Raw genomic sequence first — 144,179 nt, 5'->3', positions numbered from 1 at the left:
AAATTTTGCTTCGTGAATCCACATGCGAGAATTTTCTGGTTACATAGGCAAATATAGCAACTGCATCACCATCGCCGACATCATCCAGCGTCCTTTATTGAAGCGGCCGATAAGACAACTATGAGTTCCTACGTCGTTTTTTTTTTGTTTCGTGAATCGACTTACGCAAAAAGTTCTCTTACGCAAAAAACTTTTGTTAGGGAGTTTGTGAATATGGCTCCTGATACCTAAATTTTATGAAGCACTTATTTTGTGCGCAACCACCACTATGTGAATGTATACTCACCAAGAGATCTTGTTGAAGACCAAAGAGATGTACAATCTTGCGCGCACCTGCGACATTCATATACTACATCCAGCCGTGGCGATGTCGCAATTTAGCAAATTTCGCGGTGTAAAAATGGGCATGTGTGTGAAAAAAATTGAAGTGACAGGAAATTCTGGTGCCAGAAAAGTACAGATGAAGTGGAATCGCAGAATGGGTGCGTCACGGACGAGGTGAACATCACTTAAAAGACCAGCTATCATCTGCTTGTAAAAAAGCCCGGGCACTCTGCGGCGTTATATATTGCGCTTACCATATGTGGAATTGAGGCAGATATCGGGGTACAGAAATGATCATGAGGGTAAAAAAGCGAAGTGTCAGGAAATTCTGGCGCCAGGAATTTACAGCTGCAGTGCAATTACAGAAGTAGGTGCGTCATCAGCGAAGTGAATATGAGCAAAACTCAGTTACGACCTGCTAGTGAAAGAGGATGCTCTGCGGCAACATACGTGGCGTTTGTTCTTTTAGTTCTATAGCATTGAGCCCAGTTTCAACGGCAGCCTCAACCATGCAACTGGAAGTTTGTTTAAATGTAAAATTACTTTTTATAACGCAATTGCTCTGGAGTTTTGGCTAAGATGTAGCACATAAAAAAGCTACCGTAAAATTTACTGGCGTTTGAAGAGAACTTATGAGACAAGTCTTTTAATAAAGGTATGCGAACTTGTATCCGTGTACCTAAGAAGTTATCGTACGTGTAGTCGTATGTATCAAGTTAAAACCAGGAATTACAGTTTCCCAAAGTGTACAAGAGAGAGAGAGAGAGAGAGAGAGAGAGAAATAACATTATAGGGTTGAAAAAGAAGGGGTTTAGGAGCTAGATGAGTGGGGCCTCATGTCCAAGGCTGCACTGGCTTGCGCCGCCTGCCGGACGTGGTCCATGAGCGAGAAAGGCTGCTGCTCCGCTCGGTTCGTGAGCGCTCGAGCTAGAGCGTCCGCCCTTTCGTTACCCTCTGGGCCTGCATGTCCAGGGCACCAGACCAACCTATAAGTGTTGCTCAATTCACCGCCTAAAAATTTACCAATGATTAAGAGGCGGCCTTTCGTCAATAGCCGGCACGCCTCTTGCGAATCTGAGAGTATGGTGATTTACGTCTGGCCGTCGCTGCGCTCTCGACTTTTAATCGCCAATGCGATGGCGAAACACTCGGCCTTGGTGATAGATGTAGCGTATATTGATAGATTGAACGTTTATTATCATTTGTCACATTAGGTTTACAAACACTGGTTGGACCCATAACCTGAGGCTAGTGTGGGGTCCAATGAGAAAAGTAATGGACAGCGGGAAATATCAATTACACATACTACATATGTAGCTATACAGACACTGTTAAGATACACATAAAGAGAGTAGAGAAGTCTTTCTCTTCTTAAACAATCTGGTCACACCAAACAAAACTGCATGTGCGCATACAAAAAGTGATGACAGATAACTTCGTGGACACACCACAAAAACATCAGTTAAAATACATAAAGAACATCAAACTATCACAAGTTTAATTAGAAGGAAAAAAATGCTAGGTTTACAAAATTCACCAGCGTATATTTATACAAATGTAAGTGCTTACCATCAAAGAGAAAAAGAAGCATTTACAGCTTGCTCAAGAATTGATTTTTTAGTTTTACCGCAGCATTGTGTGATGTCTTCAATTCAGTGGGCAAACTATTCCAGATCTTTATCCTTGTAAATTGCATTAATCTCTCACCATAAACGTTATTTCTTGGCGCCAAGTTAAAGTTACCGAACGTCAGGCTTCTAGTAGGGCGGGAAAAGGAATAAAATAACGAGACATCAAATGGGCTATTGTATTTTACGATACTGTTATTGTCACAGTGATGTGCTGGACGCTATGCTTCTCGTGTCCCTGCTTACCACTGTGACGACGCAGCGCTTCCAGTTATACCTGGAAGCGTCAACGTATAGCACGTTCTCATTGCCTCTGACTAATTTTCTGATCCATTTTACACGCTCCTCTCGCCTTTCGTGATGCCGCTCCTTGGTCATGTTTCTGGGGATAGGGGCAATCGAAATATGTCGTCGGACTGGGTCTGGAACGTCCACCAGCTCCTCGTCCAATTTTTGGGGTTGTGGTGTTTTACCCGCCCTCATCAGTATCTCTCTTCCCGACTTCGTCTGGCTGAGGCGGTTGCGCTGAGAGATCAATGTTACTGCTTTCAGTTCAGCGTACGTGTTATGCAGGCCGATCTCGAAAAGCCTCTGTGTCGGAGTGCTTATCAGTAAGCCTAATGCTGCCTTGTAAGCCCCTCTGATGATAGAATCTACTTGCTCTTCCTCGCTCTTGTTCAGCGTGTGGAAAAACAAGCTAAACGTCCATTTGCTCATTACGAGCGCCTGCACTAAACGGACAGTATCACTTTCTTTCATGCATTTTTTGTGGAAGGTGATCCTCTGAATCATCCTAGCCACTTGTTTAGTTGCCGATTTAGGAAGACCGATAGTGTGATTTGCCCTACTATTGCTTTGAACTCAGAAACCCAGGATCCGGGCGACGGTGACTTCTTTTATTTTCTGCTTTTTGAATTCAATTTCTATTCTTCCGTTACTTTTGTAGCGTTTGCTGCATATTCTGATCACCTCCGATTTTTCGGGTGCGCAGCTGAGACCACTGGTTCTGACAAAGTTTTCGACAGCCAGTGCCGCCTCTTGCAGAGTCTGCTCTTTGCTGGCCAGGGACCCCCGTGTGGCCCACAGAGTAATGTCGTCCGCGTAGAGGGTATAAATTAGCTGTGGTACACAATCCAAGGCCCGAGCGAGTCGAGCAGGGCGATATTAAACAACAGAGGAGATATTATGGCTCCTTGAGGCGTTCCCTTGTTTGGCATTCGAAATGGCTCAGACCTAACGCTTGAGATACCAATTGTCGCCTCCCAATCGGTGTGAAAATCTTTTATATAGTTATATATCTTTTCCCCGCAACCAGTTATATTTAGCTCTGAGAGTAAAGTGTACAAGCTTATCTCGGTAGTCATTTCAGCAGCAAGACCACTGAAAGCTGGTCTGAATGGCAGAAGGTAGTGCAGAAGAATGGGAGAGGCGATAAATGTTACTTGATCTTGTTTTACCACTTAATCAGCGTCAAATGTGGAGTACATTCGGTTCAATAACTCAATGAAAAACATCTATATTTCAAAATCAATCAATGAAATCCACTGTGTTTTTACCAAAAAAGCTAGACAAAACACACATTCCGTGAAAAGAGGTGGCTGGGAAAAGAGTTGTACAATGACTTTTGAAAAAGCTCGCCCACGCATTAAGGGTAACTGGTTCGATCCCTTTGTGGTATAAGTGCAGAGATGAAAGAAAAATGAACGCGTAATGAGTCACAAAATGAATACTGTGAAGATCTGCCAGAAGTTACACATTTTTACTGTTAATTAGAAGCACTGAACTACCATAACAAATTTTCTCCAAATAATTGTCATTCGGCTCCGAAAAAATATCAATGCACATAGGAAACACGCACATGCTCTGCTGCAATAGCAGTAGAAGAATAACAATGTCGAAAACTTTTGGCATCCAAATAACCACGTTCGGTCTCTTAATTTGATGTGTATGTTACTTGGATATTTTCACTACACCAGTGAGTGTCCTGATGTGACGTGGAATATTACTTGGTTGATTATTTACGCCAGAGTCCCAGTTTAAGGTAGCTGCAATACCTATTGAACATACGGCATAATGAACGTTGTATGCCTGGGCATATAATTTCAAATCTCATATTGAGAACAGTGAGTTCTGTGTTTTTATATAGCGCTATAGTACATTCTACTTATAAATGATGTGAAGTAATCATGTTTTGCTTCTCTTTTTACACTCCAAGTTGTTACCTTCTACGGACACGCCTCTCCCAAAGGTAATAAACGCGCAAAGACAATGGTTCTCAAGTTCACATACTCTATGATACTTGAAAATATGTTCAGTTCAGTGAACTTACCAAAAAACGAATAAAAAATTCTGAAATTCTAAATTATTATACATTCGTGATGTGTTTTTTATCATTTCAGAAATCGCTCAACTGACATCAAGCTACTGCGTGAAAAGAAAATTAAGGCTGATTCTTTCCCACATCTTTAATCAACTTCAGCTTTCATAAGAGCCCATGTCCTGGCCGTCGAGTTTCACATACCGCTATCGTCGTAGAAGTGGCCTTCGAAGAGCCCCCTTAGGAAGATTTTCCGTTCTCATTCCTGTTTATTACTTGAATACGCTTCCTGGCGCACTATTTTGCGAGAATTTGAGTTTTTCAAAACGTTTTACAAACGCCATATTCGGAGTTTCTTTGAATCAGTGTAAGGCGAATAATGGAAACGTACCAAAATGAGGCTGTTATGCCTTTATGGGCCGAACATTTTCTCTATATTCTCTTAAGTTAGCTTCATGGAATGAAGGTAGAATAAAAGGTTTATCATATAGTCTGTGCGAGTAAATCGGCCAGTGGGATAGCGGGAAACAGAATGGCAGAAAACCTAGCTCTCCCCCAACCCATCACATGTATAGGGAGCTTTCTCGGGCTGGTGTGCTTGCTTCACACTCAAAACTTCAAGGAAGCCTAGCAATATCATTCGGTCACTTTGAGTGTCAAACTGGGCTTTGGCTGCATTTTCTTCGTACCTTTAGAGTACCCTCTTCGACATCATCACTTCTCTACTGGTACCTACAATTCACAAACAAAGCTATGTACAAGAAGAGGCATATGAAATTAAACAACTTATCAACTCCCAAATTTCAGTGCGCCACAATTTCGGGACGCGTTGATGTTAACTTGCGGAGCACAGCAGCTATAGTTGTTACCAAATTCTTTTGATTCTGTGTATGTTTTCTATAAGGCTGTTGCTTTATTATTGTTGGTATTATAACAGTATGATAGTGATTTGTAGATATATACCATGACCACAGCCCATTCATACTAGAATATAATACGTTAATAGAGAAAAATATATAGATAATCAGCGTTCCGTTGGGTGTTTTATTGCAAATAAATAACGACCAATTGGCTGGCCCCAATTGTAAGCGATCTAGTCATTTCCAGCAGTCGTTTATTTCTTTCGGATGCCAATGGAGTTAATGCCGCCGACGGCGCCGCCGAGAGCTGCAGCTTCGCTGGGCAGCATGATAATCACAGCTGAAAATAAAAAAGCAAGCAGTACCCATTTATTTGAAAAATCTTGGTAGACCAATGAAATGTGAAATATGGTAAAACTCGCGTTTAAAAAGACGTTTCTGACGGTCGTGAGTTCCATGCTGGTTGTGGCTGCAGTATACTCATAGAGGCTAAACGCAGGAAGCCTGTGTGCTGTGTGATAATAGTACACGCTAAACATCACAACATTAAGCAGTGTCTATGTTTGGGTAGTCATTTATTTGTGTATTTATTTATTTATTTATTTATTTATTTATTTATTTATTTATTTATTAGAATACCCTCAGGGCCCGTAGGGCATTTCAGAGGGGGTGGGTACAACATTTATAACACACAAGAAAAAAGAGACAAAAAAAAGCTGTTGTTCAGCTTAACACCGCAGGTGCGCGTGCTAGCATTGAGGATATACCAAATCGCATTGTTTTGATGGTGGTGAGTCGGGAGGTGCACTCCTGGTGAATTTTGTGGTATTTCCATCTAGTTTTTCATTCGCTTTAAATCAGAACCAACCCGGTCTTATGCCTTTTATTCTCATACAGTAGTGGACGTCACAAGCGTTGTTCTTGCATAAAAAGCGCGGGCCTTCGCATCAAGAGCAACATGGTCAAAGCGAAAGCTGGAAGAATGACATTACTAGAACTACTTGCAAGCACTATTGGGGCTACTAATAGAGGTACGTTTGCACGGTACCCACTATATACTCCATAAAATGATGCGGTGGCTGATTACCATGAAGAATTACAGCTGAGTATTTCGTAAGTTTGAAAGCATCAACAAACCTCTTGGTATGGGATTTGTATTTTCTCACCTGATTGTTCTACATTTTCACCACGTGATACTGGGTACGTTAGCGTGGTTTCATCCCGACACAAAGCTTGTTTGTTTGTTTGTTTGTGTGAAAAAGTTTCGAATGCCTGCATGGCTCTGTGATATTATACTTCATTCGCATGGAGATTGCATCGGTTAGAACCCCAGAGTATCACGAATTTTGTTTTCTTTGTATTTTTCTTTCTTTCGTATTTAGCGCAGTATACCGTGTACAAACATCGATTATGGCATGATAATGGTTACGAACACCGATGGCGGGTAACTGTGGTGCCCCTCTTGTGATCTCACAGCAGATTTCGCTGTATATTTGTGAAATTAGAGCCACTGAATCTTGATGCAACTCAGTGCCTCATGAAAGCGAGCATTCTATTAACCCTCAAGCAAAGGTAGGACTAAAGGTACGTGTGCGTGGCAGCAATTACTAAAAACTTAGGCAGACACATTCGTCATTTACCAACCACAGTGTGGCAGCGGTTGCGGTGAATGATTGCGATCCAGAACTACGCGGGGTCAGTCACGCCGGTGGCGGCAGCATTTTCGATGAAGGTGAAAATTGTACACCCGTAATGTTAGATTTTTGAACTGGTTAAGGAACACCAAGTGGGAGATATTTACGGAGTCTTCTACTGATATTGCCTCATAATGATAGCGTAGCTTTTCCACGTCAAACCTGAGCTATAATGGTTAACTGTTACAGTTAATCATATTCCCGGTAGACAACAAATCGTATATTGCATGAGATACGATTCCCCGAGAATATCGCTTCCTTAAATGCCTCCTAATAGATGAAGAACTCGGTAAGAGCCACTTGAAATAAACTCTCGCCATACCTGCCCTTGGAAACGCTTGCTCCATTAGCACATCGTTTACTATAGCATGGTTTATGGGTGACGCAATGATGGCAATGATGACCTGAGTTAAAAGTTCGCTTCGTTGAGATTAACCACGAGACTACAAATTGGGGTGAACACAGACGGGTGGGTCAAGTACGCACTCGTACTGCTTGTCACAGTGGTACACTCGTGGTATCCGGTTGAAAGCGTTTCTTGTGCTCTAGTAGCTCTCTACTGTTGAATTCTGGTGCTATGTACAGCGATTGGTCAGGTCTGAGGGCCCAAGCACTGGACTAGCAGACATTTCGCTCAACAAAATAAAGTATTTCATTTTAAATGCGAAGCATTTCTTTGTGTAATGCAAACAATTGTTCTATCTATCTATCTATCTATCTATCTATCTATCTATCTATCTATCTATCTATCTATCTATCTATCTATCTATCTATCTATCTATCTATCTATCTATCTATCTATCTATCTATCTATCTATCTATCTATCTATCTATCTAGCCGTTTACGACTGGGCGCTCTCATGATCACCCTCTTGCCTGGGCGTGAACCAAAATAACATGAAGGGTACCAAGGTTTGACGAATAATACGCAGAAGTCAAGACATGAATAATGTCACTATGTCATCGCACACGTCGTAAAAACCTACCTTCAAATAGTGGCACATACCCGAGGGCGAGTGTGTGCCTCAGGTATGCGGGCATGTGCCACAGGTGATAGAAACTTAGTATCTACGCAGATGCTTCATGAACACACAAGGGTAGTTGTAATGCGTAAGTGTTAAGAAAAAGCTGTCTTTGGTAACGTTGACCCAACAAACGCACAGAATAAATATCATGGTCCGAGCAGAAATTAAATCCCAGCAACCTGCGTGGCGATCAGATATCCTACCACAGAGCCATGCCAGGTCTCGGACTTACTTTTCAATAGACACTGGTGCTCGTGAAACTGCGATTGTGGATGCAGTACTGGCTATCGAATTTGATTAATACTACATATGTACACCTATCATACAGGTGCGACATCGAGCGAACATCGATTGTACTTAGGTGACACTCACTGAAGTTGATTGATGTAGCAGCGTCCACAGCTAATATCGTCGTGAGCCCCAGCGCTTCATATAGGCTCATCGCTTCTGGTGTTGCTAATATACATGATGTTACTGTTGGCAGTTTTGCGCAAGAGGAAACAACTGGTTTTTAAGCATCTGCAGTTTTTCAACAAGTGGATGTGCGTGCAACATTTGTACATATTTTTAGTCTCGCTTTCCATAACATGTCGCTCAATAAAAAATATTCAACATGATCACCTGCACTGCACATGCTTCGCATGACCTCGATTCCCCAAAAACGTGAGATCTGCCTTTTTTTGCAAACTATGTTTCCGGCCTTTCGAGCAATTCCCACAGATGTAATACGTTGTAGGCTTTAGAGTCAGTAAAGTATTGCGCACCCAAAGGGACGGCAACAGCAAAAAGCAGGTTAATTCCAAAGAGTTGATCCATCCTGCAGTTTTTTCTGTGGAGAAGAAACGTATGACATAATTATTTTAGCACTACAATGACAGCAACTCAGTGATTTAGCTGCGCAATAGTTTTGTTTGTTATTCTGCAAGAGACATCGATTTAAATAGCGTTCTTACGTGAATTGCCAAGCGAACCTAGAAAACATATCTAGAAAATCCTTTGATTGTACCTGGTGGTGGTGAATTATTCATTTCATATCAATTGAGGATTTCTCTAAAAAGCTGATGGATTTTCAGAGACAGTGTGCGGAAATGTAAATAAGATGGCGATAGAACACATAAAGTAAGACATTATTCAGCACATTTCTAACGTGTTAATTTTAACGAAGGGGTACTAGGTGTGGTAGAAAAAGTGTTGTTCTACATTCAATGTTACTCAGCTGCGGGAGGCTGCTTCCATTGGATTGATGGTTGCGGTACTAAATATATGAATACTTTTCCAGATTTACAAACTTGATTGTCTACCTTATAGAGATCATTAGCGAAATCAGACATATTTTTTGTTGTTAAAGTAGGGTGCCGTGAAGAATTTTAGGGTGGTGCAGTTTAGCAAAATTTTCATATGGCAGACACTTTGACGCGCGTTTAGTGTCGGCAGAAAAATGATTGCGTTCTTGACTGTTAAGCTGGCAGTGCTATTATAGTTAAGCGATTCAGGTTATCTCAAAGAATTTAACGCGCAGCGACTATAGTTTCTTTCAGTTAACCCAATACGGGTGCCCTGCTGCAGTGGCCTAGTGGCTAAGGTACTCGGCTGCGGACCCGCAGGTCGCGGGATCGAATCCCGGTGGTGGCGGCTGCATTTCCGATGGATGCGGAGATGCTGTATACCCGTGTGCTCAGATTTGGGTGCACGTTAATGAACACCAGGCGGACGAAATTTCCGGAGCTCTCCACTACGGCGTCTCTCGTAATCATAGCGTGGTTTTGGGACGTTAAACCCCACAAATCAATCAATCAACCCATTACGGGCGGCACGCACTGGAGCGACACATATGATCTTTCTGCTCCAGATAGTTATTTTCTAAAATATAACAATGCTCCTGTTCGATACAAGATTCATGTCGAATTGAAAAGTACTTATTTCCCTTTTAGTGAAATAAAGTTTTTTTTCATTCCATTTCATTCCCTTTTAGTATTAGCTTCAAGAAATAGTGCACCATCATCAGCAAAATATTGATTGATTTATTTTTGGGGTTTACCGTCCCAAAACCACCATATGATTAGGAGAGACGCCGTAGTGGAGGGCTCCAGAAATTTCGACCACCTGGGCTTCTTTAACGTGAACCCAAATCTGAGTACACGGATTTACTACACTTCCGCCTCCATCAGAAAACCAGAAGCCACAGCCGGGATTTGATCCCATGACCTGCGGGTCAGCGGTGGAGTACCTTAGCCACTAGACCACCGTGGCAGGGCTCATCAGCGAAAAGAAAGATGTAGGCGAAACAATCCCAGAAGGTCCTTGAACTAAAGCTAAATATAGACGGACTCCACAGATTTTCATGGAAAACCGGAATCTACATCACTAAATATTGAAATGAAAGTGCTCATGTGCATCTTCAACTATGCGTTGGAAAAGTGCAAAACAATTACCAATACCGGTTGATTGTTTATCACAAATATCGTGGATGTTATGTAAAAGTTTTGTGGTGCAACATTTGACACGTACACGAACGACAAGAATATGACAGATTGGGTGCTGCTCTGCTTAATGTCATTCAATCACAAAGGCTTGTTTCACATAGCTATGGATTCTCGGAACCCGTGAAGGCGAAAAATTGACTTCTTTTCCAGACAACTATAATACTTTGAATTTTGCATGTTCGAAAAGTTCTTGGCATTCCTATCAATATGAACTTGGCCATAATATAGGGCGAGACGTTTTGCTGCTTTGCTCTATCAGCTAAACCACCTGTCCCATCTTGAGGTATGCATGAAGGCTAATGGTTTGTTGAGATGTATTAAAAAATATGGGCTGATATACGGTACCTATCGCCTGGAGTATTTCTTAAAAATATAAGTAGTAAATAATAAATACAATCAGCAGTACCGTAATACCACAAAATACCACAAAATTCACCAGGAGTGCACCTCCCGACTCACCAGCAACAAAACAATGCGATTTGGTGTATCGTCAATGCCAGCACGCGCACCTGCGGTGTTAAGCTGAACAAATAAATGACTACCCAAACATAGACACTGCTTAATGTTGTGATGTTTAGCGTGCAATGTGATCACACAGCACACAGGCTTCCTGCGTTTAGCCTCTATGAGTATACTGCAGCCACAACCAGCATGGAACTCACGACCGTCAGAAACGTCTTTTTAAAAGTGAGTTGTACCATATATACACATTTAATTGGTCTACCAAGATTTTTCAATTAAATGGGTACTGCTTGCTCTTTTATTTTCAGCTGTGATTATCAATTTTAATTTTCATTTTCAGCTGTGGTTATCATGCTGCCCAGCAAAGCTGCAGCTCTCGGCGGCGCCGTCGGCGGCATTAGCTCCATTGGCATGCGAAAGAAATAAACGACTGCTGGAAATGACTAGATCGCTGACCATTGGAGCCAGCCAATTGGTCGTAATTTATTAGCAATAAAACACCCAACGGAACGCTGATTATCTATATCTTTTTCTCTATTAACGTATTATATTCTAATATGAATGGGCTGTGGTCATGGTATATATCTACAAATCACTATCATACTGTTATAATACCAACAATAATAAAGCAACAGCCTTATAGAAAACATACACAGAATCACAAGAATTTGGTAACAACTATAGCTGCTGTGCTCCGCAAGTTAACATCAACGCGTCCCGAAATTGTGGCGCACTGAAATTTGGGAGTTGATAAGTTGTTTAATTTCATATGCCTCTTCTTGTACATAGCTTTGTTTGTGAATTGTAGGCACCAGTAGAGAAGTGATGATGTCGAAGAGGGTACTCTAAAGGTACGAAGAAAATGCAGCCAAAGCCCAGTTTGACACTCAAAGTGACCGAATGATATTGCTAGGCTTCCTTGAAGTTTTGAGTGTGAAGCAAGCACACCAGCCCGAGAAAGCTCCCTATACATGTGATGGGGTCGGGGAGAGCTAGGTTTTCTGCCATTCTGTTTCCCGCTATCCCACTGGCCGATTTACTCGCACAGACTATATGATAAAACTTTTATTCTACCTTCATTCCATGAAGCTAACTTAAGAGAATATACAGAAAAAGTTCGGCCCATAAAGGCATAACAGCCTCACTTTGGTACGTTTCCATTATTCGCCTTACACTGATTCAAGGAAACTCCGGATGTGGCGTTTGTAAAGTGTTTTAAAACACTCAAATTCTCGCAAAATCAAGCGCAAGGAAGCGTATTCAAGTATTAAACAGGAATGAGAACGGAAAATCTTCCTAAGGGGGCTCATCGAAGGCCGCTTCCACGACGATAGCGGTATGTGAAACTCGACGGCCAGGACATGGGCTCTTATGAAAGCTGAAGTTGATTAAAGATATGGGAATGAATCAGCCTTAATTTGCTTTTCACGCAGTAGCTTGATGTCAGTTAAGCGATTTCTGAAGTGATAAAAACACATCATGATTGTATAATAACTTAGAATTTCAGAATTTTTTATTCGTTTTTAGTAAGTTCACTAAACTGAACATATTTTTAAGTATCAGAGAGTATGTGAACTTGAGAACCATTGTCCTAGCGCGTTTATTACGTTTGGGCGAGGCGTGTTCGTAGAGGGTAACAACTGGGAGTGTAAAAAGAGAAGCAAAACATGTTTGCTTCACATCATTTACAAGTAGAATGTACTATAGTTCTATATAAAAACAGAGAACTCACTGTGCTCAGTATGAGATTCAAAATCATATGCCCAGGCACACAACGTTCATTATGCGGTATGTTCAATAGGTAATGCAGCTACCTTATACTGGGATCTGGCGTAAATAATCAACGAAGTAATATTCCACGTCACTTCAGCACACTCACTGGTGTAGGGAAAATATCCAAGTAACATACACATCAAATTAAGAGACCGAACGTGGTTATTTGGAGGCCAAAAAATTTCGACATTGTTATTCTTTTACTGCTATTGCAGCAGAGCATGTGCGTGTTTCCTCTGTGCATGGATATTTTTTCGCAGACGAATGAAAATTATTTGGAAAAAAATTGTTATGGTAGTTCAGTGCTTCTAATTAACAGTAAGAATGTGTAACTTCTGGCAGATCTTCACAATATTTATTTTGTGACTCATTACGCGTTCATTTTTGTTCATCTCTGCACTTATACAAAAAAGTGATCGAACCAGTTACCCTTGATGCGTCGGCGAGCTTTGCCAAAAGTCATCGTAAAACTCTTTTCCCAGCCACCTCTTTTCACGGAATGTGTGTTTTGTCTTGCTTTTTTGGCATAAACACAGCTGATTTCATTGATTGATTTTGAAAATAAATGTTTTTCATTCAGTTATTGAACCTAATGTACCTCACTTTTGACGCTGATTAAGTGGTAAAACAAGTTCCAGTAACAATTATCGCGTCGACCATTTTTCTGCACAACCTTCTTTCATTCAGATCAGCTTTAAGTGGTCTTGCTGCTTAAATGACTACAGAGATAAGCTTGTACACTTTACTCTCAGAGCTAAATATAATTGGTTGTGGGGAAAAGATATATGACTATATAAAAGATTTTCTCACCGATCAGGAGGCGACAATTGGTATCTCAAGCGTTAGGTCTGAGCCATTCCGAATGCCAAACAAGGGAACGCCTCAAGGAGCCATAATATCTCCTCTGTTGTTTATTATCGCCATGCGTCGACTCGCTCGGACCTTGGATTGTGTACCACAGCTAGGTTATGCCCTCTACGCGGACGACATTACTCTGTGAGCCACACGGGGGTCCCTGGCCAGCAAAGATCAGACTCTGCAAGAAGCGGCACTGGCTGTCGAAAACTTTGCCACAACCAGTGGTCTCAGCTGCGCACCCGAAATATCGGAGGTGATCAGAATACGCAGCAAACGCTACAAAAGTAACGGAAGAATAGAAATTGAAATCGAAAAGCAGAAAATAAAAGAAGTCACAGTCGCCCGGATCCTGGGTTTCTGAGTTCAAAGCAATGGTAGGGCAAATCACACTATCGGTCTTCTTAAATCGGCAACTAAACAAGTGGCTAGGATGATAAAAAAAGGCATGCAAGAAAGGGACACTGTTTGTTTAGTGCAGGCGCTCGTAATGAGCAAATTGACACACAGCTTCCCGTTCCACACGCTGAACAAGAGCGAGGAAGAGCAAGTAGATTCTATCATCAGAGGGGCTGACAAGGCAGCATTAGGCTTACTGATAAGCACTATGACACAGAGGCTTCTCGAGATCGGCCTGCATAACACGTACGCTGAACTGAAAGCAGCAACATTGATCTCTCAGCGCAACCGCCTCAGCCAGACGAAGTTGAGATGAGAGATACTGATGAGGGCGGGTAAAACACCACAACCCCAAAAATTGGACGAGGAGCTGGTGGACGTTCCAGACCCAGTCCGACGACATATTTCGATTGCCCCTATCCCCAGAAACATGACCAAGGAGCGGCATCACGAAAGGCGAGAGGAGCGTGTAAAATGGATCAGAAAATTAGTCAGAGGCAATGAGAACGTGCTATACGTTCACGCTTCCAGGTATAACTGGAAGCGCTGCTTCGTTACAGTGGTAAGCAGTGACACGAGAAGCATAGCGTCCAGCGCATCACTGTGCACTACATCGATCACCAAGGCCGAGTGTTTCGCCAACGCATTGGAGAGAAAATGTCGAGAGCGCAGTGACGGCCAGACGTACATCACCATACTCTCAGATTCGCAAGAGGCGTGCCGGCTATTCACGAAAGGCCGCCTCCCAATAAACATTTGCAAATTTTTAGGCGGCGAATTGAGCAACACTTATAGGTTGGTCTGGTGCCCTGGGCATGCAGGCCCAGAGGGTAACGAGAGGGCGGACGCTCTAGCTCTAGCGCTCACGAACCGAGCGGAGCAGCAGCCTTTCTCGCTGTTACCACCACCCAGCAACGACGGCTTTCGCGAGGAGGATGAAAACGACCCGGCTCGGATGGCTCCGCGAGAGCTTCCTGCTCACCAGTGATTCACGCGGCAGTAATATGGCGCCTTTACAAATCTCTTAAAGGGGAAGACGTCATAGACCTCCGTAAAATTCAAACGGGAGTTTTTCCAAATTTATTACGACTGCACAAAATTCATCCAACTTTGTATGGGCGCGATTGTCCGTGGTGTCGCAACTCGCCACCGACCCTTTACCATATCTCGTGGAGTTGTGCTAAACGGCCAAATGAACTTGATCGCTTACAGCGTATGTATAGAATCGAAAACTCTTTGGAGCATTTGCAGGCACTCCTCGCTAGCTCGGACCCGGAGGTGCAACTAGCAGTCCTGGACCACGTCCGGCAGGCGGCGCAAGCCAGTGCAGCCTTGGACATGAGGCCCCACTCATTTAGCTCCTAAACCCCTTCCTTTTCAACCCAATAAAGTTATTTCTCTCTCTCTCTCTCTTGTACACTTTGGGACACTGTATTTCCTGGTTTTAACTTGATCCATCTGACTACGCGTACGATAACTTCTTAGGTACACGGATACAAGTTCGCATACTTTTATTAAAAGACGTGTCTCATAAGTTCTCTTCAAAAGCCAGTAGATTTAACATGGTAGCTTTTTATGTGCTACATCTTAGCCAAAAACCCTGAGCCATTGCGTTATAAAATGTAATTTTATATTTAAACAAACTTCCAGTTGCATGATTGAGGCTGTCGTTGAAACCGAGCTCAATGCTTTATAGATATAAAAGGACAAACGCAACGTATGCAGCCGCAGAGCATCCTCTTTCACTAGCAGGTCGTAACTGAGTTTTTGCTCATATTAACTTCGCTGATGACGCACCTACTTCTGTAATTGCACTGCAGCTGAAAATTCCTGGCGCCAGAATTTCCTGACACTTCGTTTTTTTACCCACATGTTCATTTCTGTACCTAAATATCTGCCCCAATTCCACATATGGAAAGCGCAATATATATTGCCACGTTCCATTTTCCAAGTTTTTGTTATCGTCCCAAAACACCACACGATTCTCAGTGCAAATCGCGCCTGCAGTTTTCGAGAAGGTTCCGGACTGTAGTAGATCATTTCGATAAGATCACGGCCACTGTGCGAACGGTATAGATTGTTCTGGAACCTAGGCCACCGCCAGCGATAACGCTAGAACATTCGATGGCAAGAGTATAAATGCCGACGCGCTTCGCCGCTTGTCAGTTGTTGATCAAAGGCCGACGTTCCGTTTGCCGCTATCAGTCCGAGACTGCTATCTGTGCAAGACTGCTGCTGTAATTGGACTTTCCGTTTACCGGACACAGGTTCGTCCAAATAAACAGTTAAATCCCAACACGAAGTCTCCTGCCTTCGGCCACGTCACGACCCCGTGACATCTGGTGGAGGTGCTGTTTCTTCCATGTACCGGACAACTCCGTCAAGCCGTGAACCTAGCCCACGCCGTGAAGACACCGACGCCAGCAACGAGCAGCGAGTTAGCCGCAGGCAAGATGGTCTGCCACAGGAGTACGGGCTTTTACTGGACAAGGCTCGGAAAACCAAGGCGTTGACGTCGACCACGGCGACCATGTCAACGCCGGTTCTACCTGCACCACTCCTGCTCCGGCAACCCAAAGAGCCACCAACTTTCCGCGGTTCGCCACTGGAAGACGCGGAAAGCTGGATCGAAAGGTTCGACCGCGTCGCCGCCTTCAATGACTGGACAGACGAAGACAAGCTACGGCATATGTGTATTTCGCCTTGCAAGATGCTGCTCGGACCTGGTTCGAGAATCAAGAGCGACGCCTCACAACGTGGGATGCCTTTCGCGCCAGGTTCCTCACCACTTTCGCAAGTGTGGTGCGCAAGGAGAAGGTTGCAGCTCTCCTCGAAACCCGCATGCAGATGCCAAATGAAAACGTGGCGATATTCACGGAAGATATGATTAAACTCTTCCGCCACGCTGACTCCGACATGTCCGAGGAGAAGAAGGTGCGTCTACTTATGCGAGGAATAAAGCAGGAACTCTTCGCCGGGCTGATCAGAAACCCGCCTAAGACGTTCGCCAAATTCATTTCAGAAGCATCTACGATAGAGAAGATGCTCGAGATGCGCACGCGGCAATATAACCGTAGCTTCTCGTCTACAAGCTACGCCGACATTCAAGCGCTTGGAACCACTGACTTGCGTGAGACAATCCGAGTGATCGTGCAAAAGCAGCTGCGAAAATTACTTCCTTCAGCGCAGCCTCACGTGGAATCCATCGCGGACGTCGTACGCCAGGAGATCCAGCAGTTGCTGGGCGTTCCTCAGCCTCAAGAGCCACAGCTGCAAGTCATGAGCTATCCTGCTGCAGAACGCCGCCACGCCCCTCCTCCACGCGCACGCCAAAACGCCGCCCCATCACACTTCCGTCGCCAGACACCACCGCCGCCACCACCCCCACCGACGACCTACCGTTCGCCAGCGGGCCAGCGCAGTGTGCCGAGGAAAACCGACGTTTGGCGCACCCTTGACCACCGCCCACTGTGCTACCACTGCGGCGAGGCCGGGCACACTTACCACCGTTGCCAGTACCGACAGATGGGACTGCGTGGCTTCGCCGTCGATGCACCACGTCCGCAGCCAGGGGAACGGCCACGTGACATCGCCGACTACCTGACAGGAACTCAATGGACAGCCCGAAGTCCTTCCCATTCACCGTCGCCCAGCCGCCGCATGTCACCGCACCCCCGGCAGTACTCCGGCCCAACGCGGGGCCGGTCTCCTAGCCCGTATCCGGGAGACTAAGGGCAGCAGCCGGTGGAGGTGCGGTTGCTGTGCGACGAACTACTGAAGATCCTCCTCCGACGACGACGCCGCGACGGAGCTTTCCGAACACAACGCCAACCAGGGAAAGCTCCGACGGTGAAAGCTCATTTACCGAAGGTGGCCTGACGACGCAACATGGAAGCAGCGGAACAAGCCGACGCAGCAGTGACCCGACGCCACGCCCTAACTGTAATGCGAGACGGCGAACTAGCGACCTCAACGTTCTTATCGACGGCCACAGTGTGACCGCTCTCATCGATACTGGAGCCGACTAATCTGTCATCAGTGGGTCATTCGCCGCGAAGTTAAAGAAAGTTAGGACAGCTTGAAAAGGCCGTGAAATCCGCACAGCCGGAGGTCATCTCGTAACGCCTGCAGGAATCTGCACAGCGAAAGTCACCATTAACGGCCGTATTTACCCGATAGACTTCCTAGTCCTACAGCGTTGCTCAAGAGCTTCTCGGCATGGACTTCTTATGCCTCCTTGGTGCTGTCATCCACTTAAAAACAAAGTCGATAATGTTATCCACAGACGAATTGTAGGCCCGTGTGCTCAGATTTGGGCGCACGTTAAAGAACCCCAGGTGGTCGAAATTTCCGGAGCCCCGCACTACGGTGTCTCCCATAATCATATGGTGGTTTTGGGACGTTAAACCCCACAAATCAATCAATATCCACAGAAGAAGCACTACCGCCGCGCATGCCGTCAGGACACCATGCCTTCATTGTGCTGGAAGAACAAGTCACTATTCCGCCTCGCTCAAGCGTCATTATTTCAGTCGGCGCTCCTAAATCACCTGACTTGGAAGGCGTCGTTGAAGGCAGTCAGCATCTGTTGGTCACCCGAAATATTTTCGTCGCAAGAGGAATTGCAGAGCTGCTGTGAGGCAAAGCAACGGCTATGCTCACAAATTTCAGCAATGAGTACAAACATGTGAACAAAGAACAACGGTCGCATACATCGAAGAAATTGTCGAAGCCACCAGTGCTTTCGCCCTCGCCGATTCTGCGGAACCTACTCAGTGGAACCTAGCCCCTCCCATAGCTTTCGACGTCAATCCCAGACTTCCGAACGATAAGCAAGAACAGCTGAAGGCCCTGCTCCTGCAATACGAAGATTGCTTTTCGTCATCATCGAAAATTCGGCAGACCCCAATCACGAAACATCGCATCATAACCGAAGAAAATGCCAGACCACTCCGTCAGAGTCCGTACAGGGTTTCGACGCGAGAATGTGAGGCCATGAAGAGACAAGTTGATGAAATGCTGCGGGATGACATTATCCAGCCGTCCAAGAGTCCATGGGCATATCCCGGGGTGTTAGTGAAGGAAAGGGATGGGACCCTACTTTTCTGCGTCGATCATCGCTGCCTGAACAAAATCATAAGAAAGGACGTGTATCCTCTCCCACGATTAGGCGACGCACTTGATCGGCTCCATAACGCCAAGTACTTTTCGTCAATGGACCTCAAGACTGGCTATTGGCAAATCGAAGTCGACGACAGCGACCAAGAGAAGACGGTGTTTATAACACCGGACGGCCTCTTCGAGTTTAAGGTGATGCCCTTCGGCCTTTGCTTAGTGCCTGCAACTTTTCAACGCGTTATGGATACAGTACTGGCAGGATTGAAGTGGCAGACGTGCATTGTGTACTTGGACGGCATTGTCGTGTTTTCCTCGAGTTTCGACGAGCATCTTCGGCGCCTTGAAGCTGTACTTCAAGCCATCAAGACGTCCGGACTCACACTGAAGCCAGCAAAGTGCAGATTTGCGTATGAGGAGCTCTTGTTTCTGGGGCACGTTATTAGCAAGTCTGGAGTTCGTCCCGATTTACGGAAAACAGCCGCTATCGCCGACTTCCTGCCGCCCACTGACAAGAAGGCCGTGCGCCGATTTCTGGGCCTGTGCGCTTATTATTGGCGGTTCGTGAAAAACTTTGCCCGCATCGACGATCCTCTCACTAACCTTACCAAGGCCGTCGTGGAGGTCAAGCGGGAAACGCCACAGGAACACGCTTTCCAGGAGCTTAAACATCGCCTCCAGACGCCTCCGTTACTTGCCAATTTCGACAAATTCGCCGAGACAGAAATACATACTGACGCAAGCAGCGTAGGTCTTCGCGCCGTTCTTGTGCAGAGGGCTGACGGACTTGAAACGGTTATTAGTTACGCCAGCCGATCACTATCCAAAGCAGAAGCAAATTATTCCACAACAGAAAAGGAGCGCTTCGCCATCATCTGTGCTACGTCGAAATTTCGCCCCTACCTCTACGGCAGGCCCTTCAAAGTTGTGAGCGACCACCACGCCTTGTGTTGGCTAGCCACCTTGAAGGACCCTTGAGCTCGCCTCGCACGATGGAGCCTGAGACTTCAAGAATATGACATTACTGTCATTTACAAGTCCGGCCAAAAACACTCCGACGCCGACTGTGTCTCTCGTGTGCCTGTCGACCAACCGCTACCCGACGACCCGGATGACGACTACTTCTTGAGAACGATAGTTACCGACGACTTCGCTAAACGACAGCGGGCCGACCCGGAACTTAAGGCAGTAATAGAATACCTCGAAGGCAGGACCGCCGAAGCCCCGAAGGTATTCAAGCGCACTTGCGTCGTTCTTTCTACGAAACGGTCTTCTACAAAAGAAAATCTTTTCACCGCTTTGAACTAAGTACCTCCTTGTGGGGCCTTCAGCTCTGCGACCAGAACTCTTGCAGGCCCTGCACGACGATCTGACGGCAGGGCATCTCGGTGTTTCTCGCACGCTCGCGTGGATACAAGAAAGGTACTACTAGCCACGTCTTACCACCGACGTCACTCATTATGTGAGGACATGCCGGGACTGTCAGCGACGCAAGACACCACCGACAAGGCCAGCGGGACTTCTGCAGCCAATTCATTCTCCTTGCCGACCTTTCCAGCAGATTGGTATGGATCTACTAGGGCCGTTCCCGACGTCGGCTTTCGGAAAAATGTGGATCGTGGTAGCTACCGACTACCTCACCCGCTACGCCGAGACAAAACCCCTGCCAAAAGGCAGTGCATTCGAGGTAGCTAAGTTCTTCGTCGAAAATATCGTCCTACATCACGGCGCCCTGGAGGTCCTTATCACCGACAGAAGAACGGCATTCACTGCCGACTTAACTCAAGCGATCTTGGCATACAGCCAAACAAACCACCGCCGGACGACAGCGTACCACCCACATACCAACGGCCTCACCAAGCGGCTTAACAAAACGATCGCCGACATGCTGTCAATGTACGTCGATGTCGAACACAAGACGTGGGACGCCATTCTTCCGTATGTGACCTTCGCATACAACACGCGGCGCAGGAGACGACGCAGATATCTCCATACAAATTGGTCTACGGAAGGAGCCGGGCAACGACGCTCGATGCCATGTTACCCAACGTCACCGACGAAGAAAACCTGGATGTGAGCGAGTACCTTCAATGCGCCGAAGAAGCCCGACAACTTGCGCGTCTCCGTATCAAGAATCAACAGACGACCGACAGCCACCGTTACAATCTTCGACGACGCTTCGTGGAATACTAGCCCGGTGAACGTGTTTGGGTGTGGACGCCGATACGCCGACGTGGACTAAGTCAAAAGCTTCTGCGACGGTACTTCGGACCGTACAGGGTGGTTCGACGTCTCGGCCCACTTGATTACGAGGTTGTCCCCGACGGCATCACGAGCTCTCAACGACGCCGATCGCGACATGAAGTCGTCCATGTCACGCGCCTCAAGCCGTTTCATGCGCGTTAACAAACTGAAACGGTGTTGTTTTGTATTATTGTTGTATCGTAATTTATTCATTGTACTTTTTTTATTATTATTGTACCTTCATCTTTAGTTAAAGCATCGGTACGATGCCTTTTTTTCAGAGGGGGGCAGTGCTACGTTCCATTTGCCAAGTATTTTTTATCGTCCCAAACCACCACACGATTCTCAGCGCAAACCGCGCCTGCATTTTTCGAGAAGGTTCCAGACTGTAGTCGATCATTTCGATAAGATAGAGCCCACTGTGCGAACGGTACAGATTGTTCTGAAACCTACGCCACCGCCAGCGATAACGCTAGAACATTCGACGGCAAGAGTATAAATGGTTGTTGATCGAAGGCCGACGCTCCGTTCGCCGCTATCAGTCCGAGACTGCTATCTGTGCAAGACTGCTGCTGTAATTGGACTGTTCGTTTACCGGGCACAGGTTCGCCCAAATAAACAGTTAAATCCCAACACGAAGTCTCCTGCCTTCGGCCACGTCACGACCCCGTGACAATATTGCCGCAGAGTGCCCAGGCTTTTTTACAAGCAGATGAGAGCTGGTCTTTTAAGTCATGTTCACCTCGTCGGTGACGCACCCATTCTGCGATTCCACTTCATCTGTACTTTTCTGGCACCAGAATTTCCTGTCACTTCGATTTTTTTTACACACATGCCCATTTATCCACCGCGAAATTCGCTAAATTGCTACATCACCACGGCTGGATGTAGTATATGAATGTCGCAGGTACGGCCACGATTGTACATTTATTTGGTCTTCAACAAGATCTCTTCGTGAGTATGCATTCACATAGTGGTGGTTGCGCACAAAATAAGTGCTTCATAAAATTTAGGTATCAGGGGCAGTATTCACAAACTCACTAACGAAAGTTTTTGCGTAAGAGAACTTTTTGCATAGGTCGATTCACGAAACAAAAAAAAACGACGTAAGAACTCATAGTTGTCACATCGGCCGCTTCAATAAAGCACGCTGGAAGATGTCAGCGATGGTGATGCAGTTGCTATATTTGCCTATGTAACCGGAAAATTCACGCAAGTGGATTCATGAAGCCAAATTTTTCGTGAAAACAACGTGGCTAGGAGAAAATCCTAGAACTCATCTGCACCACTCTCAGAAACAGTGTGGCTACTTGGAATGGAATTTGCCGCCGAAGTAGTATACTTTGGGGCCCTGGCAGGTTTTGAGTTAATTCACGCCCTTGAAGGGCTGCCTGATGACTGCTGGTGCAGTTTTATTTATTTCGGCGATTTGAATTTCGTGCATTGTTTTCCTTCTACGCAGTGGATGCCATTGACAACCACCGTTGTCCAATAATTTCGGAGTCACAGTAATCGAAGAACCCTGTTGGGCTTCAATAGCGTAAAATTATGCATGTAAAAATTTTTCTCTCAAAGCTACAAGAGCAGTTGTTTTTTATCTCTTCTGTATACCATACAAGTTATATTGGGGTAATGTTAAATTGTGAATGACATCACGCACTGTCGCAGCTGTTGTCTGGGTAATGTAGACTAGTCAGGCACCTTTCGAACCTTTGGCTGAGTCTCCGAAGACAATTGTGAATTGTCTTGAATAAAGTCTGAGTGAATCAATGAAAGGTAGCCTCCATAACGTTTTTTCGTTAATAGTGATGACAACGCGTTACATTTGGGGGGGGGGGTGTTGCAGGGCGGTAAGGCGATCGTTTTTTTTTTGAGTAACTAGTATTAAATTTAGCAGCGTGTACAATACTACTGTTAACATATAACACTCCCATAGAGATGAGAAAACACTAAATAATGACGTTGGCACGGCCAAAGACGAGAATAGTTCTTTGGAATGCTAATACAGAAGACAAACATGGTTGAGGGTGAGTTTCATATCTTCAAACCTAAATACACCTAAATATTGACTGAATGACTTTTAATTACGATTAGTCTCGCAATTTTTCAACAATACATTAGATTTTCTGTGGTGATACCATGTTAGCCAGTCGTGGCTCTGAGAGAGTGTCTGATAATCGGTTACAATGTAGTATTACCGTATAGCAGTAGCACTAACATTATAGAACACTACCCCATGACAGTAGCTTGGCCGACAGGGCCAATCTATTGCTTGAAATATTAATGCATGTGTAGATAAACGAGGTCAGAGGTCCTTCTCACGTATTAAAGTTTTATTGCATTTGAAAAGTGATTCAATAGCCGACACTAATGGCTAGAGCTTGATCCGTATTCAGCATTCGTTCACTTCTTGGGCAAACCAATTGAACTTATGCCTCCGATGCCATCACCCAGAGCAACCGCTTCGTTAGGAGCCATGATGATCACAGCTGAAAATAGAATATGATTTATTTTTAACAAGAAAAAACACTAAATGAGAAATTTCACATATACCGCATAAATGCATTATTATGATTATATTTTTCTATTAAAAAGACGTTTCTGAAGATCATGTCCTCGACTGTCACTTTGCCGATTGCGTTTCGGTGAAGGCAACGTGGTGAAGACCAGTGTAGTGTGCGGTGTAAGTGTAAGTTGAAAAACAGCAGGAGTTCTTTGTGGCCTCAGTAATAAACCTATTGGGGGTTTCAAATGTAAACTTTAGGTGGGGTAAATAATAATAATAATAATAATAATAATAATAATAATAATAATAATAATAATAATAATAATAATAATAATAATAATAATAGTAGTAGTGATAATTTTATTATTAATATCATCATTATAAAATACTTGGTAAATAGCATCAACAAAAAAACATAACTACGCGTGTACGACACCTATTGTGGAGTATTTTATAGCCTATGCACGGGCAGCTGCACATATAAATACACACGCTATAGAAGAGAAATGCCTCACACTGCATATAGGTAAAACGTTCATATTTAAGGGCTCGTTTGGGGGGGTGAAGCTCCCTATGCCGTGGATCTAACGATGTATGTAGTAGTAGTAGTAGTCGTAGTAGCAGTAGTTCTAGTAGGTAGCCACCTCTACAGCCGGACAAGAGGAGCAGCACGTGCGCAGCCTTTTCGATTGGGGAGGAAACCCACGCACGTTAATCATATATAAAGATAGTTGTTTCTATGAAATACCTTACGGGGAAGAGTATTGATGAATTAAAATCTCCAATATATTTGCCTTGAATTTGATGCTTACAAATCAAACCTAGGATCAGAAGGACGCGCTTTAGGCACTATCTGACCAGAAAGGGTTGTCATGCTAAACTGGCCGGGTATAAGCTGCTTGGTTTTAGCAAGGTTCCGCAAGGATTGGCCCACAGTGCCATTCACTAGAGCTTGTGAAAAGTGGGAAATAGACACGAAGCGCAGTCCGTAAGAAAGTGCACGAGGGCCACCTCTTGTTTATTCTTTGTAACGTTCCCTTCATGGCAATACTTCTTTATGCTGAATATACAATGAACACATGCGAGATGGTGGTACTTTGAGTGTTAACTAAATGGACGTACGGACAGACAGACATATGCACGGACGGACAAAAGAACGCATGGATGAGCGGGCACATGGACGGACGCACAGGTGAACGGACGGACAGATGGACCCAAGAATGAATGGACGCTTCGCTCCACTCATCATCATGCACTCCGTGGATATGATGTGATTTTTGCTTTGATAGACATAAAAATAGTGACATCGAACTGGATGCGGGGCACTCGACACAGAATTGATAAACGCCACAGGTGTCAATAGAGTTCACTGGATTCTCTTAATGTCGACACGAGGAAACCCTTCACAGTCCCTAGACGCCATTACAGTTTACTAAATCAGGGGAGTGCCTGGAACAACTTTCAAAAAATGGAGACCACACGAGGTCATGCCGCTCGGCGCTGCGATCGCTAGTTTGCAGTGCATCATTGTTTTGAGACTTGCGTGGGGCTCCATTCAGAAAAGTGGTGCAAATGTGAATGCCCGCCTACCATTCGAAAGGCCCAGTATTTGTCAGTTACAAACGATTTTCATACAAAGAGCTATGCAATAATACTGCTTTTTGGGTTGCAAATAGTATGTGATCATTTTTATGCGTGATGGATTAAACAAAAATAACGAAAAGCTCAGGTTCTAATTGCGCCTTTAGATGATGAGTTATTATTTCTAGTGTGAATTGGCATTGTTTTATGCAGTTTTATTTGGTTTTTCGTGATAGCTTCAGTCAGTATGTATCACTACAAAAAGTAACATTAAATATGATGAAGAGACAAAGAAATTCGAGAGTGGTAGTAGTAACTATTTGTCATGCCACTACACAGTATTCAACAAACCTTAAGTAAGGATCCGCGATCTTTGCGATAATGATAACTGTAGGAGCCCATCCTTTACGATTTAGGCCTAGGTTATTGATGAATGCATAATTTGCTCAGCCGAATCGAGTAATTGATTTTTTTCTAAACTATATTTGGGGCGTTTCCAATAAATGAGATTGTTCTAGAGCACGCATTGATTGATTTGATTGATTTGTGGGGTTTAACGTCCCAAAACCACCATATGATTATGAGAGACGCCGTAGTGGAAGTCTCCTAAAATTTGGATGACCTGGAGTTCTCTAACCTGCACCCAAATCTGAGCACACGGGCCTACCACTTTTCGCCTCCTTTGGAAATGCAGCCACCGCAGCCGGGATTCGATCCCGCTACCTGCGGGTCAGCAGCCGAGTACCTTAGCCACTAGATCACCATGGCGGGGCCTAGAGCACGTATTATTTATTTATATATTAGCAAAGCTTTGCCTACCCAGTGCGACGGCAACAGCAACAAGAAGGTCCATTCCCAAAAGCTGCTTCATTTTGAACTTTTTTTCTCTGCAGAAACAATTTGAGGCATTAAGGATTTAGCACTACAGTTGATACTTTCAGGTTACTTATCTACACATTATTTTTGCTTCTATAATCATTTGTAATACAATCATAGTGCTAAAGATGGCTGCATTGCTGCGGGTACTTTCTCAATTTCGTCAGCTTTATACATTCCTGTCTAGCCATTTGTACGGCTACCGCTGCCGATGTGCAATTGTACACTTTAAATTACCAAATTGTGTGTCGAGACTCTGTTCGGAGACCATGGTTTTCTGACAGTTTCACTTTTTACGACCAACATTTATTGAATTGTCGAAGCGTTTCAAGCACGTAAAATTTGACCACGTGGTCCAAAGCTTAACAAACATTTTTAGGCGCCGCTCAGAAATAAAAAAAAAGAAACATTAAAAGCACATTTGGTCTTCACCTGTTTATTCTCCCTGTGTGAGTTGGACAACAAATAAGTTCGTAACCTGCCGAAAGCTACAAGTGACGAACATATTCTTGTAGATAGGGGTCCGAAGAAAACTCTGAAGAGGTAGAAGATAACATATCTGGGAGTAACCTTGAGAAACCTTGTGGTGCTCACTAATTTATTTTATTTTTTTTCTTCAGCACTCAAAGCAGACAAATTCACACAGGAAAGTAGGTAGGAATATAGATCAACTGGTCTCAAAGAATAGTAAGATAAAAATGACCACATTTTAATGTGTTTTTACTGATGCAACCTATTTATTACCACATGAAAACAATAGTTATCCTTGATTGATGAAATGTCAGATGGAGGGCATTTTCCCTACCCTGTGTTATAGTAGATACATGAACATTTTTTCCGGAATGTGAGGCCTGCCTAATGGTAGCAAGCCGCGCTATCCGACGTGCTTTGCAGTAATAAAATAGGTGAGTCGAGAAAAATACTATGAGTATATTTTATGAAAATATTTGCGTGGGAGAAATTTTGATGCGCCGTAAGCGATACCAGGGAAAAACAAGCCGAGTTTAATTGAATAAATTAAGCAACGGTGATTACTTTTCCCTGTAATCAACCCTACCTCCGCAGCCTGTTCAAGTATTTGTTGGAACAATGTTTGAAAACGTACTAATCGAACTAATAATTAAGAGGCGAAAAAACATATCAGAATTCTCTAAGCACGTTGTAATATTTTAGGGTTGAAGCACCTAAAGTTACTGTGAAATTAGAGTAGTAGGATTAATTTAAATTTATTGCAATACTCGAAGAAAAGATGAAGATCTCTCGGCTATCTAATTTGAGCTACTCGAGGCGACCACCTAATAAAAGAAAAAAATTCTCTGATGAGGGTTGTGGCAGTTTCAAGGACAACCTCAATATAACAAACCTTATAAGCAGCGTGGGTTTAAGCTCTAAAACAAAAATCTGAATATGAGGAACATAGTTGTGGAGGACTCCGGAAATTTCGATCGCCGTTTTTTGTGCACCGAAATTGTCGATAACCTAAGTGTTAAAACAATCTTGCTGATGGCTGCGTCAATGGTGGATGTGACTGTTTGAATAAAAAGCAGAGTATGAAGAGCAGGGCTATGCATCACCAATACCTGCCGCAGTGTAAGGCACAGAAGGCCAGATGGTAAGTTTCCGTCGAGTTCACTATAGACCCCGTTGTGTCGCCCCAATGTGCTTCCCAAATACAACTGCTTTAGGAAACATACGATCAGATGGACGAAAATGTAGGTGCCTTGTGGATTAGGACTGTTTGTAAAAATGGCGATTGTGAGCAATGTACACGCTGTAGCGTAGCCATAAGCGATGCGTGGTACTCGTTCGGGGCACAAAACTCGACATCACTGAACTTTATTTGCGCTGAAAAATTTCCCAAACCTACTTCACAGATGAAATTAACAAGCGAAAAGGAACTGACCTTAGAAAAGATCGACGCCTATTGAGAAAGTGCATTTTGGTTCAAATATGCAAACTTCGTCGCAACTACGCTTAGTAGCAAAAGGCGCAGGTGCGCTGAACACCACTGCAATAGTGTGGTGCCCACACAGTGCCGCGATTGTGAGGTCGGCATGGGCAGTTTCTGCTTCATATCATTTCTCACTAGGTTCCGAAAAAATTCATAATTCTTTTCGCGATGTGTCAAGTCGTGACAGAAATTTGTCACTTTTGCTGTACCCTAAGGGCCCAACTTGACCACATGGTTATAGGCCATATCTTATAAACTAAGTTTTCATTCACATAGATACTGTCAGCATGATCTATCAGATGCATATAAAATAAAATACGACGCATGTTTTCACAACACGTATGAAAATAGAAACTAGTGTTTAATGGGTTTGTTATATGAACTGCATGGTGTAAGCACGCAAGAGAAAAGTTGTACGTTTAGGTACGTCTGGTTACCAACATTAGTTACAGCCTTACATCAGTTTTTTTTTTCAAAACAATATATTGGGGCCAGTTATTATTCACACAATTCATATTTACACAGATAATCATAGGAATTCATTCACTCACCGCCGCTTTTGTACCAGTTCTTCGAGAGTATGTGTAGATAGTCTAAAGCATGGGCTTTATATAGTTCAAGCCAGTAAAATGAAATGAAATAGATCATTGGCTCTGGATAGCGCGTCTAATCAAGGCTGAAATTAAATCCTTCTATCCCCACTCATACAGACCTAGAATTCATTACTTACAGAAAATTGCTTCGAACGCAGTAGCGAAGAATATCATTCAAGCAATCGTAAAATAATTTTTGGCCGCATACATCGTCTGCTCTGCTATATAATTAAAACAGCACATAACTACCTCACATGATGCGCTTAATGTCAATCTTAATAATAAATATGTCACAAAATATTTCAATTTAACTGGCTCAGACCCCATAGAATAAGGCGTAACATGATTACTCGTACCAAAACCCAACCTGTAATTGCAGCAATCAATAAAAAACTTTGTGCCCACATCTATTACCTGCTCTCGTTATGTGATGTAATAAAAGCCACGTCTAGCTCAAATAGTACGTTTTACGTAAAGGCTAATAATAAATAGGTTTTGTTTGACACATACGCCACGGATGTAGCGTATGTGTCGTGAAAAATTTTCGGCCACGTAGCGTTGTGGTCCATGAACATTAGTGGTTGACTATACGAATTGTCATTGTACGCTTATCATCATCATCATGATCATCGTCATCATGATCATCATTATTACTATTGTCATCATAATCATCAGCCTGACTACGCCCTCTGCAAGACAAAGGCCTCTTCCGTGTTCTGCTTGTCAACATGGTCCTGTGCTTGCTGCTGCCATTTTATACCGAAAACTTTTTAACCTCATCTGCCCATCTAAAATTCTGTCTCTCTATAACCCGCTTGCATTTTCTGGATATCTAGTTATTTACCTTCACTGACCAGCAGTTATCCTCTCTACACGCTACATGGCCGGCCCATGTTCATTTCCTCTTCATGAGTTCAAATAAGATTTCCTTAACACCGGCTTGTTCCCGGATCCACTGTGCACTCTTCTTGGTTTAATGAGGCTGCACATACCATTTTCTTTTCCATTGCTTGCTGCGTGGTCCTTAATTTAAGCTAAACCCTCTTTAAAGGTCTCCAGCGTTCTGCTCCGTAGCTAAGTACCGGACAAATGTAGCTGTCATTTACCTTCCCCTTGAGAAATAGTGGCAATATATCTGTCGAAATTCGAGAGCACTCGACAAATGTGCTCCACCCCATTCTTATTCTTCTAGTTAATCCAATCTCTTTGTTCGGCTCAGCGGTTGTTATCTGTCCTAGGTTGTCAAAGTCTTTTAGAACTTCAAGTGCAATATTACCGATCTCGAAACGCTGTTCTCTTGTGACGTTGTTGTAGATTACTTTCGTTTTCTGCATATCACTTTAAGATCTACCTTTCTGCTCTCCGTGTCCAACTGCGCAATCATGAGTTGCAATTCATCCTCTGAGTTACTCAACAATGCAATGTCATTGGTGAAGCGCAGTTCAATAAAATGCTCTCTATTAACTCTTATTCCTAACCCTTTCCATTTGAGGCCCCTGGATACCTCCTGAAAGGAAGGGATAAATACCATTGGGGAGATTGTATCCCCCTGCCTTACACGCTTCTTGAGTGGTATTCTGTTGATTTCTTTATGAAACACTATGGTAGCTGTGTCCCCCTGTAGATTTCTTCCTGGATGTTTATATATGCTTCGTCGACGACCTGATTCCACAGTGTCTGCATGCCTGCTGATATTTCTACTGAATCAATGGTCTTCTCGTAATCAATGAAGGCTATGTATAGTGGTTGGCAGTATTCTGAGCATTTCTCTACTACCTTATTGGTACTATGAGTGTGGTTGATTGTTGAGTAGCTTGTTCGAAATTCTGCTTGTTCCTTTAACTGATTGAATTCTATTGTTGCCTTAAATATGTTAGCAATTGTCTTTGTAGTTCGATTGTATACGACGGAGAGCAAGCTGATCGCCCTGTAATTCTTCATCTCCTTGTCAACTCCTTTCTTATGTATAAAGATGATGTAAAAATTCTGGTACTCTTCCGGTCAGGAGACACCTTTTAAACACAGTGGCTAGTTTTTCTAACACAATCTGTCCATCTTTCAGCAGATCTCAAGTTACCTGATCCTCACCGGCAGCTTTGCCTCTTTGCATGCTCTCCAAGGCTTTTCTGATTCTTCTATCATCAATCGTTGGGTGCCATCAGGGTTACTGCTTGTTTTTATAGTAAGCTATAGGATACTATACAGATCTCTGTAAAAACTCCTTCACCATTTTAACTATCCTATCCATATTGGTAGTTATTTTGCCTTCCTAGTCCCTCAGTGCATACATCTGATTTCTGCCTATCCCAAGCTTCCTCTTCACTACTTTGACGCTTCCTCTGTTCTTCAGAGCATGTTCGATTCTCTTCATGTTATAACTTCTTACATCGGATATTTTACGCCTAATAATCATTTCTAAAGCTCTGCTAACATTTTTGTCAGTTGTATTTAGGGCTTCCATGCTTTGACGCTTCTTAATGAGGTTCTTTATTTTCTGGGACAGCTTGCCAGTGTCCTGTCTAACTGCCGTATGTCCAACTTCCCCTGTACACTCCGTAATGTTACTCGTCAGATTTTCTTTCATTGCGCCAATGCTAAGGCTAGTTTCCTCGATAAGAGCCGAGTACCTGTTCTGAAGCGAGACTCTGAATTTATGCACTTTGCCTCTCAGTGCTAGCTCATCGATCCGCTTGTTGTGCATCAGTTTCTGCCGTTCCTTCTTCAAGTTTAGGCAAATTCAAGACTGTACTATTCTATGGTCATTGCATCTTTCCTTGCCAAGCACTTCCACATCCTGCACGATGCCTAAGTGTGCACTCACTATAAAGCTTATTTCGTTCCTAATTTCACCATTAGGGCTTCTCTATATTCATTTAGGTTCCCTCGTTTTCGGAAGAAGATAATAAATATTCGTAAATATTTCCGTTCTACAAATTTTACTAATAGCTCCCTCTGGCATTTTTAGTATCGACGCCGTAATCTCCTACTGCTTGGTCTCCAGCCTGCTTTTTTTCTACCTCGGCATTGAGGTCCCCCATCAGTATATTGTACTGTGTTTTTATTTTACTCATTGCCGATTTCGCGTTTTCCTGGAAGCTTTCAAGTGACGCGTCATCAAGGCTTGATGTAGATGCATAGGGCTGTACCACCTTTATTTTGTATCTCGTATTGAGCTTATTAGGATACCTACCACCCTTAAATTATAGCTATAGTATTCCTCTATGTTGCCAGCTATATTTCTGTGGATAAGGAATCCCACTCCCAGTTCTCTTTTTTTAGCCAAGCCACGATACCACAGGACGTGTCCATTCTGTAGCACTGTACAGGCCTTATCTGTCGTCCTAACTTTACTGAGCCCTAATATATCCCACTTAGCACCCTCTAGCTCCTCTAGACCTCCCTCACTAGATAAGGTTCTAGCGTTAAACGTTGCCATGTTCAGGTTCCAATACACTTAAAACACCAACTGAAAATAAATCAGTTACAGTCTTTAAACTGCACTATGCAGAATAGTAATTTTTTTTCTTAAGTAATGACTGTAGCAGAAAACAAGGACGGCTTTTGGGACGGCTTTTCATTTGTCACCCTTCACGAAAAAAAGAACGACCGGCTGCCGTTTAGGTGATCTCTCGCATTTCATGAGCGGAGAAAATGCGGGGTACTCAATTGTTGCTGCAGGTCTCCGAGTACATTTTACAATAAGCATACATGAGGTAGTTGTCCGTATAATAGGTTAAAAATGCATAAAAAATAAAATTCTCAATTTCTAAAGGAATGTGAAAAGACGAGAGAAACACTGAGATGTTCTGATGTCTATCATAGGCCGTAAAACTTAACAAAATATTTGTTCCCTCATGAACCTGTGCTTCGTTTTCTCGATAGTTTTACTTTCGATTAGCTTTCTTTTCACATATAGCATAGGCTCAGAAATTCATGACCTACATTAAATAAAAATCTTCACCAGCGCCACTATGCCACCAATATTGCCGCGTCCACCGATCACCAGGAATGAATGCTGTATTATTACCTTACCCTAGTGTTGCTGGCGCCGTGTCACCTGAATGACGCCGTCAATCTTTCTAAACCTAACAACATTCATTTAAATACAGAACGAATATCAAGTGCGCAAGAGCAGTACAATAATTCTGGTTACCGACCATGACGTTTTCTTCTTTCATTTTAATAAGCATTTATTTAGTAATAATTCTTCACAATTATTTTCCCATGACATCCATGGCTACGAACATTATGAAACTTTAGGGGTGGATAAGATAAAATACTCATACAAACTTTGCGCACTCAATGCATGTAGAGATACGAAGAATTGCCAAACTCTTGCCATACAGCCTGTATTCCAATCCGCGTAAGCCTCGTACAGCTTGCATTCCACTTCTCATCTTAGTCAAGGTAGAATTATATTCTTTTCGCCCCCCATAATTACGTCCATCTCTCCGCTGTTGTGTCGAGATTGGCATATTTATTAGGAGCGATGATGAACACCCCTAAATAAGCACGCCTCTCGATGATGAGCCTACATGACTTCTCCTTAGTAAAGAGAATCAAATTATTTACGTTGCGCAAACACTATAAATGAGTATTTAAATGCCGTAGTGGGGTCATGCATATCGTTTCAAGCTTTGATTCTTTATTCAATGCCTCGATTGATCTTCGTTCATTTTACGGCTGTTTAGATTGGCATTTCGATGTGTTAAAATTTTGGCACCTTCTTCAAGATATAGAGCTGAATGTTTCATTACCAGAAACTGTCGGACTTCTTTTTTTGACCCATTAACTAGTTTGAAATAACATAAAGCAAAATATATGTACCTAGACATCCTGTCCGAATATTTTTCTCACTAGATAGTTTTTTGCGTTATCAGATATTTGACATATTATGCAATCTTTACATGCTCAATATGACGATGGGTGACTGTATTGCACAGTGACTCTTATAAACTTATTAAAACTTTGTTAGGGCTTCAATAGCTAGAAGTATTCAAGATTGAGCAACCTTTCCAATAAAAATATTGCGCATACAACACTCGTTCAAGAGCGGAGAAAAAACAAGGAGAAGCCCAGTAGAAGACCCGCATTGACTTAGTGGCATGTCTGTGTAATGCGGTCATTTATTGTACATGTGTCGGTGTTCCAGTACGAAGTTAGACCGAAACACATGCAGACACATGCGAATAAAGGAAAACATACCGGATTTTTCAGTGTGGTGCTCAGGTAGTGTCAGTCTCAATTCTGCCAAAATGGTTATTTTGCACTGTTGTTTCCATTAGAATCTCAAGGCTGTGTAGTAGTTTAAAGGCTTGCTATAAAAATACAGTGAAATTGTTGACTGCAGGTTACGCCTGCAGTCAACCATTTGTGCTTTTCCCAGAGCAGCCTCAAACTCAGATTGATTACTGGCATTGTGTGTTTTGGAGATAATTTATAATAAACAAGTTGAATTTACCAAACAGAAAACAAGCCTTGAAATTGGTATCCTGAAAGAAGCCTTTTTATCAGTGGCCTTGCAAAAAAAGGTATGGTGGGAGGTAGTCGTGGGCTTTTCGCAATGTATCGCACGAGGGGGTGGTGAAAGTGAACACGTAATTAACAATGATTGCTGCCTTTATAGTCTTCGTTAATGAACCTGGAGCAATTTTCCGCGAGTGATGAAAACTTTGCCGTTTTGAATTTGGTTATAAGAATTTCAATTAAAATACCTATTAAATATGTCCTTGCACATAAATGCCTTATTTGTTCCTAGTACTAACTTTATCGACATAAGTGAAAAAGGTTCGCCCTATATATTAACCACAAGAGCCCATGTTTTGCACTATCTATTTATACTCTCTGAGGCCGCTCAACAAAAGTTTTGGTGAGTGAACAACTTTATGCAAATATCTGTGTAAATAAGAGCTATTTAAGTATTTTGCGAACATTAGCCTACAGTTAACGAAAACTTGTTTCCAAGAAGTCATTATGTTGTTAGCTTCGTGTGCTGACAAGTACATTTACGCTCTTTTGCAAATGAGTGCCTAAATCTCACCTATCGTTAATAATATATTCATTACGGTACAGCTGATTGTATTTATTATTCACTACTTATATATTCGAGAAATACTCCAGGCGATAGGGACCGTATATCAGCCCATATTTTTTAATACATCTCAACAAACCATTAGCCTTCATGCAGACCTCAAGATGGGACAGGTGGTTTAGCTGATAGAGCAAAGCAGTAAAACATCTCGCCCTATATTATGGCCAGGTTCATATTGATAGGAATGCCAAGAACTTTTCGAACATGCAATATTCAAAGTGTTATAGTTGTCTGGAAGAGAAGTCACTTTTTCGTCTTCATCGGTTCCGAGAATCCATAGCTATGTGAAACAAGCCTTTGTGATTGAATGACATTAAGCAGAGCAGCACCCAATCTGTCATATTCTTGTCGTTCGTGTACGTGTCAAATGTTGCACTACAAAACTTTTACATAACATCCACGATATTCGTGATAAACAATCAACCGGTCATGGTAATTGTTTTGCACTTTTCCAACGCATAGTTGAAGATGCACATGAGCACTTTCATTTCAATATTTACTGATGTAGATTCCGGTTTTCCATGAAAATCTGTGGAGTCCTTCTATATTTAGCTTTAGTTCAAAGACCTTCTGGGATTGTTTCGACTACATCTTTCTTTTCGCCGATGAGCCCTGCCACGGTGGTCTAGTGGCTAACGTACTCCACCGCTGACCCGCAGGTCACGGGATCAAATCCCGGCTGTGGCGGCTGCATTTCCGATGGAGGCGGAAATATTGTGAATTCGTGTACTCAGATTTGGGTGCACGTAAAAGAACCCCAGGTGGTCGAAATTTCTGGAGCCCTCCACTACGGCGTCTCTCCTCATGATATGGTAGTTTTGGGACGGTAAACTCCAAAAATCGATCAATCATTATTTTGCTGATGATGGCGCACTATTTCTGGAAGCTAATACTAAAAGGGAATGAAATGGAATGAAAAAAACTTTATTTCACTAAAAGGGAAATAAGTACTTTTCAATTCGACATGAATCTTGTATCGAACAGGAGAATTGTTATATTTTAGAAAATAATTATCTGGAACAGAAAGATCATATGTGTCGCTCCAGTGTGTGCTGCCCATAATGGGTTGATTGATTGATTTGTGGGGTTTAACGTCCCAAAACCACGCTATGATTATGATAGACGCCGTAGTAAAGGGCGCCGGAAATTTCGTCCACCTGGGGTTCTTTAACGTGCACCCAAATCTGAGCAAACGGGTCTACAACATTTCCGTCTCCATCGGAAATGCAGCCGCCGCAGCCGGGATTCGATCCCGCGACCTGCGGGTCCGCAGCCGAGTACCTTAGCCACTAGGCCACTGCGGCGGGGCACCCGTATTGGGTTAACTGAAACAAAATATAGTCGCTGCGCGTTATTTTCTTTGATATAACCTGAATCGCTTTACCATAATAGCACTGCCAGCTTAACAGTCAAGAACGCAATCATTTTTCTGCCGACACTAAACGCGCGCCAAGGTTTCTGCCATTTGAATATTTGGCTAAACTGTACCACCTTAGAATTCTGCACGGCACTCTACGTTAACAACGAAAAATATGTCTGAATTCGCTGATGATCTCTATAGGGTAGACAATCAAATTTGTAAATCTGGAAAATAATTCATATATTTAGTACCGCAACCGTCAATCCAATGGAAGCAGCCTCCCGCAGCTGAGGAACAATGAATGAAGAACAACATTTTTTTACCACACCTAGTACCCCTTCGTGAACTTTAACACGTTAGAATTGTGCCGAATAATGTCTTACTTTAGGTTTTCTACCACCATCTTATTTACATTTCCGCACACTGTCTCTGCAAATCCATCGGCTTTGAAGAGAAATCACTAATTTATATGAAATGAATAAATCACAACCACCAGGTACAATCAAAGGATTTTCTAGATACGTTTTCTAGGTTCGCTTCGCAATTCACGTAAGAACGCTAATTAAATCGATGTCTCATGCAAAATAACAAAAAAATATTGCGCAGCTGAATCACTGAATTGCTGTCAATGGAGCGCTTAAATAAATATGTCATACGTTTCTTCTCCACAGAAAAAACTGCAGGATGGATCAATTCTTTGGAATGAACCTGCTTCTTGCTGTTGCCGTCCCATTCGGTGCGCAATACTTTGCTGACTCTAAAGCCTACAACGTATTACACCTGTGGGAATTGCTCGAAAGGCCGGAAACATAGTTTGCAAAAAAAGGCAGATCTCACGTTTTTGGGGAATCGAGGTCATGCGAAGCATGCGCAGTGCAGCTGATCATGTTGAATATTTTTTATTGAGCGACATGTTATGGAAAGCGAGACTAAAAATATGTACAAATGTTGCACGCACATCCACTTGTTGAAAAACTGCAGATGCTTAAAAACCAGTTGTTTCCTCTTGCGCAAAACTGCCAACAGTAACATCATGTATATTAGCAACACCAGAAGCGATGAGCCTATATGAAGCGCTGGGGCTCACGACGATATTAGCTGTGGACGCTGCTACATGAATCAACTTCAGTGAGTGTCACCTATGCACAATCGATGTTCCCTCGACGTCGCAGCTGTATGATAGGTGTACATATGCAGTATAAATCAAATTCGATAGCCAGTACTGCAACCACAATCGCAGTTTCACGAGCATCAGAGTCTATTGAAAAGTAAGTCCGAGACCTGACGTGGCTCTGTGGTAGGATATTTGATCGCCACGCAGGTTGCTGTGATTCGATTTTTGCTCGGACCATGATATTTATTCTGTGCGTTCGTTGGGTCAACGTTACCGAAGACAGTTTTTTCTGAACACTTACGCGTTAAAACTACCCTTGTGTGTTCTTGAAGCATCTGGGTAGATACTAAGTTTCTATCAGCTGTGGCACATGCCCGCATACCAGTGGCACACACTCGCCCTCGGGTATGTGCCACTATTTGAAGGGAGGTTTTTACGACGTGTGCGATGAGATGGTGACATTATTTATGTCTTGACCTCTGCGTATTATTCGTCAAACCTTGGTACCCTTCAAGTTATTTTGGTTCACGCCCAGTCAAGAGGGTGATCATGAGAGCGCCCAGTCGTATGTGGCTATATAGATAGATAGATAGATAGATAGATAGATAGATAGATAGATAGATAGATAGATAGATAGATAACACAATTGCTTGCATTACACAAAGAAATGCTTCGCATTTGAAATGGGATACTTTATTTTGTTTAGCAAAATGTCTGCTAGTTCAGTGCTTGGGCCCTCAGACTTGACCAATCGCTGTACATAGCACCAGAATTCAACAGTAGAGAGCTATTAGAGCACAAGAAACGCTTTCAACAGGATACCACGAGTGTACCACCGTGAGAAGCAGTACGAGTGCGTACTTGACCCACCCGTCTGTGTCCATCCCAATTTGTAGTCTCGTGGTTAATCTCAACGAAGCGATCTTTTAACTCAGGCCATCATAGCCATCATTTCGTCACCCATAAACCATGCTATAGTAAACTATGTGCTAATGGAGGAAGCGTTTCCAAAGGCAGGTATGGCGAGAGTTTATTACAAGTGGCTCTTACTGAGTTCTTCATCTATTAGGAGGCATTTAAGGAAGCCATATTCTCGGGGAATCGTATCTCATGCAATATACGATTTGTTGTCAACCGGGGATATGATTAACTGTAACAGTTAACCATTATAGCTGGGGTTTGACGAGGAAAAACTACGCTATCATTATGAGGCAATATCAGTAGAAGACTCCGTAAATATCTCCCACTTGGTGTTCCTTAACCTGTTCAAAAATCTAACATTACGGGTGTAGAATTTTAACCTCCATCGAAAATGCTGCCGCCACCGGCGTGACTTACCCCGCGTAGTTCAGGACCGCAATCATTAACCGCAACCGCTGCCACAATGTAATTGGTAAATGACGAATGTGTCTGCCTCAGTTTTTAGTGATTGCTGCCACGCACACGTACCTTTAGTCCTACCTTTGCTTGAGGTTTAATAGAATGCTCGCTTTCATGAGGCACTGAGTTGCGTCAAGATTTAGTGGCCCTAATTTCACAAATATACAGCGAAATCTGCTATGAGACCACAAGAGGGGCACCACAGTTACCCGCCGTCGGTGTTCGTAACCAATATAGTGCCATAGTCGATGTTTGTAAATGGTATACTGCGCGAAATACGAAAGAAAGAAAAATACGAAGAAAACAAAATTCGTGATACAATGGGGTTCTAACCGATGTATCTCAATGCGAATGAAGTATCACATCACAGAGCCATGCAGGCATTCAAAACTTTTTCACAAAAAACAAACAAACAAGCTTTGTGTCGGGATGAAACCACGCTAACGTACCCAGTATCACGTGGAGAAAATGTAAAGCAATCAGGTGAGAAAATACAAATCCCATACCAAGAGGTTCGTTGATGCTTTCAAACTTACAAAATACTCAGCCGTCATTCTTCATGGTAATCAGCCACCGCATCATTTTATGGAGTATATAGTGGGTACAGTGCAAACGTACTTCTTTTAGTAGCGTCAATAGTGCTTGCGAATAGTTCTAGTAATGTCATGCTTCCAGCTTTCGCTTTCACCATGTTGCTATTGATGCGTAGTCCCGCGCTTTTTAGGCAAGAACATTGTGACGTCCACTACTGTATGAGATTCAAATACATAAGGCCGGGTAGGATCTGATTCAAAGCGAATGAAAAACTAGGTGGAAATACCACAAAATTCCCCAGGAGTACACCTCCCGACTCACCAGCATCAAAACAATGCGATTTAATATATCGTGAATGCCAGCACGCGCACCTGCCGTGTTAAGCTGAACAAATAAATGACTACCCAAACATAAACACTGCTTAATGTTGTGATGTTAAGCGTGCAATGTGATCACACAGCACACAGGCTTCCTGCGTTCAGCCTCTATGAGTATACTGCAGCCACAACCAGCATGGAACTCACGACCGTCAGAAACGTCTCTTTAAAAGCGAGTTGTACCATATTTACACATTTAATTGGTCTACCAAGATTTTTCAATTAAATGGGTACTCCTTGCTTTTTTCTTTTCAGCTGTGATTATCAATTTTAATTTTCATTTTCAGCTGTGATTATCATGCTGCCCTGCGAAGCTGCAGCTCTCGGCGGCGCCGTCGGCGTCATTAACTCCATTGGCATGCGAAAGAAATAAACGACTGCTGGAAATGACTAGATCGCTGACCATTGGGGCCAGCCAATCGGTCGTAATTTATTTGCAATAAAACGCCCAACGGAACGCTGATTATCTGTATCTTTTTCTCTAGTAACGTATTATTTTCTATTATGAATGGGCTGCGGTCATGGTATAGTTCTACAAATCAATATCATACTGTTATGTGACCATCAATAGTAAAGCAACAGCCTTATATAAAACATACACAGAATCACAAGAATTTGGTAACAACTATAGCTGCTGTGCTCCGCAAGTTAACAGCGACGAGTCCCGAAATTGTGGCGCACTGAAATTTGGGAGTTGGTAAGTTGTTTATTTCAAATGCCTCTTCTTGTACATAGCTTTGTTTCTGAATTGTAGGTACCAGTAGAGAAGTGACGATGTCGAAGAGGGTATTCTAAATGTACGAAGAAAATGCAGCCAAAGCCCAGTTTGACACTTAAAGTGACCGAATGATATTGCTAGGCTTCCTTGAAGTTTTGAGTGTGAAACAAGCACACCAGCCCGAGAAAGCTCCCTATACGTGTCCTGGGGTGGGTGGGGGGGGGGGAGCTAGGTTTTTTGCCATTCTGTTTCCCGCTATCCCACTGGCCGATTTACTCGCACATACTATATGATAAACCTTTTAATCTAGCTTCATTCTATGAAGCTAACTTAAGACAATATAGAGAAAAAGTTCGGCCCATAAAGGCATAACAGCCTCATTTTGGTACGTTTCCAATATTCGCCTTACACTGATTCAAGGGAACTCTGGATATGGCGTTTGTAAAGCATTTTAAAAAACGGAAATTCTCGCAAAATAAAGCGCAAGAAAGCGTATTCAAGTAATAAACAGGAATGAGAACGGAAAATCTTCCTAAGGGGGCTCATCGAAGGCCGCTTCTACGACAATAGCGGTATGGGAAACTCGACGGCCAGGACATGGGCTCTCTTTAAAGCTGAAGTTGATTAAAGATGTGGGAATGAATCAGCCTTAATTCTTTTCACGCAGTAGCTTGATGTCAGTTGAGCGATTTCTGAAGTGATAAAAACACATCATGATTGTATAATAATTTAGAATTTCAGGACTTTTTATTCCTTTTTTGGTAAGTTCACTGAACTGAACATATTTTCAAGTATCATAGAGTATGGGAAGTTGAGAACCATTGTCTTAGCGCGTTTATTACCTTAGGGAGAGGCGTGTCTGTAGAAGGTAACAACTTGGAGTGTAATACCTGTGTCACACGGGCACGCAAAAAGTCTTTTAAGTAAGCGGTCTTTTACGAAGTTGAGAGACATTTAACAAACGACGCAGACACAAGGCAGCAACGATCTCCTTTTAGTGTTTTCGTTCGAAGACGCTAGCGAAAACGTGGCGCTAGCAGTTAAAAGAGAAGCAATGAAAATTAAACGACGTATCACGATGTGCAAATTAAAGACTTGTTGCACTGCTTGTTTCTTCAAATAAATTTAAGAATAAGAGATGAAGAAACACAAATGTGGAAGTTTGTTGCACTAATTAAGGAAGCATTCCCATATTTAGCGACGTGCACAAATCCGTCTGGCACCACTGAGCCTTTATTTACCGTATTTGTTTTTTGCTGCTCTCGACTGCTCTCGACACGTTATCGGTGACCGTACGGAAGAAAAAGCGAGGATCGCAAGCCTCACGGCTTGCCTTCTCGCTCTGGAAAGCGAGGCAGACGCTGCAAAAGCCGCCAAGGAGAGGATCAAGCAGCAACTGCTGTTCAGCAATTCCTTGCTGTGCACACTGGAGCTGTCAGAGAAGGCCTGCGATCGATCGATCTGGGCCTTCAGACGAAACGAGAGGGGATTCGAGGGAACTGTACGTAACCTCGGTGAGCAGAACTTCAAGCAATCTTTTCGAGTGTACCCGTCCACCTTTCGTGTCATTGTGGAGAGCTTGTGCAGTGATCTCGAAAGACAGTGCACCAACATGCGTGAAACCATCACTCCTGAGAAGCGAGTCGGCATTGCTCTATACAAGGTTGACCACTTGAATGACGGGCAAACACACGACTGCCACGCTTTCCTCGCTTGTGCAAAATGGCGCGGCACGAGACCGAGCATCACCACGTGATATTGCCGACGCGCTGTAGCTGCTTACGAGAGTAGAAAAGGAAATAAGCATTAAAAGAGTTCATTGCACCTTCTGCAGAATATGAAATTTGTTTTTACAAAGAGTTTTGGTGACAGAAAAATAAGCATTCGCTCTTTTTTTCCCACCACTCGAAAATTGCTGGCGCCCACTGGTTTCGAGGCTACTCATTCGGAGCCGTAAAAGAGATCGACGAACTCCGTTTACGAAAAAGACCGCTTCTGAAAAGGAGTTCGCTATGTGCCGTGTGTCTGCTGCCAGGAACTCCTTTTCGGAAAAAGACCGCTTACTTAAAAGACTTCTAAGTGCCCGTGTGACAGGGGGTATAAAAAGAGAAGCAAAACATGATTACTTCACACCATTTACAAGTAGTATGTATTATAGCGCTATATAAAAACACAGAACTCATTGTGCTCAATATGAGATTCGAAATTATATGCCCCGGCACACAACGTTCATTATGCGGTATGTTCAATAGGTATTGCAGCTACCTTAAACTGGGACTCTGGCGTAAATAATCAAACAAGTAATATTCCACGTCACTTCAGGACACTCACTGGTGTAGTACAAATATCCAAGTAACATACACATCAAATTAAGAGACCGAACGTGGTTATTTGGATGCCAAAATTTTTCGACATTGTTATTCTTCTACTGCTATTGCAGCAGAGCATGTGCGTGCTTCCTATGCGCATTGATATTTTTTCGCAGCCGATTGAAAATTATTTGCAGAAAAATTGTTATGGTAGTTCAGTGCTTCTAATTAACAGTAAGAATGTGTAACTTCTGGCAGATCTTCACAATATTTATTTTGTGACTCATTACGCGTTCACTTTTTTTTCATCTCTGCACTTATACCACAAAGTGATCGAACCAGTTACCCTTGATGCGTCGGCAAGCTTTGCCAAAAGTCATTGTGCAACTCTTTTCCCAGCTACCTCTTTTCACAGATTGTGTGTTTTGTCTTGCTTTTTTTGGCAAAAACAAAGTTCATTTCATTGATTGATTTTGAAAATTAAATGTTTTTTATTGAGTGATTGAACCTAATGTACCCCACTTTTGACGCTGATTAAGTGGTAAAACAAGTTCAAGTAACATTTCTCGCCTCGACCATTCTTCTGCACTACCTTCTGCCATTCAGACCAGCTTTCAGTGGTCCTGCTGCTGAAATGACTACCGAGATAAGCTTGTACACTTTACTCTCAGAACTAAATATAAATGGTTGCGGGGAAAAGATATATTACTATATAAAAGATTTTCTCACCAATCGGGAAGCGACAATTGGTATCTCAAGCGTTAGCTCTGAGCCATTCCGAATGCCAAACAAGGGAACGCCTCAAGGAGCCATAATATCTCCTCTGTTGTTTATATCGCCATGCATCGACTCGCTCGGGCCTTGGATTGTGTACCACAGCTAGGTTGTACCCTCTACGCGGACGACATTACTCTGTGGGCCACACGGGGGTCCCTGGCCAGCAAAGGGCAGACACTGCAAGAGGCGGCACGGGCTGTCGAAAACTTTGCCAGAACTAGTGGTCTCAGCTGCGCACCCGAAAAATCGGAGGTGATCAGAATACACAGCAAACGCTACAAAAGTAACGGAAGAATAGAAATTGAAATCGAAAAGCTGAACATAAAGAAGTCACCGTCGCCCGGATCCTGGGTTTCTGGGTTCAAAGCAACGGTAGGGCAAATCACACTATCGGTCTTAAATCGGCAACTGAACAAGTGGCTACGATGATTCAGAGGATCACCTTCCACAAAAAAGGCATGAAAGAAAGTGACACTGTTTGTTTAGTGCAGGCGCTCGTAATGAGCAAATTGATACAGCTTGCCTTTCCACACGCTGATCAAGAGCGAGAAAGAGCAAGTAGATTCTATCATCAGAGGGGCTTACAAGGCAGCATTAGGCTTACTGATAAGAACTCCGACACAGAGGCTTCTCGAGATCGGCCTGCATAATACGTACGCTGAACAGAAAGCAGCAACATTGATCTCTCAGCGCAACCGCCTCAGCTAGACGAAGTCGGGAAGGGAGATACTGATGAGGGCGGGTATAACACCGCAACCCCAAAACTTGGACGAGGAGCTGGTGGACGTACCAGACCTAGTTCGACGACATATTTCGATCGCCCCTATCCCCAGGAACATGACCAAGGAGCAGCATCACGAAAGGCGAGAGGAGCGTGTAAAATGGATCAGAAAATTAGTCAGAGGCAATGAGAACGTGCTATACGTCGACGCTTCCAGGTATAACTGGAAGCGCTACGTCGTTACAGTGGTAAGCAGTGACACGAAAAGCATAGCGTCCAGCGCATCACTGTACACTACATCGATCAGCAAGGCCGAGTATTTCGCCATCGCATTGGCGATTAAAAGTCGAGAGCGCAGCGACGGCCAGACGTACATCACCATACTCTCAGATTCGCAAGAGGCGTGCCGGCTATTCACGAAAGGCCGCCTCCCATTAAACATTTGCAAATTTTTAGGCGGCGAATTGAGTAACACTTATAGGTTGGTCTGGTGCCCTGGACATGCAGGCCTAGAGGGTAACGAGAGGGCGGATGCTCTAGTTCGAGCGCTCACCACCGTGCGGAGCAGCAGCCTTTCTCGCTGTTACCACCACCCAGTAACGACGGCTTTCGCGAGGAGGAGGAAAACGACCTGGCTCGGATGGCTCCGCGAGAGCTTCTTGCTCACCAGGGATGCACGTGGCAGAAATATGGCGCCCCCCACAAATCTCTTAAAAAGGGGAAGGCGCTATAGACCTCCGTAAAATTCAAACGGGAGTTTATCCAAATTTATTACGACTGCACAAAATTCATCCAACTTTGTATGTGCGCGATTGTCCGTGGTGTCGCGACTCACCACCGACCCTTTACCATATATCGTGGAGTTGTGCTAAACGGCCAAATGATCTTGATCGCTTACAGCGTATGTATAGAATCGAAAACTCTTTGGAGCAATGGGAGGCACTCCTCGCTAGCTCAGACCCGGAGGTGCAACTAGCAGTCCTGGACCACGTCCGGCCGGCGGCGCAAGCCAGTTGGGCCTTGGACATGGGGCCCCACTCATCTAGCTCCTAAACCCCTTCTTTTTGAACCCAATAAAGTTCTTTCTCTCTCTCTCTCTCTCTCTCTCTCTCTTGTACACTTTGGGACACTGTATTTCCTGGTTTTAACTTGATCCATCCGACTACGCGTACGATAACTTCTTAGGTACACGGATACAAGTTCGCATACTTTTATTAAAAGACGTGTCTCATAAGTTCTCTTCAAACGCCATTAGAGTTTACATGGTAGCTTTTTTATGTGCTACATCTTAGCCAAAATCCCTGAGCAATTGCGTTATAAAAAGTAATTTTATATTTAAACAAACATCCAGTTGCATGATTGAGGCTGCTGTTGAAACCGAGCACAATGCTTTATTGAACTAAAAGGACAAACGCAACGTATGCTGCCGCAGAGCATCCTCTTTCACTAGCAGGTCGTAACTGAGTTTTTGCTCATATTCACTTCGCTGATGACGCACCTACTTCTGTAATTGCACTGCAGCTGAAAATTCCTGGCGCCAGAATTTCCAGACACTTCACTTTTTTACCCACATGTTCGTTTCTGTGCCTCGATATCTGCCCCAATTCCACATATGGAAAGCGCAATATATATTGCCACGTTCCATTTCCCAAGTTTTTGTTCTCGTCCCAAAACACCACACGATTCTCAGCGCAAACCGAGCCTGCAGTTTTCGAGAAGATTCCGGACTGTAGTAGATCATTTCTATAAGATCACGCCCAATGTGCGAACGGTACAGATTGTTCTGGAACCTACGCCACCACCAGCGATAACGCTAGAACATTCAACGGCAAGAGTATAAATGCCGACGCGCTTCGCCGCTAGTCAGTTGTTGATCGAAGGCCGACGCTCCGTTCACCGCTATCAGTCCGAGACTGCTATCTGTGCAAGACTGCGGCTGTAATTGGACTTTCCGTTTACCGGGCACAGGTTCGCCCAAATAAACAGTTAAATGCCAACACAAAGTCTCCTGCCTTCGGCCACGTCACGACCCCGTGACATCTGGTGGAGGTGCTGTTTCTTCCAGGTACCGGACGACTCCGTCAAGCCGTGAACCCAGCCCACGCCGTGAAGACGCCGACGCCAGCAACGAGCAGCGAGTTAGCCGCAGGCAACAAGGTCTGCCACCGGAGTACGGGCTTTTACTGGACAAGGCTCGGAAAACCAAGACGTTGACGTCGACCACGGCGACCATGTCAACGCCGGTTCTACCTGCACCACTCCTGCTCCGGCAACCCAAAGAGCCGCCAACTTTCCGCGGTTCGCCACTGGAAGACGCGGAAAGCTGGATCGAAAGGTTCGACCGCGTCGCCGTCTTCAATGACTGGACAGACGAAGACAAGCTACGGCATATGTGTATTTCGCCTTGCAAGATGCTGCTCGGACCTGGTTCGAGAATCAAGAGCGACGCCTCACAACGTGGGATGCCTTTCGCGCCAGGTTCCTCACCACTTTCGCAAGTGTGGTGCGCAAGGAGAAGGCTGCAGCTCTCCTCGAAACCCGCATGCAGATGCCAAATGAAAACGTGGCGATATTCACGGAAGATATGATTAAACTCTTCCGCCACGCTGACCCGACATGTCCGAGGAGAAGAAGGTGCGTCTACTTATGCGAGGAATAAAGCAGGAACTCTTCGCCGGGCTGATCAGAAACCCGCCTAAGACGTTCGCCGAATTCATTTCAGAAGCATCTACGATAGAGAAGATGCTCGAGATGCGCACGCGGCTATATAACCGTAGCTTCTCGTCTACAAGCTACGCCGACATTCAAGCGCTTGGAACCACTGACTTGCGTGAGACAATCCGAGTGATCGTGCAAAAGCAGCTGCGAAAATTACTTCCTTCAGCGCAGCCTCACGTGGAATCCATCGCGGACGTCGTACGCCAGGAGATCCAGCAGTTGCTGGGCGTTCCTCAGCCTCAAGAGCCACAGCTGCAAGTCATGAGCTATCCTGCTGCAGAACGCCGCCACGCCCCTCCTCCACGCGCACGCCAAAACGCCGCCCCATCACACTTCCGTCGCCAGACACCACCGCCGCCACCACCCCCACCGACGACCTGCCGTTCCCCAGCGGGCCAGCGCAGTGCGCCGAGGAAAACCGACGTTTGGCGCACCCTTGAAAACCGCCCACTCTGCTACCACTGCGGCAAAGCCGGGCACACTTACCACCGTTGCCAGTACCGACAGATGGGACTGCGTGGCTTCGCCGTCGATGCACCACGTCCGCAGCCAGGGGAACGGCCACGTGACATCGCCGACTACCTGACAGGAACTCAATGGACAGCCCGAAGTCCTTTCCGTTCACCGTCGCCCAGCCGCCGCATGTCACCGCACCCCCGGCAGTACTCCGGCCCAACGCGGGGCCGGTCTCCTAGCCCGTATCCGGGAGACTAAGGGCAGCAGCCGGTGGAGGTGCGGTTGCTGTGCGACGAACTACTGAAGATCCTCCTCCGACGACGACGCCGCGACGGAGCTTTCCGAACACAACGCCAACCAGGGAAAGCTCCGACGGCGAAAGCTCATTTACCGAAGGTGGCCTGACGACGCAACATGGAAGCAGCGGAACAAGCCGACGCAGCAGTGACCCGACGCCACGCCCTAACTGTAATGCGAGACGGCGAACTAGCGACCTCAACGTTCTTATCGACGGCCACAGTGTGACCGCTCTCATCGATACTGGAGCCGACTAATCTCTCATCAGTGGGTCATTCGCCGCGAAGTTAAAGAAAGTTAGGACAGCTTGTAAAGGCCATGAAATCCGCACAGCCGGAGGTCATCTCGTAACGCCTGCAGGAATCTGCACAGCGAGAGTCACCATTAACGGCCGTATTTACCCGACAGACTTCGTAGTCCTACAGCGTTGCTCAAGAGATGTCATCCTCGGCATGGACTTCTTATGCCTCCTTGGTGCTGTCATCAACTTAAAAACAAAGTCGATAACGTTATCCACAGAAGAATTGTAGGCCCGTGTGCTCAGATTTGGGCGCACGTTAAAGAACCCCAGGTGGTCGAAATTTCCGGAGCCCTCCACTACGGCTTCTCTCATAATCATATGGTGGTTTTGGGACGTTAAACCCCACAAATCAATCAATATCCACAGTAGAAGCACTACCGTTGCGCATGCCGTCAGGACACCATGCCTTCATTGTGCTGGAAGAACAAGTCACTATTCCGCCTCGCTCAAGCGTCATTATTTCAGTCGGCGCTCCTAAATCACCTGACTTGGAAGGCGTCGTTGAAGGCAGTCAGCATCTGTTGGTCACCCGAAATATTTGCGTCGCAAGAGGAATTGCAGAGCTGCTGGGAGGCAAAGCAACGGCTATGCCCACAAATTTCAGCAATGAGTACAAACATGTGAACAAAGAACAACGGTCGCATACATCGAAGAAATTGTCGAAGCCACCAGTGCTTTTGCCCTCGCCGATTCTGCGGAACCTACTCAGAGGAACCAAGCCCCTCCCATAGCTTTCGACGTCAATCCCAGACTTCCGAACGATAAGCAAGAACAGCTCAAGGCCCTGCTCCTGCAATACGAAGATTGCTTTTCGTCATCATCGAAAATTCGGCAGCCCCCAATGACGAAACATCGCATCATAACCGAAGAAAATGCCAGACCACTCCGTCAGAGTCCGTACAGGGTTTCGACGCGAGAACGTGAGGCCATGAAGAGACAAGTTGATGAAATGCTGCGGGATGACATCATCCAGCCGTCCAAGAGTCCATGGGCATATCCCGGGGTGTTAGTTAAGAAAAAGGATGGGACCCTACTTTTCTGCGTCGATCATCGCTTCCTGAACAAAATCACAAGAAAGGACGTGTATCCTCTCCCACGAATAGGCGACGCACTTGATCGGCTCCATAACGCCAAGTACTTTTCGTCAATGGACCTCAAGACTGGCTATTGGCAAATCGAAGTCGACGACAGAGACCGAGAGAAGACGGTGTTTATAACACCGGACGGCCTCTTCGAGTTTAAGGTGATGCCCTTCGGCTTTTGCTCAGTGCCTGCAACTTTTCAACGTGTTATGGATACAGTACTGGCAGGATTGAAGTGGCAGACTTGCCTTGTGTACTTGGATGGCATCGTCGTGTTTTCGACGAGCATCTTCGTTTCGACGAGCATCTTCGGCGCCTTGAAGCTGTACTTCAAGCCATCAAGACGTCCGGACTCACACTTAAGCCAGAAAAGTGCAGATTTGCGTATGAGGAGCTCTTGTTTCTGGGGCACGTTATCAGCAAGTCTGGAGTTCGTCCCGATTTACGGAAAACAGCCGCCATCGCCGACTTCCCGCCGCCCACTGACAAGAAGGCCGTGCGCCGATTTCTGGGCCTGTGCGCTTATTATATTCGGTTCATGAAAAACTTCGCCCGCATCGACGATCCTCTCACTAACCTTACCAAGGCCGACGTGGAGGTCAAGTGGGAAACGCCACAGGAACACGCTTTCCAGGAGCTTAAACATCGCCTCCAGACGCCTCCGTTACTTGCCCATTTCGACAAATTCGCCGAGACAGAAATACATACTGACGCAAGCAGCGTAGGTCTTGGCGCCGTTCTTGTGCAGAGGGCTGACGGACTTGAAACGGTTATTAGTTACGCCAGCCGATCGCTATCCAAAGCAGAAGCAAATTATTCCACAACCGAAAAGAAGTGCCTCGCCATCATCTGTGCTACGTCGAAATTTCGCCCCTACCTCTACGGCAGGCCCTTCAAAGTTATGAGAGACCACCACGCCTTGTGTTGGCTTGCCACCTTGAAGGACCCTTGAGGTCGCCTCGCACGATGGAGCCTGAGACTTCAAGAATATGACATTACCGTCGTTTACAAGTCCGGCAAGAAACACTCCGACGCCGACTGTCTCTCTCGTGCGCCTGTCGACCAACCGCTACCCGACAACCCGGATGACGACTACTTCTTAGGAACGATTACTACCGACGACTTCGCTGAACGACAGCGGGCCGACCCGGAACTTAAGGCCCTAACAGAATACTTTGAAGGCAGGACCGCCGAAGTCCCGAAGGTATTAAGCGCGCAATTGCGTCGTTCTTTCTACGAAACGGTCTTCTACAAAAGAAAATCTTTTCACCGCTTTGAGCTAAGTACCTCCTTGTGGGGCCTTCAGCTCTGCGACCAGAACTCTTGCAGGCCCTGCACGACGATCTGACGGCAGGGCATCTCGGTGTTTCTCGCACGCTCGCGTGGATACAAGAAAGGTACTACTAGCCACGTCTTACCACCGACGTCACTCATTATGTGAGGACATGCCGGGACTGTCAGCGACGCAAGACACCACCGACAAGGCCAGCGGGACTTCTGCAGCCAATTCATTCTCCTTGCCGACCTTTCCAGCAGATTGGTATGGACCTACTAGGGCCGTTCCCGACGTCGGCTTTCGGAAAAATGTGGATCGTGGTAGCTACCGACTACCTCACCCGCTACGCCGAGACAAAAGCCCTGCCAAAAGGCAGTGCATCTGAGGTAGCTAAGTTCTTCGTCGAAAATATCGTCCTACGTCACGGCGCCCCAGAGGTCCTTATCACCGACAGAGGAACGGCATTCACTGCCGACTTAACTCAAGCGATCTTGGCATACAGCCAAACAAACCACCGCCGGACGACAGCGTACCACCCACAGACCAACGGCCTCACCGAGCGGCTTAAGAAGACGATCGCCCACATGCTGTCAATGTACGTCGATGTCGAACACAAGAAGTGGGACGCCATTCTTCCGTATGTGACCTTCGCATACAACACGGCGGTGCAGGAGACGACGCAGATATCTCCATACAAATTGGTCTACGGAAGGAGCCGGGCAACGACGCTCGATGCCATTGTACCCAACGTCACCGACGAAGAAAACCTCGATGTGAGTGAGTACCTTCAACGCGCCGAAGAAGCCCGACAACTTGCGCGTCTCCGTATCAAGAATCAACAGACGACCGACAGCCACCGTTAAAACCTTTGACGACGCTTCGTCGAATACCAGCCCGGTGAACGTATTTGGGTGTGGACGCCGATACGCTGACGTGGACTAAGTCAAAAGCTTCTGCCACGGTAATTCAGACCGTACCGGGTGGTTCGATGTCTCGGCCCACTTGATTACGAGGTTGTCCCCGACGGCATCATGAACTCTCAACGACGCCGATCGCGACCTGAAGTCGTCCATGTCGCGCGCCTCAAGCCGTTTCATGCGCGTTAACAAACTGAAACATTGTTTTTGTATTATTGTTGTATCGTAGATAATTCATTGAACTTTCTTGCATTATTATTGTACCTTCATCTTTAGTTAAAGCATCGGGACGATGCCTTTTTTTCAGAGAAGGGCAGTGCCACGTTCCATTTCCCAAGTTTTTGTTATCGTCCCAAAACACCACACGGTTCTCAGGGCAAACCGCGCCTGCAGTTTTCGAGAAGGTTCCGGACTGTAGTAGATCATTTCGATAAGATCACGACCACAGTGCGAACGGTACAGATTGTTCTGGAACCTACGCCACCGCCAGCGATAACGCTAGAACATTCCACGGCAAGAGTATAAATGCCAACGCGCTTCGCCGCTTGTCAGTTGTTGATCGAAGGCCGATGCTCTGTTCGCCGCTATCAGTCCGAGACTGCTATCTGTGCAAGACTGCTGCTGTAATTGGACTTTCCGTTTACCGGGCACAGGTGCGCCCAAATAAACAGTTAAATGTCAACACGAAGTCTCCTCCCTTCGGCCACGTCACGACCCCGTGACAATATTGCCGCAGAGGGCCCGGGCTTTTTTACAAGCAGATGATTGCTGGTCTTTTAAGTCATGTTCACCTCGTCGGTGACGCACCCATTCTGCGATTCCATTTCATCTGTACTTTTCTGGCACCAGAATTTCCTGTCACTTCGATTTTTTTCACACACATGCCCATTTATCCACCGCGAAATTTCCTAAATTGCTACATCACCACGGCTGAATGTAGTATATGAACGTCGCAAGAACGGCCACGATTGTACATCCCTTTGGTCTTCAACAAGATCTCTTGGTAAGTATGCATTCACATAGTGGTGGTTGCGCAAAAAATAAGTGCTTCATAAAATTTACGTATCAGGGGCCGTAGTCACAAACTCATTACCGAAAATTTTTTGCGGGACAGAACTTTTTGCGTAAGTCGGTTCACGAAACAAAAAAAAACGACTTAGGAACTCATAGTTGTCACATCGGCCGCTTCAATAAAGCACGCTAGAAGATGTCAGCGATGGTGATGCAGTTGCTATATTTGCCTAAGTAACCGGAAAATTCTCGCAAGTGGATTCACGAAGCAAAATTTTGCGTTAAAACAACGTGGCTAGGAGAAAATCCTAGAAGTCATCCGCACCACTCTCAGGAACAGTGTGGCTACTTGGAATGGAATTTGCCGCCGCAGTAGTATACTTTGGTGCCCTGGCTGGTTTCGAGTTAATTCACGCCCATGAAGGGCTGCCTGATGACTGCTGGTGCCTTTTTATTTATTTCGGTGATTTGAGTTTCGTGCGTTGTTTTCCTTGTACGCAGTGGTTGCCATTGACAACCACCGTTGTCCAATAAGTTCGGAGTCACAGTAATCGAAGAACCCTATTGGGCTTCAATGGCGTAAAATTATGCATTTAAAATTTTTTCTCTCAAAGCTGCAAGAGCAGTTGTTTTTTATCTGTTCTGTATACCATACAAGTTATATTGGGGTAATGTTAAATTGTGAATGGCATCACGCACTGTCGTAGCTGTTATCTGGATAATGTAGACTAGTCAGGCACCGTTCGAACATTTGGCTGAGTCTCCGAAGACAATTGTGAATTGTCTTGAATAAAGTCTGAGTGAATCAATGAAAGGTAGCCTCCATAACGTTTTTTCGTTAATAGTGATGACAACCCGTTACATTTGGGGGGGGGGGGTGTCGTAGGGTGGTAAGGCGATTGTTTTTTTTGAGTAACTAGTATTAAATTTAGCAGTGTGTACAAAACTGGTGTTAACATATAACACTCCCATAGAGATGAGAAAACACTAAATAATGACGTTGGCACGGCCAAAGACGAGAATGGTTCTTTGGAATACTAATACAGAAGACAAACATGATTGAGGTTGAGTTTCATATCTTCAAACCTAAACACATTTAAATATTGACTGAATTATTTTTAATTACGATTAGTCTCGCAATTTTTCAACGATACATTAGATTTTCTGTGGTGATACCTTGTTAGCCAGTCGTGGCTCTGAGAGAGTGTCTGATAATCAGTTACAATGTAGTATTACCTTATAGCAGTAGCACTAACATTAGAGAACACTACACCATGACAGTAGCTTGGCCGACAGGGCCAATCTATTGCTTGAAATATTAATGAGGGAGTAGATAAACGAGGTCAGATGTCCTTCTCACGTAATAAAGTTTTATTGCATTTGAAAAGCGATTCAATAGCCAGCACTAATGGCCAGAGCTTGAACCATATTCAGCAGTCGTTCACTTCTTCGGCAAACCAATTGAACTAATGCCTCCGATGCCATCACCCAGAGCAACCGCTTCGTTAGGAGCCATGATGATCAGAGCTGAAAATAGAATATAATTTATTTTTAACAAGAAAAAACACTAAACAAGAAATTTCACATAAACCGCATAATTGCATTATTATGATTATATTTTTATATTAAAAAGATTTCTGCTTCATATCATTTCTCACTAGGTTCCGAACAAATTCATAATTCTTTTCGCGATGTGTCAAGTCGTGACAGAAAATTTGTCACTTTGCTGTACCCTAAGGGCCCAGATTGACAACATGGTTATAGGCCATATCTTATAAACTAAGTTTTCATTCACATAGATACTGTCAGCATGATCTATCAGATGCATATAAAATAAAATACAACACTTGTTTTCAGAACATGTATGAAAAAAGAAACTAGTGTTTAATAGGTTAACAATATGCAATATGAACTGAAGGGTGTAAGCACGCAAGAGGAAAGTTGTACGTTTAGGTACGTCTGGTTAACAACATTAGTGACACCTTCACATCAGTTTTTTTTGAAAACTATATATTGGGGTCAGTTATTATTCACACAATTCATATTTACAAAGATAATGAAAGAATTCATTCACTCATAGCAACTTTTGTACCAGTTCTTCAGGGAGTATGGGTACATGGAGTAAAGCATGGCCTTTATATAGTTCAAGCCAGTAAAATGAAATGAAATAGTTCATTGGCTCTGGATAGCGCGTCTAATCAAGGCTGAAATTTAAATCCTTCAATCCCCATTCATACAGACCTAGAATTCATTACTTACAGAAAATTGCTCCGAACGCAGTAACGAAGAATATCATTCAAGCAATCGTGAAATAATTTTTGGCCGCATACATCGTCTGCTCTGCTATATAATTAAAACAGCACATAACTACCTCGCATGATGCGCTTAACATCAATCTTAATAATGAATATGTTATAAAATATTTCAATTTAACTTGCTCAGACCCCATAGAATAAGGCGTACAAATGATTACTCGTACCAAAAAATAAGAATGAAATAACCCAACTTGTAATTGCAGCAATCAATAAAAAACTTTGTGTCCACATCTATTACCTGCTCCCGTTTTGTGATTTAATAAAGCCACGTCTAGCTCAAATAGTACGTTTTAGGTTAAGGCTAATAATAAATAGGTTTTGTTTGACACATACGCCACTGATGTAGCGTATGTGTCGTGAAAAATTTTCGGCCACGTGGCGTTGTGGTCCATGAACATTAGTGGTTGACTATACGAATTGTCTTTGTACACTTATCGTCATCATCATGATCATCGTCATCATCATCATCATGATCATCATTATTGTTATTGTCATCATCATCATCAGCCTGACTATGCCCTCTGCAAGACAAAGGCATCTCCCATGTTCTGCTTGTCAACATGGTCCTGTGCTTGCTGCTGCCACGTTTCTGAAGATCACGTCCTCGACTGTCACTTTGCCGATTGCGTTTCGGTGAAGGCAACGTGGTGAAGACCAGTGCAGTGTAAGCTGAAAAACAGGAGGAGTTCTTTGTGGCCTGTGTAATATATCTATTGTGAATTAGAAATATACAATTTAGGTGGAGTAAATAATAATAATAATAACAATAATAATAATAATAATAATAATAATAATAATAATAATAATAATAATAATAATAATTTCATTATTAATATCATCATTATAAAATACCTGGCAAATAGCACCAACAAAAAACATAACTACGCGTGTACGACACCTATTGTGGAGTATTTTATAGCCTATGCACGGGCAGCTGCACATATAAGTACACACGCTATAGAAGAGAAATGCCTCACACTGCATATAGGTAAAACGTGCATATTTAAGGCCTCGTGTTGGTGGGTGAAGCTCCCTATGCCGTGGATCTTACGATGTAGTAGTAGTAGTAGTAGTAGTAGTAGTAGTAGTAGTAGTAGTAGTAGCAGTAGTTCTAGTAGGTAGCCACCTCTACAGACGGACAAGAGGAGCAGCACGTGCGCAGCCTTTTCGATTGAGGAAAAAACCCACGCACGTTAATTATATATAAAGATGAAATACCTTACGGGGAAGAGTATTGATGAATTAAAATCTCCAATATATTTGCCTTGAGTTTGATGCTTACAAATCAAACCTAGGATCAGAAGGACGCGCTTTAGGCGCTATCTGACCAGAAAGGGTTGCCATGCTAAACTGGCCGGGTATAAGCTGCTTGGTTTTAGGAAGGTTCAGCAAGGATTGGGCCCCAGTGCCATTAACAAGAGCCGGTGAAAAGTGGGAAATAGACACGAAGCGCAGTCCGTAAGAAAGTGCACGAGGGCCACCTCTTGTTTATTCTTTGTAACGTTCCCTTCATGGCAATACTTCTTTATGCTGAATATACAATGAACACATGCGAGATGGTGGTACTTTGAGTGTTAACTAAATGGACGTACGGACAGACAGACATATGCACGGACGGACAGAAGAACGCATGGATGAACGGGCGCATGGACGACGCACAGGTGAACGGACGGACAGATGGACCCAAGAACGAATGGACGCTTCGCTCCGCTCATCATCATGCACTCCGTGGATATGATGTGATTTTTGCTTTGTTAGACATAAAAATAGTGACATCGAACTGGATGCGGGGCACTCGACACAGAATTGATAAACGCCACAGGTGTCAATAGAGTCTACTGGATTCTCCTAATGTCGACACGAGGAAACGCTTCACAGTCCCTAGCCGCCATTACAGTTTACTAAATCAGGGGAGTGCCTGGAGCAACTTTCAAAACGTGGAGACCACACGAGGTAATGCCGCTTGGCGCTGCGATCGCTAGTTTGCAGTGTATCATTGTTTTGAGACTTGCGTGAGGCTCCATTCAGAAAAGTGGTGCAAATGTGAGTGCCCGCTTACCATTCGAAAGGCCCAGTATTTGTCAGGTACAAATCATTTTCATACAAAGAGCTATGCAATAATACTGCTGTGTTGTTTACGAATAGTATGAGATTATGTTTATGTGTGATGGAATAAATAAAAATAACAAAAGGCTCAGGTTCTAATTGCGCCTTAGATGATGAGTTATTATTTCTAGTGTGATATGGCATAGTTTCATGCCCTTTTATTTGGTTTTTCATGATAGCTTCAGTCAGTATGTATCACTACAAAAAGTAACTTTAAATATAATGAAAAGACAAAGAAATTTGAGAGTAGTAGTAACTATTTGTCATGCCACTACACAGTATTCAACAAACCTTAAGTAAGGCTCCGCGATCTTTGCGATAATAATAACTCTAGGAGCCCATGCTTTACGTTTTGGGTCTAGGCTATTGATGAATGCATAATTTGCTCAGCCGAATCGAGTGATTGATTTTTTTCTAAACTATATTTGGGGCGTTTCCAATAAATGAGATTGTTCTAGAGCACGCATTGATTTATTTGATTGATTTGTAGGGTTTAATGTCCCAAAACCACCATATGATTATGAGAGACGCCGTAGCGGAAGTCTCCTAAAATTTGGACCACCTGGGGTTATCTAACGTGCACCCAAATCTGAGCACACGGGCCTACAACTTTTCGCCTCCTTTGGAAATGCAGCCACCGCAGCCGGGATTTGATCCCGCTACCTGCGGGTCAGCAGCCGAGTACCTTATCCACTAGACCACCATGGCGGGACCTAGAGCACGTATTATTTATTTAAATATTAGCAAAACATTGCCTACCCAGTGCGAAGGCAACTGCAACAAGAAGGTCCATTCCCAGGAGGTGCTTCATTTTGAACTTTTTTCTCTGCAGAAACAATTTGAGGCATTAAGGATTTAGCACTACAGTCGATACTTTCATGTTACTTATTTACACATTATTTTTGCTTCTATAATCATTTGTAAGAGAATCATAGTGCTAAAAATGGCTGCATTGCTGCGGATACTTGCTCAATTTCGTCAGCTTTATACATTCCTGTCTAGTCATTTGTACGTCTACCGCTGCCGATGTGCAATTGTACACATTAAAATACCAAAATGTGTGTCAACACTCCTATTGGAGACCATGGTTTTCGGACAGTTTCACTTTTTACGACCCACATTGATTTAATTGTCGAAGCGTTTCAAGCACGTAACGTTTCAGAACGTGGTGCAATTCTTAACAAAATATTTTAGGCGCCGCTCAGAATAAAAAAAGAAACATAAAAAGCACATTTGGTCTTCACCTGTTTATTCTCCCTGTGTGAGTTGGACCACAAATAAAATCGTAACCTGCCGAAAGCTACAAGTGACGAACATAATCTTGTAGATAGGGGTCCGTGGAAAACTCTGAAGAGGTAGAAGATAACATATCTGGGAGTAACCTTGAGAAATCCTTGTGGTGCTCACTAATTTATTTTATTTTTTTATTCAGCCCTCAAAGCAGACAAATTCAGACAGGGAAGTAGGTAAGAATATAGATCAACTGGTCTCAAATAATAGTAAGATAAAAGTATAAAAGTGACCACATTTTAATGTGTTTTTACTGATACAACCTATTTATTACCACATGAAAACAATAGTTATCCTTGATTTATGCAAAGTCAGAGGGTGGGCATTTTCACTACCCTGTGTTATAGTAGATACATGAAAATTTTTTTCCGGAATGTGAGGCCTGCCTACTGGAAGCAAGCCGCGCTATCTGACGTGCTTTGCGGTGATAAAATAGGTGAGTCGGGAAAAATACCATGAGTATGTTTTATGAAAATATTCGAGTGGCAGAAATTTTGATGCGCCGTTTGCGATACCAGAAAAAAGCAAGCCGAGTTTAATTGAATAAATTAAACAACGGTGATAACTTTTCCCTGTAGTCAACCCTACCTCCGCAGCCTGTTCAAGTATTTGTTGGAATAATGTTTGAAAACGTAGTAATCGAGCTAATAATTAATAGGCGAAAAAAATATATCAGAATTCTTCAAGCACGCTGTAATATTTTAGGGTTCAAGCACCTAAAATAACTGTAAATTTAGAGTGCTATGTTTAATTTAAATTTATTGCAATACTCGAAGAAAAAATAAAGATCTCTCAGCTATCTAATTTGAGCTACTGGAGACGACCACCTAATAAGAAAAAAATTTCTCCGATGAGGGTTATGGCAGTGTTAAGGACAACCTCAATATAACAAACTTAATAAGCATTGTGGGTTTACGCTCTAAAACTAAAATCTGAATATGAGGAACGTAGTTGTGGAGGACTCCGAAAATTTCGATCGCCGTTTTTTGTGCACCGAAATCGTCAATAACCTAAGTGTTAAAGCAGTCTAGGTGATTGTTGCGTCAATGGTGGATGTGACTGTCAAAATATAAAGCAGAGTATGAAGAGCAGGGCTATGCATCACCAATACCTGCCTAAGTGTAAGGGACAGAAGTCCAGAAGTCCAGACGCCACGGATGTAGCGTATGCGTCGAGAAAAATTTTCGGCCACGTGGCGTTGTGGTCCATGAACATTAGTGGTTGACTATACGAATTGTCATTGTACACTTATCATCATCATCATGATCATCATTATTGTTATTGTCATCATCATAATCAGCCTGACTACGCCCTCTGCAAGACAAAGGCCTCTCCCATGTTGTGCTTGTCAACATGTTCCTGTGCTTGCTGCTGCCATTTTATACCAAAAACTTTTTAGCCTCTTCTGCCCATCTAAAATTCTATCTCTCTCCAACGCGCTTGCATTTTCTGGCTATCTAGTTATTTACCTTCACTGACAAGCAGTTATCCTGTTTACGCGCTACATGGCCGGCTCATGTTCATTTCCTCTTCATGAGTTCAAATAAGATTTCCTTAACACCGGCTTGTTCCCGGATCCACTGTGCACTCTTCTTGGTTTAATGAGGCTGCACATACCATTTTCTTTTCCATTGCTTGCTGCGTGGTCCTCAATTAAAGCTAAACCCTCTTTATAGGTCTCCAGCTCTCTGCTCCGTAACTAAGTACCGGACAAATGTAGCAGTCAGATACCTTCCCCTTGAGAAATAGTGGCGAAATATCTGTCAAACTTTGAGAGCACCACCCCATTCTGATTCTTCTAGTTACTCCAATCTCGTTGTTCGCCTCCGCGGTTGTTATCTGTCCTAAGTTGACAAAGTCTTTTAGAACTTCAAGTGCAATCTTACCGATCTCGAAACGCTGTTCTCTTCTGAGGTTGTTGTAGATTACTTTCGTTTTCTGCATATTACTTTAAGATCTAGCTTTCTGCTCTCCGTGTCCAACTTAGCAATCATGAGTTGCAATTCATCCTCTGAGTTACTTAACAATGCAATATCATTGGTGAAGTGCAGTTCATTAAGGTGTTCTCTATTAACTCTTATCCCTAACCCTTTCCATTCGAGGCCTCTGGAAACCTCCTGAAAGCAGGGGATAAATACCATTGGGGAGAGTGTATCCCCCTGCCTTACACCCTTCTTGAGTGGTATTCTGTTGATTTCTTTATGAAACACTATGGCAGCTGTTGCCCCCTGTATATTTCTTCCTGGATGTTTATATATGCTTCGCCGACGACCTGATTCCGCAGTGTCTGCATGCCTGCTGATATTTCTACTGAGTCAATGGTCTTCTCGTAATCAATGAAGGCTATGTATAGTGGTTGGCAGTATTCTGAGCATTGCTCTAACACCTTATTATTAGTATGAGTGTGGTTGATTGTTGAGTAGCTTGTTCGAAATTCTGCTTGTTCCTTTGGCTGACTGAATTCTATTGTTGCCATAAATATGTTAGCAATTGCCTTTGTAATTGAATTGTACACGACGGAGAGCAAGCTGATAATTCTTCCTCTCCTTGTCAACTCCTTTCTTATGTATTAGGTTGATGTAAGAATTCTGGTACTATTCCGGTCAGGAGACACCTTTCAAACACAGTGACTAGTTTTTGTAACACAATCTGTCCATCTTTCGGCAGATCTGATGTTACCTGATCCTGAGGGTTACTGCTAGTTACCTGAACCTGGGTTACTGCTAGTTACTGCTAGTTACCTGAACCTCAGGGTTACTGCTGATCAGGGTTACTGCTAGTTCTTATAGTAAGCTCGAGGTTGTCTTGGCTACTATAAATATCTCTGTAAAAACTCCTCCACTATTTTAACTATCCTATCCATATTGGTAGTTATTTTGCCTTCCTAGTCCCTCAGTGCATACATCTGATTTCTGCCTATCCCAAGCTTCCTCTTCACTACTTTAACGCTTCCTCTGTTCGTCAGAGCGTGTTCAATTCTCTTCATGTTATAACTTCTTACATGGAATATTTTACGCCTAATAATCATTTCTAAAGCTCTGATAACTTTTTTGTCAGTTGTATTTAGGGCTTTCATGCTTTGACGCTTTTTAATGAGGTTCTTTGTTTTCTGGGACAGCTTGACAGTGTCCTGTCTAACTGCCGTACCTCCAACTTCCCCTGCACACTCCGTAATGTTACTCGTCAGATTTTCTTTCACTGCGTCAATGCTAATTCTAGTTTCCTCGATAAGAGCCGAGTACCTGTTCTGAAGCGAGACTCTGAATTTGTGCACTTTGCCTCTCAGTGCTAGCTCATTGATCCGCTTCTTGTGCATCCGTTTCTGCCGTTCCTTCTTCAAGTTTAGGCAAATCCAAGACTGTACTATTCTATGGTCATTGCATCTTTCCTTGCCAAGCACTTCCACATCCTGCACGATGCCTAAGTGTGCACTCACTATAAAGCTTATTTCGTTCCTAATTTCGTCATTAGGGCTTCTCCATATTCATTTAGGTTCCCTCGTTTTCGGAAGAAGATAATAAATATTCGTAAATATTTCCGTTCTACAAAATTTACTGATAGCTCCCTCTAGCATTTTTAGTATCGACGCCGTAATCTCCTACTGCTTGGTCTCCAGCCTGCTTTTTTTCTACCTCGGCATTGAACTCTCCCATCAGTATAATGTACTGTGTTTTTATTTTACTCATTGCTGATTCCGTGTTTTCCTGGGAGCTTTCAAGTGACGCGTCATCAAGGCTGGATGTATACGCATAGGCCTGTACCACCTTCATCTTGTATCTCCTATTGAGCTTATCAGAATACCTATCACCCTTTCATTACAGCTACAGTAATCCTCTATGTTGCCAACTATATTTCTGTGGATAAGGAATCCCACTCCCAGTTCTAGTTTTTTAGCCAAGCCACTATATCACAGGACGTGTCCATTCTGTAGCACTGTACAGGCCTTATCTGTCGTCCTAACTTTACTGAGCCCTATTATATCCCACTTAACACCCTCTAGCTCCTCTAGACTTCCCTCACTAGATAAGGTTCTAGCGTTAAACGTTGCCATGTTCAGGTTCCAATACACTTATAACACCAACTGAAAAGAAATCAGTCACAGTCTTTATACTGCACTATGCAGAATAGTAATTTTTTTCTTAAGTAATGACTGTGGCAGAAAACAAGGACGGCTTTTGGCACGGCTTTTCATTTGCCACCTTTCACGAAAAAAAGAACGACTGGCTGCCGTTTCGGTGATCTCTCGCATTTCATGAGCGGAGAAAATGCGGGGTACTCAATTGTTGCTGCAGGTCTCCGAGTAAATTTACAATAAGCATACATGTGGTAGTTGTCCGTATAATAGGTTAAAAATGCGTAAAAAATAAACTTCTCAATTTCTAAAGGAATGTGAAAAGACGAGAAAAACACTGAGATGTTCTAATGTCTATCATAGGCCGTAAAACTTAACAAAATATTTGTTCCCTCATAAACCTGTGCTTCGTTTTCTCGATAGTTTTACTTTTGATTAGCTTTGTTTTCACATATAGCATAGGCTCAGAAATTCATGACCTACATTAAACAAAAATCTTCACCAGTGCCACTATGCCACCAATATTGCCGCGTCCACCGATCACCAGGAATGAATGCTGTAATATTACCTAACCATATTGTGGCTGGCGCCGTGTCACCTGAATGACGCCGTTAATCTTTCTTAACCTAACAACAATTATTTGAATACGGAACGTATATCAAGTGCGCAAGAGCAGTACAGTAATTCAATTACCGACCATGATGTTTTCATCTTTCATCTTAATAAACCTTTATTTAGTAATAATTCTTCAAAATTATTTTCCCATAGCATTCATGGCTACGAACGGAATGAAACTTTACGGGTTGATAAGATAAAATACTCATACAAACTTTGCGCACTCCATGCATGTGGAGATACGAAAAATTGCCAAACTCTTGCCATACAGCATGTATTCCACACCACGTGAGCCTCGTACAGCTTGCATTCCACTTCTCATCTTAGTCAAGGTAGAATTATATTCTTTTCGCCCTGCCATAATTACGTCCATCTCTCCGCTCTTGTGTCGAGAGTGGCATATTGATTAGGAGCGATGATAAACACACCTAAATAAGCACGCCTCTCGATGACGAGCCTACATGACTTCTCCTTAGTAAAGAGAATCAAATTATTTACGTTGCTCAAACACTATAAATGAGTATTTAAAAGCCGTAGTGGGGTCATGCATATCGCTTTCAAGCTTTGGTTCTTTAATCAATGCCTCGATTGATCTTCGTTCATTTTGCGGCTGTTTAGATTGGCATTTCGATGTGTTGAAATTTTGACACCTTCTTCAAGCTATAGAGCTCAATGTTTCATTAACAAAAACTGTCAGACTTCTTTTTTGACCCATTAACTAGTTTGAAATAACCTAAAGCAAAATATGTGTACCTAGACATCCTGTCCAAATATTTTTCTCACTAGATATTTTTTTGCGTTATCAGATATTTGACATAATATGCAATCTTTACATGCTCGCTATGACGATAGGTGACTGTATTGCACAGTGACTCTTATAAACTTACTAAAACTTTGTTAGGGCGTCAATAGCTAGAAGTTTTCAAGTTTGAGCAACCATTCCAATTGAAATATTGCGCATACAACACTCGTTCAAGAGCGGAGACAAATCAAGGAGAAGCCCAGTAGAAGACCCGCATTGATTTAGTGACATGTCTGTGTAATGCGCTCATTTATTGTACATGTGTCGGTGTTCCAGTACGAAGTTAGATCGAAACACTTGCAGACACATGCGAATAAAGGAAAACATACGGGATTTTTCAGTGTGGTGCTGAGGTAGTGTCAGTCTCAATTCCGCCAAAATGGTTATTTGGCACTGTTGTGCCCATTAGAATCTCAAGGCTGTGTAGTAGTTTCAATGTTTGCTATAAAATTACAGTGAATGTACTAGGTTACGCCTGAAGTCAACAATTTGTGCTTTTCCCAGAGCAGCCTCAAGTTCAGATTTATTACTGGCATTGAGTGTTTTGGAGATAATTTATAATAAACAAGTTGAATTTACCAAACTTGAAACACATTATGCAGGTAACAGAAAACAAGCTTCTAAATTGGTATCCTGAAAGAAGCCTTTTTATCAGTGGCCTTGCAAAAAAAGGTATGGTGGGAGGTAGTCGTGGGCTTTTCGAATGTATCGCACGAGGGGGTGGTGGAAGTGAACACGTAATTAAAAATGATTGCTGCCTTTATAGTCTTCGTTAATGAACTCGGAGCGATTTTCCGCGAGTGATGAACAGTTTGTCGTTTTGAATTTGGTTTGAGGAATTTCAATTGATATACTTATTAAATATGTCCTTGCACAGAAATGCCTGATTTGTTCCTGGTACTGACTTCATTGCCATAAGTGAAAAAGATTTGCCCTATATAATAACCACAAGAGCACATGTTTTGCACTATCTACTTATACTCTCTGAGGCCGCTAAACAAAAGCTGTCGTGAGTGAACAACTTCATGCAAATATCTGTGTAAATAAGAGCTCTTTAAGTATTCTGCGAACATTACGCTACAGTTTACGAAAACTCGTTTCCAAGAAGTCATTATGTTGTTAGCTTCGTGTGCTGACAAGTACATTATCGCTGTTTTGCAAATGAGTGTTTAAATCTCGCCTATCGTTGATAATTGATTCTTTACAGTACAGCTGATTGTATTTATTATTCACTACCTATATTTTCAAGAAATACTCCAGGTGATAGCTACTGTATATCAGGCCATATTTTTAATACATCTCAACAAACCATTAGTCTTCATGCAGACCTCAAGATGGGACAGGCAGTTTAGCTGATAGAGCAAAGCAGTAAAGCGTCTCGCCCTATATTATGGCCAGGTTCATATTGATAGGAATGCCTAGAACTTTTCGAACATGCAATATTCAAAGTAAGATAGTTGTCTAGAAGAGAAGTCACTTTTCGTCTTCATGGGTTCCGAGAATCCATAGCTATGTGAAACGAGCCTTTGTGATTGAATGACATTAAGCGGAGCTGCACCCATTCTTTCATATTCTTGTCGTCCGTGTACAAGTCAAATGTTGCACTACAAAACTTTTACATAACATCCACAATATTCGTGATAAACAAACAAGCGGTCATGGTAAAGTTTTTGCACTATTCTAACGCATAGTTGAAGATGCACATGAGCACTTTCATTTTAATATTTAGTGATGTAGACTCTGGTTTTTCATGGAAATCTATGGAGTCCTTCTATATTTATCTCTACTTCAAGGACCTTCTGGTATTGTTTCGCCTACTTCTTTCTTTTTGCCGATAAGCCCTGCCACGGTGGTCTAGTGGCTAAGGTACTCCACCACTGACCCGCAGGTCATGGGATCAAATCCCGGCCTTGGCGACTACATTTCCGATGGACGCGGAAATGTTGTAAATCCGTCTACTCAGATTTGGGTGCACGTTTTAGAACCCCAGGTGGTCGAAATTGCTGGAGTCCTCCACTACGGCGTCTCTCCTAATCATATGGTGGTTTTGGGACGGTAAACCCCAAAAATCAATCAATCAATATTTTGCTGATGATTTTGCACTATTTCTTGAAGCTAATACTAAAAGGGAATGAAATGGAATAAAAAAAAACTTTATTTCACCTAAAGGGAAATAAGTACTTTTCAATTCGACTTGAATCTTGTATCAAACAGGCGCATTGTTATATTTCAGAAAATAACCATCTGGAACAGAAAGACCATGTGTCGCTCCAGTGTGTACCGCCCGTAATGGATTGATTGATTGATTTGTGGAGTTTAACGTCCCAAAACCACGCTATGATTATGAGAGATGCTGTAGTGGAGGGCTCTGGAAATTTCGTCCACCTGGGGTTCTTTAACGTGAACCCAAATCTGAGCACACGGGCCTGCAAAATTTCCGCCTCCATCAGAAATGCAGCCGCCGCTGCCGGGATTCCATCCCGCGACCTGCGGGTCCGCAGCCGAGTACCTTAGCCACTAAGCCACTGCGGCGGGGCACCCGTATTGGGTTAACTGAAACAAAATATAGTCGCTGCGCGTTATCTTCTTTGAGATAACCTGAATCACTTTACCATAATAGCACTGCCAGCTTAACAGTCAAGAACGCAATCATTTTTCTGCCGACACTAAACGGGCGTCAAAGTTTCAGCCATTTGAAAATTTTGCTAAACTGTACCACCCTAGAATTCTTCACGGCAATCTACTTTAACATCAAAAATTATGTCTGATTTCGCTGATGATCTCTATAATGTAGACAATAAAATTTGTAAATCTGGAAAATAAGTCATATATTTAGTACACGCAACCGTCAATCCAATGGAAGCAGCCTCCCGCAGCTGAGTAACAATGAATGAAGAATAACATTTCTACTACCACACCTAGTACCCCTTCGTTAAAATTAACACGTTAGAAATGTGCTGAATAATGTCTTACTTTATGTTTTCTACCGCCATCTTATTTACATTTCCGCACACTGTCTCTGCAAATCCATCGGCTTTGAAGAGAAATCACTAATTGATATGAAATGAATAAATCACAACCACCAGGTACAATCAAAGGATTTTCTAGATATGTTTTCTAGGTTTGCTTCGAAATTCACGTTGGAACGCTAATTAAATCGATGTCTCTTGCAAAATAGCAAACAAAATTATTGTGCAGCTAAATCACTGAACTGCTGTCATTGTAGTGCTAAAATAATTATGTCATACGTTTCTTCTCCACAGAAAAAACTGCAGGATGGATCAACTCTTTGGAATTAACCTGCTTCTTGCTGTTGCCGTCCCTTTGGGTGCGCAATACTTTACTGACTCTAAAGCCTACAACGTATTACACCTGTGGGAATTGCTCGAAAGGCCGGAAACATAGTTTGCAAAAAAAGACAGATCTCACGTTTTTGGGAAATCGAGGTCATGCGAAGCATGCGCAGTGCAGGTGATCATGTTGAATATTTTTTATTGAGCGACATGTTATGGAAAGCGAGACTAAAAATATGTACAAATGTTGCACGCACATCCACTTGTTGAAAAACTGCAGATGCTTAAAAACCAGTTGTTTCCTCTTGCGCAAAACTGCCAACAGTAACATCATGTATATTAGCAACACCAGAAGCGATGAGCCTATATGAAGCGCTGGGGCTCACGACGATATTAGCTGTGGACGCTGCTACATCAATCAACTTCAGTGAGTGTCACCTAAGTACGATCGATGTTCGCTCGATGTCGCAGCTGTATGATAGGTGTACATATGTAGTATTAATCAAATTCGATAGCCAGTACTGCATCCACAATCGCAGTTTCACGAGCACCAGTGTCTATTGAAAAGTAAGTCCGAGACCTGGCATGGCTCTGTGGTAGGATATCTGATCGCCACGCAGGTTGCTGGGATTCAATTTCTGCTCGGACCATGATATTTATTCTGTACGTTCGTTTGGTCAACGTTACCGAAGGCAGTCTTTTCTCAACACTTACGCAGTAAAACTACCCTTGTGTGTTTTTGAAGCATCTGGGTAGATACTAAGTTTCTATCACCTGTGGCACATGCCCGCATACCAGAGGCACACACTCGCCCACGGGTTTGTGCCACTGTTTGAAGGGAGGTTTTTACGACGTGTGCGATGAGATAGTGACATTATTCATGTCTTGACTTCTGCGTATTATTCGTCAAACCTTGGTACCCTTCATGTTATTTTGGTTCAGGCCCAGTCAAGAGGATGATCATAAGAGCGCCCAGTCGTAAGCGCCAAGTCGTAAGGATCAAGGACAACCTCAATATAACAAACTTAATAAGCATTGTGGGTTCACGCTCTAAAACTAAAATCTGAATATGAGGAACGTAGTTGTGAAGGACTCCAAACATTTCGATCTCCGTTTTTTGCGCACCGAAATTGTCGATAACCTAAGTGTTAAAACAATCTAGCTGAGGGTTGCGTCAATGGTGGATGTGACTGTTAAAATAAAAAGCAGAGTATGAAGAGCAGGGCTATGCATCACCAATACCTGCCTAAGTGTAAGGGACAGAAGTCCAGATGTGAAGTTTCCTTCTAGTTCACCAAAGACCCCGTTGTCTCGCTGCAATGTCCTTCCCAAATACAACTGATTTAGGGAACATACCGATCAGATGGACGAAAATGTAGGCGCCTTGTGGATTAGGACTGTTTGTAAAAATGGCCAAATTGAGCGATGTACACGTCCTAGCGTAGCCATAAGCGATGCAAGGTGCTCGATCGGGGCACAAAACTCAACGTCAATGAACTTTATTTGAGCAGAAAAATTTCTCAAACCTACCTCACAGATGAAATTAACAAGCGAAAAGGAACTGACCATCGAAAAACATCGACGCTTATTGAGAAAGTGCATTTTGGTTCAAATATGCAAACTTCGTCGCAACTATGCTTAGTAGCAAAAGGCGTAGGTGCGTTGAACACCACTGCATTAGTGTGGTGGCCACACAGTGCCGCAAATGTGAGGTCGGCATGGGCAATTTCTGCTTCATATCATTTCTCACTAGGTTTCGAACTAATTCATAATTCTTTCCGCGATGTGTCTAGTCGTGACAGAAAATTTGTCACTTTTGCTGTACCCTAAGGGCCCAGATTGACCACATGGTTATGCGCCATATCTTATAAACTAAGTTTTCATTCCCATAGATACATTCAGCATGATCTGTCAGATGCATATAAAATAAAATACGACACATGTTTTCATAACACGTATGAAAAAAAGAAACTAGTGTTTAATGGGTTAACAATATGCAATATGAACTGAAGGGTGTAAGCTCGCAAGAGGAAAGTTGTACGTTTAGGTACGTCTGGTTATCAACTTTAGTGACACCCTCACATAAGATTTTTTTGCAAACTATCTATTGGGGCCAGTTATTATTCACACAATTCATATTTACAAAGATCATCATAGGAATTCAATCACTCACCGCAGCTTTTGTACCAGTTCTTCAGGGAGTATGTGTTGATGGAGCAAAGCATGGGCTTTATATAGTTCAACCCAGTAAAATGAAATGAAATAGATCATTGACTCTGGATAGCGCGTCTAATCAAGGCTGAAATTTAAATCCTTCAATCTCCACTCATACAGACCTAGAATTCATTACTTAAAAAAATTGCTTCGAACGCAGTAACGAAGAATATTAATCAAGCAATCGTAAAATAATTTTCGGCCGCATACATCGTCTGCTCTGCTATATAATTAAAATATCACATTGCCTACCCAGTGCGACCTCGCATGATGCGTTTAACGTCAATCCTAATAATGAATATGTTACAAAATATTTCAATTTACCTTGCTCTGACCCCATAGAATAAGGCGTATAAATGATTACTCGTACCAAAAAATAAGAATGATAAAACCCAACCTGTAATTGCAGTAGTCAATAAAGAACTTTGTGTCCACATTTATTGCCTGCTCTCATTATGTGATGTAATAAAAGCCCCGTCTAGCTCAAATAGTACGTTTTACGTAATGGCTAATAATAAATAGGTTTTGTTTGACACGTACGCCACGGATGTAGCGTATGTGTCGTGAAAAATTTTCGGCCACGTGGCGTTGTGGTCCATGAACATTAGTGGTTTACTATACGAATTGTCATTGTATACTTATCATCATCATCATGATCATCGTCATCATCATCATGATCATCATTATTGTTATTGCCGTCATCATCAGCTTGATTACGCCCTCTGCAAGACAAAGGCCTCTCCCATGTTCTGCTTGTCAACATGGTCTTGTGCTTGCTGCTGCCATTTTGTACCGAAAACTTTTTAACCTCATCTGCCCATCTAAAATTCTGTCGCTCTCTAACCCGCTTGCATCTTCTTCTTATCTAGTTATTTACCTTCACTGACCAGCGGTTATCCTGTCTACGCGCTACATGGCTGGCCCATATTCATTTCCTCTTCTTGATTTCAAATAAGATTTCCTTAACCCCGGCTTGTTCCCGGATCCACTCTGCACTCTTCTTTGTCTAATGAGGTTGCACATACCATTTTCTTTTCCATTGCTTGCTGCGTGGTCCTTAATTTAGGCTATGCCCTCTTTATAGGTCTCCAGCTCCCTGCTCCGTAGCTAAGTACCGGACAACTGTAGCAGTCATATACCTTCCCCTTGAGAAATAGTGGCAATATATCTGTCGAAGTTCGAGAGCACTCGACAAATGTGCTCTACCCCATTCTTATTCTTCTAGTTACTCCAATCTCGTTGTTCGGCTCCGCGGTTGTTATCTGTCCTAAATTGACAAAGTCTTTTAGAACTTCAAGTTAAATATTACCAATCTCGAAACGCTGTTCTCTTCTGAGGTTGTTGTAGATTACTTTCGTTTTCTGCATGTTACTTTAAGATCTACCTTTCTGCTGTCCGTGTCCAACTCCGCAATCATGAGTTGCAATTCATCCTCTGAGTTACTCAACAATGCAATGGCATTGGTGAAGCGCAGTTCAATAAGCTGCTCTCAATTAACTCTTATCTCTAACCCTTTCCATACGAGGCCTCTGGAAACCTCCTGAAAGCAAGGGATAAATACCATTGGGGAGATTGTATCCCCCATGCCTTACACACTTCTTGAGTGGTATTCTGTTGATTTTTTATGAAACAATATGGTAGCTGTTGCCCCCTGTAGATTTCCTCCTGGATGTTTATTTATGCTTCGTCGACGAACTGTTTACGCAGTGTCTGCATGCCCACTGATATTTCTACTGAATCAATGGTCTTCTCGTAATCAATGAAGCTATGTATAGTGGTTGGCAGTATTCTGAGCATTTCTCCAGTACCTTATTGGTAGTATGAGTGTGGTTGTTGTTGAGTAGCTTGTTCGAAATTCTGCTTGTTCCTTTGGCTGATTGAATTCTATTGTTGCCTTAAGTATGTTAGCAATTGCCTTTGTAATTAGATTGTATACGACGGAGAGCAAGCTGATCGCCGTGTAATTCTTCATCTCCTTGTCAACTCCTTTCTTATGTATTAAGATGATGTGAGAATTCTGGTACTCTTCCGGTCAGGAGACACCTTTTAAACACAGTGGCTAGTTTTCTAACACAATCTGTCCATTTTTCAGCAGATCTGATGTTACCTGATCCTCACCAGCAGCTTTGCCTCTTTGCATGCTCTCCAAGGCTTTTCTGATTCTTCTATCATTAATCGTTGGGTGCCATCAGGGTTACTGCTAGTTCTTATAGTAAGCTCGTGGTTGTTTCGGCTACTATACAGATCTCTGTAAAAACTCCTCCACTATTTTAACTATCCTATCCATATTGGTAGTTATTTTGGCTTCCTAGTCCCTCAGTGCATACATCTGATTTCTGCCTATCTCAAGCTTCCTCTTCACTGCTTTGACGCGTCCTCTGTTCTTCACAGCGTGTTCGATTCTCTTCATGTTATAACTTTCTACATCGGATATTTTACGCCTAATAATCATTTCTAAAGCTCAGCTAAATTTTTTGTCAGTTGTATTTAGGAATTTCATGCTTTGACGCTTCTTAATGAAGTTCTTTGTTTCCTGGGACCGCTTGCCAGTGTCCTGTCTAACTGCCGTACCTCCAACTTCCCCTGCACACTCCGTAATGTTACTCGTCTGATTTCCTTTCATTGCGTCAATGCTAAGGCTAGTTTCCTCGATAAAAGCCGAGTACCTGTTCTGAAGCGAGACTCTGAATTTTTGCAGTTTGCCTCTCAGTGCTAGCTCATCGATCCGCTTCTTGTGCATCAGTTTCTGCCGTTCCTTCTTCAAGTTTAGGCAAATTCAAGACTGTACCATTCTATGGTCATTGCATCGTTCCTTGCCAAGCACTCACACATCCTGCACGATGCCTGAGTGTGCACTCACTATAAAGCCCATTTCGTTCTTAATTTCGCCATTAGGGCTTTTCCATATCCATTTAGGTTCCCTCGTTTTCGGTAGAAGATAATAAATATTCGTAAATTATTGCGTTCTACAAATTTTACTAATTGCTATCCTCTGGCATTTTAGTAACGACGCTGTAATCTCCTACTGCCTGGTCTCCAGTCTGCTTTTTTTCTACCTCGGCATTGAAGTCTTCCATCAGTATATTGTACTGTGTTTTTATTTTACTCATTGCCAATTCCGTGTTTTCCTGGGAGCTTTCAAGTGACGCGTCATCAAGGCTGGATGTATATGCATAGGCCTGTACCACCTTCATCTTGTATCTCCTATTGAGCTTATCAGGGTACCTACCACCCTTTCATTATAGCTATAGTATTCCTCTAGGTTGCCAGCTATATATCTGTGGATAAGGAATCCCACTCCCAGTTCTCTTTTTTAGCCAAGCCACGATAGCACAAGACGTGTCCATTCTGTAGCACTGTACAGGCCTTATCTGTCGTCCTAACTTTACTGAGCCCTATTATATCCCACTTAACGCCCTCTAGCTCCTCTAGACTTCCCTCACTAGATAAGGTTCTAGCGTTAAACGTTGCCATGTTCAGGTTCGAATACCCTTATAACACTAACTGAAAATAATCAGTCACAGTCTTTAAACTGCACTATGCGGAATAGTGAATTTTTTTATTAAGTAATGACTGTGGAAGAAAACAAGGACGGCTTTTGGCACGGCTTTTCATTTGTCACCCTTCACGAAAAAAAGAACGACCGCCTGCCGTTTAGGTGATCTCTCGCATTTCTGCAATCTCTCTGCAGGTCCTCGAGTACATTCTACAATAAACATACATGAGATAGTTGTCCGTATAAAAGGTTAAAAATGCGTAAAAAAGAAAAATCTCAATTTCTAAAGGAATGTGAAAAGACGAAAGAAACACTGAGATGTTCTAATGTCTATCATAGGCCGTAAAACTTAACAAAATATTTGTTCCCTCATAAGCCTATGCTTCGTTTTCTCGATAGTTTTACTTTTGATTAGCGTTGTTTTCACATATAGCATAGGCTCAGAAATTCATGACCTAGATTAAATAGAAGTCTTCACCAGTGCCACTATGCCACCAATATTGCGGCGTCCACCGATCACCAGGAATGAATGCTGTATTATTACCTAACCCTATTGTGGCTGGCGCCGTGTCACATGAATGATGCCGTCATACTGTCTAAACCTAACAACGTTTATTTAAATACGGAACGAATGTCAAGTGCGCAAGAGCAGTACAGTAATTCTGGTTTCCGACCATGATGTTTTCATCTTTCATCTTAATAAACATTTATTTAGTAGTAATTATTCACAATTATTTTCCCATGGCATCCATGGCTACGAACGTTATGAAAGTTTAGGGGTGGATAAGATAAAATACTCATACAAACTTTGCGCACTCCATGCATGTAGAGATACGAGAAATTGCCAAACTCTTGCCATACATCCAGTATTCCAATCCGCGTAAGCCTCGTACAGCTTGCATTCCACTTCTCATCTTAGTCAAGGTAGAATTATATTCTTTTCGCCCCCCATAATTACGTCCATCTCTCCGCTGTTGTATCGAGAGTGGCATATTGATTAGGAGTCATGATGAACACTCCTTAATAAGCACGCCTCTCGATGATGAGCCTACATGACTTCTCCTTAGTAAAGAGAAACAAATTATTTACGTTGCGCAAACACTATAAATGAGTATTTAAATGCCGTAGTGGTGACATGCATATCGCTTTCAAGCTTTGGTTCTTTAATGAATGCCTCGATTGATCTTCGTTCATTTTGCGGCTGTTTAGATTGGCATTTCGATGTGTTAAAATTTTGGCACCTTCTTCAAGCTATAGAGCTCAATGTTTCATTAACAAAAACTGTCAGACTTCTTTTTTTGACCCATTCACTAGTTTGAAATAACCTAAAGCAAAATATGTGTACCTAGACATCCTGTCCTAATATTTTTCTCACTAGATATTTTTTGCGTTATCAAATATTTGACATAATATGCAATCTTTACATGCTCGCTATGACGATGGGTGACTGTATTGCACAGTGACTCTTATAAACTTACTAAAACTTTGTTAGGGCGTCAATAGCTAGAAGCATTCAAGTTTGAGCAACCATTCCAATTGAAATATTTCGCATAAAACACTCGTTTAAGAGCGGAGACAAATCAAGGAGAAGCCCAGTAGAAGACCCGCATTGATTTAGGGGCATGTCTGTGTAATGCCCTCATTTATTGTACATGTGTCGGTGTTCCAGTACGAAGTTATACCAAAACACATGCAAACACATGCGAATAAAGGAAAACATACGGGATTTTTCATTGTGGTGCTGAGGTAGTGTCAGTCTCAATTCTGCCAAAATGGTTATTTGGCACTGTTGTGCCCATTAGAATCTCAAGGCTGTGTAGTAGTTTCAAGGTTTGCTATAAAATTACAGTGAATGTATTAGGTTACGCCTGCAGTCAACAATTTCTGCTTTTCCCAGAGCAGCCTCAAGTTAAAATTTATTACTGGCATTGCGTGTTTTCGAGATAATTTATAATAAACAAGTTGAATTTACCAAACTTGAAACACATTATGCAGGTAACAGAAAACAAGCTTCTAAATTGGTATCCTGAAAGAAGCCTTTTTATCAGTGGCCTTGCAAAAAAAGGTATGGTGGGAGGTAGTCGTGGGCTTTTCGAATGTATCGCACGAGGGGGTGGTGGAAGTGAACACGTAATTAAAAATGATTGCTGCCATTATAGTCTTCGTTAATGAACCCGGAGCGATTTTCCGCGAGTGATGAACAGTTTGTCGTTTTGAATTTGGTTTGAGGAATTTCAATTGAAATACTTCTTAAATATGTTCTTGAACAGAAATGCTGATTTGTTCCTGGTACTGACTTTATTGACATAAGTGAAAAAGATTCGCCCTATATAATAACCACAAGAGCACATGTTTTGCACTATCTACTTATACTCTCTGAGACCACTCAACAAAAGCTGAGGTGAGTGAACAACTTCATGCAAATGTCTGTGTAAATAAGAGCTCTTTAAGTATTTTGCGAACATTAGGCTCCAGTTTACGAAAACTTGTTTCCAAGAAGTCATTATGTTGTTAGCTTCGTGTGCTGAAAAGTACATTTTCGCTGTTTTGCAAATGAGTGTTTAAATCTCGCCGATCGTATATAATTGATTCATTACAGTACAGCTGATTGTATTTATTATTCACTACTTATATTTTCAAGAAATACTCCAGGCGATAGCTACCGTATTTCAGGCCATATTTTTAATACATCTCAACAAACCATTAGCCTTCATGCAGACCTCAAGATGGGACAGGTGGTTTAGCTGATAGAGCAAAGCAGTAAAGCTTCTCACGCTATATTATGGCCAGGTTCATATTGATAGGAATGCCAAGAACTTTTCGAACAAGCAATATTCAATGTGTTATAGCCCCCCCTATGTAATACCCTCCTGTGAGAGGGCCCTTAGGGGTGTTCTGAATAAATAAATACATAAATAAATAAATAAATAGTGATGTAGATTCCGGTTTTTCATGGAAATCTGTGGAGTCCTTCTATATTTACCTTTAGTTCAAGGACCTTCTGGTATTGTTTCGCCTACATCTTTCTTTTTGCCGAAGAGCCCTGCCATGGTGGTCTAGTGGCTAAGGTACTCCACCACTGACCCGCAGGTCACGGGATCAAATCCTGGCCTTGGCGGCTGCATTTCCGATGGAGGCGGAAATGTTGTAAAGTTGTAAATCCGTCTACTCAGATGTGGGTGCATGTTTTAGAACCACAGGTGGTCGAAATTGCTGGAGCCCTCCACTACGGCGTCTCTCCTAATCATATTGTGGTTTGGGGACGGTAAACCCCAAAAATCATTTAATCAATATTTTGCTGATGATGGTGCACTATTTCTTGAAGCTAATAATAAAAGGGAATGAAATGGAATGAAAAAAACTTTATTTCACTAAAAGGGAAATAAATACTTTTCAATTCGACTTGAATCTTGTATCCAACAGGCGCATTGTTATATTTTAGAAAATAACCATCTGGAACAGAAAAATTATGTGTCGCTCCAGTGTGTACCACCCGTAATGGGTTGATTGATTGATTTGTGGGGTTTAACGTCCCAAAACCACACTATGATTATGAGAGACGCCGTAGTGGAGGGCTCCGGAAATTTTGTCCACCTGTGGTTCTTTAACGTGAACCCGAATCTGAGCACGCGGGCCTACAACATTTCCGCCTCCATCAGAAATGCAGCCGCTGCATCCGGGATTCGATCCCTCGACCTGCGGGTCCGCAGCCGAGTACCTTAGCCACTAGGCCACTGCGGCGGGGCACCCGTATTGGGTTAACTGAAACAAAATATAGTCGCTGCGCGTTATCTTCTTTGAGATAACCTGAATCGCTTTACCATAATAGCACTGCCAGCTTAACAGTCAAGAACGCAATCATTTTTCTGCCGACACTAAACGCGCGTCAAAGTTTCTGCCATTTGAAATTTTTGCTAAACTGTACCACCCTAGAATTCTTCACGGCACTCTACTTTAATAACGAAAAATATGTCTGATTTCACTGATGATCTCTATAAGGTAGACAATAAAATTTGTAAATCAGGAAAATAATTCATATATTTAGTACCGCAACCGTCAATCCAATGGAAGCAGCCTCCCGCAGCTGAGTAACAATGAATGAAGAACAACATTTCTTCTAACACACCTAGTACCCCTTCGTTAAAATTAACACGTTAGAAATGTGCTGAATAATGTCTTACTTTATGTTTTCTACCGCCATCTTATTTACATTTCCGCACACTGTTTCTGCAAATCCATCGGCTTTGAAGAGAAATCACTAATTGATATGAAATGAATAAATCACAACCACCAGGTACAATCAAAGGATTTTCTAGATATGTTTTCTAGGTTCGCTTCGAAATTCACGTAGGAACGTTTCTAAATCGAAGTCTCTTGCAAAATTACAAACAAAATTATTGCGCAGCTAAATCACTGAAATGCTGTCATTGTAGTGCTAAAATAATTATGTCATACGTTTTTTCTCCACAGTAAAAACTGCAGGATGGATCAATTCTTTGGAATGAACCTGTTTCTTGCTGTTGCCGTCCCTTTCGGTGCGCACTACTTTGCTGACTCTAAAGCCTACAACGTATTACACCTGTGGGAATTGCTCGAAAGGCCGGAAACATAGTTTGCAAAAAAAAAGGCAGATCTCACGTTTTTCGGGGATCAACGTCATGCGAAGCACGCGCAGTGCAGGTGATCAGGTTGAATATCTTTTATTGAGCGACGCGTTATGGAAAGTGAGACTAAATATATGTACAAATGTTGCACGCACATCCACTTGTTGAAACACTGCAGATGCCTAAAACCCAGTTGTTTCCTCTTGCGCAGTACTGCCAACAGTAACATCATGTATATTAGCAACACCAGAAGCGATGAGCCTATATGAAGCGCTGGGGCTCACGACGATATTAGCTGTTGACGCTGCTACATGAATAAACTTCAGTGAGTGTCACCTAAGTACAATCGATGTTCGCTCGACGTCGCAGCTGTATGGTAGGTGTAGATATGTAGTAATAATCAAATTCGATAACCAGTACTACAACCACAATCGCAGTTTCACGAGCATCAGAGTCTCTTGAAAAGTAAGTCCGAGACCTGGCGTGGCTCTGTGGTAGTATATTTGATCGCCACGCAAGTTGCTGGGATTCAGTTTCTGCTCGGACCATGATATCTATTCTGTGCGTTCGTTAAGTCAACGTTACTGAAGACAGTTTTTTCTTAACACTTGACGCCCAGTCAAGAGGGTGATCATGAGAGCGCCCAGTCGTAAGCGGCTAGATAGATAGATAGATAGATAGATAGATAGATAGATAGATAGATAGATAGATAGATAGATAGATAGATAGATAGATAGATAGATAGATAGATAGATAGAAAGATAGATAGATAAATAGATAGATAGATAGATAGATAGATAGATAGATAGATAGATAGATAGATAGATAGATAGATAGATAGATAGATAGATAGATAGATAGATAGATAGATAGATAGATAGATAGATAGATAGATAGATAGATAGATAGATAGATACAACAGTTGCTTGCATTACACAAAAAGTTGCTTCGCATTTAAAATGAAATACTTTATTTTGTTGAGCAAAATGTCTGCTAGTCCAGTGCTTGGGCCCTCAGACCTGACCAATCGCTGTACATAGCACCAGACTTCAACAGTAGAGAGCTAATAGAGCACAAGAAATGCTTTCAACCGGATGCCACGAGTGTACCACCGTGAGAAGCAGTACGAGTGCGTACTTGACCCACCCGTCTGTGTTCATCCCAATTTGTAGTCTCGTGGTTAATCTCAACGAAGCGATCTTTTAACTCAGGCCATCATTGCCATCATTACGTCACCCATAAACTATGCTATAGTAAACTATGTGCTAATGAAGGAAGCGTTTCCAAAGGCAGGTATGGCGAGAGTTTATTACAAGTGGCTCTTACCGAGTTCTTCATCTATTAGGGGGCATTTAAGGAAGCCATATTCTCGGGGAATCGTATCTCATGCAATATACGATTTGTTGTCTACCGGGGATATGATTAACTGTAACAGTTAACCATCATAGGTTGAATTTGACGTGGAAAAACTACGCTATCAATATGAGGCAATATCAGTAGAAGACTCCATAAATATCGCCCACTTGGCGTTCCTTAACCTGTTCAAAAATCTAACTTTACGGGTGTAGAATTTTAACCTCCATCGAAAATGCTGCCGCCACCGGCGTGACTGACCCCGCGTAGTTCAGGATCGCAATCATTCACCGCAACCGCTGCCGCACTGTGGTTGGTAAATGACGAATGTGTCTGCCTCAGTTTTTAGTAATTGCTGCCACGCACACGTACCTTTAGTCCTACCTTTGCTTGAGGTTTAATAGAATGCTCGCTTTAATGAGGCACTGAGTTAGTCAAGATTCAGTGGCTCTAGTTTCACAATTATACAGCGAAATCTGCTATGAGATCACAAGAGGGGCACCACAGTTACCCGCCGTCGGTGTTCGTAACCAATATCATGCCATAGTCGATGTTTGTAAACGGTATGCTGTGCAAAATTCGAAAGAAAGAAAAATACGAAGAAAAATGCGTGATACAATGGGGTTCTAACCGATGCAATCTCCATGCGAATGAAGTATCATATCACAGAGCCATGCAGGCATTCGAAACTTTTTCACAAAAAAAACAAACAAACAAGCTTTGTGTCGGAATGAAACCACGCTAACGTACCCAGTATCACGTGGTGAAATTGTAAAACAATCAGGTGAGAAAATACAAATCCCATACCAAGAGGTTTCTTGATCTTTCAAACTTACAAAATACTCAGCCGTAATTCTTCGTGGTAATCAGCCACCGCATTATTTTATGGAGTATTAAGTGGGTACAGTGCAAACGTACTTCTTTTAGTAGCCCCAATAGTGCTTGCAAATAGTTCTAGTAATGTCATTCTTCCAGCTTTCGCTTTGACCATGTTGCTCTTGATGCGTAGGCCCGCGCTTTTTATGCAAGAAAAACGCTTGTGACGTCCACTACTGTATGAGAATAAAATACATAAGGCCGGGTTGGTTCTGATTCAAAGCGAATGAAAAACTAGATAGAAATACCACAAAATTCACTAGGAGTGCACCTCCCGACTCACCAGCATCAAAACAACGCGATTTGGTATATCGTCAATGCCAGCACGCGCACCTGCCGTGTTAAGCTGAACAAATAAATGACTACCCAAACATAGACACTACTTATTGTTGTGATGTTTAGCGTGCAATATCATCACACAGCACACAGGCTTCCTGCGTTTAGCCTCTATGAGTATACTGCAGCCACAACCAGCATGGAACTCACGACCGTCAGAAACGTCTTTTTAAAAGCCAGTTGTACCATATTTACACATTTATTTGGTCTACTAAAATTTTTCAATAAAATGGCTACTGCTTGCTTTTTTATTTTCAGCTGTGATTATCAATTTTAATTTTCATTTTGAGCTGTGATTATCATGCTGCCCAGCGAAGCTGCAGCTCTCGGCGGCGCCGTCGGTGGCATTAACTTCATTGGCATGCGAAAGAAATAAACGACTGCTGGAAATGAATAGATCGCTGACCATTGGGGCCAGACAATCGGTCGTAATGTATTTGCAATAAAACGCCCAATGGAACGCTGATTATCTGTATCTTTTTCTCTAGTAACGTAATAATTTTCTATTATGAATGGGCTTCGGTCATGGTATAGTTCTATGAATCACTATCATACTGTTATATGACCAACAAAAATAAAGCAACAGCCTTATATAAAACATACACAGAATCACAAGAATTTGGTAACAACTATAGCTGCTGTGCTCCGCAAGTTAACATCGACGAGTCCCGAAATTGTGGCGCACTGAAATTTGGGAGTTGGTATGTTGTTTATTTCATATGCCTCTTCTTGTACATAGCTTTGTTTCTGAATTGTAGGTACCAGTAGAGAAGGAACGATGTCGAAGCGGGTACTCTAAAGGTACGAAGAAAATGCAGCCAAAGCCCAGTTTGACACTCAAAGTGATCGAATGATAGTGCTAGGCTTCCTTGAAGTTTTGAGTGTGAAGCAAGCACACCAGCCCGATAAAGCTCTCTATACATGTGATGGCGTGGGGGGAGCTAGGTTTTCTGCTATTATGTTTCCCGCTATCCCACTGGCCGATTTACTCACACAGACTATATGATAAACCATTTATTGTACCTTTATTACATGAATCACTTTGAGATTGCAGCAGCAGCAGTCACGGCGGAATGTGCACGCTCTGAATCGCCTCACTCTGTATTTAAAGGCGCCCGAAGTTCCTTGCTTGGCAGGCACTACTGCTGAGTATCGCCCTGGTACCCCTCGCAACATCGCTCCGTCACGCCCGCGTGTCGCCAGCTACAGTGTTCAAGGGATACGCAAGCAGCGGTTGCGCATCCTGCTCTGCACATCCAAAACGGGGCTATAAGGACCACTCTGGACTGCCTGGAATCCATTGTAGCAGCAGCAGTCACGGCGGAATGTGCACGCTCTGAATCGCCTCACTCTGTATTTCCAGGTTGGTGTGCGAATTTTATGTAACTATTCTGTGCTGTAAAAATTACCGTGACTGCTGCTCAACGCTGCTTTTGACCTGTATACAATGCCTACCTGTGCTGAACTTGCTAAAAAAATTGAAGCGCTTGAATCTGCGTTTAAAGAGCAATTAGAAACTGCAGTTAAAGAGTTCAAGGCTGAGGCTAGGAAAACACTGGATGACAAAGGCCTTGAAGAGCATGCAAAACTATGCGAGAGCGTTAAGTTCCTCAGTGCTCAGTACGATAACATGTGTGTGAAGGAGAATGCACTCATTGCAGAAAATAAAGCGCTAAGGGCCCATAACGAGTCTCTTGAAACCCGTTTGGCTGAACTTGAGCAATATTCTCGACAAAACAATATAGAAATTAAAGGTGTACCAACGACTAAAGGCGAGGACTGTACTGCCATTCTAAAGCGCATGGGCGATGCAATAGGATGTACTGTAACACCTGCTGACATAGACACAGTGCATCGTGTTCCCACGAAATCGGCAGTGAACAACATCATTGCTCGGTTTTGCAGTCGTGACAAAAAAATGACTTCATCCGCAAAGCTCGCAAGGCTCGGCTTCGCACCGGCAGCATTGGCTTTCCGGAATCTTCTGACCAGGCTATTTATACGAATTACCACCTTACTGCTGAGAATAAGAAGCTATTTGCTAGGGCACTGGCTCTCAAGAAAGAGCACCAGTGGAAATTTCTCTGGACAGAGAACTGTCGCATCCTAGCACGCAAGTCTGAAGATACCAGGGTCTTTCGAATAAATACCGCCTCTGACCTTTCGATTTTCATTTAAACGACGCCTTACATATTCTGTATCGACCACTAAGTTTTTCTTTTTTTTTATGTCCTCGATTACCGTTAGCAACCTCAAACATTCGCTTACGTTACAGAAATATTCGCTAATTCATTTTAATGCTCGCAGCATCCGAAAGAACTATGACGCGATTACCACTTTTCTTTCTCTACTGCACCACCAGTTTTCGTTTATCTGCCTTTCGGAAACGTGGTTGTGCGACGCAGACCGTAACATGTATTCTTTTCCACAGTATCAGGCAGAGTATTGTCACCGATCTTATGACGCGCATGGTGGGGCTGCAATTTTTGTTTCCAGTGGGGTTTCGTACACGCGCAGGTTTGATCTGTCTTTCACCGTACCACTGTGCGAATCTGTGTGGATCGAATGTGGCAAGTCACCCCTAAACAACGGAAAAAAATTAATCATTGGCAGTGTTTATCGCTCTCCTTCATCTCCTGTTCTAGAATTTCTGTCAAATCTTGACAGATTACTTCACAAGCTATCTTTTGAGAATAAGCAAGTTGTACTGGTAGGGGACATCAACATAAACTTATTAGATATGGAATCCAGTGTCTACTCGGCTTACACGAATTGCTTCAGTGGCTTCGGCTACGAATCACTTATCACTGCTCCAACAAGATGTGGCCACCAGGGTTCCGAATCTCTTTTAGATCATGTCTTATCCAATTTTTCTCCCGCCCCCGAGGCTGGCGTGGTTGACACATACATTACAGATCACTGCCCCGTTTACATAACATTTAATGCTAGGCGCTCCAGTGTCGATAGCTGTTTTTACACATCTGTGCTGGATCATGACAAGTTTATCGATGCTATAGCTACAACTGACTGGTCACTTGTTATGTCCGATATTCTTGATAATTCCTGCTCCGACGTAGAGGCTATGCTACAGAAATTCTGCGCTTTATTTTTAAAGGCCGTAACATCTAGTACATCAACTGTTAAATGCAAAAAACGGTATAAATTTCCCCGCAATCCATGGATGACAAACGGCTTATTGACAAGTGTTCGTAAAAAAGATAACCTTTACAAAAAAACAAAAAGACAGCCTTTTAATACTTCGCTTGCCCGCCGATACAGGAAATATTGCAACAATTTGAAAATGTTACTCCGAGAAGCAAAAAAGCGTTATTATGAAAATGAGTTGACCAACCATCAGGACGACCCTAAAAAACAATGGAACCTTTTGAATAACTTTTTAAACGAATCATCTAGAAACTCACCTATATCTGAAATAATATATAATAATATTTCTTTGCAACAGCCAACTTCTATTGCAAATGCTTTCAGCGATTTTTTTCTAGCATTCCTACTACACCATCGGGCATACCAAAATGTTCCGTTTCTCGGGTCGCTTCTTCATTTTTTCTTTTGCCCGTAACCGCTGACGAAGTATGCTCAGTTCTCTTGAATCTAAAAAATAAATGCGCAGGTCTTGACAATATTTCTGCGTATCACTTAAAACTGGTTGCGCGTAATATTTCTGGGATACTTAGTGATATCATTAATCTAATGTTTCAGCAAGGCGTATTTCCTAAACTTTTAAAGAAATCTAAAATAGTTCCGGTATTCAAAAAGGGTGACAAAAGAACAGTTTCTAATTATCGGCCCATATCAATTCTTTCTTCTCTCAGCAAAGTTATTGAAAAACTGTTCGTTGATCGTTTAAATAATTACCTAAGCAAATTTAATATACTTCATCCGTGTCAATTTGGCTTTCGTTCAGGCAGTTCGACAAGCTTAGCACTAGTTTCATTAATAGATTACTTAAAAAAATCGATTGACTCTGGTAAATTTGTTGGATCTGTCTTCCTAGATTTCACCAAGGCCTTTGACACCATTAATCATGCCACCCTGTTTAACAAATTGGAGGCCTCTGGGGTAACTGGAGCTCCATTAACCTTCCTGAAAAATTATCTGCACAATAGAGAATGCTCGGTGTACGTATCAGGCGCTTCTTCTGAAACTAAGCTAATCAATCAAGGCGGGCCCCAGGGGTCTATTTTGGGCCCTTTATTATTTATTATTTATATTAATGATCTTGTCGATGCAATTAAATCAACTCACTGCGTGTTATACGCAGACGACACGACAATAACTGCAGCTGAGGACTCTCTAACTGCTCTTACTTTACACTTGAATAACACACTTCTAGATATTACTAAATGGTGCTACGAGAACCAACTTATTATTAACCCAGCCAAAACCAAGTTTATGATATTTAGGTCCGCTCAAAGGCCATTGCTTTTTCATCAACCCTTAACCCTAGGTCCTCACTCTATACCCACCTGTGATACTGTAATTTTTCTTGGTGTACATCTTGACTGCCATTTAAAGTTTAATCTCCACACTGATCACCTCAGAAAGAAAACTGCATTCGGAATTCGGGCTATAATAAAAGCTCGTGAAGTTTTTCATATAAACGTACTTATGTCTCTGTATTTCGCCTTCATTCATTCCCATATCATGTATGGTATCGCTGCTTGGGGAAACACGTATGACTGTCATCTATCACCCATTCAGAACATACAAAATCAGGCGATCCGCATTATCACTATTAGCTCACGATACTCCAGTGCAGGCCATCTACTCCAAGACAACAAAATCCTACCTGTTCGTAAGTTATTTTTTTATAGCATAGCCGTTCTTCTGTTTCAATTGCGCAATGCACTGCTACCGTTTGAGTTCATTGATTCAGTTTTCTTACAAAACAACAATGTAACCAGATTTGCAATGAACCTTAACTTTTTGCTACCCGCGTCGGCAACAAATTATGGAAAAATGACCACTGCCTATGCGGCCATTACTTTTTGGAATAACATGCCTCTTTCTGTTAAAACGATACCCACATTGTCATCATTCAAAAAGTCGCTTAAAAGTTTTCTGTTAAATTATTAGCTGCCTGTATATGGGCTTTTTGGGGGCTTTGCGTTTTTGGTTATGCCATTTAGATCATTGCATTTCGATTGACAATGTCCGCCACTGAACGAGATGTTTTTTTTTCCGTTCTTTCTTTTTTCTTTCCTTATTTTTGATTTTTGTTGCCTGATGTGTCACTTAGCCTATAATAATTACTTATCACTCTATATTGTATAATTGATTTCAATTCACTCGTTGCTTGTTAATTTGATCTGATTTATTGATTGTTATAATGCATCGAGGGTCCCGTTACAGTTTTTAACTTTGGGACCCCCGTCTGTATATTAATATTACTGTACTATTTTTTTTGAAATGAATAATAAACTGAAACTGAAACTGAAACGAACTTAAGAGAATATAGAGAAAAAGTTCGGCCCATAAAGGCATAACAGCCTCATTTTGGTACGTTTCCATTATTCGCCTTACACTGATTCAAGGAAACTCCGGATATGGCGTTTTAAAACGTTTTAAAAAACTCAACTTCGCGCAAAATAAAGCGCAAGGAAGCGTATTCAAGTATTAAACAGGAATGAGAACGGAAAATCTTCCTAAGGGGGCTCATCGAAGGCCGCTTCCACGACAATAGCGGTATGTGAAACTCGACGGCCAGGACATGGGCTCTTATGAAAGCTGAAGTTGATTAAAGATGTGGAAATGATTGAGCCCTAATTTGCTGCTCACACAGTAGCTTGATGTCTGTTGAGCGATTTCTGAAGTGATAAAAAAACATAACTATTTGTATAATAATTTAGAATTTGAGGATTTTTTTATTCGTTTTTTAGTAAGTTCACTGAACTGAACATATTTTCAAGTATCAGAGAGTATGTGAACTTGAGAACCATTGTCTTAGCGCGTTCATTTCCTTTGGGAGAGGCGTGTCCGTAGAGGGTAACAACTTGCAGTGTAAAAAGAGAAGCAAAACATGATTACTTCACATCATTTACAAGTAGAATGTAATATAGCGCTACATAAAAACACAGAACTCACTGTGCTCAATATGAGTTTCGAAATTATATGCCCAGGTACACAACGTTCATTATGCGGTATGTTCAATAGCTATTGCAGCTACCTTAAACTGGGATTCTGGCGTAAATAATCAACCAAGTAATATTCCACGCCACTTCAGGACACTCACTGCTGTAGTGAAAATATCCAAGTAACATACACATCAAATTAAGTGACCGAACGTGGTTATTAGGAGGCCAAAATTTTTCGACATTGTTCTATTTCTACTGCTATTGCAGCAGAGCATGTGCGTGTTTCCTATGTGCATTGATATTTTTTCGGAGCCGAATGACAATTATTTGGAGAAAATTTGTTATGGTAGTTCAGTGCTTCTAATTAACAGTAAAAATGCGTAACTTCTGGCAGATCTTCACAATATTTATTTTGTGAGTCATTACGCGTTCATTTTTTTTTCATCTCTGCACTTATACCACAAAGTGATCAAACCAGTTGCCCTTGATGCGTCGGCAAGCTTTGCCAAAAGTCATTGTGCAACTCTTTTCCCAGCCACCTCTTTTCACGGAATGATTGTTTTGTCTTGCTTTTTTCGGCAAAAACACAGTTGATTTCATTGATTGATTTTGAAAATTAAATGTTTTTCATTGAGTGATTGAACCTAATGTACCCCACTTTTGACGCTGATTAAGTGGTAAAACAAGTTCAAGTAAGATTTATCGCCTCGACCATTCTTCTGCACTAACTTCTGCCATTCAGACCTGGTCTTGCTGCTGAAATCACTATCGAGATAAGCTTGTACACTTTACTCTCAGAGCTAAATATAACTGGTTGCGGGGAAAAGATGTATAACTATATAAAAGATTTTCTCACCGATCGGGAGGCGACAATTGGTATCTCAAGCGTTAGGTCTGAGATTTTCCGAATGCCAAACAAGGGAACGCCTCAAGGAGCCATAATATCTCCTCTGTTGTTTAATATCGCCATGCGTCGACTCGCTCGGGCCTTGGATTGTGTTCACCGGTAGGTTATACCCTCTACGCGGACGACATTACTCTGTGGGCCACACGGGGGTCGCTGCCAAGCAAAGAGCAGACTCTGCAAGAGGCGGCACTGGCTGTCGAAAACTTTGCCAGAACCAGTGGTCTCAGCTGCGCACCTGAAAAATCGGAGGTGATCAGAATACACAGCAAACGCTACAAAAGTAACGGATGAATAGAAATTGAAATCGAAAAGCAGAAAATTAAAGAAGTCACCATCGCCAGGATACGGGGTTTCTGGGTTCAAAGCAACGGTAGTGCAAATCACACTATCGATCTTCTTAAATCGGCAACTAAACAAGTGGCTAGGATGATTCAGAGGATCAGCTTCCACAAAAAAAGATATGAAAGAAAGTGACACTGTCCGTTTAGTGCAGGCGCTCGTATGAGCAAATTGACATACAGCTTGCCTTTCCACACGCTGAACAAGAGCGAGGAAGAGCAAGTAGATTCTATCATCAGAGGGGCTTACAAGGCAACATTAGGCTTACTAATAAGCCCTCCGACACAGAGGTTTCTCGAGATCGGCCTGCATAACACGTACGCTGAACTGAAAGCAGCAACATTGATCTCTCAGCGCAACCGCCTCAGCCAGACGAAGTCGGGAAGAGAGATACTGATAAGGGCGGGTATAACACCGCAACCCCAAAACATGGACGAGAAGCTGGTGGACGAACCAGACCCTGTCCAACGACATATTTCGATCGCCCCTATCCCCAGGAACATGACCAAGGAGCGGCATCACGAAAGGCGAGAGGAGCGTGTAAAATGGACCAGAAAATTAGGCAGAGGCAATGAGAACGTGCTATACGTTGACGCTTCCAGGTGTAACTGGAAGCGCTGCATCATTACAGTGGTAAGTAGTGACACGAGAAGCATAGCGTCCAGCGCATCGATCACCAAGGCCGAATGTTACGCCAACGCATTGGCGATTAAAAGTCGAAAGCGCAGCGACGGCCTGACGTACATCACCATACTCTAAGATTCACAAGAGGCGTGCCAGCTATTCGCGTAAGGCCGCCTCCCATTAAACATTTGTAAATTTTTAGGCGGCGAATTGAGCAACACCTATAGGTTGGTCTGGTGCCCTGGACATGCAGGCCTAGAGGGTAACGAGAGGGCGGACGCTCTAGCTCGAGCACTCACGAACCGAGCGGAGCAGCAGCCTTTCTCGCTGTTACCACCACCCAGCAACGACGGCTTTCGCGAAGAGGAGGAAAACGACCCGGCTCGGATGGCTCCGCGAGAGCTTCTTGCTCACCAGCGATGCACGCGGCAGAAATATGGCGCCCACACAAATCTCTTAAAGGGGAAGACGCCATAGACCTCCGTAAAATTCAAACGGGAGTTTATCCAAATTTATTACGACTGAACAAAATTCATCCAACTTTGTATTGGCGCGATAGTCCGTGGTGTCGCGACTCGCCACCGACCCTTTACCATATCTCGTGAAGTTGTGCTAAACGGCCAAATGAACTTGATCGCTTACAGCGTATGTATAGAATGGAAAACTCTTTGGAGCAATGGGAGGCACTCCTCGCTAGCTCGGACCCGGAGGTGCAACTAGCACTCCTGGACCACGTCCGGCAGGCGGCGCAAGCCAGTGGAGCCTTGGACATGGGACCCCACCCAACTAGCTCCTAAACCCCTTCCTTTTCAACCCAAGAAATTTATTTCTCTCTCTCACTCTCTTGTACACTTTGGGACACTGTAATTCCTGGTTTTAACTTGATACATCCGACTACGCGTACGATAATTTCTTGGGTACACGGGTACAAGTTCGCATACTTTTATTAAAAGACGTGTCTCATAAGTTCTCTTCAAACGCCAGTATATTTTACATGGAAGCTATTTATGTGCTACTTAATAGCCAAAATCCCTGAGCCATTGCGTTATAAAATGTAATTTTATATTTAAACAATCTTCCAGTTGCATGGTTGAGGCTGCCGTTGAAACCGGGCTCAATGCTATAGAACTAGAAGGACAAACGCCACGTATGTTGCCGCAGAGCATCCTCTTTCACTAGCAGGTCGTAACTGAGTTTTTGCTCATATTCACTTCGCTGATGACGCACCTACTTCTGTAATTGCACAGCAGCTGAAAATTCCTGGCGCCAGAATTTCCTGACCCATCGCTTTTTTACCCTCAGGTTCATTTCTGTACCTCGATATCTGCCCCAATTCCACTAATGGTAAGCGCAATATATATTGCCGAAGAGTGCCCGGGCTTTTTTACAAGCAGATGATAGCTGGTCTTTTAAGTCATGTTTACCTCGTCGGTGACGCACCCATTCTGCGATTCCACTTTATCTGTACTTTTCTGGCACCGAAATTTCCTGTCACTTCGATTTTTTTCACACACAATCCTATTTATCCACCGGGAAATTTGGTAAATTGCTACATCACCACGGCTGGATGTAGTATATGAACGTCGCAGGTACGGCCACGATTGTACATCTCTTTGGTCTTCAACAAGGTCTCTTGGTGAGTATGCATTCACATAGTGGTGGTTGCGCACAAAATAAGTGCTTCATAAAATTTAGGTATCGGGGGCCGTATTCACAAACTCACTAACGAAAGTTTTTTGCGTAAGAGAACTTTTTGCGTAAGTCGATTCGCAAAAAAAAAAAAAAACGACGTAGGAACTCATAGTTGTCTTATCGGCCGCTTCAATAAAGCACGCTGGAAGATGTCAGCGATGGTGATGCAGTTGCTATATTTGCCTATGTAACCGGAAAATTCTCGCAAGTGGATTCACGAAGCAAAACTTTGCGTGAAAACAACGTGGCTAAGAGAAAAGCCTAGAAGTCATGCGCGCCACTCTCAGGAACAGTGTGGCTACTTGAAATTCGCCGCTGCAGTAGTATACTCTGGTGCCCTGGCTGGTTTTGAGTTCATTCACGCCCATGAAGGGCTGCCTGATGACTGCTGGTGCGTTTTTATTTATTTCGGCGATTTGAGTTTTGTGCGTTGTTTTCCTTGTACGCAGTGGATGCCATTGACAACCACCGTTGTCCAATAAGTTCGGAGTCACAGTAATCAAAGAAACCTATTGGGCTTCAATAGCGTAAAATTATCCATGTAAAAATTTTTCTCTCAAGGCTACAAGAGGAGTTGTTTTTTATCTCTTCTGTATACCATACAAGTTATATTGGGGAAATGTTAAATTGTGAATGACATCACGCACTGTCGCAGGTGTTGTCTGGGTAACGTAGACTAGTCAGGCACCTTTCGAGCCTTTGGCTGAGTCTCCGAAGACAATTATGAATTGTGTTGAATAAAGTCTGAGTGAATCAATAAAGGTCGGCTCCATAACGTTTTTTCGTTAATATTGATAACAACGCGTTACTTTTGGGGGAGGGGGGTGTCGCAGGGCGGTAAGGCGATCGTTTTTTTTTGAGTAACTAGTATTAAATTTAGCAGCGTGTACAATACTGCTGTTAACATATAACACTCCCATAGAGATTAGAAAACACTAAATAATGACGTTGGCATGGCCAACGACGGCAATAGTTCTTTGCAATACTAATAAAGAAGATAATCTTCAAACTTAAATACATTTAAATAATAACAGAATGATTTTTAATTACGATTAGTCTCGCAATATTTCAACAATACATTAATTTTTTATGTAGTGATACCATGTTAGCCAGTCGTGGCTCTGAGAGAGTCTCTGATAATCGGTTGCAATTTAGTATTACTGTATAGCAGTAGCACTAACATTAGAGAACACTAAACCATGACAGTAGCTTGGCCGACAGGGCCAATCTATTGCTTGAAGTATTAATGCATGTGTAGATAAACGAGGTCAGAGGTCCTTCCCACGTAATAAAGTTTTATTGCGTTTGAAAAGTGATTCAATAACCGACACTAATGGCCAGAGCTTGATCCATATTCAGCATTCGTTCACTTCTTGGGCAAACCAATTGAACTAATGCCTCCGATGGCATCACCCAGAGCAACCGCTTCGTTAGGAGCCATGATGATCACAGCTGAAAATATATTATGATTTGTTTTTAACAATAAATAACACTAAATGAGAAAGTTCACATGAACCGCATAAATGCATTATTATGACAATATTTTTCTATTAAAAAGACGTTTCTGAAGATCACGTCCTCGACTACCACTTTGCCGATTGCGTTTCGGGGAAGGCAACGTGGTGAAGACCAGTGTAGAGTGCGGTGTATGTGTAAGCTGAAAAACAGCAGGTGTTCTTAGCCACTAGACCACCAAGGTGGGGCCTAGAGCACGTATTATTTATTTAAATATTACCAAAGCATTGCCTACCCAGTGCGACGGCAACAGCAACAAGAAGGTTCATTCCCAAAATCTGCTTCATTTTGAACTTTTTTCTCTGCAGAAACAATTTGAGGCATTAAGGTTTAGCACTACAGTCGATACTTTCATGTTACTTATTTACACATTATTTTTGCTTCTATAATCATTTGTAATACAATCATAGTGCTAAAAAATTGCTGCATTGGTGTGGGTACTTTCTCATTTTCGTCAGCTTTATACATTTCTGTCAAGTCATTTGCATGGCTACCGCTGCCGATGTGCAATCGTACACTTTAAAATACCAAAATGTGTGTCAAGACTCTGATTGGAGACCATGGTTTTCTGACAGTTTCACTTTTACGACCCACATTGATGAAATTGTCGAAGCGTTTCAAACACGTAAAATTTGACAACGTGGTCGAATGCTTAACAAACTATTTTAGGCGCCGCTCAGAATAAAAAAAGTAACATAAAAAGCACATTTGATCTTCACCTGCTTATTCTCCCTGTGTGATTTGGACCACAAATAAATTCGTAACCTGCCAAAAGCTACAAGTGACGAACATATTCTTGTAGATAGGGGTCCGAGGAAAACTCTTAAGAGCTAGAAGATAACATATCTTGGAGTAACCCTGAGAAATCCTTGTGGGGCTCACTAACTTCTTTCATTTTTTTTATTCAGCCCTCAAAGCAGACAAATTCACACAGGGAAGTAGATAGGAATATAGATCAACTGGTCTCAAAGAATAGTAAGATAACAATGACCATATTTTAATGTGTTTGTACTGATACAACCTATTTATTACCACATGAAAACAATAGTTATCCTTGATTGATGCAATGTCAGAGGGAGGGCATTTTCACTACCCTGTGTTATAGTAGATACATGAACATTTTTTTTTTCTGAATGTGAGGTCTGCCTAATGGTAGCAAGCCGCGCTATCTGACGTGCTTTGCGGTGATAAAATAGGTGAGTCGGGAAAAATACTATGAGTATGTTTTATGAAAATATTCAAGTGGCAGAAATTTTGATGCGCCGTTAGCGATACCAGAAAAAATCAAGCCGAGTTTAATTGAATGAAATAAGCAACGGTGATTACTTTTCGATGTAATCAGCCCTGCCTCCGCAGCCTGTTCAAGTTGTTGTTGGAATATTGTTTGAAAACGTACTAATCGAACTAATAATTAAGAGGCGAAAAAATATATCAGAATTCTCCAAGCACGCTGTATTATTTTAGGATTGAAGCACCTAAAATATATGTAAATTTAGAGGACTATGTTTAAATAAATTTATTGCAATACTCGAGTGAAAGATAAACATCTCTCGGCTATCTGATTTGAGCTACTGGAGACGACCACCTAATAAGAAAAAATTGATCCGATGAGGGTTATGGCAGTGTCAAGGACAACCTCAATATAACAAACTTAATAGGCAATGTGGGTCTACGCTTTAAAACTGAAATCTGAATATGAGGAACGTAGTTCTGAAGGACTCCAAAAATTTTGATCGCCGTTTTTTGCGCACCGAAATTGTCGATAACCTAAGTGTTAAAGCAATCTAGCTGATGGCTGCGTCAATGGTGGATGTGACTGTTAAGCTATAAAGCAGAGTATGAAGAGCAGGGCCATGCATCACCAATACCTGCCTAAGTGTAAGGGACAGAAGTCCAGATGTGAAGTTTCCTTCTAGTTCACCAAAGACCCCGTTGTCTCGCTGCAATGTCCTTCCCAAATACAACTGATTTAGGGAACATACCGATCAGATGGACGAAAATGTAGGCGCCTTGTGGATTAGGACTGTTTGTAAAAATGGCCAAATTGAGCGATGTACACGTCCTAGCGTAGCCATAAGCGATGCGTGGTGCTCGATCGGGGCACAAAACTCCACATCAATGAACTTTATTTGAGGCGAAAACTTTCTCAAACCTACCTCACAGATGAAATTAACAAGCGAAAAGAAACTGACCATCGAAAAACATCGACGCTTATTGAGAAAGTGCATTTTCGTTCAAATATGCAAACTTCGTCGCAACTACGCTTACTAGCAAAAGGCGTAGGTGCGCTGAACACCACTGCAATAGTGTGGTGGCGACACAGTGCCGCAAATGATAGGTCGGCATGGGCATTTTCTGCTTCATATCATTTCTCACTAGGTTTCGAACAAATTGATAATTCTTTTCGCGATGTGTCTAGTCGTGACAGAAAATTTGTCACTTTTGCTGTACCCTAAGGGCCCAGATTGACCACATGGTTATGCGCCATATCTTATAAACTAAGTTTTCATTCACATAGATACATTCAGCATGATCTGTCAGATGCATATAAAATAATATACGACACATGTTTTTATAACACGTATGAAAAAAAGAAACTAGTGTTTAATGGGTTAACAATATGCAATATGAACTGAAGGAAGTAAGCTCGCAAGAGGAAAGTTGTACGTTTAGGTACGTCTGGTTATCAACATTAGTGACACCCTCACATAAGACTTTTTTGCAAACTATCTATTGGGGCCAGTTATTATTCACACAATTCATATTTACAAAGATAATCATAGGAATTCATTCACTCACCGCAGCTTTTGTACCAGTTCTTCAGGGAGTATGTGTATATAGTGTAAAGCGTGGTCTTTATATAGTTCAAGCCAGTAAATTGAAATAAAATAGTTCATTGGCTCTGGATAGCGCGTCTAATCAAGGCTGATATATAAATCCTTCAATCCCCACTCATACAGGCCTAGAATTCCTTACTTACAGAAAATTGCTTCGAACGCAGTAACGAAGAATATCATTCAAGCAATCGTAAAATATTTTTGGCCGCATACATCGTCTGCTCTGCTATATAATTAAAGCAGCACATAACTACCTCGCATGATGCGTTCAACGTCTATCCTAATAATGAATATGTTACAAAATATTTCAATTTAACTTGCCCAGACCCCATACAATAAGGCGTACAAATGATTACTCGTACCAAAAAGGCCAGCCTGCTCTATCGCGGTCCGCTAGGGGGCCAGGCAAGGCTGACGTGCCTCGCATGGGCTCCGTATTCTACGAAGTTTTTGTCGAACCAAGACTGCTTTTTTGGTGCCAACAGTGATCTCTCTTGAACTTCAGCAAGTTGGCGACGCTGCTGGTGAGTGCCTCAAACCTCTTTGTTCTTGAGGAGCTTTGCAAACATCAACTCTTGCTGAGCGGGGGAACGCCGCCTCGTTAGCCCTAACGCCACCGGCACCGGCGTCGGGCTCGTGCTTCGACGCGCGTGCACAAGTTTTTCGGCAACGCAATGGCATACATGGTGAGTGGCACGGATTTACCTGCCACAGAATTCAACCCAGAAGAATGGAGTGTAGTCCTGAATGCCTGACAACGCTCACCTCGACAACAATCAAAAGAAACTGAAGGAACGCAGTCAAGTAAAACGGCGCCAGCTGCCGAGACGCCAGCACGCAAAACGGAATCACCGCCCAGCGTTTCCTCAAAGCTCGACAGCACAGCTGTGGCGCGTCCTCGCTTAAAACGACTGCCACGGTTGCCAGTCGATGACTTCAAGATTGTCTTTCGTCCGAGTACGGGCGTAGATCTGGTCCAATACAACGACGTAGAGTTACGAGCGGCTGTAGTCGCCAAAAGCGGACTGCACTCTGTCGTTGCCGACGAAGATCTTGTGTGCACCAATCTGGCCAAAAATATTTTCACCGTGTCCACATCTTGCGCCGACCGAGTTGCCAACTATGCGAAAATACGAGAACTCACGCTACGTGGTAAAAAACTGGGATTTCACGCGTACATAGCTCCCCGGACGGGGCACGGGCAGGGATCATCTACCGCGCTTGGAATGGTGAATCACCTCAGGACTTGCTTCAAGAATTACGTCGGGCGAATCCCCTTCTACCAATAGTCCAAGCAAGAGACATGGGGCGTACCTCACGCTCAGTGCTCATTCACTTCATGGCTGAGGAGCTTCCTCCGTCAGTCAAAATGTTTGGCATCCTCTACGCCGTTTTCAACTTTCGACCGAAGGTGGAGCGTGCCTTAACTGCAGACAAGTCGGCCACCAACGAGATGTATGTCCTTTGCCAAATCGCCTCACGTGCTCAAGCTGCGGACAGAAACACCCGGAGGACTATCCCTGCACCCCGCAGTGCGTCATCTGTGGGGACGCTCACAAGACGGGTGACAGGGCATGCAAGCAACGCTTTCAGCGTGGCTTCAGCCGTCTCTCTCGGCCACGACAAAGGCCGCAACAAGAGCACCAGCAGGAGCAGCCCGAGTTCCAGCTCGAGAAGGAGTCTTTTCCAAGAATCGTCGATAGAAATCGTAGCAGCAGAAGCAAGAGTCCTGGACGAAACCGTAGCAGCAGAAGCAGGAGTCCTGGACGAAACCGTGGCAGCAAAGGCAAAAGCCCTGGACGAAGTGCATCACAAAGCCGCGACTTCAGCACCAAACCCGAAAAGGTGAGCTGGGCAAAGCAAGCCTCCTGCTCCAGTTGTATGCTCTCTGACGCTAAAGAAAATTCTAAAACTCAGGAGACTATCGAACGTCTAATGCGAGAGAATCAAGAGTTAAAGCAACAGTCGGCTCTGGTGCTGGAACATTTAAGTACACTTACAGCTGCCCCACCCGCGTCTTCTCCACCCCTATCTATCTCCCCCTCTGTCATGGAGCCTGATATGGCAGCAAAATCAGGGACCGATATTATAGATTCCTCTCCACAGCCAGCAAAAAAGAAAAGGACAGAGCAACCCGAGTCATCGGAGGACGGGTTTAAAAGCACCAGTCAAAAAATTTGGAAAGAACACCGCGAACTCAAACAAAAGGTTGATTTAGGCTTTACGCAAATTGCTGAACGCTTCAATAAGATAGAGAGTATTCTAGACGTGTTAGTTGCTCGGCTCGAATCTCTCCCACAATCTCAACCCTCTCCAGTGCCTTCGCAGCCATAACCCCCTCCTGCACCCTTGCCTCATCTTCACCCTCTTCACTCTACATATGGCAATGGAATTGTCGTGGATAAAGAAACAAGAGAGACAACCTCTCACTTTATATACAGCGGTCTACACGGGCCCCTGATGTCATCTCCGTACAGGAGCCTTTAAAAGCTTGCAAACTCCTCGGCTATCAGGCTGTACATTCGCATCCTAGCTCCCCATGGGCTACCACATATATACAGAGAAATATCTCGTTTATAGCGCATGATCTTTCCGATCTTTACAGTGACTGCCTTTTTCTTGAACTTCTCCCACGTCATACAGGACAAGGCACATATTTTATTTTGAATATTTATTCTCATCCTAGAGATGGCCTCACTGCTGTTTTTGAAGCAATTGATAGGACCATTCAAATAGCAAACTCTGCTCCCATAGTTGTAATGGGTGACTTTAATGCCCCGCACGTAGATTGGGGTTACAGGAGAAACACTCGCAAGGGCACCCGCCTTCTTCAATACATTCAGCGAAACAGGTGCACTCTAGTCACTGACTGCATGCTACCAACACGAATTGGCAACAGTGTGAGCAGAGATACCACCCCTGACCTTACTTTCACTAAAAATGTGCGACAAGCTAACTGGACACACAGTGGGGTCAACCTCGGCAGTGATCATTACATCCTAACAATTACACTGCCCCATGCCAATTTTCGTCCACAGTTTCATTTAAAACATATTGTTGACTGGGATAAATTTCGAAAAATTCGAGACCGAAACCCGAAAAAAGAAATTCAAGACTACAAAGACTGGGCGTCTCAGCTTAAACAGGATGTAGCTCTTAGCGTAAAAGTAGCCCCCGCCGCACATATCCGTGATCCAGTAGACACCAGGCTACTCCACCTATGGGAGGCCTATCAGAGCTTGGAGAAACGATGGCTCAAGCAAAAATATAATCGTAAACTAAAACGCAAAATGTCACAAACACTCCAGCTTGTAACTGAACACGCGGCCGAACTTTCATCGCAGCAATGGAACCAGATAGGTAACCGGCTCGACGGTACTCTACATATGAAGAACTCTTGGTCCCTGCTTCGCCATATGTTAGATCCATGCTCCTCACGATGTGAAAGTAATAAGCGAATTACGAAACTCTTGTTTGAAGTAGAAAAACAAGGGCAAGACGTTGAAACTGCTCTTAAAACAACGTATTTCCCTGGCCCAAGGCGAGAATCGTTACCTACCTACAATGGAGCTCTCAATGCAGACTTGGATGCACCAATTTCAGAGGCGGAAGTTTGGGCTGCCCTAAGCAAACTTCGCACCACATCTGCTCCAGGACTAGATGGAATTACTAACAAAACACTCCGAAATTTAGACTCCAAGTCAGTGGCAGCTCTTACCGATTACATGAATCAACAATGGGAGCAGGGCACGCTGCCCCAGGAATGGAAGTCAGCTAAGGTGACTTTCATACCCAAACATAATAAGCCGTTAGACCTTAATAATTTGAGACCGATCTCTCTTACCTCATGTACTGGAAAACTGATGGAGCATGTAATTCTCAATCGTCTTAATCGCTACATGGAACAAGAAAAACTGTTTCCCTCCACCATGTACGGCTTCCGAGCGGGACTCTCCACTCTGGATGTCATGCTGCAGCTTAAGGAGGACGTGCTAAATCCTACTTTTCCACACATCACCAGAGCCATCCTTGCATTGGACCTGACTAAGGCTTTTGATAATGTTTCTCACTCCTCGATTTTACAATCTCTTAGTGAACTAAACGTAGGCTCTCGCACGCACAGGTATGTCTCTGCCTTTCTCAGCAATAGGTCCGTCTGCCTACAGTTGGGCACTTTCAAAACCAATCCCTTCATGCTAGGTAGCAAGGGAACGCCCCAGGGATCGGTTTTGTCCCCGTTCCTTTTTAACGTTACTCTCATACCGCTAGCGCGGGAACTTGCCAAACTTTCTTCTATCAATCACTCCTTGTACGCGGATGACATCACCATCTGGGTCAATACTGGCAACCAAGGCGAAATTGAATCGAAGCTTCAGTTGGCCGCTGACATTGTTGTTAAACACGCCAACAATATTGGGCTCACCTGCTCGGCGGCTAAATCGGAACTCCTAGTAATTGACTTTAAAAGCAAGATACATGTCACATTCAAGTCATGCTTGATGACACCCCTATCCGCAGGGTCAATAAAATGAATATTTTAGGCCTTATTATTTCCGAAAATGGCTCGAACGCTGACACAATAAAGTTAATCCGCACCTCAGTTCAAAATACAGCTTCCCTCATTAAGCGCATATCCAATCGTCATCGCGGCATGAGGGAAGCAGACACACGCCGCCTCATACAGGCCTTTTGCCTATGCAGAATTACCTATTCTATCCCCTACCTCTATCTCTCACTTACGGAGACCGAGCATCTTAACAGACTCATTCGTAATGCCTATAAAACTGCGCTCCATCTCCCTAAATCAACATCCACGGATAAACTACTTCAACTTGGGGTGCACAACACTCTGGGAGAGCTTGTAGAGGCGCATCTTTTCAGCCAATATCAAAGACTATCACTCTCAGAAACAGGACAGGTACTCCTGCACCGACTTGGAATCAACGTTCCTGGTCACACCACGGCCACGCACGCAGTTCCCGTCACTGTTAGCAGCAACCTATTAATTCCGCCACTCCCCAAAAATACTCACCCAGAACATAATCGGGCGCGACGGGAAGCCAGAGCCAAGTCCCTTCAGAAGCGCTTCCCTCCTAATTCTCCCGCAGTCTATGTAGACGCGGCCGAATATGTAGATCATCGAGCTTTCGCGGTAGCCGTCGTAGATGGATTTCAAAAACTGGTCGCAAGTGCGTCCCTTCAAAATTCGACAGAATCCCTAGAAGCAGAGGAGGCGGCAATTGCTTTAGCCATTGTTCACTCCTCCGCTGAGTATATTTTTTCTGATTCAAAAACTGCAATTCGTAATTTCGCCACTTTCCGAATTCATTCTCCGGCTGCTAAAATTCTTGAATCATCTCTTCCGCCTGATCGCCTCATCACCCTCCTCTGGGTCCCTGCGCACTGTGGACACCCAGGCAACACGGCCGCTCACACCCAAGCCCGAGCACTCGCCAACCGGACTCACAGCGACCTGCCTTCGGTTCGAAGTGCCAGGGATCGACTCCTCAGCTATCACGATATCACGCTATTTTACCGAAATTCCCGCCTAACGTATTCCCCGCCACATAAATCTCTCTCCAGAAGTGACCAGGCCTTGTGGCGCAGACTTCAAATGGCCACAGTAACGACTCCTTTTCTTCTCTCTCTTTTTACACATGGTGAAACCTCGCCTCATTGCAACTTATGTCCTCGCACCACAGCCGACTTCCAGCACATATTTCTGTATTGTCCAAACAAGCCCAAGCCTCCGTGGCAAGGGTCAGAACACCAGCAGCGATGGGAGGCTGCTCTGCGCAGCTCGCAACCGGGTGTACAGCTCCGGACAGTGAGCTGGGCCAGAAGGGTCGCCGAAGCACAGCAGTGTCCAGCCACCTAGAGCGGCCCGAGGGCTCGTCGTCATCCTGATTCTACTTCCCCAACCACACCCCCCCCCCTCAAATGATTCCTTCGTGAATCAATAAAGTTGATTACCTACCTACCTCGTACCAAAAAACAAGAATGATATAACTCAACCTGTATTTGCAGCAATCAATAAAAAACTTTGTGTCCACATCTATTACCTGCTCTCGTTATGTGATGTAATAAAAGCCACATCTAGCTCGAATAGTACGTTTTACGTAAAGGCTGATTATAAATAGGTTTTGTTTGACACATACGCCACGGATGTACGTATGTGTCGTGAAAAATTTTCGCCCACGTGGCGTTGTGGTCCATGAACATTAGTGGTTGACTATACGAATTGTCATTGTATACTTATCATCATCATCATGATCATCGTTATTGTTATTGCCGTCATCATCAGCTTGATTACGCCCTCTGCAAGACAAAGGCGTCTCCCATGTTCTGCTTGTCAACATGGTCCTGTGCTTGCTGCTGCCATTTTATACCGAAAACATTTAACCTCATCTGCCCATCTAAAATTCTGTCTCTCTCTAACCCGCTTGCATCTTCTTGTTATCTAGTTATTTACCTTCACTGACCAGCGGTTATCCTGTCTACGCGCTCATGGCCGGCCCATATTCATTTCCTCTTTTTGATTTCAAATAAGATTTCCTTAAGCCCGGCTTGTTCCCGGATCCACTCTGCACTCTTCTTGGTCTAATGAGGTTGCACAAACCATTTTCTTTTCCATTGCTTGCTGCGTGGTCCTTAATTTAGGCTAAGCCCTCTTTATAGGTCTCAAGCTCTCTGCTCCGTAGCTAAGTACCGGACAACTGTAGCAGTCATATACTTCCCCTTGAGAAATAGTGGCAATATATCTGTCGAAATTCGAGAGCACTCGACAAATGTGCTCCACCCCATTCTTATTCTTCTAGTTACTCCAATCTCGTTGTTCGGCTCCGCGGTTGTTATCTGTCCTAAATTGACAAAGTCTTTTAGAACTTCTAGTGCAATATTACCGATCTCGAAACGCTGTTCTCTTCTGAGGTTGTTGTAGATTACTTTCGTTTTCTGCATGTTACTTTAAGATCTACCTTTCTGCTCTCCGTGTCCAACTCCGCAATGCAATTCATCCTCTGAGTTACTCAACAATGCAATGGCATTGGTGAAGCGCAGTTCAATAAGGTGCTCTCTATTAACTCTTATCTCTAACCCTTTCCATTCGAGGCCTCTGAAAACCTCCTGAAAGCAAGGGATAAATACCATTGGGGAAATTGTATCCCCCATGCCTTACACACTTCTTGAGAGGTATTCTGTTGATTTCTTTATGAAACACTATGGTAGCTGTTGCCCCCTGTAGATTTCCTCCTGGATGTTTATATATGCTTCGTCGACGATCTGTTTACGCAGTGTCTGCATGCCTACTGATATTTCTACTGAATCCATGGTCTTCTCGTAATCAATGAAGCTATGTATAGTGATTGGCAGTATTCTGAGCATTTCTCCAGTACCTTATTGGTAGTATGAGTGTGGTTGATTGTTGAGTAGCTTGTTCGAAATTCTGCTTGTTCCTTTGGCCGATTGAATTCTATTGTTGCCTTAAATATGTTAGCAATTGCCTTTGTAATTAGATTGTATACGACGGAGAGCGAGCTGATCGCCCTGTAATTCTTCATCTCCTTGTCAACTCCTTTCTTATGTATTAAGATGATGTAAGAATTCTGGTACTCTTCCAGTCAGGAGACACCTTTTAAACACAGTGGCTAGTTTTTCTAACACAATCTGTCCATCTTTCAGCAGATCTGATGGTACCTGATCCTCACCAGCAGCTTTGCCTCTTTGCATGCTCTCCAAGGCTTTTCTGATTCTTCTATCATCAATCGTTGGGTGCCATCAGGGTTACTGCTTGTTCTTATAGTAAGCTCGTGGTTGTCTCGGCTACTATACAGATCTCTGTAAAAACTCCTCCACTATTTTAACTATCCTATCCATATTGGTAGTTATTTTGGCTTCCTAGTCCCTCAGTGCATACATCTGATTTCTGCCTATCCCAAGCTTCCTCTTCACTGCTTAGACGCTTCCTCTGTTCTTCACAGCGTGTTCAATTCTCTTCATGTTATAACTTTATACATCGGATATTTTACGCCTAATAATAATTTCTAAAGCTCAGCTAAACTTTTTGTCAGTTGTATTTAGGAATTTCATGCTTTGACGCTTCTTAATGAAGTTCTTTGTTTCCTGGGACCGCTTGCCAGTGTCCTGTCTAACTGCCGTACCTCCAACTTCCCCTGCACACTCCGTAATGTTACTCGTCAGATTTTCTTTCATTGCGTCCATGCTAAGGCTAGTTTCCTCGATAAAAGCCGAGTACCTGTTCTGAAGCGAGACTCTGAATTTATGCAGTTTGCCTGTCAGTGCTAGCTCATTTATCCGCTTCTTGTGCGTCAGTTTCTGCCGTTCCTTCTTCAAGTTTAGGCAAATTCAAGACTGTACAATTCTATGGTCATTGCATCGTTCCTTGCCAAGCACTCACACATCCTGCACGATGCCTGAGTGTGCACTCACTATAAAGCCCATTTCGTTCTTAATTTCGTCATTAGGGCTTTTTTATATTCATTTACGATCCCTCGTTTTCGGGAGAAGATAATCAATATTCGTAAATTATTTCGTTCTACAAGTTTTACTAATGGCTATCCTCTGGCATTTTTAGTAACGACGCCGTAATCTCCTACTGCCTGCTCTCCAGCCTGCATTTTTACTACCTCGGCATTGAAGTCTTCCATCAGTATATTGTACTGTGTTTTTATTTTACTCATTGCCGATTCCGTGTTTTCCTGGGAGCTTTCAAGTGACGCGTCATCAAGGCTGGGTGTATACGCATAGGCCTGTACCACCTTCATCTTGTATCTCCTATTGAGCTTATCAGAATGCCTACCATCCTTTCATTATAGCTATAGTATTGCTCTATGTTGCCAGCTGTATATCTGTGGATAAGGAATCCCACTCCCAGTTTTTTTTTTTTTGGCCAAGCCGCGATAGCACAGGACGTGTCCATTCTGTAGCACTGTACAGGCCTTATTTGTCGTCCTAACTTTACTGAGCCCTATTATATCCCACTTAACGCCCTCTAGCTCCTCTAGACTTCCCTCACTAGATAAGGTTCTAGCGTTAAACGTTGCCATGTTCAGGTTCGAATACCCTTATAACACTAACTGAAAATAATCAGTCACAGTCTTTAAACTGCACTATGCGGAATAGTGAATTTTTTTCTTAAGTAATGACTGTGGCAGAAAACAAGGACGGCTTTTGGCACGGCTTTTCATTTGCCACCCTTCACGAAAAAAAGAACGACCGGCTGCCGTTTAGGTGATCTCTCGCATTTCATGAGCGGAGAAAATGCGGGGTACTCAATTGTTGCTGCAGGTCTCCGAGTAAATTTACAATAAGCATACATGGGGTAGTTTTCCGTATAATAGGTTAAAAATGCGTAAAAAATAAAATTCTCAATTTTTAAAGAAATGTGAAAAGACGAGAGAAACACTGAGATGTTCTAATGTCTATCATAGGCCGTAAAACTTAACAAATTATTTGTTCTCTCAAAAACCTGTGCTTCGTTTTCTCGATAGTTTTACTTCTGTTAGCGTTGTTTTCACATATAGCAGAGGCTCAGAAATTCATGACCTAGATTAAATAGAAATCTTCACAAGCCACCAATATTGCGGCATCCACCGATTACCAGGAATGAATGCTGTATTATTACCTAACCCTATTGTGGCTGGCGCCGTGTCACCTGAATGACGCCGGCAATCTGTCTAAACCTAACAACGTTTATTTAAATACGAAACGAATGTCAAGTGCGCAAGAGCAGTACAGTAATTCTGGTTACCGACCATGATGTTTTCATCTTTCGTCTTAATAAACATTTATTTAGTAATAATTATTCACAAATATTTTCCCATGCAATCCATGGCTATGAACGTTATGAAACTTTAGGGGTGGATAAGAAAAAATACTCATACAAACTTTGCGCACTCCATGCATGTAGAGATACGAAAAATAACCAAACTCTTGCATACATCCTGTATTCCAATCCGCGTAAGCCTTGTACAGCTTGCATTCCACTTCTCATCTTAGTCAAGGTAGAATTATATTCTTTTCGCCCCCCATAATTACGTCCATCTCTCCGCTGTTGTATCGAGAGTGGCATATTGATTAGGAGTCATGATGAACACTCCTTAATAAGCACGCCTCTCGATGATGAGCCTACATGACTTCTCCTTAGTAAAGAGAAACAAATTATTTACGTTGCGCAAACACTATAAATGAGTATTTAAATGCCGTAGTGGTGACATGCATATCGCTTTCAAGCTTTGGTTCTTTAATGAATGCCTCGATTGATCTTCGTTCATTTTGCGGCTGTTTAGATTGGCATTTCGATGTGTTTTGGCACCTTCTTCAAGCTATAGAGCTCAATGTTTCATTAACAAAAACTGTCAGACTTCTTTTTTTGACCCATTCACTAGTTTGAAATAACCTAAAGCAAAATATGTGTACCTACACATCCTGTCCTAATATTTTTCTCACTAGATATTTTTTGCGTTATCAAATATTTGACATAATATGCAATGTTTACATGCTCGCTATGACGATGGGTGACTGTATTGCACAGTGACTCTTATAAACTTACTAAAACTTTGTTAGGGCGTCAATAGCTAGAAGTATTCAAGTTTTAGCAACCATTCCAATTGAAATATTGCGCATACAACACTCATTCAAGAGCAGAGACAAATCAAGGTGAAGCCCAGTAGAAGACCCGCATTGATTTAGTGGCATGTCTGTGTAATGCGCTTATTTATTGGTAATGTGTCGGTGTTCCAGTACGAAGTTAGACCGAAATACATGCAGACACATGCGAATAAAGGAAAACATACGGGATTTTTCATTGTGGTGCTGAGGTAATGTCAGTCTCAATTCTGCCAAAATGGTTATTTGGCACTGTTGTGCCCATTAGAATCTCAAGGCTGTGTAGTAGTTTCAAGGTTTGCTATAAAATTACAGTGAATGTATTAGGTTACGCCTGCAGTCAAGAATTTCTGCTTTTCCCAGAGCAGCCTCAAGTTCAGATTTATTACTGGCATTGCGTGTTTTCGAGATAATTTATAATAAACAAGTTGATTTACCAAACTTGAAACACATTATGCAGGTAACAGAAAACAAGCTTCGAAATTGGTATCCTGAAAGAAGCCTTTTTATCAGTGGCCATGCAAAAAAAGGTATGGTGGGAGGTAGTCGAGGGCTTTTCGAATGTATCGCGCGAGGGGGTGGTGGAAGTGAACACGTAATTAAAAATGATTGCTGCCATTATATTCTTCGTTAATGAACCCGGAGCGATTTTCCGCGAGTGATGAACAGTTTGTCATTTTGAATTTGGTTTTAAGACTTCCAGTCAGAGTCTTCAAACTGTGCTATGCAGAATAGTGATGACTTTCATTTGAAATAATTATTAAATATGTGCTTGCACAGAAATGCCTGAGTTGTTCTTGCTACTGACTTTATTGACAAAAGTGAAAAAGATTCACCCTATATAATAACCACAAGAGCACATGTTTTGCACTATCTACTTATACTCTCTGAGGCCGCTCAACAAAAGCTGTGGTGAGTGAACAACTTCATGCAAATGTCTGTGTAAATAAGAGCTCTTTAAGTATTTTGCGAACATTAGGCTCCAGTTTACGAAAACTTGTTTCCAAGAAGTCGTTATGTTGTTAGCTTCGTGTGCTGAAAAGTACATTTTCGCTGTTTTGCAAATGAGTGTTTAAATCTCGCCGATCGTATATAATTGATTCATTACAGTACAGCTGATTGTATTTATTATTCACTACTTATATTTTCAAGAAATACTCCAGGCGATAGCTACCGTATATCAGGCCATATTTTTAATACATCTCAACAAACCATTAGCCGTCATGCAGACCTCAAGATGGGACAGGTGGTTTAGCTGATAGAGCAAAGCAGTAAAGCTTCTCACGCTATATTATGGCCAGGTTCATATTGATAGGAATGCCAAGAACTTTTCGAACATGCAATATTCAAAGTATTATAGATGTCTGGAAGAGAAGTCACCATTTCGTCTTCATGGGTTCCGAGAAACCATAGCTATGTGAAACGAGCCTTTGTGATTGAATGACGTTAGGCAGAGCTGCAACCATTCTTTCATATTCTTGTCGTCCGTGTACAAGTCAAATGTTTCACTACAAAACTTTTACATAACATCCACGATATTCGTGATAAACAATCAACCGATCATGGTAATTTTTTTGCACTTTTCCAACGCATAGTTGAAGATGCACTGGAGCACTTTCATTTAAATATTTACTGATGTAGATTCCGGTTTTTCATGGAAATCTGTGGTGTCCTTCTATATTCATCTTTACTTCAAGGACCTTCTGGTATTGTTTCGCCTGCATCTTTCTTTTCGCCGATGAGCCCTGCCACGGTGGTCTCGTGGCTAAGGTACTCCACCACTGACATGCAGGTCACGGGATCAAATCCCGGCCTTGGCGGCTGCATTTCCGATGGAGGCGGAAATGTTGTAAATCCGTGTACTCAGATTTGGGTGCACGTTTTAATACCCCAGGTGGTCGAGATTGCTGGAGCCCTCCACTACGGCGTCTCTCCTAATTACATGGTGGTTTTGGGACGGTAAACCTCAAAAATCAATCAATCAATATTTTGCTGATGATGGTGCACTATTTCTTGAAGCTAATACTAAAAAAAATGAAATGGAATGAAAAAAACTTTATTTCACTAAAAGGGTAATACGTACTTTTCAATTCGACTTGAATCTTGTATCGAAGAGGCGCATTGTTATATTTTAAAAAATAACCATCTGGAACAGAAAGATCATGTGTCGCTCAAGTGTGCACCGCCCGTAATCGGTTGATTGATTGATTTGTGGGGTTTAACGTCTCAAAACCACGCTATGATTATGAGAGACGCCGTAGTGGAGGGCTCCGGAAATTTCGTCCACCTGGGGTTCTTTAACGTGAACCCAAATCTGAGCACACGGGCCTACAATATTCCCGCCTCCATCGTAAATGCATCCGCCGCAGTCGGGATTCGATCCCGCGACCTGCGGGTCCACAGCCGAGTACCTCAGCCACTAGGCCGCTGCGGCGGGGCACCCATATTGGGTTAACTGAAAGAAAATATAATCGCTGCGCGTTATCTTCTTTGAGATAACCTGAATCGCTTAACTATAAAAGCACTGCTAGCTTAAAAGTCAAGAACGCAATCATTTTTCTGCCGGCACTAAACGCGCGTCAAAGTTTCTGCCATTTGAAGATTTTGCTAAACTGTACCACCCTGGAATTCTTCATGGCACTCTACTTTAACAACGAAAAATATGTCTGATTTCGCAGATGATCTGTATAAGGTAGACAATAAAATTTGTAAATCTGGAAAATTATTCATATACTTAGTACCGCAACCGTCAATCCAATGGAAGCAGCCTCCCACAGCTGAGTAACAATGAATGAAGAACAACATTTTTTCTACCACACCTAGTACCCCTTCGTTAAAAGTAACACGTTAGAATTGTGCTGAATAATGTCTTACTTTATGTTTTCTACCGCCATCTTATTTACATTTCCGCACACTGTCTCTGCAACTCCATCGGCTTTAAAGAGAAATCACTATTTGATATGAAATGAATAAATCACAACCACCAGGTACAATCAAAGGATTTTCTAGATATGTTTTCTAAGTTTGCTTCGAACTTCACGTAGGAACGTTAATAAATCGAAGTCTCTTGCAAAATAACAAACAAAATTATTGCGCAGCTAAATCACTGAATTGCTGCCATTGTAGTGCTAAATTAATTATGTCACACGCTTCTTCTCCACAGAAAAAATTGCAGGATGGATCAATTCTTTGGAATGAACCTGCTTCATGCTGTTGCCGTCCCTTTAGGTGCACAATACTTTGCTGACTCTAAAGCCTACATTGTATTACACCTGTGGGAATTTCTCGAAATGCCGGAAACATAGTCTACATCCCGCACCATATGATTGGCTTCCCACCAGGGTTATCCACTCAAGACGCCATGTTACTCCTAAAGCATCAAATTCTAGATGGCGGAAACACTCGGGACACTCGTGCAATACTCGGCCTCGATTTAGAAAAGGCCTTCGATACCATAACGCACTCGTCAATCTTGAAAGCGATCGCAGCCCTCGGCCTAGGTCATCGATTTTACTACTTTATCCGCTCTTTTCTCACTCGGCGCAGAGCCATCTTCCGCGTAGGTGACCTAGTGTCGGAAGAAGTAGAGCTCGGACAGCGGGGCACTCCTCAGGGATCCGTCCTCTCACCTACGCTCTTCAACCTCGTGATGATCGGGCTTTCCGAACCACTTTCAAAAATAGACGGGCTAAATCACACTATCTATGCGGATGCTGTAACCATATGGTGCTCCACAGGGTCGGATGGCTTCATTGAGTCCGCCCTGCAAGAGGCTATCGACACCACCGAGTCTTACCTCGACCACACCGGTCTCAGGTGCTCACCTGCGAAGACGGAGCTGTTGATATATTTGCCCAAACGCCGGGGTGCCAAGCCCAAAGGGTGGAAACCTCCGGCGGAACGCAATATCACCCTCCACACGAGAGATGGTCGTACTATACCCAGGGTAGATACCATCAAGGTCCTCGGCATGATTATCGAGTCCCGTGGAACCAACACCCAAACAGTACACAAGCTCAGGACTAAGACTGAGAATGCCATACGACTCGTACTTAGAGTAGCCAACAGGCACCATGGCCTCAAAGAAGACAACCTGCTGCGTCTCGTACACGCGTTTGTTTTGTGCCATTTTACGTACGTTGCCGTTATACACAAGTGGCTGCGTGCTGAGCGCGATCAACTCAATGCGCTTATTCGCAAGGTGGTCAAACGAGCCCTTGGCCTCCCTATCACCTCTCCAACGTACAAACTCCTCGAGCTTGGCGTACATAACACGCTAGAAGAGATCGCCGAAGCTCAGGAACGTGTGCAATTGACCCGACTCACTACAACCAAGGCGGGCTGCCATATTCTGCGCGAGCTCGGCTTCTTCTCCTCGAGGGCCAGGGACCCCCCAGAGTTGACTCTAATTCCCCGTGAAATCCGCGACCTTATTACGATCGCTCCCATACCACGAAATGTACACCTCGAATACAACAGAGGCAGGCGCCTTGCGCGGGCGACCACCATTCTCAAGCACATAGACATGGAAGCGGACAACGTCTCGTTCGTGGACGCCGCAGCCTATCGCAACAACCAAGCCTTCGCCGCGGTCGCGGTATCATCCGCCCAGCAGAATATTAACTCCGCCACAATCCTCACCCGAAACCCCGAAGTAGCGGAGCAAGTAGCTATAGCTATAGCTCGACAGCAAACGGGAATTCATCTACAGCGACTCCAGGCCGGACATCAAAGCCTTCGAACGCGGAGTCATCTCCGACCAGGCGTTACGTATCCTGCGCAATGCGGACCCGAGTGCCCTGAAGCACCACACTGTCATCTGGTTCCCCGCCCATCTCGGCCAGGTGCCGGGTGCCCTATCCAACCTCAACGAGATCGCCCATGATGCAGCGCGCGCACTTGCCGACCGCACTGCCACAGGGCAACCTCATCTTCCTGGGTTGGATACCAATCGGGATGCACCAATTACGTACAATGAAATTACAAAGCACTTTTACTTGGAACGCCGCATTTTCCACCCCCACATCCGAAACTTAACCGACCGCAGACATTAACCCTACGCCTATTACAGACACACACGTACCCAAACCTTGCCACGCTTCACGTTTATTATCCCGATGCATACCCCAGCGACACATGCCCATCATGTGGACACACAGCGACACTCGAACATATGCTCTGGGAGTGTAGAACAACTCCTCTCGACTCTACCTCAAGCAAGTGGGAGAGGTCCCTCAGGAGCTCACTTCTCGCCGACCAGCGATGGGCCGTCCAGCAGGCCCACGAAGCGGCCGCCAGGTACTCCCTGTCGGTCCCTACGTGGGAGACGCCCGCTACGCGCTAAGCGCATCCTGCAGGACCGAAATAAAGTTTTTTCATTCCATTCCAATCCGGAAACATAGTTTGCAAAAACAAAAGGCACATCTCCCGTTTTTGGTGAATCGAGGTTATGCGAAGCATGCGGAGGGCACGTGATCATGTTGAATATGTTTTATTGAGCGACACGTTATGGAAAGTGAAACTTAATATATGTACAAATGTTGCACGGACATCCACTTGTTGAAAAACTGCAGATGCTTAAAAACCAGTTGTTTCCTCTTGCGCAAAACTGCCAACAGTAACATCATGTATATTAGCAACACCAGAAGCGATGAGCTTATATGAAGCGCTGGGGCTAACGACGATAATAGCTGTGGACGCTGCTACATGAATCAACTTCAGTGAGTGTCACCTAAGTACAAATGATGTTCGCTCGATGTCGCAGCTGTATGATACGTTTACATATGTAGTATTAATCAAATTGATAGCCAGTACTGCATCCAGAATCGCAGTTTCACGAGCATCAGAGTCTATTGAAAAGTAAGGCCGAGACCTGGAGTGGCTCTGTCGTAGGATATTTGATCGCCCTGCAGGTTGCTGGAATTCACTTTCTGCTCGGACCATGATATTTTTTCTGTGCGTTCGTTGGTTCAACGTTACTGAAGACAGTTTTTTCTTAACACTTACGCGTTAAAACTACCCTTGTGTGTTTTTGAAGCATCTGGGTAGATACTAAGTTTCTATCACCTGTGGCACATGCCCGCATACCAGTGGCACACACTCGCCCTCGGGTATGTGCCACTATTTGAAGGGAGGTTTTTACGACGTGTGCGATGTGATAGTGACATTATTATTGTCTTGACCTCTGCGTATTATTCGTTAAACCTTGGTACCCTTCATGTTATTTTGGTTCACGCCCAGTCAAGAGGGTGATCATGATAGCGCCCAGTCGTAAACGGCTAGATAGATAGATAGATAGATAGATAGATAGATAGATAGATAGATAGATAGATAGATAGATAGATAGATAGATAGATAGATAGAACAATTGCTTGCATTACACAAAAAATGCTTCGCATTTAAATTGGGATACTTTATTTTGTTGAGCGAAATGTCTGCTAGTCCAGTGCTTGGGCCCTCAGACCTGACCAATATCTGTACATAGCACCAGAATTCAACAGTAGAGAGCTATTAGAGCACAAGAAATGCTTTCAACCGGATACCACGAGTGTACCACAGGGAGAAGCAGTACGAGTGCGTACTTGACCCACCCGTCTGTGTTCATCCCAATTTGTAGTCTCGTGGTTAATCTCAACGAAGCGATCTTTTAACTCAGGCCATCATTTCAATCATTGCGTCACCCATAAACCATGCTATAGTAAGCTATGTGCTAATGGAGGAAGCGTTTCCAAAGGCAGGTATGGCGAGAGTTTATTACAAGTGGCTCTTACCGAGTTCTTCATCTATTAGGGGGCATTTAAGGAAGCCATATTCTCGGTGACTCGTATCTCATGCAATATACGATTTCTGTTCTACCGGGGATATGATTAACTGTAACAGTTAACCATTATAGCTGGGGTTTCACGTGGAAAAACTACGCTATCATTATAAGGCAATATCAGTAGAAGACTCCGTAAATATCTCCCACTTGGTGTTCCTTAACCTGTTCAAAAATCTAACATTACGGGTGTAGAATTTTCACCTCAATCGAAAATGCTGCCTCCACCGGCGTGACTGAGCCCGCGTAGCTCAGGATCGCAATCATTCACCGCAACCGTTGCCACAATGTAATTGGTAAATGACGAATGTGTCGGGCTAAGTTTTTAGTAATTGCTGCTACGCACACGTACATTTAGTCCTACCTTTGCTTGAGGTTTAATAGAATGCTCGCTTTAATGAGGCACTGAGTTGCATCAAGATTCAGTGGCTCTAATTTCACAAATATACAGCGAAATCTGCTGTGAGATCACAAGAGGGGCACCACAGTTACCCGCCGTCGGTGTTCGTAACAATTATCGTGCCATAGTCGATGTTTGTAAACGGTATACTGCGCGAAATACGAAAGAAAGAAAAATACAAAGAAAACAAAATTCGTGATACTCTGGGGTTCTAACCGATGCAATCTCCATGCGAATGAAGTATAATATCACAGAGCCATGCAGGCATTCGAAACTTTTTCACACAAAAAAATAAACAAACAAGCTTTGTGTCGGCATGAAACCACGCTAACGTACCCAGTATCACGTGGTGAAATTGTAAAACAATCAGGTGAGAAAATACAAATCCCATACCAAGAGGTTTGTTGATGCTTTCAAACTTACAAAATACTCAGCCGTAATTCTTCATGGTAATCAGCCACCGCATCATCTTATGGAGTATATAGTGGGTACAGTGCAAACGTACTTCTTTTAGTAGCCCAGATAGTGCTTGCAAGTTGTTCTAGTAATGTCCTTGTTCCAGCTTTCGCTTTGACCATGTTGCTCTTGATGCGTAGGCCCGCGCTTTTTATGCAAGAACAACGCTTGTGACGTCCACTACTGTATGAAAATAAAATACATAGGGCCGGGTTGGTTCTTTCAAAGCGAATGAAAAACTAGATGGAAATACCACAAAATTCACCAGGAGTGCACCTCCCGACTCACAAGCATCAAAACAATGTGATTTGGTATATCGTCAATGCCAGCACGCGCACCTGCCTGGTTAAGTTGAACAAATAATGACTACCCAAACATAGACACTGCTTAATGTTGTGATGTTTAGCGTGCAATGTCATAACACAGCACACAGGCTTCCTGCGTTTAGCCAATATGAGTATACTGCAGCCACAACCAGCATGGAACTCATGACCGTCAGAAACGTCTTTTTAAAAGCGAGTTGTACCATATTCACACATTTCATTAGTCTACCAAGATTTTTCAAATAAATGGGTACTGCTTGCTTTTTTATTTTCAGCTGTGATTATCAATTTTAATTTTCATTTTCAGCTGTGATTATCATGCTGCCCAGCGAAGCTGCAGCTCTCGGAGGCGCCGTCAGCGGCATTAACTCCATTGGCATGCGAAAGAAATAAACGACTGCTGGAAATGAATAGATCGCTGATCAATTGGGCCAGCCAATCGGTCGTAATTTATTTGAAATAAAACGCCCAACGGAACGCTGATTATCTGTATCTTTTTCTCTAGTAACGTATTATTTTCTATTATGAATGGGCTGCGGTCATGGTATAGTTCTACAAATCACTATCATACTGTTATATTACCAACAATAATAAAGCAACAGCCTTATAGAAAACATACACAGAATCACAAGAATTTGGTAACAACTATAGCTGCTGTGCTCCGCAAGTTAACATCGACGAGTGCCGAAATTGTGTCGCACTGTAATTTGGGAGTTGGTAAGTTGTTTATTTCATAAGCATCTTCCTGTACATAGCTTTGTTTCTGAAATGTAGGTACCAGTAGAGAAGTGACGATGTCGAAGAGGGTACTCTAAAGGTACGAAGAAAATGCAGCCAAAGCCCAGTTTGACACTCAAAGTGACCGAATGATATTGCTAGGCTTGCTTGAAGTTTTGAGTGTTAAGCAAGCACACCAGCCCGAGAAAGCTCCCTATACATGTGATGAGGTGGGGTGGCAGCTAGGTTTTCTGCCATTCTGTTTCCCGCTATCCCACTGGCCGATTTACTCGCACAGACTATATGATAAACCTTTTATTCTACCTTCATTCCATGAAGCTAACTTAAGAGAATATAGAGAAAAAGTTCCGCTCATAAAGGCATAACAGCCTCATTTTGGTACGTTTCCATTATTCGCCTTACACTGATTCAAGGAAACTCCGGACACGGCGTTTTATAAAACGTTTAAAAAAACTCAAATTCTCGCAAAATAAAGCGCAAGGAAGCGTATTCAAGCATTAAATAGGCATGAGAAAGGAAAATTTTCCTAAGGGGCCTCATCGGAGGCCGCTTCTACGACGATAGCGGTATGTGAAACTCGATGGCCAGGACATGGGCTCTCTTGAAAGGTGAAGTTGATTAAAGATGTGGGAATGAATCAGCCTTAATTTGCTGTTCACGCACTAGCTTGATGTCAGTTGAGCGATTTCTGAAGGGATAAAAAAACACAACATAGTTGTATATTAATTCAAAATTTCAGAATTTTTCATTTGTTTTTTAATAGGTTCACTGAACTGAACATCTTCTCAAGTATCACAGAGTATGTGAACTTGAGAACCATTGTCTTAGCACGTTTATTTTTTTTTTGGGAGAGGCGTGTCCGCAGAGGGTAACAACTTGGAGTGTAAAAACAGAAGCAAAACATGACTACTTCACATCATTTACAAGTAGAATGTACTATAGCGCTATATAAAAACACAGAACTCACTGTGCTGAATATGAGTTCAGAAATTATATGCCCAGACACACAACGTTCATTATGCGGTATGTTCAATAGGTATTGCAGCTACCTTAAACTGGGACTCTGGCGTAAATAATCAACCAAATAAGATTCCATGTCACTTCAGGACACTCACTGGTGTAGTGAAAATATCCAATTAACATACACATTAAATTAAGTGACCGAACGTGGTTATTTGGAGGCCAAAATTTTTCGACATCGTTATTTTTCTACTGCTATTGCAGCAGAGCATGTGCGTGTTTCCTATGTGCATTGATATTTTTTCGCAGCCAAATGAAAATTATTTGAAGAAAATTTGTTATGGTAGTTGAGTGCTTCTAATTAACAGTAAGAATGTGTAACTTCTGGCAGATCTTCACAGTATTCATTTTGTGACTCATTACGCGTTCATTTTTCTTTCATCTCTGCACTTATACCACAAAGGGATCGAACCAGTTACCCTTAATGCGTGGGCGAGCTTTTTCAAAAGTCATTGTACAACTCTTTTCCCAGCCACCTCTTTTCACGGAATGTGTGTTTTGTCTAGCTTTTTTGGTAAAAACACAGTGGATTTCATTGATTGATTTTGAAATATAGATGTTTTTCATTGAGTTATTGAACCGAATGTACTCCACATTTGACGCTGATTAAGTGGTAAAACAAGATCAAGTAACATTTATCGCCTCTCCCATTCTTCTGCACTACCTTCTGCCATTCAGACCAGCTTTCAGTGGTCTTGCTGCTGAAATGACTACCGAGATAAGCTTGTACACTTTACTCTCAGAGCTAAATATAACTGGTTGCGGGGAAAAGATATATAACTATATAAAAGATTTTCACACCGATTGGGAGGCGACAATTGGTATTTCAAGCGTTAGGTCTGAGCTATTCCGAATGCCAAACAAGGGAACACCTCAAGGAGCCATAATATCTCCTCTGTTGATTAATATCGCCATGCGTCGACTTGCTCGGGCCTTGGATTGTGTACCACAGCTAGGTTATACCCTCTACGCGGACGTCATTACTCTGTGGGCCACACGGGGGTCCCTGGCCAGCAAAGATCAGACTCTGCAAGAGGCGGCACTGGCTGTCAAAAACTTTGCCAGAACCAGTGGTCTCAGCTGCGCACCCGAAAAATCGGAGGTGATCAGAATACACAGCAAACGCTACAAAAGTAACGGAAGCATAGAAAGTGAAATCGAAAAGCAGAAAATTAAAGAAGTCACCGTCGCCAGGATCCTGGGTTTCTGGGTTCAAAGCAACGGTAGGGCAAATAACACTATCGATCTTCTTAAATCGGCATATAAACAAGTGGCTAGGATGATTCAGAGGATCACCTTCCACAGAAAAGGCATGAAAGAAAGTGACACTGTCAGTTAAGTGCAGGCGCTCGTATGAGCAAATTGACATACAGCTTGCCTTTCCACACGCTGAACAAGAGCGAGGAAGAGCAAGTAGATTCTATCATCAGAGGGGCTTACAAGGCAACATTAGGCTTACTGATAAGCACTCCGACACAGAGGCTTCTCGAAATCGGCCTGCATTACACGTACGCTGAACTGAAAACAGCAACATTGATCTCTCAGCGCAACCGCCTCAGCCAGACGAAGTCGGGAACAGAGATACTGATGAGGGCGGGTATAACACCGCAACCCCAAAACATGGACGAGAAGCTGGTGGACGAACCAGACCCAGTCCGACGACATATTTCGATCGCCCCTATCCCCAGGAACATGACCAAGGAGCGGCATCACGAAAGGCGAGAGGAGCGTGTAAAATGGATCAGATAATTAGTCAGAGGCAATGAGAACGTGCTATACGTTGACGCTTCCAGGTATAACTGGAAGCGCTGCGTCATTACAGTGGTAAGCAGTGACACGAGAAGCATAGCGTCTAGTGCAACACTGTACACTACATCGATCACCAAGGCCGAGTGTTTCACCATCGCATTGGCGATTAAATGTCCAAAGCGCAGTGACGGCATGACGTACATCACCATACTCTAAAATTCGCAAGAGGCGTGCCGGCTATTCACGAAAGGCCACCTCCCATTTAAGATTTAAAAATTTTTAGGCGGCGAATTGACCAACGCCTATAGGTTGGTCTGGTGCCCTGGACATGCAGGCCTAGAGGGTAACGAGAGGGCGGACGCTCTAGCTCGAGCGCTCACGAACCGAGCGGAGCAGCAGCCTTTCTCGCTGTTACCACTACCCAGCAACGACGGCTTTCGCGAAGAGGAGGAAAACGACCCGGCTCGGATGGCTCCGCGATAGCTTCTCGCTCACCAGCGATGCATGCGGCAGAAATATAGCGCCCCCCACAAATCTCTTAAAGGGGAAGACGCCATAGACCTCCGTAAAATTCAAATGGGAGTTTATCCAAATTTATTACGACTGAACCAAATTCCTCCAACTTTGTATGGGCGCGATTGTCCGTGGTGTCGCGACTCGCCACCGACCCTTTATCATATCTCGTGGAGTTGTGCTAAACGGCCAAGTGAACTTGATCGCTTACAGCGTATGTATGGAATCGAAAACTCTTTGGAGCAATGGGAGGCACTCCTTGTTAGCTCGGTCGCGGAGGTGCAACTAGCACTCCTGGACCACGTCTGGCTGGCGGCGCAAGCCAGTGGAGCCTTGGACGTGGGGCCCAACCCATCTAGCTCCAAAAGTCCTTCTTTTTCAACCCAATAAATTTATTTCTCTCTCTCTCTCTCTCTTGTACACTTTGGGACACCGTAATTCCTGGTTTTAACTTGATACATCCGACTACGCGTACGATAACTTCTTAGGTACACGGATACAAGTTCGCATACTTTTATTAAAATACGTGTCTCATAAGTTCTCTTCAAACGCCAGTATATTTTACATGGTAGCTTTTTTACGTGCTACATATTAGCGAAAACCCCTGAGCCATTGCGTTATAAAAAGTAATTTTATATTTAAACAAACTTCCAGTTGCATGGTTGAGGCTGCCGTTGAAACCAGGCTCAATGCTATAGAACTAAAAGGACAAAGGCCACGTATGTTGCCGCAGAGCTTCCTCTTTCACTAGCAGGTCGTAACTGAGTTTTTGCTCATAATTACTTCGCTGATGACGCACCTACTTCTGTAATTGCACCGCAGCTGAAAATTCCTGGCGCCAGAATTTCCTGACCCATCGCTTTTTTACCCTCATGTTCATTTCTGTACCTCGATATCTGCCCCAATTCCACATATGGTAAGCCCAATATATATTGCCGCATAGTGCCCGGGCTTTTTTACAAGCAGATGTTAGCTGGTCTTTTAAGTCATGTTCACCTCGTCGGTGACGCACCCATTCTGCGATTCCACTTCATCGGTACTTTTCTGGCACCAGAATTTCCTGTCACTTCGATTTTTTTCACACACATACCCATTTATCCATCGCAAAATTTGCTAAATTGCGACATCACCACGGCTGGATGTAGTATATGAACGTCGAAGCTACGGCCACGATTGTACATCTCTTTGGTCTTCAACAAGATCTCTTGGTGATTATGAATTCACATAGTGGTGGTTGCGCACAAAATAAGTACTTCATAAAAATTAGGTATCAGGGGCCGTTTTCACAAACTCACTAACGAAAGTTTTTTGCGTAAGAGAACTTTTTGCGTAAGTCGATTCACGAAACAAAAAAAAACGACGTAGGAACTCATAGTTGTCTTATCGGCCGCTTCAATAAAGCACGCTGGAAGATGTCAGAGATGGTGATGCAGTTGCTATATTTGCCTATGTAACCAGAAAATTCACGCAAGTGGATTCACGAAGCAAAGTTTTGCGTGAAAACAACGTGGCTAGGAGAAAATACTAGAAGTAATCCGCGCCACTCTCAGGAACAGTGTGGCTACTTGGAATTTGCCGCCGCAGTAGTATACTTTGGTGCCCTAGCTAGTTTTGAGTTAATTCACGCCCATGATAGCTGCCTGATGACTGCTGGTGCGTTTTTATATATTTCGGCGATTTGAGTTTCGTGCGTTGTTTTCCTTGTACGCAGTGGATGCCATTGACAACCACCGTTTTCCAATAAGTGCTGAGTCACAGTAATCGAAGAAACCTATTGGGCTTCAATAGCGTAAAATTATGCATGTAAAAATTTTTCTCTCAAAGCTACAAGAGCAGTTGTTTTTTATCTCTTCTGTATACCATACAAGTTATATTGGACTTCACGCGCTGTCGCAGCTGTTTTCTGGGTAATGCAGACTAGTCAGGCACCTTTCATGCCTTTGGCTGAGTCTCCGAAGACAATTATGAATTGTCTTGAATAAAGTCTGAGTGAATCAATAAAGGTAGCCTTCATAACGTTTTTTCGTTAATAGTGATGACAACGCGTTAATTAGGGGGGGGGGGGGTGTCACAGGGCGGTAAGGCAATCGTTTTTTTTTTTGAGTAACTAGTATTAAATTTTGCAGCGTGTACAATACTGCTGTGAACATATAACACTCCCATAGAGATTAGAAAACACTAAATAATGACGTTGGCACGGCCAAGGACGACAACAGTTCTTTGCAATACTAATACAGAAGATAAACATGGTTGAGGGTGAGTTTCATATCTTCAACCTAAATACATTTAAATCATAACTGAATGATTTTTAATTACGATTAGTCTCGCAATTTTTCAACAATACATTATAGTTTATGTGGTGATACCATGTTAGCCAGTCGTGGCTCTGAGAGAGTGTCTGATAATCGGTTGCAATTTAGTATTACCGTATAGCAGTAGCACTAACATTAGAGAACACTACACCATGACAGTAGCTTGGCCGACAGGGCCAATCTATTGCTTGAAATATTAATGCATGTGTAGATAAACGAGGTCAGAGGTCCTTCTCACGTATTAAAGTTTTATTGCATTTGAAAAGTGATTCAATAGCTGACACTAATGGCCAGAGGTTGATCCGTATTCAGCATTCGTTCACTTCTTGGGCAAACCAATTGAACTAATGCCTCCGATGGCATCACCCAGAGCAACCGCTTCGTTAGGAGCCATGATGATCACAGCTGAAAATATATTATGATTTGTTTTAACATTAAATAACACTAAATGAGAAAGCTCACATGAACCGCATAAATGCATTATTATGACAATTTTTTTATATTAAAAAGACGTTTCTGAAGATCACGTCCTCGACTACCACTTTGCCGATTGCGTTTCGGGGAAGGCAACGTGGTGAAGACCAGTGTAGAGTGCGGTGTAAGTGTAAGCTGAAAAACAGCAGGAGTTCTTTGTGGCCTGTCTAATATATCTATTGTGGGTTTCAAATGTAAAATTTAGGTGGGGTAAATAATAATAATAATAATAATAATAATAATAATAATAATAATAATAATAATAATAATAATAATAATAATATCATCATTAAAAATACTTGGTAAATAGCACCAACAAAAACATAACTACGCGTGTACGACACCTATCGTGGAGTATTTTATAGCCTATGCACGGGCAGCTGCACACATAAGTACACACGCTATAGAAGAGAAATGCTTCACACTGCTTATTGATGAATGCTATTGATGAATGCATAATTTGCTTAGCCGAATGGAGTGATAGATTTTTTTCTAAACTATACTTGGGGCGTTTCCAATAAATGAGATTGTTCTAGAGCACGCATTGATTGATTTGATTGATTTGTGGGGTTTAATGTCTCAAAACCAACATATGATTATGAGAGACGCCGTAGTGGAAGTCTCTTAAAATTTGGACAACCTGGGGTTTTCTAACATGCACCCAAATCTGAGCACACGGGCCTACGACATTTCGCCTCCATTGGAAATGCAGCCACCGCAGCCGGGATTTTGATCCCGCTACCTGCGGGTCAGCAGCTGAGTACCTTAGCCACTAGACTACATTGACGGGGCCTAGAGCACGTATTATTTATTTAAATATTACCAAAGCATTGCCTACCCAGTGCGACGGCAACAGCAACAAGAAGGTCCATTCCCAAAAGCTGCTTCATTTTGAACTTTTTTTCCTCTGCAGAAAGAATTTGAGGCAATAAGGATTTAGCACTACAGTTGATACTTTCATGTTACTTATTTACACATTATTTTTGCTTCCATAATCATTTGTAATACAATCATAGTGCTAAAAAATTGCTGCATTGCTGTGGGTACTTTCTCATTTTCGTCAACTTTATACATTCCTGTGAAGTCATTTGCATGGCTACCGCTGCCGATGTGCAATCGTACACTTTAAAATACCGAAATGTGTGTCAAGACTCTGATTGGAGACCATGGTTTTCTGACAGTTTCACTTTTTACGACCCACATTGATTAAATTGTCGAAGCGTTTCAAGCACGTAAAATTTGAAAACGTGGTCCAATGCTTAACAAACTATTTTAGGCGCCACTCAGAATAAAAAAGTAACATAAAAAGCACATTTGATCTTCACCTGCTTATTCTCCCTGTGTGAGTTGGACCACAAATAAATTCGTAACCTGCCAAAAGCTACAAGTGACGAACATATTCTTGTAGATAGGGTCCGAGGAAAACTCTTAAGAGCTAGAAGATAACATATCTTGGAGTAACCCTGAGAAATCCTTGTGGGGCTCACTAACTTCTTTTATTTTTTTTTATTCAGCCCTCAAAGCAGACAAATTCACACAGGGAAGTAGATAGGAATATAGATCAACTGGTCTCAAAGAATAGTAAGATAAAAATGACCACATTTTAATGTGTTTTTACTGATACAAACTATTTATTACCACATTAAAACAATAGTTATCCTTGATTGATGCAATGTAGAAGGGAGGGCATTTTCATTACCCTGTGGTATAGTAGATACATGAACATTTTTTTCGGAATGTGAGGCCTGCCTAATGGTAGAGAGCCGCGCTATCTGACGTGCTTTGCGGTGATAAAATAGGTGAGTCGGGAAAAATACTATGAGTATGTTTTATAAAAATATTCAAGTGGCAGAAATTTTGATGCGCTGTTAGCGATACCAGGAAAAATCAAGTCGAGTTTAATTGAATAAATTAAGCAACGGTCATTACTTTTCCCTGTAATCAACCCTACCTCCGCAGCCTGTTCAAGTAGTTGTTGCAATAATTTTTGAAAACGCACTAATCAAACTAATAATTAAGAGGCGAAAAAAATATATCGGAATTCTCCAAGCATGCTGTAATATTTTAGGATTGATGCACCTAAAATATATGTAAATTTAGAGTACTATGTTTAATTTAAATTTATTGCAATACTCGAATAAAAGATAAAGATCTCTCGGCTATCTAATTTGAGCTACTGGAGACGACCACCTAATAAGAAAAAAATTTCTCTGATGATGGTTATGGCAGTGTCAAGGACAACGTCAAAAGAACAAACTTCATAAGCATTGTGGGTTTACGCTTTAAAAGTAAAATCTGAATATCAGGAACGTAGTTGTGAAGGACTCCGGAAATTTCGATCGCCGTTTTTCGCGCACCGAAATTGTCGATAACCTAAGTGTTAAAACAATCTAGCTGATGGTTGCGTCAATGGTGGATGTGACTGTTAAAATATAAAGCAGAGTATGAAGAGCAGGGCTATGCATCACCAATACCTGCCTAAGTGTAAGGGACAGAAGTCCAGATGTGAAGTTTCCTTCGAGTTCACCAAAGACCCCGTTGTCTCAGCCCAATGTCCTTCCCAAGTACAACTGATTTAGGGAACATACCGATCAGATGGACGAAAATGTAGGCGCCTTGTGGATTAGGACTGTTTGTAAAAATGGCCAAATTGAGCGATGTACACGTCCTAGCGTAGCCATAAGCGATGCGTGGTGCTCGTTTGGGGCACAAAACTCAACGTCACTGAACTTTATTTGCGCAGAAAAATTTCTCAAACCTACCTCACAGATGAAATTAACAAGCGAAAAGGAACTTACTTTAGAAAAGATCGACGCCTATTGAGAAAGTGAATTTTGGTTCAAATATGCAAACTTCGTCGCAACTACGCTTACTAGCAAAAGGCGTAGGTGCGCTGAACACCACTGCAATAGTGTGGTGGCCGCACAGTGCCGCAAACGCGAGGTCGGCATGGGCATTTTCTGCTTCATATCATTTCTCACTAGGTTCCGAACAAATTCATAATTCTTTTCGCGATGTGTCAAGTCGTGACAGAAAATTTGTCACTTTTGCTGTACCCTAAGGGCCCAGATTGACCACATGGTTATGGGCCATATCTTATAAGCTAAGTTTTCATTCACATAGATACTGTCAGCATGATCTATCAGATGCAGATAAAATAAAATACGACACATGTTTTCACAACACGTATGAAAAAAGAAACTAGTGTTTAATGGGTTAACAATATGCAATATGAACTGAAGGGTGTAAGCATGCAAGAGGAAAGTTGTACGTTTAGGTACGTCCGGTTATCAAAATCAGTGACACCCTCACATCAGTTTTTTTTTCAAAACAATATATTGGTGCCAGTTATTATTCACACAATTCATATTTACAAAGATAATCATAAGAATTCATTCACTCACCGCAGCTTTTGTACCAGTTCTTCAGGAAGTATGTGTAGATAGCGTAAAACATGGGCTTTATATAGTTACGGCCAGTAAAATGAAATGAAATAGTTCATTGGCTATGGATAGCGCGTCTAATCAAGGCTGAAATATAAATTCTTCAATCCCAACTCATACAGACCTAGAATTCATTACTTACAGAAAATTGCTTCGAACGCAGTAACGAAGAATATCATTCAAGCAATCGTAAAATAATTTTTGACCGCATACATCGTCTGCTCTGCTATTTAATTAAAGCAGCACATAACTACCTCGCATGTTGCGTTCAACGTCATTCCTAATAATGAATATGTTACAAAATATTTCAATATAACTTGCTCAGACCCCATACAATAAGGCGTACAAATGATTACTCGTACCAAAAAATAAGAATGATATAACCAAACCTGTAATTGCAGCAATCAATAAAAAACTTTGTGTCCACATCTATTACCTGCTCTTGTTATGTGATGTAATAAAAACCGTATCTAGCTCAAATAGTAGGTTTTATGTAAAGGCTAATAATAAATAGGTTTTGTTTGACACATACGCCACGGATGTAGCGCATGTGTCATGAAAAATTTTCGGCCACGTGGCGTTGTGGTCCATGAACATTAGTGGTTGGCTATACGAATTGTCATTGTATACTTATCATTATCATCATGATCATCATTATTGTTATTGCCATTATCATAAGCTTGATTGCGCCCTCTGCAAGACAAAGGCGTCTCCCCTGTTCTGCTTGTCAACATGGTCCTGTGCTTGCTGCTGCCATTTTATACCGAAAACTTTTTAACCTAATGTGCCCATCTAAAATTTTGTCTCTCTCTAACCCGCTTGCATTTTCTGGCTAAATAGTGATTTACCTTCACTGACCAGCGGTTGTCCTGTCTACGCGCTACATGGCCGGCCCATATTCATTTCCTCTTCTTGATTTCAAATAAGATTTCTTAACCCCGGCTTGTTCCCGGATCCACTCCGCACTCTTCTTGGTCTAATGAGGATGCACATACCAATTTCTTTTCCATTGCTTGCTGCGTGGTCCTCAATTTAAGCTAAACTCTCTTTAGGGGTCTCCAGCTCTCTGCTCCGTAGCTAAGTACCGGACAAATGTAGCAGTCATATACCTTCCCCTTGAGAAATAGTGGCAATATATCTCTCGAAATTGGAGAGCACTCGACAAATGTGCTCCACCCCATTCTTATTTTTCTTGTTACTCCAATCTCGTTGTTCGGCTCTGCGGTTGTTATGTGTCCTAAGTTGACAAAGTCTTTTAGAACTTCAAGTGCAATATTACCGATCTCGAAACGCTGTTCTCTTCTGAGGTTGTTGTAGATTACTTTCGTTTTCTGCATTTAACTTTAAGATCAACCTTACTGCTCTCCGTGTCCAACTCCGCAATCATGAGTTGCAATTCATCCTCTGAGTTACTCGAAAATGCAATGTCATTGGTGAAGTGCAGTTCATTAAGGTGCTCTTTAATAACTCTTATCCCTAACCCTTTCCATTCGAGGCCTCTGGAAACTTCCTTAAAGCAAGGGATAAATACCATTGGCGAGATTGTATCCTCCTGCCTTACACACTTCTTGAGTGGTATTCTGTTGATTTCCTTATGAAACACTATGGTAGCTGTTGCCCCCTGCAGATTTCTTCCTGGATGTTAAGATATGCTTCGTCGACGACCTGATTTCGCAGTGTCTGCATGCCTCCTGATAATTCTACTAAATCACTCGTCTTCTCGTTATCAATGAAGGCTATGTATAGTGGTTGGCAGTATTCTGAGCATTTCTATACTACCTTATTGGTAGTATGAGTGTGGTTGATTGTTGAGTAGCTTGTTCGAAATTCTGCTTGTTCCTTTGCCTGATTGAATTCCGTTGTTGCCTTAAATATGTTAGCAATTGCCTTTGTAATTAGATTGTATACGACGGAGAGCAAGCTGATCGCCTTGTAATTCTTCATATCCTTGTCGACTCCTTTCTTATGTATTAAGATGATGTAAGAATTCTGGTACTCTTCCGGTCAGGAGACACCTTTTAAACACAGTGGCTAGTTTTTCTAACACAATCTGTCCATCTTTTAGCAGATCTGATGTTACCTGATCCTCACCAGCAGCTTTGCCTCTTTGCATGCTCTCCAAGGCTTTTCTGATTCTTCTATCATTATACGTTGGGTGCCATCAGGGTTACTGCTAGTTCTTATAGTAAGCTCGTGGTTGTATGGGCTACTATACAGATCTCTGTAAAAACTCCTCCACTATTTTAACTATTATCTCCATATTGGTAGTTATTTTGGCTTCCTAGTCCCTCAGTGCATACATCAGATTTCTGCCTATCCCAAGCATCCTCTTCACTGCTTTCACGCTTCCTCTGTTCTTCAGAGCGTGTTTGATTCTCTTCTTAGTATAACTTCTTACATCGGATATTTTACGCCTAATAATCATTTCTAAAGCTCAGCTAAGTTTTTTGTCTGTTGTATTTAGGGATTTCATGCTTTGACGCTTCTTAATGAGGCTCTTTGCTTCCTGGGACCGCTTGCCAGTGTCCTGTTTAACTACCGTACCTCCAACTTCCCCTGCACACTCCGTAATGTTACTCGTCAGATTTTCTTTCATTGCGTCAATGCTAAGGCTAGTTTCCTCGATAAAAGCCGAGTACCTGTTCTGAAGCGAGACTCTGAATTTATGCACTTTGCCTCTCAGTGCTAGCTCATTGATCCGCTTCTTGTGCATCAGTTTCTGCCGTTCCTTCTTCAAGTTTAGGCAAATTTAAGACTGTACCATTCTATGGTCATTGCATTGTTCCTTGCCAAGCACTTACACATCCTGCACGATGCCTAAGTGTGCACTCACTATAAAGCCTATATCGTTCTTAATTTCGCCATTAGGGCTTCTTTATATTCATTTAGGTTCCCTCGTTTTCGGTAGAAGATAATCAATATTCGTAAATTATTGCGTTCTACAAATTTTACTAATAGCTATCCTCTGGCATTTTTTGTAACGACGCCGTAATCTCCTACTGCCTGATCTCCAGCCTGCTTTTTTTCTACCTCGGCATTGAAGTCTCCCTTCAGTATATTGTACTGTTTTTACTTTACTCATTGCCGATTACGCGTTTTCCTGGGAGCTTTCAAGTGACGCGTCATCAAGGCTGGATGTATATGCGTAGGCCTGTATCACCTTCATCTTGTATCTCCTATTGAGCTTATCAGGATACCTACCACCCTTTCATTATAGCTATGGTATTCCTCTATGTTGCCAGCTATATACCTGTGGATAAGAAATCCCTCTCCCAGTTCTCTTTTTTTAGCCAAGCCACGATAGCACAGGACGTGTCCATTCTGTAGCACTGTACAGGCCTTATCTGTCGTCATAATTTTACTGAGCCCTATTATATCCCACTTAACGCCCTCTAGCTCCTCTAGACTTCCCTCACTAGATAAGGTTCTAGCGTTAAACGTTGCCATGTTCAGGTTCGATTACCTTTATAACACCAACTGAAAATAATCAGTCACAGTCTTTAAACTGCACTATGCAGAATAGTGAATTTTTTTTTAAGTAATGACTGTGGAAGAAAACAAGGACGGCTTTTGGCACGGCCTTTCATTTGTCACCCTTCACGAAAACAAGTACGAACGGCTGCCGTTTAGGTGATCTCTCGCATTTCATGTGCGGAGAAAATGCGGGGTACTCAATTGTTGCAGCAGGTCTCCGAGTACATTCTACAATAAACATACATGAGGTAGTTGTCCGTATAGTAGGTTAAAAATGCGTGAAAAATAAAATTCTCAATTTCTAAATGAATGTGAAAAGACGAGAGAAACACTGAGATGTTTCAATGTCTATCATAGGCCGTAAAACGTAACAAAAAATTTGTTCCCTCATAAACCTGTGCTTCGTTTTCTCGATAGTTTTATTTTTGATTAGCGTTGTTTTCACATATAGCATAGGCTCAGAAATTCATGACCTAGAATTAATAGAAATCTTCACCAGTGCCACTATGCCACCAATATTGCCGCGTCCACCGATCACCAGTAATGAATGCTGTATTATTACCTAACCCTATTGTGGCTGGCGCCATGTCACCTGAATAACGCCGTCAATCTGTCTAAACCTAACAACATTTATTTAAATACGGAACGAATATCAAGTGCGCAAGAGCAGTACAATTATTCTAGTTACCGACCGTGATGATTTCTTCTTTCATCTTAATAAACATTTATTTAGTAATAATTCTTCACAAATATTTTCCCATGGCATCCATGGCTACGAACGTTATGAAACTTTAGGGGTGGATAAGATAAAATACTCATACAAACTTTGCGCACTCCATGCATGTAGAGATACGAAAAATTGCCAAACTCTTGCCATACAGCCTGTATTCCAAACCGCGTAAGCCTCGTACAGCTTGCATTCCACTTCTCATTTAGTCATGGTAGAATTATATTCTTTTCGCCCACCATAATTACGTCCATCTCTCCGCTGTTGTGTCGAGAGTGGCATATTGATATGGAGCGATGATGAGCACACCTAAATAAGCACGCCTCTCGATGATGAGCCTACATGACTTCTTCTTAGTAAAGAGAATCAAATTAATTACGTTGCGCAAACACTATAAATGAGTATTTAAATGCCGTAGTGGTGTCATGCATATCGCTTTCAAACTTTGGTTCTTTAATCAATGCCTCGATTGATCTTCGTTCATTTTGCGGCTGTTTAGATTGGCATTTCGATGTGTTAAAATTTTGGCACCTTCTTCAAGCTATAGAGCTCAATCTTTCATTAACAAAAACTGTCGGACTTCTTTCTTTGACCCATTAACTAGTTTGAAATAACCTAAAGCAAAATATGTGTACCTAGACATCCTGTCCGAATATTTGTTTCACTAGATATTTTTTGCGTTATCAGATATTTGACATAATATGCAATCCTTACATGCTCGGTATGACGATGGGTGACTGTATTGCCCAGTGACTCTTATAAACTTACTAAAACTTTGTTAGAGGATCAATAGCTAGAATTATTCAAATTTGAGCAACCATTCCAATTGAAATATTGCGCATACAACACTTGTTCAAGAGCGGAGACAAATCAAGGAGAAGCCCAGTAGAAGACCCGCATTGATTTAGTGGCATGTCTGTGTAATTGATTGTACATGTGTCGGTGTTCCAGTACGAAGTTAGACCGAAACACATGCAGACACATGCGAATAAAGGAAAACATACGGGATTTTTCAGTGTGGTGCTGAGGTAGTGTCAGTCTCAATTCTGCCAAAATGGTTATTTGGCACTGTTGTGCCCATTAGAATCTCAAGGCTGTGTAGTAGTTTCAAGGTTTGATATAAAATTACAGTGAATGTATTAGGTTACGCCTGCAGTCAACAATTTGTGCTTTTGCCAGAGCAGCCTCAAGTTCAGATTTATTACTGGCATTGCGTGTTTTCGAGATAATTGATAAAAACAAGTTGAATTTACCAAACTTGAAACACATTATGCAGGTAACAGAAAACAAGCCTTGAAATTAGTATCCTGAAAGAAGCCTTTTTATCAGTGGCCTTGCAAAAAAGGAATGGTGGGGGGTAGTCGTGGGCTTTTCGAATGAACCGCAAGAGGGTTAAAAACACGTAATTAAAAATGATTGCTGCCATTATAGTCTTCGTTAATGAACCTGGAGCGATTTTCCGCGAGTGATGAACAGTTTGTCGTTTTGAATTTGGTTTGAGGACTTTCAATTGAAATACTTATTAAATATGTGCTTCCACAGAAATGCCTGATTTGTTCCTGGTACTGACTTTATTGACATAAGTGAAAAAGATTCGCCCTATATAATAACCACAAGAGCACATGTTTTGCACTATCTATTTATACTCTCTGGTGCCGCTCAACAAAAGCTGTGGTGAGTGAACAACTTCATGCAAATGTCTGTGTAAATAAGAGCTCTTTAGGTATTTTGCGAACATTACGCTACAGTTTACGAAAACTCGTTTCCAAGAAGTCATTATGTTGTTAGCTTCGTGTGCTGACAAGTACATTTTCGCTGTTTTGCAAATGAGTGTTTAAATCTCGCCTATCGTTGATAATTGATTCATTACAGTACAGCTGATTGTATTTATTATTCACTATTTATATTTTCAAGAAATACTCCAGGCGATAGCTACCGTATATCAGGCCATATTTTTATTACATCTCAACAAACCATTAGCCTTCATGCAGACCTCAAGATGGGACAGGTGGTTTAGCTGATAGAGCAAAGCAGTAAAACGTCTCGCCAGGTTCATATTGATAGGAACGCCAAGAACTTTTGAACATGCAATATTCAAAGTATTAAAGTTGTCAGGAAGAGAAGTCACTTTTTAGTCTTCATGGGTTCCGAGAATCCATAGCTATGTGAAACGAGCCTTTTTGATTGAATAACATTAAGCAGAGCTGCACCCATTCTTTCATATTCTTGTCGTCCGCGTACAAGTCAAATGTTGCACTACAAAATGTTTACATCACATCCACGATATTCGTGATAAACAATCAACCGGTCATGGTAATTTTTTTGTACTTTTCCAACGCATAGTTGACGATGCACGTGAGCACTTTCATTTCAATATTTAGTGATGTAGATTCCGGTTTTTCATGGAAATCTGTGGAGTCCTTCTATATTTATCTTTATTTCAAGGACCTTCTGGTATTGTTTCGCCTACATCTTTCTTTTTGCCGATGAGCCCTGCCACGAGGGTCTAGTGGCTAAGGTACTCCACCACTGACCCGCAGGTCATGGGATCAAATCCCGGCCTTGGCGGCTGCATTTCTGATGGAGGCGGAAATGTTGTAAATCCGTCTACTCAGATTTGGGTGCACGTTTTAGAACCCCAGGTGGTCGAAATTGCTGGAGCCCACCACTACGGCGTTTCTCCTAATCATATGGTGGTTTTGGGACGGTAAACCCTAAAAATCAATCAATCAATATTTTGCTGATGATGGTGCACTATTTCTTGAAGCTAATACTAAAAGGGAACGAAATGGAATAAAAAAAAACTTTATTTCACTAAAAGGGAAATAAGTACTTTTCAATTCGAATTGAATCTTTAAAGTTGTCAGGAAGAGAAGTCACTTTTTAGTCTTCATGGGTTCCGAGAATGCATAGCTATGTGAAACAAGCCTTTGTGATTGAATGACATTAAGCAGAGCTGCACCCATTCTTTCATATTCTTGTCGACCGTGTACAACAACCGTGTATTCTTGTCGTCCGTGTATCGAACAGGCACATTGTTATATTTTAGAAAATAACCATCTGGAACAGAAAGATCAAGTGTCGCTCCAGTGTGTACCGCCCGTAATGGGTTGATTGATTAATTTGTGGGGTTTAACGTCCCAAAACCACGCTATGATTATGAGAAACGCCGTAGTGGAGGGCTCCGGAAATTTCGTCCACCTGGGGTTCTTTAACGTGAACCCAAATCTGAGCACACGGGCCTACAACATTTCCGCCTTCATCAGAAATGCAGCCGCCGCAGCTGGGATTCGATCCCGCGACCTGCGGTTCCGCAGCCGAGTACCTTAGCCACTAGGCCACTGCGGCGGGGCACCCGTATTGGGTTAACTGAAACAAAATATAGTCGCTGCGCGTTATTTTCTTTGAGATAACCTGAATCGCTTTACCATAATAGCACTGCCAGCTTAACAGTCAAGAACGCAATCATTTTTCTGCCGACACTAAACGCGCGCCAAGGTTTCTGCCATTTGAAAATTTTGCTAAACTGTACCACCCTAGAATTCTGCACGGCACTCTACGTTAACAACGAAAAATATGTCTGATTTCGCTGATGATCTCTATAGGGTAGACAATCAAATTTGTAAATCTGGAAAATAATTCATATATTTAGTACCGCAACCGTCAATCCAATGGAAGCAGCCTCCCACAGCTGAGTAACAATGAATGAAGAACAACATTTCTTCTACCACACCTAGTACCCCTTCGTTAAAATTAACACGTTAGAAATGTGCTGAATAATGTGTTACGTTATGTTTTCTACCGCCATCGTATTTACATTTCCGCACACTGTCTCTGCAAATCCATCGGCTTTGAAGAGAAATCACTAATTGATATGAAATGAATAAATAACAACCACCAGGTACAATCAAAGGATTTTCTAGAAATGTTGTATAGGTTCGCTTCGAAATTCACGTAGCAACGTTAATAAATCGAAGTCTCTTGCAAAATTACAAACAAAATTATTGCGCAGCTGAATCACTGAGTTGCTGTCATTGTAGTGCTAAAATAAATATGTCATACGTTTCTTCTCCACAGAAAAAACTGCAGGATGGATCAATTCTTTGGAATGAACCTGCTTCTTGCTGTTGCCATCTCTTTGGGTGCGCAATACTTTGCTGACTCTAAAGCCTACAACGTATTACACCTGTGGGAATTTCTCGAAAAGCCGGAAACATAGTTTGCAAAAAAAAGGCAGATCTCACGTTTTTCGGGGATCGAGGTCATGCGAAGCACGCGCAGTGCAGGTGATCATGTTGAATATCTTTTATTGAGCGGCGCGTTATGGAAAGTGAGACTAAATATATGTACAAATGTTGCACGCACATCCACTTGTTGAAAAACTGCAGATGCTTAAAAACCAGTTGTTTCTTCTTGGGCAAAACTGCCAACAGTAACATCATGTATATTAGCAACACCAGAAGCGATGAGCTTATATGAAGCGCTGGGGCTCACGACGATATTAGCCGTGGACGCTGCTACAAGAATCAACTTCAGTGAGTGTCACCTAAGTACAATCAATGTTCGCTCGATGTCGCAGCTGTATGATAGGTGTACATATGTATTATTAATCAAATTCGATAGCCAGTACTGCATCCACAATCGCAGTTTCACGAGCATCTGAGTCTATTGAAAAGTAAGTCCGAGACCTGGCATGGCTCTGTGGTAGGATATTTGATCGCCACGCAGGTTGCTGGGATTCAATTTCTGCTCGGACCATGATATTTATTCTGTGCGTTCGTTGGGTCAACGTTACCGAAGACAGTTTTTTCTTAACACTTACGCGTTAAAACTACCCTTGCGTGTTCTTGAAGCATCTGGGTAGATACTAAGTTTCTATCACCTGTGGCACATGCCCGCACACCTGTGGCACCCACTCGCCTTCGGGTTTGTGCCACTGTTTGAAGGGAGGTTTTTACGACGTGTGCGATGAGATAGTGACATTATCCATGTCTTGACTTCTGCGTATTATTCGTCAAACCTTGGTACTCTTCATGTTATTTTGGTTCAGGCCCAGTCAAGAGGATGATCATAAGAGCGCCCAGTCGTAAGCGGCTAGATAGATAGATAGATAGATAGATAGATAGATAGATAGATAGATAGATAGATAGATAGAAGATAGATAGATAGATAGATAGATAGATAGAAAGATAAATAGATAGATAGATAGATAGATAGATAGATAGATAGATAGATAGATAGATAGATAGATAGATAGATAGATAGATAGATAGATAGATACAACAGTGGCTTCCATTACACAAAGAAATCCTTCGCATTTAAAATGGGATACTTTATTTTGTTGAGCGAAATGTCTGCCAGTCCAGCGCTTGGGCCCTCAGACCTGACCAATCGCTGTACATAGCACCAGAATCCAACAGTAGAGCTAATAAAGCACAAGAAACGCTTTCAACCGAATACCACGTGTGTACCACCGTGAGAAGCAGTACGAGTGCGTACTTGACCCACCCGTCTGTGTTCATCCCAATCTGTAGTCTCGTGGTTAATCTCAACGAAGCGATCTTTTAACTCAGGCCATCATTGCCATCATTGCGTCATCCATAAACCAAGCTATAGTAAACTATGTGCTATTGGAGGAAGCGTTTCCAAAGGCAGGTATGGCGAGAGTTTATTACAAGTGGCTCTTACCGAGTTCATCATCTATAAGGAGGCATTTGAAGAAGCCATATTCTCGGGGAATCGTACCTCATGCAATATACGATCTGTTGTCTACCGGGGATATGATTAACTGTACCAGTTAACAATCATAGCTGGGGTTTGACGTAGACAAACTACGCTACCATTATGAGGCAATATCAGTAGAAGACTCCGTAAATATCTCCCACTTGGTGTTCCTTAACCAGTTCAAAAATATAACATTACGGGTGCAGAATATTCACCTCCATCGAAAATGCTGCCGCCACCGGCGTGACTGACCCCGCGTAGTTCTGGATCGCAATCATTCACCGCAACCGCTGCCGCACTGTGGTTGGTAAATGACGAATGTGTCTGCCTCAGTTTTTAGTAATTGCTGCCACGCACACGTACCTTTAGTCCTACCTTTGCTTGACGTTTAATAGAATGCTCGCTTCAATGAGGCACTGAGTTGCGTCAAGATTCAGTGGCTCTAATTTCACAAATATACAGCGAAATCTGCTATGAGATCACAAGAGGGGCACCACAGTTACCCGCCGTCGGTGTTCGTAACCATTATAGTTCCATAGTCGATGTTTGTAAATGGTATACTGCGCGAAATACGAAAGAAAGAAAAATACGAACAAAACAAAATTCGTGATACAATGGGGTTCTAACCGATGTTAGAACCCCAATTCTTCATGGTAATCAGCCACCGCATCATTTTATGGAGTATATAGTGAGTACAGTGCAAACGTACATCTTTTAGTAGCCCCAATAGCACTTGCAAGTAGTTCTGGTAATGTCATTCTTCCAGCTTTCGCTTTGACCATGTTTCTCTTGATGCGTAGGCCCGCGCTTTTTATGCAAGAACAACGCTTGTGACGTCCACTACTGTATGAGAATAAAATACATAAGGCCGGGTTGGTTCAGATTAAAAGCAAATGAAGAACTAGATGGAAATACCACAAAATTCACCAGGAGTGCACCTCCCGACTCACCAGCATCAAAACAATGCGATTTGGTATATCGTCAATGCCAGCACGCGCACCTGCCGTGTTAAGCTGAACAAATAAATGACTACCCAAACATAGACACTGCTTAATGTTGTGATGTTTAGCGTGCAATGTGATCACACAGCACACAGGCTTCCTGCGTTTAGGCTCTATGAGTATACTGCAGCTACAACCAGCATGGAACTCACGACCGTCAGAAACGTCTTTTTAAAAGCGAGTTGTACCATATTCACACATTTCATTGGTCTACCAAGATTTTTCAAATAAATGGGTACTGCTTGCTTTTTTATTTTCAGCTGTGATTATCCTGCTGCCCAGCGAAGCTGCAGCTCTCGGTGGCGCCGTCGGTGGCATTAACTTCATTGGCATGCGAAAGAAATAAACGACTGCTGGAAATGAATAGACCGCTGATAATTTGGGCCAGCCAATTGGTCGTAATTTATTTGAAATAAAACGCCATACGGAACGCTGATTATCTGTATCTTTTTCTCTAGTAACGTATTATTTTCTATTATGAATGGGCTGCTGTTATGGTATAGTTCTACAAATCACTATCATACTGTTATATTACCAACAATAATAAAGCAACAGCCTTATAGAAAACATACACAGAATCACAAGAATTTGGTAACAATTATAGCTGCTGTGCTCCGCAAGTTAACAACGACGAGTCCTGAAATTGTGGCACACTGAAATTTGGGAGGTGGTAAGTTGTTTAATTTCACATGCCTTTTCTTGTACATAGCTTTGTTTGTGAATTGTAGGTACCAGTAGAGAAGTGACGATGTCGAAGAGGGTACTATAAAGGTACGAAGAAAATGCAGCCAAAGCCCAGTTTGACACTCAAAGTGACCGCATGATATTGCTAGGCTTCCTTGAAGTTTTGAGTGTGAAGCAAGCACACCAGCCCGAGAAAGCTCCCTATACAGGTGATACTTAAGAGAATATAGAGAAAAAGTTCGGCCATAAAGGCATGACGGCCTCATTTTGGTACGTTTCCATTATTCGCCTTACACTGATTCAAGAAAACTCCGGATATGGCGTTTGTAAAACGTTTAAAAAAACTCGAATTCTTGCAAAATAAAGCGCCAGGAAGCGTATTCAAATATTAAACAGGAATGAGAACGGAAAATCTTCCTAAGGGTGCTCATCGAAGGCCGCTTCTACGACGATAGCGGTATGTGAAACTCGACAGCCAGGACATGGGCTCTCTTGAAAGCTGAAGTTGATTAAAGATGTGGGAATGAATCAGCCTTAATTTGCTGTTCACGCAGTAGCTTGATGTCACTTGAGCGATTGATGTAGTGATAAAAAAACACTAGTTGTAAAATAATTTAGAATTTCAGGTATTTTTATTCGTTTTAGTAAGTTCACTGAACTGAATATACTTCCAAGTATCAGAGAGTATGTGAACTTGAGAACCATTGTCTTAGCGTGTTTATTTCCTTTGGGAGAGGCGTGTCCATAGAGGGTAACAACTTGGAGTGTAAAAAGAGAAGCAAAACATGATTACTTCACATCATTTACAAGTAGAATGTACTATAGCGCTATATAAAAACACAGAACTCACTGTGCTCAATATGAGATTAGAAATTATATGCCCAGGCACACAACGTTCATTATGCGGTATGTTCCATAGGTATTGCAGCTACCTTAAACTGGGACTCTGGCGTAAATAATCAACTAAGTAATATTCCACGTCACTTCCGGACACTCACTGGTGTAGTGAAAATATCCAAGTAACATACACATCAAATTAGGTGACCGAACGTGGTTATTTGGAGGCCAAAATTTTTCGACATTGTTATTTTTCTACTGCTATTGCAGCAGAGCATGTGCGCGTTTCCTATGTGCATTGATATTTTTTCGCAGCCAAATGAAATATATTTGAAGAAAATTTGTTATGGTAGTTGATTGCTTCTAATTAACAGTAAGAATGTGTAACTTCTGGCAGACCTTCACAGTATTTATTTTGTGACTCATTACGCGTTCATTTTTCTTTCATCTCTGCACTTATACCACAAACTGATCGAACCAGTTAACCTTGATGCGTCGGCGAGCTTTTCCAAAAGTCATTGTACAACTCTTTTCCCAGCCACCTGTTTTCATGGAATGTGTGTTTTGTCTTGCTTTTTTGGCAAAAACACAGTTGAATTCATTGATTGATTTTGAAATATAAATGTTTTTCGTTGAGTTATTGAACCAAATGTACCCCACTTTTGAAGCTGATTAAGTGGTAAAACAAGTTCAAGTAACATTTATCGCCTCGCCCATTCTTCTGCACTACCTTCTGCCATTCAGACCAGCTTTCAGTGGTCTTGCTGCTGAAAAGACTACCGAGATAAGCTTGTACACTTTACTCTCAAAGCTAAATATAACTGGTTGTGGGGAAAAATATATAACTATATAAAAGATTTTCTCACCGATCGGGAGGCGACAATTGGTATCTCAAGCGTTAGGTCTGAGCCATTTCGAATGCCAAACAAGGGAACGCCTCATGGAGCCATAATATCTCCTCTGTTGTTTAATATCGCCCTGCTCGACTCGCTCGGGCCTTGGATTCTGTACCACAGCTAGGGTATACCCTCTACGCGGACGACATTACTCTGTGGGCCACACGGGAGTCCCTGGCCAGCAAAGAGCAGACTCTGCAAGAGACGGCACTGGCTATCGAAAACTTTGCCAAAACCAGTGGTCTCAGCTGCGCACCCGAAAAATCGGAGGTGATCAGAATACACAGCAAACGCTACAAAAGTAACGGAAGAATAGAAATTGAAATCGAAAAGCATAAAATTAAAGAAGTCTTCGTCGCCAGGATCCTGGGTTTCTGGGTTCAAAGCAACGGTAGGGCAAATAACACTATCGATCTTCTTAAATCGGCATATAAACAAGTGGCTAGGATGATTCAGAGGATCACCTTCCACAGAAAAGGCATGAAAGAAAGTGACACTGTCCGTTTAGTGCAGGCGCTCGTATGAGCAAATTGACATACAGCTTGCCTTTCCACACGCTGAACAAGAGCGAGGAAGAGCAAGTAGATTCTATCATCAGAGGGGCTTACAAGGCAACATTAGGCTTACTGATAAGCACTACGACACAGAGGCTTCTCGAAATCGGCCTGCATAACACGTACGCTGAACTGAAAGCAGCAAACATTGATCTCTCAGCGCAACCGCCTCAGCCAGACGAAGTCGGGAAGAGAGATACTGATGAGGGCGGGTATAACACCGCAACCCCAAAACATGGACGAGAAGCTGGTGGACGAACCAGACCCAGTCCGACAACATATTTCGATCGCCCCTATCCCCAGGAACATGACCAAGGAGCGGCATCACGAAAGGCGAGAGGAGCGTGTAAAATGGATCAGATAATTAGTCAGAGGCAATGAGAACGTGCTATACGTTGACGCTTCCAGGTATAACAGGAAGCGCTGCGTCATTACAGTGGTAAGCAGTGACAAGAGAAGCATAGCGTCCAGCGCATCACTGTACACTACATCGATCACCAAGGCCGAGCGTTTCACCATCGCATTGGCGATTAAAAGTCGAAAGCGCAGCGACGGCCAGACGTACATCACCATACTCTAAGATTCGCAAGAGGCGTGCCGGCTCTTGCGAATCTCTTGCGAGAAATTCAAACGGGAGTTTATCCACATGTATTACGACTGAACAAAATTCATCCAACTTTGTATGGGCGCGATTGTCCGTGGTGTCGCGACTCGCCACCGACCCTTTACCATTCACGAAAGCCGCCTCCCATTAAACATTTGTAAATTTTTAGGCGGCGAATTGACCAACGCCTATAGGTTGGTCTGGTGCCCTGGACGTGCAGGCCTAGAGGGTAACGAGAGGGTGGACACTCTAGCTCGAGCGCTCACGAACCGAGCGGAGCAGCAGCCTTTCTCGCTGTTACCACTACCCAGCAACGACGGCTTTCGTGAGAAGGAGGAAAACGACCCGGCTCGGATGGATCCGCGAGAGCTTCTTGCTCACCAGCGATGCATGCGGCAGAAATATGGCGCCCCCCACAAATCTGTGAAAGGGGAAGAGGCCATAGACCTCCGTAAAATTCAAACGGGAGTTTATCCACATGTATTACGACTGAACAAAATTCATCCAACTTTGTATGGGCGCGATTGTCCGTGGTGTCGCGACTCGCCACCGACCCTTTACCAAATCTCGTGGAGTTGTGCTAAACGGCCAAGTGCACTTGATCGCTTACAGCGTATGTATAGAATTGAAAACTCTTTGGAGCAATGGGAGGCACTCCTCGCTAGCTCGGACCCGGAGGTGCAACTAGCCCTCCTGGACCACGTCTGGCAGGGGGCGCAAGCCAGTGGAGCCTTGGACTTGGGGCCCCACCCCTCTAGCTCCAAAAGTCCTTCTTTTTCAACCCAATAAATTTATTTCTCTCTCTCTCTTGTACACTTTGGGAAACTCTAATTCCTGGTTTTAACTTGATACATCCGACTACACGTACGATAACTTCTTAGGTACACGGATACAAGTTCGCATACTTTTATTAAAAGACGTGTCTGATAAGTTCTCTTCAAACGCCAGTATATTTTACATGGTAGCTTTTTTACGTGCTACATATTAGCCAAAACGCCTGAGCCATTGCGTTATAAAAAGTAATTTTATATTTAAACAAACTTCCAGTTGCATGGTTGAGGCTGCCGTAGAAACCAGGCTCAATGCTATAGAACTAAAAGGACAAATGCCACGTATGTTGCCGCAGAGCTTCCTCTTTCACTAGCAGGTCGTAACTGAGTTTTTGCTCATATTCACTTCGCTGATGACGCACCAACTTCGGTAATTGCACTGCAGCTGAAAATTCCTGGCGCCAGAATTTCCTGACCCATCGCTTTTTTACACTCATGTTCATTTCTGTACCTCGATATCTGCCCCAATTCCACATACGTTAAGCGCAATATATATTGCCGCATAGTGCCCGGGCTTTTTTCCAAGCAGATGTTAGCTGGTCTTTTAAGTCATGTTCACCTCGTCGGTGACGCACCCATTCTGCGATTCCACTTCATCGGTACTTTTCTGGCACCAGAATTTCCTGTCAATTCGATTTTTTTCACACACATACCCATTTATCCTCCGCTAAATTTGCTAAATTGCTACATAACCACGGCTGGATGTAGTATATGAACGTCGCAGCTACGGCCACGATTGTACATCTCTTTGGTCTTCAACAAGATCTCTTGATGATTATGAATTCACATAGTGGTGGTTGCGCACAAAATAAGTACTTCATAAAAATTAGGTATCAGGGGCCGTTCTCACAAACTCACTAACGAAAGTTTTTTGCGTAAGAGAACTTTTTGCGTAAGTCGATTCACGAAACAAAAAAAAAACGACGTAGGAACTCATAGTTGTCTGATCGGCCGCTTCAATAAAGCACGCTGGAAGATGTCAGAGATGGTCATGCAGTTGCTATATTTGCCTATGTAACCAGAAAATTCTCGCAAGTGGATTCACGAAGCAACGTTTTGGGTGAAAACAACGTGGCTAGGAGAAAATACTAGAAGTAATCCGCGCCACTCTCCGGAACAGTGTGGCTACTTGGAATTTGCCGCCGCAGTAGTATACTTTGGTGCCCTAGCTGGTTTTGAGTTAATTCACGCCCATGAAGAGCTGCCTGATGACTGCTGGTGCGTTTTTATTTATTTCGCCGATTTGAGTTTCGTGCGTTGTTTTCCTTGTACGCAGTGGATGCCATTGACAACCACCGTTTTCCAATAAGTGCTGAGTCACAGTAATCGAAGAAACCTATTGGGCTTCAATAGCATAAAATTATGCACGTAAAAATTTTTCTCTCAAAGCTACAAGAGCAGTTGTTTTTTATCTCTTCTGTATACCATTCAAGTTATATTGGGGTAATGTTTAATTGTGAATGACTTCACGCACTGTCGCAGCTGTTGTCTGGGTATTGTAGACTAGTCAGGCACCTTTCTGGCCTTTGGCTGAGTCTCCGAAGACAATTATGAATTGTCTTGAATAAAGTCTGAGTGAATCAATAAAGGTAGCCTTCATAACGTTTTTTCGTTAATAGTGATGACAACGCGTTACTTTTGGGGGGGGGGGGGTGTCGCAGATGGTAAGCCGATCGTTTTTTTTTTGAGTAACTAGTATTAAATTTAGCAGCGTGTACAATACTGCTGTGAACATATAACACTCCCATAGAGATTAGAAAACACTAAATAATGACGTTGGCACGGCCAAGGACGACAACAGTTCTTTGCAATACTAATACAGAAGATAAACATGGTTGAGGGTGAGTTTCATATCTTCAAACCTAAATACATTTAAATAATAACAGAATGACTTTAATTACTATTAGTCTCGCAATTTTTCAACAATACATTATAATGTATGTGGTGATACCATGTAAGCCAGTCGTGGCTCTGCGAGAGTGTCTGATACTCGGTTTCAATTTAGTATTACCGTATAGCAGTAGCACTAACATTAGAGAACACCACACCATGACAGTAGCTTGGCCGACAGTGCCAATCTATTGCTTGAAATATTAATGCATGTGTAGATAAACGAGGTCAGAGGTCCTTCTCACGTATGAAAGTTTTATTGCACTTGAAAAGTGATTAAATAGCCGACACTAATGGCCAGAGCTTGATCCGTATTCAGCATTAGTTCACTTCTTGGGCAAACCAATTGAACTAATGCCTCCGATGGCCTCACCCAGAGCATTCGCTTCGTTAGGAGCCATGATGATCACAGCTGAAAATAGAATACGATTTGTTTTTAACAATAAATAACACTAAATGAGAAAGTTCACATTAACCGCATAAATGAATTATTATGACTATATTTTTCTATTAAAAAGACGTTTCTGAAGATCACGTCCTCGACTACCACTTTGCCGATTGCGTTTCGGGGAAGGCAACGTGGTGAAGACCAGTGTAGTGTGCGGTGTGAGTGTAACCTGAAAAACAGCAGGAGTTCTTTGTGGCCTCGGTAATAAACCTACTGGGGGTTTCAAATGTAAAATTTAGGTGGGGTAAATAATAATAATAATATTAATAATAATAATAATAATAATAATAATAATAATAATAATAATAATAATAATAATAATAATAATAATAATAATAATAATAATAATAATAATAATAATAATAATAATAATAATAATAATAATTTTAGTATTAACATCATCATTAAAAATACTTGGCAAATAGCACCAACAAAAAACATACCTACGCGTGAACGACACCTATTGCGGAGTATTTTATAGCCTATGCACGGGCAGCTGCACATATAAGTACACACGCTATAGAAGAGAAATGCCTCACACTGCTTATTGATGAATGCTATTGATGAATGCATAATTTGCTCAGCCGAATCGAGTGATTGATTTTTTTCTAAACTATATTTGTGGCGTTTCCAACAAATGAGATTGTTCTAGAGCACGCATTGATTGATTTGATTGATTTGTGGGATTTAATGTACCGAAACCATCACATGATTATGAGAGACGCCGTAGTGGAAGTCTCTTAAAATTTGGACAACCTGGGGTTTTCTAACGTGCACCCAAATTTGAGCACACGGGCCTACAACATTTCGTTTCCATTGGAAATGCAGCCACCGCAGCTGGGATTTTGATCCCGCTTTCTGCGGGTCAGCAGTCGAGTACCTTAGCCACTGGACCACCATGGCGGGGCCTAGAGCACGTATTATTTATTTAAATATTACCAAAGCATTGCCTACCCAGTGCGACGGCAACAGCAACAAGAAGGTCCATTCCCAAAAGCTGCTTCATTTTGAACTTTTTTCTCTGCAAAAACAATTTGAGGCATTAAGGATTTAGCACTACAGTTGATACTTTCATGTTACTTATTTGCACATTATTTTTGCTTCTATAATCATTTGTAATAATATCATAGTGCTAAAATATTGCTGCATTGCTGTGGGTACAATCGCATTTTCGTCAACTTTATACATTCCTGTCAAGTCATTTGCATGGCTACCGCTGCCGAAGTGCAATCGTACACATTAAACTACCAAAATGTCTGTCAAGACTCTGATTCGAGACCATGGTTTTCTGACAGTTTCACTTTTTATGACCCACATTGATTAAATTGTCGAAGCGTTTCAAGCACGTAAAATTTGAAAATGTGGTCCAATGCTTAACAAACTATTTTAGGCGCCGCTCAGAATAAAAAAAGAAACGTAAAAAGCACATTTGGTCTTCACCTGCTTATTCTCCCTGTGTGAGTTGGACCACAAATAAATTCGTAACCTGCTGAAAGCTACAAGTGACGAACATATTCTTGTAGATAGGGGTCCGAGGAAAACTCTTAAGAGGTAGAAGATAACATATCTGGGAGTAACTCTGAGAAATCGTTGTGGTGCTCACTAATTTATTTTATTCTTTTAAATCAGCCCTCAAAGCAGACAAATTCACACAGGGAAAAAGGTAGGAATATAGATCAACTGGGCTCGAAGAATAGTAAGATAAAAATGACCACATTTTAATGTGGTTTTACTGATACAACCTATTTATTACCGCCTTAAAATAATAGTTATCCTTGACTGATGCAATGTCAGAGGGAGGGCGTTTTCACTACCCTGTGTTATAGTAGATAAATGAACATTTTTTTCGGAATGTGAGGCCTGCCTAATGGTAGCAAGCCGTGCCACAGAACACCTACCATGCCGCGCTATCTGACGTGCTTTGCGGTGATAAAATAGGTGAGTCAGGAAAAATACTATGAGTGTGTTTCATGAAAATATTCGAGTGGCAGAAATTTTGATGCGCCATTAGCGATACCAGGAAAAATCAAGCCGAGTTTAATTGAATAAATTAAGTAACGGTGATTACTTTTCCCTGTAATCAACCCTACCTCCGCAGCCTGTTCAAGTAGTTGTTGCAATAATGTTTGAAAACGTACAAATAGAACCAATAATTAAGAGGCAAAAAAATATATCACAATTCTCCAAGCATGCTGTAATATTTTAGGATTGAAGCACCTTAAATATATGTAAATTTAGAGTACTATGTTTAATTTAAATTTATTGCAATACTCGAATAAAAGATAAAGATCTCTCGGCTATCTAATTTGAGCTACTGGAGACGACCACCTAATAAGAAAACAATTTCTCCGATAATGGTTATGGCAGTGTCAAGGACAACCTCAATATAACAATCTTAATAAGCATTGTGGGTTTACGCTCTAAAACTAAAATCTGAATATGAGGAACGTAGGTTTGAAGGACTCCGAAAATTTCGATCGCCGTTTCTTGCGCACCGAAATTGTCGATAACCTAAGTGTTAAAACAATCTAGCTGATGGTTGTGTCAATGGTGGATGTGACTGTGGAAATATAAAGCAGAGTATGAAGAGCAGGCCTATGCATCACCAATACCTGCATAAGTGTAAGGAACAGAAGTCCAGATGTGAAGTTTCCTTCGAGTTCACCAAAGACCCCGTTGTCTCGCCCCAATGTCCTTCCCAAATACAACTGATTTGGGAAACATACCGATCAGATGGACGAAAATATAGGCGCCTTGTGGATTAGGACTGTTTGTAAAAATGGCCAAATTGAGCGATGTACACGTCCTAGCGTAGCCATAAGCGATGCGTGGTGTTTGATCGGGGCACAAAACTCAACGTCACTGAACTTTATTTGAGCAGAAAAATTTCTCAAACCTACCTCACAGATGAAATTACTAAGCGAAAAGGAACTGACCATCGAAAAACATTGACGCTTATTGAGAAAGTGCATTTTGGTTCAAATATGCAAACTTCGTCGCAACTACGCTTACTAGCAAAAGGTGTAGGTGCGCTGAACACCACTGGAATAGTGTGGTGGCCACACAGTGCCGCAAATGTGAGGTCGGCATGGGCATTTTCTGCTTCATATCATTTCTCACTAGGTTCCGAACAAATTTATAAATCTTTTTGCGATGTGTCACGTCGTGACAGAAAATTTTTCACTTTTGCTTTACCCTAAGGGCCCAGATTGACCACATGGTTATGGGCCATATCTTATAAACTAAGTTTTCATTCACATAGATACTCTCAGCATGATCTCTCAGATGCATATAAAATAAAATACGACACATGTTCTCAGAACACGTATGAAAAAAAGAAACTATTGTTTATTAGGTTAACAATATGCAATATGAACTGAAGGGTGTAAGCACGCAAGAGGGAAGTTGTACATTTAGGTACGTCTGATTATCAACATTAGTGACACCCTCACATCAGTTTTTTTTTGAAAACTATATACTGGTGCCAGTTATTATTTACACAATTCATATTTACAAAGATAATCATAGGAATTCATTCACTCACCGCAGCTTTTGTACCAGTTCTTCAGGGAGTATGTGTAGGTAGTGTAAAGCATGGGCTTTATATAGTTCAAGCCAGTAAAATGAAATGAAATAGTTCATTGGTTCTGGATAGCGCGTCTAATCAAGGCTGAAATTTAAATCCTTCAATCTCCACTCATACAGACCTAGAATTCATTACTAACAGAAAATTGCTTCGAACGCAGTAATGAAGAATATCATTCAAGCAAGCGTACAATAATTTTTGGCAGATTACATCGTCTGCTCGGCTATATAATTAAAACAGCACATAACTACCTCGCATGATGCGTTCAACATCAATCCTAATAATGAATATGTTACAAATAATTTCAATATAACTTGCTCAGACCCCATACAATAAGGTGTACAAATGATTACTCGTACCAAAAAAACAAGAATGATATAACCCAACCTGTATTTGCAGCAATCAATAAAAAACTTTGTGTCCACATCTATTACCTGCTCTCGTTATGTGATGTAATAAAAGCCACATCTAGCTCAAATAGTACGTTTTACGTAAAGGCTGATTATAAATAGGTTTTGTTTGACACATATGCCACGGATGTAGCGTA

General features: G+C 42.6%; 1 protein-coding gene and 4 long non-coding RNA genes across 10 annotated transcripts; 2 read left to right on the top strand and 3 right to left on the bottom strand.

The window, feature by feature from the left end:
* Positions 1–23,491: 23,491 nt before the first annotated feature.
* LOC142817956 (uncharacterized) lies at positions 23,492–86,472 on the bottom strand. 4 transcript variants are annotated; one of them, XM_075896023.1, is made up of 4 exons: positions 68,792–68,889; positions 57,306–57,372; positions 54,870–55,109; positions 53,476–53,652 (listed from the first exon to the last, which is right to left on the bottom strand). In XM_075896023.1, the coding sequence occupies exons 2-4, from the start codon at positions 57,355–57,357 to the stop codon at positions 53,567–53,569; spliced, it is 378 nt and encodes a 125-aa protein (XP_075752138.1). In that variant the 5' UTR covers positions 57,358–57,372; positions 68,792–68,889; the 3' UTR covers positions 53,476–53,566. The 4 variants fall into 4 exon arrangements, 2 of the variants coding, with proteins under 2 accessions (XP_075752139.1, XP_075752138.1); XM_075896024.1 differs by lacking the exons at positions 53,476–53,652; positions 54,870–55,109; positions 57,306–57,372 and adding exons at positions 23,492–23,668; positions 26,086–26,153 and having other exon boundaries at positions 68,792–68,904; XR_012895437.1 differs by lacking the exons at positions 54,870–55,109; positions 68,792–68,889 and adding an exon at positions 86,449–86,472.
* LOC142817961 (uncharacterized) lies at positions 66,588–77,229 on the top strand. Its single transcript, XR_012895444.1, has 3 exons — positions 66,588–66,653; positions 74,599–74,729; positions 76,799–77,229. It is a non-coding gene; the product is annotated as an uncharacterized LOC142817961 (long non-coding RNA).
* A 3,957-nt stretch (positions 86,473–90,429) lies between the features above and the next one.
* LOC142817958 (uncharacterized) lies at positions 90,430–111,835 on the bottom strand. 3 transcript variants are annotated; one of them, XR_012895441.1, is made up of 4 exons: positions 111,773–111,835; positions 109,344–109,483; positions 90,905–90,971; positions 90,430–90,606 (listed from the first exon to the last, which is right to left on the bottom strand). It is a non-coding gene; the product is annotated as an uncharacterized LOC142817958 (long non-coding RNA). The 3 variants fall into 3 exon arrangements; XR_012895439.1 differs by lacking the exons at positions 109,344–109,483; positions 111,773–111,835 and adding exons at positions 104,570–104,623; positions 106,216–106,230; XR_012895440.1 differs by lacking the exons at positions 109,344–109,483; positions 111,773–111,835 and adding an exon at positions 93,469–93,501.
* A 16,305-nt stretch (positions 111,836–128,140) lies between these two features.
* LOC142817960 (uncharacterized) lies at positions 128,141–133,739 on the top strand. The gene is made up of 3 exons (XR_012895443.1): positions 128,141–128,252; positions 130,656–130,720; positions 133,564–133,739. It is a non-coding gene; the product is annotated as an uncharacterized LOC142817960 (long non-coding RNA).
* Positions 133,740–139,833: 6,094 nt separating this feature from the next.
* Positions 139,834–143,685, bottom strand: LOC142817957 (uncharacterized). The gene is made up of 3 exons (XR_012895438.1): positions 143,591–143,685; positions 141,001–141,067; positions 139,834–140,010 (listed from the first exon to the last, which is right to left on the bottom strand). It is a non-coding gene; the product is annotated as an uncharacterized LOC142817957 (long non-coding RNA).
* Positions 143,686–144,179: the final 494 nt, after the last annotated feature.

This window comes from Rhipicephalus microplus, chromosome 5, assembly GCF_043290135.1.
Source record: "Rhipicephalus microplus isolate Deutch F79 chromosome 5, USDA_Rmic, whole genome shotgun sequence".
Taxonomy (NCBI): Eukaryota; Metazoa; Arthropoda; class Arachnida; order Ixodida; family Ixodidae; genus Rhipicephalus; species Rhipicephalus microplus.
This window is presented reverse-complemented; position numbering and strand designations above follow the sequence as displayed.

Bases quoted from the DNA above. Each gene is read 5' to 3' on its own strand.
- LOC142817956 (XM_075896023.1), bottom strand. From the start codon at position 57,357: ATGAAGCACCTCCTGGGAATGGACCTTCTTGTTGCAGTTGCCTTCGCA. The intron at 55,110-57,305 runs GTAGGCAATGTT...CCTGTTTTTCAG, and splicing joins TGCAGTTGCCTTCGCACTGG to CTTACACTGCACTGGTCTTC. The intron at 53,653-54,869 runs GTACAAAGACAA...TTCTATTTTCAG, and splicing joins TCATGATGATGACGATAAGT to CTCTGATCATCATGGCTCCT.